Source organism: Bos indicus, chromosome 5 (assembly GCF_029378745.1).
Source record: "Bos indicus isolate NIAB-ARS_2022 breed Sahiwal x Tharparkar chromosome 5, NIAB-ARS_B.indTharparkar_mat_pri_1.0, whole genome shotgun sequence".
NCBI classification, from domain to species: domain Eukaryota; kingdom Metazoa; phylum Chordata; class Mammalia; order Artiodactyla; family Bovidae; genus Bos; species Bos indicus.
This window is the reverse complement of record NC_091764.1, coordinates 97,215,773-97,335,820: the sequence shown is the minus strand read 5'-3', so window position 1 is coordinate 97,335,820 and position 120,048 is coordinate 97,215,773. Positions and strand designations below refer to the sequence as shown.

At 43.7% G+C, this 120,048-nt stretch overlaps 1 protein-coding gene across 1 annotated transcript; it reads right to left on the bottom strand.

Annotated features, from left to right (window-relative positions):
* Positions 1 to 5,688: 5,688 nt before the first annotated feature.
* DUSP16 (dual specificity phosphatase 16) lies at positions 5,689 to 99,785 on the bottom strand. Its single transcript, XM_070790064.1, has 8 exons — positions 99,082 to 99,785; positions 91,870 to 91,981; positions 59,667 to 60,257; positions 58,402 to 58,540; positions 38,036 to 38,199; positions 20,324 to 20,483; positions 13,092 to 13,215; positions 5,689 to 9,381 (listed from the first exon to the last, which is right to left on the bottom strand). Exons 3-8 carry the CDS (start codon positions 59,892 to 59,894, stop codon positions 8,265 to 8,267), a joined length of 1,932 nt encoding a protein of 643 aa, XP_070646165.1. The 5' UTR covers positions 59,895 to 60,257; positions 91,870 to 91,981; positions 99,082 to 99,785; the 3' UTR covers positions 5,689 to 8,264.
* Positions 99,786 to 120,048: the final 20,263 nt, after the last annotated feature.

The following is a 120,048-nucleotide window of genomic DNA, read 5'->3' as shown; positions in this document are numbered from 1 at the left end:
TTTCGCAGACATGTGAAGCAGAGAGGAAGAGCGCGCACCCAGCAGGCATCCACGGGGCCCACTGCCCGGGCCAGACACTGTGTCTGCATACAGAAAGGGCTGTGTAGTGCCTGCCCTTCTTTCCTGAAGAGAAAAAACAACTCAAGCGCTGCTGAATTTCTCTGGGGGTTTAGGAAATGAAGCAATTTGAGGAGCCACAGAAGTTCTTAGCACAGTCCTTTGCATGTTATAAAGGTTCTAGTGGAAGAGAAGATGCAGAAGCCGAGAAATGGAGTGTAGGACCGACCCAGGCCGGCAGACGGAGACCAGGAGCTGGGGATAGAGGGGGATCACTGGGGCCCACGGGGCTCCCGAGGTTTCTTCAAACCGCAGAGCGTGACTTTTTATATGTCCAAACAGCCTTTAGTATATTTATAAGGTTAAAATTGATCCCACTTAATTTAGCATCTCTCAGGTAAACGTCATCTGATTCTTCTAATCAGATTTTGATCAAATTTGATCGAACACTATCTTGTAAGGTTCTTAGAACCCCGAGTAAAATGTAGAGCCTAAAACAGCTGCATGATGGCTTAAGTATAAACATCCCAAGCTCAATGGAAAATACAATTTTCTAAAATTTTAAACATGGTGTAAAAATCAACAGCTTCTAGAATTTTCTAAGGCCCAAAACATATGAAGATGGTTCACTCTCTCGGAGCCGGAAAGACAGGTTGGAACCCAGAGCCAAATGAAGAGGCCAAGAGGGTGTCTGCCTTCCTCGGAGGGCACCCTCCTGGGAACCATTTCTTTGCACCATGAGGAAAGTGGGTAGACACCCAGCCCAGGAAGGTGAAGTGGCCTGAGGGAGCCATGGAGGGGTTGGAGGCCCTGCGCTGGGAATGGGGAGCTAGACTTGCAGAGGTCAGAGGTTTGGGGGCCGTTCTCGTGAAGGAAGCTGTTTTTCTTTTTTTTCCCAAGTTTTATTCCCTCCTGGTTTTTTTTTTTAAATTATTTAATTGGAGGGTAATTACTTCACAATATTGTGGGGGTTTTGCCATACATCAATGTGAATCAGCCACAAGTATACCTGTGGTCCCCCTGCCTCCCGAAGCCCCTTCTCACCTCCCTCCTCACCCTGTCCGTCTAGGTTGTCCCAGAGCACCAACTCTGGGGGACCTGAGAAGCTTGTCTTTATAAATGCCTTTGATGGTCGGGATTTTAGTGGGGCTTTAAACCATTTCTAGAGCAATTCATCAGAGTTCACATCAGGAAAGATGTTCTGTAATTTTAGAAGCCTGTTGGGTAGCTAAGGTTATTCTAGGAAACGTCACAGATGGGGAGGCCACAGTGTTTGTTAACTAATGCCCCCCACCGCCACGTGGCAGTGTTCCTCTCGTGCATTAAGTTTTCATGTGATTGAGAATCTGGCATTGGACTTTATTTGAATCCATTGATCTTTGTCTTCATACTGTTTCATGCATTTTTTTTCACACTTTTAATATTAAAATTTCATAATACATTTTAGTATCTGATGTGGCTACATAAACACTCCCTTTTTCCTAACTTCACGTTTTTTTTTAACTTCAAACTGGCAGAAAAGCTGAAAAAATACGAGGCATTCTCATCTTCCCTTCCACTAGACTGACAAAACGTGGCATTTTTCAGCCCTCACCGTCATTGTCTTTTGAGTTCCTGTGATATCAGAACCTGGTTCTGAATACCAAGTAGCTTGTAGCCTTCAAAGAAGGAAGGGCTGGTTGTCTACAGAGCTGTAAGAACAGCTCAGGCATCAGGTCCCATTATCCTCACTGCACTTAATACAATTTATAAGTAAAAAGCATATAACACAGTGACAAACCATGTCACTAGGCCTATGAGGACAGCCTGTGAGGACAGTGCTTTCTCACTGTTCTGTCGCAGCTGAGATCGTTTGTAGGGGGCAAAAAGGCAACCTCACACCGCGTGCAAAACTTCTCTGCCAGCCAGCTCTCCATCCAGTTCTTTTCCTTCTTATAAAGATGTTAGACAAAACATGGTATTAACTTAGATTTGGGTCCACAGGCTACTCATTACTGGGAAGAGGCAGTAAGAACAATAGGCAGATCTGATGTGTTTTGAAATAATTCTAGTTAATTTAATATTTATGGTATGTGGTGGTTTTGCAGTGTGGTTTTGCAGATGGTTTTGGCAACTTTGGCCAAATTGGACTACGTTTCCTGGAATTCCCTTCCCTGTCCCTTTTCGATTAGGGTTGGCCACAAGAGAAATTTGCATGAGATTTGTTAGTGGCAGTAAAGCAACATACATGTGTGCGTGATGAAAGTCACTGTCGGTCAGGCCCTGTTGCATCTCGTGCACATTTTCAGGGATCTGTTGCACCTATGGTGTGGGGAGCAGCCAGGCCAGCTCCCCAGAACTCTGCCTTCAGCTTTTCAGCATCTTGGGTCAGGTATGAGCACCAGCATCTCCTTAGGTCTTCTGCAGCACAGAGGATGAGGGCTTAGAGAAGGGATGAGGCCAGCGTGGGTTCTGGTGGAAACATGCTGGTTCTAGCTTGTTGCAGGCTTCAGGTGTCCTGGCTCTCCCCCACCACCCATCCCTCCATCCCTATCACCCATCCCTCCGCCCCCCACTGCCCATCCATCCCTCCATCCCCCGATGCCCATCCCTCCATCCTCTACCGCCCATCCACCCATTCCTCCATCCTGCACCGCCCATCCCTCCATCCCTATCACCCATCCCTCCGTGCCCCACTGCCCATCCATCCCTCCATCCCCCACTGCCCATCCATCCCTCCATCCCCCACTGCCCATCCCTTTATCCTGCACTGGCCATCCATCCATCCCCACCACCCATCCCTCCATCCTCCACCACCCATCCATCCATCCCCATCACCCATCCCTCCATCCTCCACTGCCCATCCCTCCATCCCCACCACCCACCCATCCCTCCATCCCCACCACCCACCCATCCCTCCGTCCCCACCACCCACCCATCCCTCCCCCACTGCCCATCCCTCCATCCTCCACCACCCATCCCCATTGCCCATCCATCCCCATCACCCCATCCATCCATCCATCCCCACCACCCCATCCATCCCCCACCGCCCATCCAGCACAGCTGAACCAGGACTCTGACCAGCTCCTGTAATTAATTGCTTAAGGTAAGTCTCTTGAACAACCTCCTTATTCTATATCATTCCTAACGATTCTTTATGGATTGAACCCTGACTGGTAACATTTTACTTTTTCCTCCTCAATGCTTTACTTTCTTGAACAGATTTTGGGAATGTAATGGGTTTGCTGTTTCCTAGAGTAATTGAAAATTTTATCTTCCTATTTTGTTTACCCCTCAGCTAAACCCAGATACGTAGTACTCAGTCAGAAATTACTTGAAATGTTGATGCTAAAAACTGAAGGGCAGAGTAGAGAGAAGGGAAATGTTTTCTTGTGGAATCTTTAGGTGTAGGTTTTTTCTTAATTGTGAGAGAAGTAATTTTGCTTTCCCCTCACTCTGACTTTCATTCCTTTGTTAAGAGCTACACAGTGCCTAAGAGATGTCATTGTTATTTTCTGGTTTGTGGTCGGTAACACTGAATTTCTTGCACACACACGAGGCATGTACCTCCCATGCAGATGTTGGGACTACAGAAGGAAAGGGTAACCAGAAAACTTAATTATTCCCATGCTTCAAACCATAATGTTAAAACCTTTTGGGCAACTAAATCTAGTTGCTTATTAGTATAAGCAGTACTTATGTGGTGGGCTGGCTGTGTGTGTGTGTGTGTGTGTGTGTGTCTCCTTTACTCTAAGGAGTTTGTTCAGGGTCATCAGTGTCAACATAAGACAGGATGGAACTTATTGATGATTCAATTTTCTTCACCAATCAAGGCAAATTCCTGTTGCTTTTATTAAATAGTGAAGCAAGATTTATGCTAAAAGCTTTTAATACAGTCTTTGAAACTGTCATACTTCCCCTGACCAGAGAAGCTAGGCCACCACTGAGCTAATAACCCTCTCCCAGTTATCCTGTTTGCTTGTGACACCCTCCTCCAAAGTCATATTCTGCATGTCCTACAAGAAAGCATTTTGAACCGACTCCAGTGTGTTAGCCAGAACCAAAGGATTGAAACTTGTTTTTATTCCTTTGATATAGATAACCAGCTTGGTATCTGTGTATGTAAACTGCAACAATATGATTGACTTGCAAACTTCTTCCAAGTTGGTGCTATGGTGATTCTCATGGTTGATTTTTGCAACATTTCAAAGATAATAACCAAGTATAATTTTGCTGTACAAGGATGAATGAGCCACACACAATGCAAGAAACAACTCACTTTCCTCTTTGATTGAGAGAAGCAGAAGAGTAATATTTATAGAGAAAAAGCCCCTAGACCTAAATTTTGTTGACTAGACCGAAAACATTTCTGCTTAGTGTCAGAAAAGGTAAACCACCAGACGGGAACATCTAAGATAAAATGACAGTGAGGGTCCTGATGATGAAGTTCTTGTTCGCTTGTCCCATTGTGTACGCCTGACCCTTCACATCTGCACCTACCCTGCTTCCCCTTAGCCTGAGCCCTGGTTTGGTCATGTCACACCCAACTAGCCTTTCAATGCCAGCCTGCTACGGCTACGGCTGGTGGTCCCCAAGAGGCCCTCAAGTCTGTCTAAGTCATAACTGGCTTGACCTTCGGGCCTTCCAACACCTATAAGTTCCCATCCAAAGCCTTTCACCGAGGGACGTACTCCCTCCTGCCACCTTACATCTTAAGGCAGATTTATTCCTATGCCTTCCCTGGTGGCTCAGACAGTAAAGAATCTGCCTGCAATGCAGGAGACCTGGGTTTGATCCTTGGGTAGGGAAGGCATGGCAACCACTCCAGTATTTTTGCCTCGAGACTCCCATGGACAGAGGAGCCTGGCGGGCTACAGTCCATGGGATCACAAAGAGTCACACACAACTGAGTGACTAACACTTTGTCTTTCTGTTCCTCTGTCCCACGCCCACCTCCACTTTTTGGCAAGGTCCTAGCCAAGACATCTCTTTCTGGTCTTCACTCACTCCATCCAGTCCTTCTTACTTTTAAATTTCCTTAAGTCTAACTCAGAAGCCTTTCACAACCAACTGAAATGTCACCTGTGATTATCAGTGTCATCAGTATCCTGTCTGCTTGCACTGAAGGTAAATGCTTTATTCGTTTAATGCATCATTTTTTTTTTTTTTTTGTGCCTAACAACCTTATGAGGTTGAGCTTCTTGTCTCATGAGTCGTCGTGCCTGGTGTCATCACGTAGCAGCAGAGAGGTTATTAGGACGTGCATGACAAGGATGGAGAACAGATCTTGAAATAACTACTTTCCCTTGGTTTTTCCTACAAGAATTCTAAAAGTGTACAAAATGCACCATGAATGTTTGTCTTTTTTCTTCCTACCCTGCACCATTCTGGATTCAGCCAGTCAGCAAATGTTTACCTTTGAGGTTTCTATGCCATAGTGTGCATCTGATGTACCCATGAAAGGATGAAGATGACGGCAGTAGACTGTTAGCTCTGACACGCGTTCCCTGTCCAAGGTGGAGCCTGTGACACAGGCTGAAGACTCAGCATTTCACCTTGAGCTGAACCCTCTGATGGGAGGCCAGCAGGCCAGGCTCCACTATGGCCTCCCTAACCCCTTGGACGTGCTACAGAGAGAAGTCCCTTCTCATGTTTATGTATAAACAGGTACCAGTTTTGATTTTATTTCATCATATTAACATTCATGACACATCAGAATGAGAAATGCACAATTGTAACCATTCAACAGCTTGCCTTACTCCAAAAGAACACTATATTCATATTAAACATTTATACATCTTCCCACCCAACTTTACAAATGTCCTAAACCATTTTCCAGCATTTCTCACATCGAAGTCTAGTTCTGCTGTTTAATATCACCATTCTGTATCATCTGGTAGGCTCCAGCGCTCCCCCTCCGATTCACGGTGCAGAGAACCAGCCACCCGGGGCCATGGACACCCATGTGGCTCCAGGGCTGGCTCCTCAGCTGGGAAGTCTCCAGATTATTTGACATTAGTGACCAAGAACTAAAAGCTGTAGCACAGGACCACACTGGTCACAGGAAGGAAGGGGACCATGGCCAAGAGAAATCCTGAAGGTTGGAAGGCCAGTTCAGCCCAAAGATCTCAGTAAAACCAAATCCCACAACCTTCCTGAAACATACAGCACTGGAGCCACTGCTTTCACGTCTCAAAAATGTTCCACAGTTGTGACCAGACTCTGGAAGCTGGGAGCTGTTACACGGTTGGTGCGTGTGTACATAACACATCAAAAATCAATGTGTGAAACCTTGATAATTGGGTCTGATTACACCCAGAATTTGCATGTACAGAGAAAAGCTAAACTTAGCAGAACCTTTCCAGTATGGTAACAATGCACTCCCTACAGTTTACTCACTCCATTTTACACCCAGATCACAGCCCATTATTTGTGCATAACCAGTTATGTTCTATGAAGCTCAGAATTGTCACGATCAAGTCAGTTTTGAATCATGTCATTCTATGCTGGTTTTAGCAGTCACCGTAAGAAACATGAAGTCACATCCGACTCAAAGGACTGTCCATTTCTCACACGTAGAAAAACCTGAGATATGAGTCAGCAACTAGCTACACTTACAGTAAAGAACAACACGAACACCCACCCACCACCCTTGGAAAAAAAAAAAAAAGCTGCTGACGTGAATTAAGGCTTCAAAACAGGACCAGACTGTAGCTGACAAAACTCAAGCCAGGAAATTTAAAAGCAGGTAAGTACTATCACTGTTTACTTGTTCTAATCACCTAGTTTCAGCTGCCAGGGTTGATTCCATACAGTGATTGTAGGTACGGACTGAGACCACTTGTTCCCGCTCCATTTTGGTGTCCCTTCTACTAAAAAATGCCGGGGGTAGTTTGAGAATAGTGTGGGTGTGTCTTTCCATTCTGTTTGCGATGAAACAAAATTTGTCCGCCTCCTCCTCACCTTTCTATACTGTTTAGTTCTGAGCATTCCTGGCTTACGAAAGCCTCTCAGCCCTAGCAGTATGAAAGCCTAAGGAAATCGTAGAAAATACCACCTTCATCACATGCTAAGGGGGAAAAAAACCCACTGAGAAAATAACAGCTGCCTGCTGCTCCTCAGTAGTTTGATCTTCTTATCCTTCCACAGTTTTCTGCCTCTTGGTAGTTTGCAATAAAATTCCACTTTATTGTTCCATTTTCACAAAATACCTCTGTGCAGTGAAACCAAAATAGAAAATACCTAGCATGGCTGAGACCTTGAAGGGGGTGCTGCTCTGCTACCAAATAAATTCACATCTGGCTTGAAACCAGGTTAGTTCCCAGGATTAACAAGCCCATCTTGAACAGTTCTTTTGATTTAGAAAGAGGGAGGTAGACTCATTTAGCCTCCCAACATTAGCTTAATCATGATGCTGCCAGATTCCTGGCTGTTCAGTTGATCTCAGATAGCTTCACCTTCCTTCTTCACAAAGCCGAGAAGAGGAGCCGGACCACTTCCATCCAGGCCTAACTGGAAATGCCTGCAGAGGCCGTCTGAATTGGTGAAAAAGTGTGACTAGCTACCTACCTGTTCACAATGCCTAGAAACCGGGCCACCAGACCTGGTAGTGGTGAAAGCCCCGACTTTGTCTGAGGTACTGGGGTTGCTCTAAAGTAGGTCTTGGCAAGGCCCCCTAATGGTCGGTCAGCAGAATGACGCTGGCCAGCTCAGCGGCTGGCGGGTGCGCTTGGATCTGTGCATCAGCTTTGGACATGATGGTTCCTTGTGGATTTACCATTAGGTTTTGTTCCTAACGGGGTCTCCCCGCCCGACCCACAGGCTGGCTCAGTCTCAGCGCTAAGGTGCACTACGGAAGGGACCAGACAGGACTAGGATCTGAGATCTCTTTGTAGCACAACAAGAGAACGGAGGGGGCTTCCGTCCTCCAACTCCAAGTAGAACTCAATCTAGTACGAACGGGAGGATGTGCAATCCATTGCATAGAACTGTGTCACGTGTCTGGGGGAAAGCTGGCCTGGGCCCTTCCATTTGTATTGAGAGAAGTATTAGCTGCTCTCTCAACTGCAGATGTTACAAAAGAATGGTGTGGATCCATGTGTTGTTTTTACACCATAGCTCCATTTTCCAAAAATATATATGTACATATATATATTTCAGATTTACAGGGAATTAGTTTTCGTGAACAAGACAAGCCCTGTCCACGGGAGTCACAAGTGTCCTCCTGCTCAGGAGACCTCGATGATTTCCATGCTGCCTGAAAAGCTTGACTGGCTGCCCACCTTGCCCAGTTCCTCCCGCGACCGGTTCTCGGACCTGATGCTCTCACCGAACTCCATCTGGCAGCTTCGACGCTTGAACTGCTTCTCGAAGGGGCTCTCCTCGTGCCAGCTGCGCCGGGAGTCGGCCCTGTCGCCGGGCTTGTGGCGCCGGCGCACCGAATGCCCGGGGTCCCCGCTGCACGTGGGCAGCTGACTGCAGCTGAAGGCAGGGTGGCCCGTGCGGCCCCCGTAGATGGCCGAGGCCGAGTAGAAGTGCGGGGGCTCTGGCGCAAAATACCAGCTCTTGGTCAGGGCCGGGGCGGAGGTCTGGGGGGCCAGGAGATCCGAGTGCCAGCCCTCCAGGCCCAGCCCCGTGGCCGAAGTGGCCAGGTGCTGCTGGCTGGCCGAGAGGCCGAAGAGGAAGCGGGGCTGCCCGCGGTCCTCCACGCTCCCGCTGCGGTGCAGGGGCGACCACAGGGGCCTCCCCGGCCGGGGCCGCGCACCCTGGCCGCTGCCGTCAGAGGGCCGGGGCGGCGGGGCCTCCTCACTGTCCGGGCTGGCCTCCGGCGTCTGCTCCGACACCTCCTGCACCGGAGAGAACTGGCAGGGCTTGCCCGCGCCTTCCAGGCTGGAGGTGGCGGGCTTGTAGAGCTCCAGGGCGGCCTCGGGGGATGAGAGACCGCCGGGCGTCGGGGTCACCGACTTGATGTCCAGCGAGAAGGAGCGCTTGAGGCGGCCGCTGTCCTCCAGCCTGTCTGGGGGCAGGTGGAGCCCGTTGAGTGCCTGGACCAGGGGGCCGTCGTCGGGGGCCGTGCTGGGGGGCGCAGGCCGGGGCCCCGCCCCCTCGGAGAGAGCGGGAGCCGGGCGGCCGTGGGGCGGCCCTGGGGGCAGCTGGCTCCCCTGTGCGCCCTCCACGGGGCCGGGCCCGGCGACTGACTCGCTTGGCTTCTCCAGGGGCAGCAGCTTCAGTTTGCTCTTGGGCCCAGCGGCCCCAGTCTGGCTCTTAATCCTCTTCTCGTAGTCTAGGAGCTGGCCCAGGAAATTGAAGTTGGGAGATATAGTAGGTCTTTTTTCTTTCACAAATCTGTGAGGAGAGGGAAAAACCAAAAAGGCTTGAATCTGACAGCTGACCTGTTAAAGTGATTAAGCTACAGTAAGTGAAGAGGTGAGACATAATTATCAGAGGTCCTCCCAAGACCTTCGGAAGATGGCTGGTTTAAAAGTTCAGGGAGCGGGTGGAGGGGGAGGTGAGGGCCTCTGCCTTGGGGAGCTTTGCAGGACGACCCTGAGGATGTTAGAAAGCAGGGAGCCCAGCCCCAAAAGTTCTAGGTTCGTCCTCCCTGTTTTCAAGGACTTAAGGGCTCCAGTGGGGCTTCCCTGGTTAGTTCCGCTGGTAAAGAATCCACCTGCAATACAGGAGACCCTGGTTCGATTCCTGGGCTGGCAAGTCTCCTTGGAGAAGGGATAGGCTAACCACTCCAGTTTTCTCGGGCTTTCCTAGTGGCTTAGATGGTAAAGAATCCGCCTGCAATGCAGGAGACCTGGGTTCGACCCCTGGTTTGGGACAATCCCCTGGAGGAGGTCTGGCAACCCACTCTAGTACTCTTGCCTGGAGAATCCCCGTGGAAGGAGGAGCCTGGTGGGCTATAGTCCATGGGGCCATAAAGAGTCGCACACGACTGAGCGACTTCAGCATGCGCAGTGTTGCCAGCGCAGCTGGTAAGAGATGATTCTTTCCTTACCACCTAGGACACCCTCACCCCTACCCTGCCCCAGCACTGGTGTTCCCATCAGAAGTATAGCTTAACAGCCATGCCACCTTCAACTTACCAATGTCAGAGTCCCCACAGTGACTTCGAGACATTTCACATTTTTAATTAATGACCAAAAGAGAGAGGGTATCAGATGGCCAGAGCATCAAAGCACACACTTCCCAGTTCCCTGCTCTTTGTATTTAATGGGACAGAATAACCAGTCACACAGTGGACTCTGTCTGCTCAGCATGTTAATGCACTCTAATAAGAGTATTAGCTCAGTCAGCCCTCAAAACTACCCTCCATCACAGAGGTACATACAGTCCTTATGTGAATTGCCCCAGTCACACAGTTATTAAAGTATGGGGCTGGGATTCAAAACCAGGTCTAACATCTGGATTCATTCCTGTAGCCACCTTGTTAGAAGAGTCACCAAGGGATCAAAACTAGTAGTAAACAGCTTTTCCATTTCATTGCAGAAACAAAGACTCAGAAATAGTAGATACATTCTTTAGTGGCCCCTGACTGTGGCCCCTGACTCTCACGGACATGCCTCAGAAGATGAAGGAGTGAAACTACCCTAAGAATTTAAATAAGGAAGGAAAGATAAAACTCAAAAATAAACTCCTTAGAAATATGTAACCTAAAGCAAATTAACAAAGCCAGAAATAACTGGCTCAACTGTGACAAGTGTAAATACAGAGTCTTCATGCTAAGACCCCCATGAGGATATGAGGGTGCCTTTCCTGCTGGTTTGTGTGGCATTCAGGAGGACCTTGGGGGGCTAAGCCACAGGGGAGGACCTGCCTCCCTACTTCCTGCCTCCCCACTTCCTTCCGCCAGTGAGAAGCTGTTCGAGTAGCTCATTTCTTTGTTCCAAATTTTCCAATTTGAGAAAAAAAATCCTATTGTTACAACAGGCCTGGTTCTGTGTGCATATATTTATTGATCCGTTATCACATGGAGACTATCCACCTCTATCCAACAAGATGCACAGAGGGCTCTGCTTCATACGCCCCTCAACACAACCACAGTCCTTGGTGCTGCTGGCATTGGCTGCCTTCTGTCTGGAGAATGAGACTGGGGGCAACCCAGTCAAAACGATACACTGCAAAATCTGGGCAAGTCTATGGACGGCCACATGCAAATCAAGGGGTTAGAACACACCCTCACATCATACATAAAAAATAAAATGGCTTAAAGACTTAAATATAAGACATGACACCATAAAACTAAAAGAAAACACAGGCAAAACATTCTCTGACATAAATTGTACCGATGTTTTCTTAAGACTGTCTCCCAAGGTGATAGAAATAAAAACCAAAATAAACAAATGGGACCAATCAATCTTAGGAGCTTTTGCACAGCAAAGGAAACCATAAAACAAAAAGACAACCAAGGAATGAGCGAAAATATTTGCAAATGATGTGACTGACAAGGGCTTAATTTCTAAACTATACAAACAACCCAATCAAAAAATGGGCAGAAGACCTAAATATTTCACCAAAGAAGACATACAGATGGCCAATGGGGACATGAAAAAGATGTCTGCCATCGCTAATTAGACACGCAAATCAAAACTACAGTGAGATATCACCTCCCACAAGTCAAAATGGCCATCACTGAAAAGTCTACAAATAATACATGCTGGAGAGGTTATGGAGAAAAGGGAACCTTCTTACACTGTTGATGGGAAGGTAAACTGGTGCAGCCACTATGGAAAACAGTACAGAAGTTCCTCAAAAAACTAAAAATAGAGTTGCCATATGATCCAGCAATCCCACTCTTGGGCATATACTCCAACAAAAGTATAATTTCAAAAAGTACATTCACACCAGTGTTCACAGCAGCACTACTCACAATAGCCAAGACACGGAAACAACCTAAATGTCCACCAACAGATGAATGGATAAAGAAGATGTGCGCGCGCACACACACACACACACACACACACGAATATTACTCAGCCATGAAAAAGAATGAAATAATGCCAGCAGCAGCAACATGGGTGGTCCTAGAGATTATCATACTAAGTGCAGTCAGAAAGAGAAATACCATATGCTGTCACTTCTATGTGGGATCAAAAACACAAATGAACATATCTACGAAACAGCAACAGACATAAGCACAAACCTGTGATTGCCAAGGGGGAGGAAAGTGGGGGAGGGAAAGACTGGGAGCTTGGGGTTAGCTGGTGCCAACTATTATATATAGGCTGGATGAACAACAAGGTCCTTCTATATTCAATATCCTGTGATAAACCATAATGGAAGAGAACATAAAAAAGAATATGTGCCTGCATAGCTCAATCACTTTGCCACATAGCAGAAATTACCAACACTGTAAATCAATTATACTTCATTAAAAAAAAAAAAAAACTGGGCTAGTCTAGATTGTGAATGGAGTTTGACAATTATTTGGTTTTATACTTACATATACTGGACTTTATCCTCAGTGATAGCGAGAGAGAGTCTGAAGCACAGTAGGAATTCTATAATGAGTATTCTCCTGGAGCATTTTTTCTCATGTGTAAATTAGAACAAATGATATTTCTCCAACTAGGGAAAGATCTCTAGATTTGCTGTTTCTTAAACTTAAAAAAAACTCAGGGCTTCCCAGGTGGCTCAGATGGTAAAGAATCCGCCTGCAGTGCAGGAGACCCAGGTTCGAACCCTGGGTCATGAAGATCCTCTGGAGAAGGGAATGGCAACCCACTCCAGTATTCTTGCCTGGAGAACCTCATGCGCAGAGGACCCTGGCGGCCCACAGTCCATGGGGTCTCAAAGAGTTGGACTTGACTGAGCGCCTAACACACTTCACTTTTTTCAAACTCAATAAAGCAGCTGAGGATGAACTTCATACATGGGAGGGTAGAATTAGTGCTAAATTATAAAAATACATTTTTCTCCAATCTTTAAACATTTAAAAATCAAGTCACCTGTAGAGTGTTAACTAAAATAATCGTGGTTACCCACTCGTATCTCCTGAGGATTCAGGTCAAAGGAGAAGCCACTCACATAGGGCATGTTCCTGCCCTCACCTGTAAGCTTCATCCAAGGACATATCCATCCTCTTCATGATGTAGGCGATGGCGATGGTGGCGGAGCGGGAGATCCCCGCCAAGCAGTGCACGAGGACACATCCATTGGAGGCTTTTGCTTTCTCTGTAGGAGTCAAATTCAGAAAAGATCACTAACAACTTTGTTCAGCAGTGAAACGGTGTTTCCATTTACTCACACAATGTCCTTCACCTGCTGATGCAAAGTAAAGCCCCTCTCTTGATACTTAGCTATTTTTCCTTTCAATACTCTTTTAAGGAGGTAGGGGAACATGATTTCCCCACCATTTTCACAGAGAACAGAGAAGGTCCCCACATGTGTTAATAAGCAAGTTGTCCCTAATCCAGGTTACCTCTCATTCAATACATTTCACTGCATTTTTTATATTATGTATCATTTTAATTACTCTCCCTGAGTATAAATCATCGATTATGATCACATGATTCTACTTGCCTGGCATAGAAAACTTCAGAAATACAGAATAGTATAAAAGAAAATAACATCCAAAATCCTATGATTTTAGCTAATATTCTGTTTACCCATGTTGTCTGACACTTCAGCTTTTTGCTAATTACGTAAGAGACCTTTTTCTAGTTTTGAGGAATCAACTGACATATAATGTTGTATTTTAGGTGTATGACCTAATAATGATTTAAACATATGAGATTAAATTTTAAAAGCACTTTTTCATTTTAAACATATGTAATACACATTACTGTGTAAAAAGCAGGGCGCTGGGGAGGGGAGAGACCTAGTCACAGTGACACGACATCAAATGTAAAAGATGCCACGTCAAGAACTTTAAATGCCAACTCAGAACCCATCTTCCTCATAGAAAAGAGTTTCCCCATTTTTCTCCAGGAGACTTTGTGCTACGACATAAAGTGGCTCACTGAACTTTATTTGCTGAACTCATGGAGAAACCATGTGTGCACCGTGAATCAGGTTTCATAAGTCACTTTAATGAGGACCAAGGGAACTTTGACCTCTGAGGTCATACTGTCACACTGCGTCATGCTAATTGCCCGTAACATGGTAGGACTCTGTTAGAACCAAGAACCAAGTAAATTCAATCTCACAGTCCTGCCACCTCTCACTGTAGATGAGCTTTAAAAGCTTTCTCGTGGGTAAGGATGAAGTTACCCCAGAGCCTGGAAGCCACCACCATTTCAGTCGGTACTATGCCTGCCTCAGTTCTGAACAGTTTTCCTGTGTGCTTACCTGCTGCCATCAACTTCCCTTTTCATTCCTGTTTTCACTGATTAACTACCAAAAGTTTACCAAGCCTTATGTTAATATTCTTGTAATTAACAGGTATCCCAGGGACTCTGCTCTGGCAGTTGAATAATACAAGGCCACTCCAGCCTCACCACCTCTGTTATACATATTACAAACATCTAACCTACATGATGTATTATTTGTTATGTACAGAACACTGAAGGGCTTTGAGGTAGAACATGAACAATCAAGCAGCCTCCCTTTAAATAGAGAAATCAAACACAATAAAACAATAACAAAGGGATACAAGACAGCATTGAAACAAAGAAAGAAGGACACACTGTACAACATAACGGTACATAAACGCATGTCCACAAAGTCCACGACTCCCTGGGCCTCCACAGCTCTCTTCCTCCTCTTTACTAGGCAGTATTTAGCCTAGACTGCTCTTAGTACCTCCTTTTTAACCTTGGCTACTGAGAAGCTCAAAGCCAAGGTTTTCACTCAATGTCAATAAGGAACTCTGATTCGGATTTTACTGTACTTTTGCTAGCCACGTATTACTTGGTTCTTGATCTTCCATCTCATTTTAATGGTGATATGGGTGAATGTGTGTTACCTTCTGGTCCCAACCTCTTCCTGTAAGCTGCTTCAAATTCTTACTGGAAATAGGCTGGCTTGAAATATTTTTAATATTTTTTTAATGTTGACAGTATTCTCTCATTTTTAATAATTATCTCAGAACTAGACTCGAAGGGCCGAGAAGGGTTTTGCTTCTAACACTCTCCCAAAGTACTGAACACTGAGCACACAGTATAAACCCTGTATACACAGGCTGGCTGGCCGATACATATTTTAAAAGGTAATCTTCATAAAAAAATTGAAAAATGCAAGGAGGAAATAAAGTGATGATGATAACAGATGCGTTAGGATGTTGAGGGTATAGGTTTCCTCTTCTCTGTTTTTCAAATTTTCCGTGTGGTACTTACACTGCTTTTACAATTACAACTGTTTGGATGGTGCATTTTAAAAATCTAATTAAAAAGTGATTATATGAAGTGGAGCTCATTAGAATACATTTCTTATCAGAACTGTGTGCTAAGCTGAGTCTCTTAAGGCAAAGGAAGGAATGCCCATAGGCCTGGAGGAGAGAAGCCAAACATTCAACAAAGACCCACAGTGCGGCTGGACCACTGCTCAGAAGAGAGTCTTGCCTGGTGCATGCTGGATGGGAAGGGACTGAACAGGAGGTTCAGAGGTGGGGAGCAGCCACTGGAGAGTCTGGGAAACTCGGGCGAAGGACCCGAGACACTTAAATAGCCTCTGCAGGTGCTGAATAGGGGCAATAAGAAGGCATGGATGGGGAAAACTGGAAATTAAAACAAAAGCAGGTTGCCACTACAACAATCCAAGGATAAGAAAAAGATATATATATTTTTCAATTTTGCCTATTTTTTTCTTTTATCAATTCTAGGTTAAAAAAAAGGATGTGGGGGGTAGTTCAAGAGGGAGGGGACATATGTATATACCTATGGCTGATTCATGTTGATATCTTACAGAAACCTACACAATTCTGTAAAAGAATTATCCTTCAATTGAAAAACTAATTAATTAAAAAAAAGATAGCAAATGAAATGGATGAAGGGGAGAAGTTACAAAGGTGAAAATGGAGGAATAACTGAGGAGACAGAGTACACCTCTAAGAAAAAAAAAAGGCTTCTCATATAATTTTTTAATTCAGCTACTATTTAAGATCTGATAGAGTGCCTGATGAACTACGGACTGAGGTTCGTGACACTGTACAGGAGACAGGGATCAAGACCATGCCCAGGGAAAAGAAATGCAAAAAAGCAAAATGGCTGTCTGGGGAGGCCTTACAAATAGCTGTGAAAAGAAGAGAAGCGAAAAGCAAAGGAGAAAAGGAAAGATGTAAGCATCTGAATGCAGAGTTCCAAAGAATAGCAAGAAGAGATAACAAAGCCTTCCTCAGTGATCAATGCAAAGAAACAGAGGAAAACAACAGAATGGGGAAGACTAGAGATCTCTTCAAGAAAATTAGAGATACCAAGGGAACATTTCATGCAAAGACGGGCTCGATAAAGGACAGAAATGGTATGGACCTAACAGAAGCAGAAGATATTAAGAAGAGGTAGCAAGAATACACAGGAGAATTATACAAAAAAGATCTTCATGACCAAGATAATTATGATGGTATGATCACTCACCTAGAGCCAGACATTCTGGAATGTGAAGTCAAGTGGGCCTTGGAAAGCATCACTACGAACAAAGCTAGTGGAGGTGATGGAATTCCAGTTGAGCTATTCCAAATCCTGAAAGATGATGCTGTGAAAGTGCTGCATTCAATATGCCAGCAAATTTGGAAAACTCAGCAGTGGCCACAGGACTGGAAAAGGTCCGTTTTCATTCCAATCCCAAAGAAAGGCAATGCCAAAGAATGCTCAAACTACTGCACAATTGCACTCATCTCACATGCTAGTAAAGTAAAGCTCAAAATTCTCCAAGCCAGGCTTCAGCACTATGTGAACCGTGAAATTCCAGATGTTCAAGCTGGTTTTAGAAAAGGCAGAGGAACCAGAGATCAAATTGCTAACATACGCTGGATCATCGAAAAAGCAAGAGAGTTCCAAAAGAACATCTATTTCTGCTTTATTGACTATGCCAAAGCCTTTGACTGTGTGGATCACAATAAACTGTGGAAAACTCTTCAAGAGATGGGAATACCAGACCACCTGACCTGCCTCTTGAGAAACCTATATGCAGGTCAGGAAGCAACAGTTAGAACTGGACATGGAACAACAGACTGGTTCCAAATAGGAAAAGGAGTACGTCAAGGCTGTATATTGTCACCCTGCTTATTTAACTTATATGCAGAGTATATCATGTGAAATGTCGGACTGGAAGAAGCACAAGCTGGAATCAAGATTGCCAAGAGAAATATCAATAACCTTAGATATGCAGATGACACCACCCTATGGTAGAAAGTGAAGAGGAACTAAAAAGCTTCTTGATGAAAGTGAAAGAGGAGAGTGAAAAAGTTGTCTGAAAGCTCAACATTCAGAAAACGAAGATCACGGCATCTGATCCCATCACTTCATGGGAAATAGATGGGTAAACAGTGGAAACAGTGTCAGACTTTACTTTTTTTGGGCTCCAAAATCACTGCAGATGGTGACTGCAGCCATGAAATTAAAAGACACTTACTCCTTGGAAGGAAAGTTATGACCAACCTAGATAGCATATTCAAAAGCAGAGACATTACTTTGCCAAAAAGGTCTGTCTAGTCAAGGCTATGGTTTTTCCAGTGGTCATTTTTGGATGTGAGAGTTGGACTGTGAAGAAAGCTGAGCACCAAAGAATTGATGCTTCTGAACTGTGGTATTGGAGAAGACTCTTGAGAGTCCCTTGGACTGCAAGGAGATCCAACCAGTCCATTCTAGAGGAGGTCAGCCCTGGGTGTTCTTTGGAAGGAATGATGCTAAAGCTGAAACTCCAGTACTTTGGCCACCTCATGGGAAGAGTTGACTCACTGGAAAAGACTCTGATGCTGGGAGGGATTGGGGGCAGGAGGAAAAGGGGATGACAGAGGATGAGATGGCTGGATGGCATCACCAACTTAATGGATGTGAGTTTGAGTGAACTCCGGGAGTTGGTGATGGATAGGGAGGGCTGGCGTGTTGCGATTCATGGAGTCACAAAGAGTCGGACACGACTGAGCAACTGAACTGAACCGAACTGAACTATTTAAGAGCCAGTTACAAGTCGGACACTGTGCAAAGTGTTTATATGTATTATCTATTTTAATCTATACAATATCTTTATAAGGTATATACAGGTATACAATATACCTTATAAGATAAATACATTGTCTTCAGTCATCAGATCAGTAGACTAAGGAACAGAGAAATTTTAGTAACTCACCCAGAATCACTTAACTGATAACCAAGGGAGGCAGGACTCAAATACAGTTTGGCTCCAAAGTATATCCTCTTAATTACCTCCCTGTATTGCCTACAAAAGCCCTGAGTTTGCTGTGGGTGAAATGGGGCAGGAGTTGTACCAACAGCCAGCTGGCCTGGGGGCCTGGTCAGGGTCCCAGGCACAGACAGGCAACTGCGCTCACCTCTGCCTCCCTCTCCTAAAAGCAAAGGCAACACTCAAACCTGAGCCTTTCCAACAAACCCAGGAACTTACTGAAATTTAATCTGAATAATAAAAAGTATGAGCCTGTAAGTTACTAAGTCCTGTACGAGGGTACATCTTTATATTCTCTGCCATGACTAACCAAGGCTTTAAATGGCCTGGAGGAGACTAGCACCTCCAGTGAACACAGGCTGAATTCCACAGTGGGCTGGAGGTATTGCACTGGATGATCTGGGTGGGAAAAGGGTGGTGACCCTAACAGTAAATAGGGCCAAGCAAGTGAACTACTGGTGAGTAAAAATATCTTCAGATATACAATTACAATATATATTTGGGTATGTATCTCACCAACTTGGAACATAGTAAAGTTCCTTTTGTATGAATTAAAAGCGGCCAATAGCTCCCATGAAGTCGAAGAAAAGTAAGCTGGAGGCAAAGTTCTCTCTTTCCTACCAACCCTCCTAAAGCTTAGACACTGTCATGACTTAACAGAATCAGGTTTCTTCTGAATTTAGACTCTGAAACCGTACTTTTAGCTGAAACCAGAGCCAATTATCTCCAGATCAATGTGACATTTAATGGGAACATTAACTATAACTGTCGTCTTTCAAAGAGGCAAACACTGAATGATATGCTGAATACTTCCTATAAGTAGAATGGCGGGAAAAATTAATTACAGGAGTTTTGTTTGTTATGATTTTCATGCAAATTATCTAAGCCATTTACTGTCTGGTGTTTCACAGGATGCATGCCTATGGAAGAGGAGAAGTCTTGGCCATCTGAACTCTTGAGAAAAGGGGGATCTGTTTCAGAATTACCCTAAGTTCCAAAAGCGCTGTCTAGAAAATTCCTCTCACAGATGAAAGGATAGAGTGAGGGGCTTAATTTACATAGTTACATTGTTTAAAAGGAATCAGTTCTTTTTTTAAAAAAAACCTTTCGGTAACCAATTTAAGAGTATTTAATTATGGATGAGGGTGCTCCAGCTCATGACTAGGGGGAAAACCAACGAAAACTCCTCACATGGACATCAAGAGTCACACCTAGTCATGCTGCCCAGGAGCTACGAACCCATCTCGTTGGTTTAGCCATTTTCCATCAAAACCACATTTCAAGTAAACGTCACTGATTTCCTACCAGCAGACCTGATTTCAAGGCACCAAAAATGTCATAGCAGTGCCAGAAGCTGGGAATTGGGAGGCTCCAGGGCTGACGGGCCCAGTGAGCAGAACAAAGTACCATCCAGACCAGACCCTGTCACAGTCATCGCCAAGGACCGATCACACGAATGTGAGTGTGTGTGTTGGAATTTCATTAGACCCAATACTATTAATACTTGAAATTGCTGGCACACAGACGGAGGCTTAGGGATCTTGTGACATAAAAACTTTAAATGTAATGGGATTAGTTTCCACAGGACTGGGCTGTTCTCTGGGGAAAGCACAGCAGCAAGGCAGAAACAAGTTAAGGAATGCCACCAGCGTTTCCAAAAGTCTTTTATAGGATCTGATGAAGTGGGTGGCAAGTTTAATCCCAGAAAGTTTAACCCATTTTCAAACACTCGCAAATCTGTAATCAAAGATCCCACCAGGCTTAACCCTGGGAATGTTCGAGTTAGCTAAGATGTCACAAGGCCAGTCCCTTAGGGACAGCACAGCATACACACGTCACCTGGCCACTGAATGAGACAAGCAGCATCATGTCTGTTTTCAGACTTTTGAAAAAATCTGTGAAGTAGGTTCCTTTTCTCTAATGAGAGAAAAGGGGAGGAAAGGGTATACTCATACACGAGACTATAACCCAAAGGATTTGTAATACCACTTGAGCTACTTACCAATAAAATCCACTGATTTGTCCAACCACGGCAAAATTTTCTCACAAAAGCTATCATTCACAGGCACTCTCAGGAAATGAGATTCGGGGATAAAGTCAGGCTTGGGGCAGGTATTGCTGGCATTTAAAACATAACCAATCCCATTCTGTTGCATCAGCTCCTAGGGAAGGAAAGAACAATTAAAGTGATGTAATGTAATAGTATGATCACTTTTAAAGAGAAAAACTTAACATTAGGATTAAAATGACTAGTTTCCTTGAAGCGATTAGATTTCATTCAGTTGGTAAAATCCAAAAACCTAGCACAATGACACATGAAGACAAGTTTAAAGCAGAATTTTTAAAAACTGAAGTATAGTTAATTTATAACATTGTGTTAGTTTCAAGTGTACAGCAAAGGGATTCAGTTATACATATTACATATTCTTTTTTTATAGTTTATTACAGAATACTGAATTTAGTTCCCTGTGCTATACAGCAGGTCCTTGTTGTTTATCTATTTTACATATTTACATGTTAAACCCAAATTCCTCATCTATCTGCTCCCTCCCAGCTTTCGCTTCTGGTAACCAAAAGTTGTTTTCTTCATCTGTGAGTCTGTTTCTGTTTTGCATATAGGTTCATCTGTATCATTTTTCTTCGATTCTACATATAAGTGATATCAGATGATATGTCTTTCTCTGACTTCATTTAGTATGATAATGCCTAGGTCCATCCATATCGCTGAAAATAGCATTATTTCATTCTTTTTAATGGTTGAGTAGTATTCCATTGTGTGTATGTACATGTATATATATACACAAGCATTATATATATACATCACATCTTCTTCATCCACTCATTTGTTGAAGGGCACTTGGGTTGCTTCCATGTTTTGGCTATTGTCAATAATGCTACAGTGAATATTAGGGTGAATGTATCTTTTCTATTTATACTTTTCTCCAGATATATGCCGGGAGTGGGGCTGCAGGATCATATGGTTAGTTTTTTTAAGGAACTGCAATACCGTTCTCCATACTGGCTGTAACAATTTACCTTCTCAGCAACAGTGCAGGTATTATTTGTAGACTCTTTAATGCTGTCCATCCTGACTGGTGTGAGGTGATACCTCGTTGTTTGGATTTGCGTTTCTCTAATGATTAGCAATATGAACATCTTTCCATATACCTCCTGGCCATCTGCACGTCTTCTTTAGAGAAATGTCTATTTAGGTCTTATACCCATTTTTTAATTGAGCTGCTTTTTTGATATTAAGCTATATGAGCTGTTTGTATATTTTAGAAATTAATCCCGTCTGTGGCATCATTTGCAAATATTTTCTCCAGTCTGTAGGTTGTCTTTTCATTTTGTTTATGGTTTCCTTTGCTGTGCAGAAGCTTTTAAAAGTTTAATTAGGTCCCATTTGTTTGTTTTTATTTTCCATTACTCTAGAAGATGGTTCCAAAAAAGTATTGCTACAATTTATGTCTAAGTCTGTTCTGCCTATGTTTTCCTCTAGGAGTTTTATGGTTTTCAGTCTTAAATTTAATTCTTTAACCCATTTTGAGTTATTTTTGTTTATGGTGTTAGAAAACATTCTGATTTCATTCTTTTACATGAAGCTGTCTAGTTTTCCCAGTACCATTTATTGAAGAGACTGTCTTTTCTCCATTGTATATTCTTGCCTCCTTGGTCACAGATTAATTGACCATAAGTGTGTGGGTTTACTTCTGGGCTTTCTACCCCATTCCACTGATGTACATATCTGTTTTTGTGCCCTACCGTTTTGATTACTGTAAATTTGTAGTATAGTCTGAAGTAAGGGTGTACGAGTCCTCCAGCTTCATTCTTCTTTCACAAGATTGTCTTGGTTCTTCTGGGTCTTCTGTGTCTCTATACAAATTTAATTTTTTTTTGTCCGAGTTCTATGAAAAATGCCATTGGTAATTTGACAGGAATTGCACTGCATCTATAGATTGCCTTGGGTAGTATGCTCATTTTAACGATACTGATTCTTCCAATCCAAAGACATGGTATATCTTTCCATTTTTGCTGTGTGATTTCTTTCATCAGGATCTTACAGTTTTCAGAACACAGGTCTTTTCTCTGCTTAGGTAGGTTATTCCTGGGTCTTTTATTCTTTTTAATGCAATGGTTAGCGGTACTATTTCCTTAATTTCTCTTTCTGATACTCTGTTGTTAAGAGTATAGAAATGCAACCTATGTTTGTATAGTAACTTTGTATCCAGCAACTTTACTGAATTCATTGATGAGCTCTAGTAGTTTTCTAGTAACATCTTGAGGATTTTCTATCTATAGCATCATGTCATCTGCAAACAATGACAGTTTTACTTATTTTCCTATTTGAATTCCTTTTGCCTTCTTTGATTTCTGTGGCTAGGACTTCCAAAACAATGTTGAATAAAAATGGCAAGACTGGGCATTCTTGTGTTATTCCTGATCTTAGAGGACATGCTTTCAGCCTTTCACTGTTGACTATAATGTCAGGGGTCATATATGGCCTTTATTATGTTGAGGTATGGTCCCTCTATGCCCACTTTCAACACCCCCTCCTTTTTTGGTTGTGCTGTGGCATGTGGGGGGTGGATCCCACATTTCTTGACTAGGGATCAAACCTGTGCCCCCTGAAATGGAATTGCCCCACTCCAGTACTTTTGCCTGGAAAATCCCATGGACAGAGGAGCCTGGTAGGCTGTAGTCCATGGGGTTGCTAGAGTCGGACATGACTGAACAACTTCACTTTCACTTTTCACTTTCATGCATCGGAGAAGGAAATGGCAACCCACTCCAGTGTTCTTGCCTGGAGGATCCCAGGGACGGGGGAGCCTGGTGGGCAGCCGTCTGTGGGGTCGCACAGAGTCGGACACGACTGATGTGACTTAGCAGCAGCAGCAACCACTAGACTGCTAGGGAATTCACTTCATTTTTCAACGTTTTTGTATGCCTACTTTCCGAAGAGTTTTTTTTTTTACCCATAAACGGATGCTGAATTTTATCAAAAGCTTTTTCTGTATATGAGATACTCATGTGATTTTTATTCTTCAGTTGGTGAATGTGGTAGATATGGTATCTGCAGACACTGAAAAATCTTTGCATCCTTGGGATAAATCCCACTTGATCATGTTGTCTGAACCTTTTAATATATCGCTGGAGTCGGTTTGCTAGTATTTTGTTGAGGATTTTTGCATCCATGTTCATCAGTGATAAGTTTTTGTGTGTGATATCTTTGTCTGGTTTCGGTATCAGGGTGATGGTGGTGGACACAGAGAATGAGTTCAGAAGCGTTCCTTCCTCTGTAGTTTCTGAAATAGTTTCAGGATAGGTGTTAACTCTTCTCTAAATGTTTGTTAGAATTCACCTATAAAGTTACCCGGTCCTACACTTTTGTTTGTTGGGAGTTTTTACTGATTCAATTTTTAGTACTGGTAGTTGATTTGTTTATATTTTCTATTTCTTTCTGGTTCAGTCTTGGGAGATTGTACCTTTCTAAGAATCGGTCCATTTCTTTCAGGTTGCCCACTTCGCTGGCATATAGTTGCTCACACTAGTCTCTTAGGATCTTCTTATTTCTGTGGCATCAGTTGTAACTTCTCCTTTGTCACCTCTGATTTTATTGGTTTGAACTCGCTTCCTTTTTTTCTTATTGAGTCTAGCTAAAGGTTTATCAATTTTGTTTATCTTTTCAAAGAACCAGCTTTTATTCATCTTTTCTACTGTTTTTTTAGCCTCTATTTCATTTATTGGGCTTCCTGTGTGGCTCAGCCGGTAAAGAATCCGCCTGCAATGAGGGAGACCTGGGTTCAATCCCTGGGTTAGGAAGAACCCCTGGAGAAGGGAAAGGCTACCCACTCCAGTATTCTGGCCTAGAAAATTCCATGGACTGTACAGCCCATAAGGTCACAAAGAGTCAGACACGACTGATCGACTTTCACTTTCATTTATTTCCTCTCTGATCCTTATGCTTTATTTCCTTCTACTAACTTTGGGTTTTGTTTGTTCTACTTTCTCTAGGCATGAGGTCGCTATCTGAGACTTTCTGTTTCCTGAGGTAGCTTGCGTCACTATACATTTCTCTCTCAAAGCTGCTTTTGTTGTATTCCATAGGTTTTGGATCGCTGTTTTCATTTTCACTTCTCTCTGGGTTCTTTTTACTTTTCTCTGACTTTTTCAATGATCCATTGGTTGTTTAGTAGCATATTGTTTAGCCTCCACATGTTTGTTTTTCTGTAGCTTTTTCTTGTAGTTGATCTCTAATATTATAGCATTGTGGCTGGAAAAGATGCTTGATATGATTTAAGTTTCTTTACATTTATCAAGACTTTTTTTTAAATCGAGGCTTTAAAGCAGAACTTTTTAAGGGCAAAAAGACTGTTTAAAAAATCACACATCACTAATACGGTCAACTGTCTATTATCTTCGTTACTAGAGAAGTGGAACAAAGAATACAAAATTAAACCATGACAGTCTACTATGACTTCCCCCTCCTTGGCAACTATGTAAATTTATTATGACCATGTTAGATGTAATCCCCAAAATGCATGAATAAGTGCATTGATTTACAAGATTTGGAAGTATGCTAGAATACTTTTGTTTGTTTTGTACCGTGACTTCAGAACATATGCACACACAACATGAACATTTTCTTCCCGCACTGAACATGTTGGGAAGATACAGTCCTTCCCAACTGTTCTCTAAGATACAGTCCTGGGCCATCTCCTGGCTCTAAATACTCTCTCTGAAGGCTGACTATTTCCATGTCTCTACATGCTGATGACTCTTAAATAAACACACACACACACTTCAATTTTTGATCCATATTTCCAGCTGCTTCCTAGATATCTTTATTCAGATGTCCCTCAAAACTTTCAAACTCAGAAACAGCACATTCTCTTTCTCCCTTCTCTGCTTCAAATTCTTCTTTCCTCTCTGTAATCCAAAACTGGGTTTGGTAATAATATCCACCCAGACACTTGAGCTAAAAAATGGGATCCTTTCATCCCGTTTCTCTTCCTCACCACTCCCCTCCAAACGTGGTCAAACCTTTGCAGCATCAACGCCTCCCATCACCCCTTCTCTCTATTCTCAGGCACTGCTCAGCCAGCAGCCTACACCATGAGAGCAGAAAAGCTGCCACAGATCTCTTAAATTTGCAGTGTTCTCCTCTCCAAACCTGAACTGAACAACAACTACAGTATCCTTTCTTGTCATTAAACAGGGGCTGTGTGTTTTATGCACACTCATTTTCACCATGTCTCACTGCCCGCTCCTGTCCCATACAACCTTCAAATACCCAGCATACCATGTGCACCAGCCTTCCTCAATGTTGTTCACACCAGTTCCAAGAAGGCCCTATTCCTCCTGATGACTCTACCACTTTTCTGCTTTAACCTTCCTATGAACCCTTCTATTGGTGCATAATTAACCATTCTGTTCTCTGCTTGTCCAAAGGACTTTGGACATGCTATTAGTAAAATACAGAGCATACTGTGTTATCACTAGCAGATAATTCTTATATATCCTATTAAGCACTGAGATCTTGGACTAAACCTTGCTTGTTTTTCTACCTTTAGCACCAGGTACGTAGTTGTGGTCGGTATGTGTTTGTTCAACTATCATCCCTGTCTGCCATTTTCCAGTCAAGCCTATGACACACTTCATTTAGTCATCCGCTGCTGCCTCTCAGGAAATGTTTTCAGCCTGAAATCATTCTCTTCTCAGCAACCATGGTCACTTCTTTTCTAGGAACGCTACCCCCTCTACAAATCTTTTTGTTTGGTCATTTTCTTCCTTTTTTAGCCTCCTGCTAACTCCCTAATCCCTTCATTTACCACATTTGGCACAATGAATATATTCTGTTTTACATAAAAGGTAGACTGAGCAAATCCAGATCAGGTATGAAGCCCTCTCAACTGTGAGATAACAACGTCAAGAAGTAGTTTTTGGAGCTAAGCGAGCTCAAAGTGATTGACCCTCACGTTCAGAAGGTCTCAGGGGCTGCCGCGGGGCTAACAGTCGGGCTGTGACGATCTCAGTGTTTACTATGGCGACATCTGCACATGACTGAAGGTTTTCTGCCACCATCTGATCTCCAGTGTTCCCGACCAAGGGGCTGGAGATAAAAGCCTTTTGGGCCTTTCTCAACAATGCTCCTTAAAGAAAGGAATCTTTTTACATATCCTTCTCCTTTCTGTCAACAGCACTACAAAGCTTTATTAAATGAAAAGTAGTCCAACAGTAAAGACACAGGCGTTTCTGAGGAGAGAGGCTGACGTAGGCAATGTCACCCACTCTATACAACCACAAGACCACAGGCAGAGCTCACCGAAGACAACTCTGAGGTGTACCGAGTCGTAGCGAGCATCACGTACGATTTCCCCACAGAAAGACGGGAACCACGTGCACTTCTGACAAGCACCCACAGGACTTCCCTTGTGGTTCAGCTGGTAAAGAATCCACCTGCAATGCAGGTGCAAGCCCTGGGTTGGGAAGATCTCCTGGAGAAGGGAAAGGCTACCTACTCCAGTATTCTGGCCTGGAGAATTCCACGGACTGTATAGTCCATGGGGTCACGAGTCAGACATGACTGAGCAACTTTCACACTCTACAGAAATGACCACTTAACCTAAATTAAAAAAAAAAAAAAAAAAAAAATCTGTAGGGCACCTTTGTTATAGGCCTATTAATAATATACTATTATGGCGCATGGTAGATATATAACAACATCCAACATGTTGAATGCCTACTATGTACCTGGTACTGTGCTAAACTTTTTTAGTTTTTTGATTTATTTATTTTCAGCTGCCTGGGTCTTTGTTGCTGCACAGGCTTTCTCCAGATGTGGTGAGCAGGAGCTACTCCTCCTTGCAGTGTGCGGGCTTCTCACTGTGGTGGCTTCTCTTGTTGCAAAGCACAGGTTCTAGGCACATGGGCTTCAGCAGTTGCGGCTTGCGGGCTCTAGAGCACTGGCTCAGTAGTTGTGGAGCACAGGCTCAGCTGCTCCTCGGCATGTGGGATACTCCTGTACCGGGGATCGAATCTGGGTTCCCAGCATTGGCAGGCAGATTCCTAACCATTAGACTACCAGGGAAGCCCCGGTACTAAACTTTCAAATGGACTGTCTCACTGAATCCTCACAACCACCCTTTGACATGGGTACTATCATTATCCTCATTTTAAAAATGAAGACACCAAGACTTAGCAAGTTTACATGTTTCCAAAGTTACACAGCTACCAAGTGGTCCAGTGTCAAAAGTCAAATCCAAATATATTCATCTTTAGAATATGTCTTCTTTATTGCTGCAGTCCACTGAAGTTTTTTTTTAAAGCAAATTAGATGGACTAATGCTGACGCTAAAGCTTCAATACTTTGGCCAGCTGATATGAAGAGCTGACTCATTAGAAAAGACCCGAATGCTGGGAAAGATTGAAGGCAGGAGGAGAAGGGACGATAGAGAATGAGATAGTTGGATTGCGTCACCGATTCAATGGACGGGAGTTTGAGCAAGCTCCAGGAGATGGTGAAGGACAGGAAAGCCCGGCGTGCTGCAGTCCATGGGCTCACAAAGAGTCAGACACAACTGAGCGTCTAAACAACAAAGATGGAGCAATGAAGTGAAGTAACTAGCCTACACACATATTTTTATTGTTTAACCAAGTGAAGTAATATAGTTTCATCCTTTTTTACCCTTTTAAACTGTAACCAGTGAGAAAGTAAAGGAACACCCCTCTGGGCATGGTTCTTTCTGAACAGACTCTTGGAGTAACTCAGGACACTAGAAAGCTATCGAAGGAGACTCATCAGTTGCACTTTGCCTCTTTTTTCCCAACTGTTGCCTCAGTTGCAGCCACGGGCATCACAGCGTGGCCCTGCTGCTGGCATGCACATCTCCTGGCCTCAGGCAGGCTGCTGGGCGCCCAATGGGCATGGCTGAAACATGAAAAGGGGGCAGTTCTGACCTCATGGAAGAAACAGTCATCCAAGCCCACAATAGTTTATATCTCACCAATATTCTCCATGTATAAGACAGTATGCCATAAAAGATGCATGTAAGTAGTAGCTTTATTTATAACTGACATAAGAGAGACACACTTCCCTGGTGGCTCAGACAGTAAAGAATCCACCTGCAATGCAGGAGACCCAGGTCCAATTCCTGGGTCAGGAAGATCCCCTGGAGAAGGGATAGGCTACCCACTCCAGTATTCCTGCTTGGAGAATTCCATGGATAGAGGAGCCTGGTGGACTAAAGTCCATGGGGTCACAAACAGTCAGACACAACTGAGTGACTAACACTTTCTAAGGGAGAAGGGGACATTACTGTATTGAAATGAAGTGATAACAACTTAAATGCAAAATAAAATGAGAAAAAAAAAAGTGGCAGTTACTACGTGAGTAAAACTGAGTTAAAGGAGGAAATCACTAAAGATGTTACACACATACGTAAAACATTTTAATGCAAATAAATGTACACTAATTCACTAACTTCTGATGCAGGACCTTGGTGTTTTGGGTTTGTTTTTGTTTTTTCAATAGCTTAGCTGACTGGAGTTCTTTAGAAAATTACAACCAAACGCATCTACCACTTATAGTTTCCATTCTTTAAAGAGCAAGAACTAGTAAACTAATAAATCAGGACAGAATGTTCTAGATTTACAGCTGCCTTTCCCCATCTCTTAAGACAGAAAAAATACGTAGAGCAATTTGTTTTTCCTGAATCTTTTGAAAACATTTAGCTCAGGGCATAGACAAACAACTCTTTTCCCCCATTCATATTTCATTCATGTATGTGATACTTTCATGAATATACATCATTATAATAAGAAGTACATTGGCCTCTGTACAACAGTCTGAGAACACAATTGCCTCCTGCTGAGCAGACTATTCAAATGGGGCAAGTAGCCCTGCAACAGCCCAGGGCCTGCTGCAGCTCAGGGCCCACTGCTGCCCAGGGCCCACTGCAGCCCAGGGCCCACTGCAGCCCAGGGCTCACTGCAGCCCAGGGCCCACTGCTGCCCAGGGCCCACTGCAGCCCAGGGCCCACTGCAGCCCAGGGCCCATTGCTGCCCAGGGCTCACTGCAGCCCAGGGCCCACGGTGGCCAGGAGGGGGGCTTCCACCTGTTTCCACCTGGGCGGCCAAGCAGAGGGTCAGCAGCTGCTGTTAGCTGAGGAGTCACATGACTGTTCTGTTCCCTTCTCTCCTGATTGTACTTATGGCCAGGCATGTAAGTGCCCAAGAGTGTGTCTTATGTCGCAGTTCCTGAGAGCAGAACTGGGATGGAACCACAAGTGTGAAGAGTGTGTACGTATTACAAACTAATGATTATTTTTACTCACAGGTGAATGTGACTTCCTAAGGGGACAATAGAGGATGAGATGGTTGGATGGCATCATCAACTCTATGCACATAAGTTTGAGCAAGCTCCAGGAGTTGGTGATGGACAGGGAAGCCTGGCGTGCTGCAGTCCATGAGTCGTAAAGAATCAGACACAACTGAGTGACTAAACGCAACTGAACTGATGAGGAATTTATGTCATTCACTCAGTTTTGTTTCCATGTGTTGTGGAAAGCATACACAACTCAACAGTCCTTTGTCCCCTAGTTAAACAGAGGCTTCCAGAGAGCAGTCATCTTACTCTGTTTAATATTTAGCTCAACTTTGTGCTCAGTTAGCTAATACATGTTTCCTACGGATAACGTAATCTGTCTTCTTGGCCTTTCAGATACCCTTCGGACACCCTGGCCTCTGAGTTCTCTGAGCACCTCACCTTGACCACTCCCTCCCCGGGGCCTGGTCTGGTCTCTGCTGTTACCAGTAACCACAACCACATACAACCCACCACTGCAGGACTGCACCTCCTTCCCTCCAGCTTACTCTCCTCCACCACCATGGCTGGAGTCCCTCAGTCCCCTCAGGACCTACAATCTGTTGCTCCTACCATCTCTCCTCTGTCCTTCCACCTTACAACGTCTATCTTTCCTTCTGGGCCCAACTTAAATTCTGTGGTCAGTCATGACACAGGTGACCCTTGAGCAACTCAGGTTTGAACTGCGCAGGTCCATTTATGCATGGATATTTTTCAACAGTAAGTACTACAGTACTGGGCTCCCTAGGTGGCTCAGTGGTAAAGAACCCATCTGCCAATGCAGGAGACCTAAGAGACATGGGTTCGATCCTGGGTGGGGAAGATCCCCTGGAGGAGGGCATCTCCACTCCAGTATTCTTGCCTGGAGAATCCCATGGACAGAGAAGCCTGGCAGGCTACAGTCCATGGGGGTGCAAAGAGTCAGACATGACTGAAGTGACTTAGCTTGCATGCAGGCACTGCCGTATTGGAGAATCCGCCAGTGCTGAACTGGAGGATGCAGAGACCTTGTAGATGGGGAGGGCTGGCCATAAACAGTAAGAGGATTAACCCCTGCACTGCTCAAGAGACAGTTAGAATCCCTCCCTCACTTTCAACCTCAACTTTTTAATATTTTTTTTAGCCACACCAAGTGCAGGATCTTAAGTTCTCTGATCAGGGATGGCGCCGGTGCCCCCTGCAGTGGAAGCACAGAGTCCTAACTGCTGGGCTGCCAGGGAAGTCCCTCACCCTCGATTCCGGTGTCCCTCTGTCACTTCTTTGCACTCACTCGGCAAGATCACAATAAGTCTGGATAAATCTGTCTCACCCCCGAGCCTGCATCTGCACTGGGCAGCTGGACGGGCCTGAGAGAAACACTCAGCCACACTGCCAAGGGGGCCCCTTGGGTCCCACGCATCGGCAGACACCGTATTCCCTCAGTCTCCTGGCCTCCTCTCTGGACGCCGTTCCACCCCTTGCCCTTTCTCTTCCACCCTCCACACGCCCTCCCTCGCCCTCTCTCTCTGCTCGTGGATGATCTTGGTTCCTACTGCTCTGAGAAGATAGAAACCACTAGAAGCAAACTTTAATAAACTTCCTCTACCACCATCCCTTCTGCCAGCACACAGGTACAGTCCCAGGAAACTGAGAGCACAGCTCAGCGCGGGACTGTTCATTATCCAAATGATCTCACTGACCTCCCTCAGCTTTAGTTTCCTTACCTGAAAAATAGAGCTGATGACAACTATTCTGTAAAGCTATTATGAGGATGAAGTGACTTATGCACAATACACAGTCTCATTAAATGTTAGTTCCCTTACTTTCTCTTATTTTTTTAATTAAAAAAAAAATTTTTTTTGGCTGTACCACACAACATGCCGGATCTTGGTTCCCCAACCAGGGATCAAACCTGGGCCCCTTGCAGTGGAAGTACGCAGTCTTAACCACTGGACCACTAGGAAGGAAGTCCCACCTAATCTTACTTTTAAAACAGTTAGTGGGAATATAAACTGGTGTAGCTACTATGGAAAACGGTATGGAGGTTCCTTAAAAAATTAAAAATAGAACTACCACGCGCTTAGTCGCTCAGTCATGTCTGATTCTTTCAACCCTATGGACTGTAGCCCACCAGGCTCCTCTGTCCGTGGGATTCTCCAGACAAGAATACTGGAGTGGGTAGATATTCCTCCCTTCTTCAGGGGATTTTCCTGACACAGATATCAAATCTGGGTCTCCTGCATTGCAGGTGGTTGTCTTACAATCTGAGCCACCAGGGACGTCTAGAACTACCATATGATCCAGCAATTCCACTTCTCAGTCTTTACCCGAAGGAAACAAAAATACTAACTCCAAAAGACATATGCAACCCTGTGTTCACTGCAGCACAATTCACAAAAGTCAAGACATGGAAACAACCCAAGTGGCCACTGACAGATGAAGGGATAAAGAAGACATGGTATTATTATACAATGGAATATTATCCAGCCTTAAAACAGAAGGAAATCTTGCTATTTGGGCAGCACAGATGAACCTTGAGGGCTTTATGCTAAGTAGATCAGACAGAGAAACACAAATACACCATATGTTTCCATTACATGCAGAATCTAAAAAACAAACAAATATCGAATTCACAGATACAGACAAGAGACTGGTGGCCACCAGAGACGGTGGAGGGGAGGGTGAAAGGTGGTCAAAAGGTACAAACTTCCAGTTATAAATAAGTCATGGAGAAGTACTGTACAGCATACAGATATAGATAATAATGCTGTATTATATATTTGAAAGTGGTTAAGAGAGTGAAGAAATGTGTAACAATATATGGCGGTGTATGTTAGCTAGATTTATTATGATCATTTAGCAGTATATACAAATATTTAATCATTATGTTGTATAGTTGAAACTAATATAATGTTATACGTCAGTTATATCTCAATAAAAAATAGCCTGTGAATCATATAGTGTATGAATTATATCTCAATAAAGTTGTTGCCCACACCTCAACCCCCAAAGCTTGTAATGTATATTTTTCACTAATTCAAACTGTCCCTCCTCCTAATTGGCCTTCAGTAGGGAAATTATAGGCTTCCCTGTTTTCTCAGTAGTCAAGAACCTGCCTGCCAATGTAGGAGATGTGGGTTCGACCCCTGGGTGGGGGAGATCCCCTGGAGAAGGAAATAGCAACCCACTCCAGTATTCTTGCCTGGGAAGTCCCAAGGACAAAGAGGCCTGGCAGGCTACAATCCATAGGTCACAAAAACAGCTGGACATGACTTAGTGACTGAACAACAACAAAGGGAAATTACATTGAATGTAGCAGAAAAGATGACCCCCTAATAATTTTTTTTAAAGATTCTAGTTTCAAAACACAATTAAGAAAATGTTCAAAAATAATTTTTTGTGAGTCAAAAAATAAATCTTCATTTTACTACTATGGTTTGCAGTTACTACTTTTTTCCTGTTTAAGTTTCTTTCTCTTAAACTGTGAAATAAACTTTCCCCAATAGTTAGACTAATTTCTAAACTTGGGCTCCGTGCTCTTGTGACATAGACTGTGGAGTAATACATGGACTATAGATTTAATATATAGCTTAATTAAACTGCTCTATTTGGTCAAGTTTGCCATGTTCACTTAGGCTGAGGACGGAGGTCTCATTAAATCATGCAGGCACTGCAACCCTAAAGGGACTGTAATCTTTCTTTCTGAAGTCAATTTAATAAGTTTGTATTCGCCACTCCTTTTGCCTTCAGAATTGGCCTACTTCCTCCAGCGAGCCCTCCTCAACCAGCCATACGCACTGTATCTACCACTCACCCTAGACCTTAGTATACTCCACCCACTGGTGACGATAACAGAGTCCCCTATAAACCAGGAACTGTGATCAGAGCCTGGCATAATGCCTTGTCACTGGAGCCTCACGTGAACATTAGGAGGCAGGAGGCATTTCAGTTTGCTGGTGCAGAAGCGGATTCCGTCACCTGGCTTAGGTGCTCTGCCTGGTGAGGCCAACCAGCTGGGACGCAAATCCACCCCGTGCAAAGCCAGCCCTCACTCAAGCCCTAAGTCACCTGACTCATGAATCACTGACTCATGGACAAGTCTTGTCTAACCAACCTGCACTCTATATGGTGTTTTACACACACTGGACACTGAATAAACATTTTTACTGACTGCCTTGATGACATGGCCCTTTGTCTTCCTAGATCACAGAGAAACCGGAAAGCAGTATTTGGCTACACGGTATCCAGGCCCCTGCCTAACTCTCAGGTGGAAATACCAGGGAAAGCGGCAGCAGTCCCGGTGATGGCAGAACAGCAGGGCAGCACAGGAAGCCAGCTCTGCACGTCGGAGGCTGAAACAAAAGCTACCCAGGGACTTCCCTGGTGGGCCGGTGGCTAAGACTCCAAGCGAGGGGCCCTGGGTTCAATCCCTCGTCAGGGAACTAGATCCCGCATGCTGTGACTAACGCCTGGTGCAGCCAAATAAACAAATAAATATTAACAAAAAAGAGGCTGCCCAAAGAAGGCTGACAGCAGCCTGTTTAAAATGGGAAAGAGGGGTAGAGTTGAGTCGGGTGAAGAAGCTGAACAGGTTCAGGCTCAAGAACAATGTGCAGTAGGTAACTCCACCACACACCCTGTGTGTAAGGGTGAAACAGAAGTCCACCTGGAATTTTAACTGATAAGGGAGGAGAAAACATCAAGAACTTTTGTCTTGAACATTTTAACTACAGGACTCTGATTCCAAGCGCAGTCAGTCAGATAAGAACTGGGCACCTGCAAACTGCTTTAGTACAACTGCTATTCCTGTTAGAACTCCAGTACAAAGACCAGAGAGCAGGGGAGAGTGTCGGAACAAAGCACACGTGTGAGGGGAAGGGTGCTCTTTTCGCTACCGATGCCTGCCTACAGCCTCCTACAGAAGAGCCACGTCTGAGACAGAAGTGAACACGGTCACAGGCTGACAGTATGGCCCTGCGGTCTGAGGGGGAAGCTGGCACGTGTGGCTCATCCACAGCAAGAGGAGCAGTGACCACAGCACACACACGCGGCTTCCAAGACCTAGTAACGAAATATGTAAAGTGCCAGTAAGTTTTATATTGATTGCAGGTTAAAATAATACTCTTGATATAGGGTGATAAATGTTATTAAAATTGATTTCACGGGACTTCCCTGGTGGTCGCGTGGTTAAGACTCTGCGCTTCCAATGCAGGGGGCATGGGTTCAACCCCTGGTCGGGGGAACTGAGATCCTGCATGTCAAGTGGTGCGGTCATAAAATAAAAAATAGATAAATATATTTAAAAAATTAGTTTCACCTTTTTTTTTTTTTAACTTCTTAAAAAAAAGGCTATTGCAACACTTTGGATTATATGTGTGGCTTGCATTCTACTTCTGTGGGATGGTTCTGGTATAGACAATGCTGTACAAAAAGCAGGGGAAACAAATTTCAATTAGATTCAATAGACCATTAGAATCTCAGTCCTTTGTTAACAGCCTGCTATGGAGATTTCCATTTTGCAGGAGATGAGGATTTCTGGTGTTCTATAAACACAGGACTCAGAGCCACAGTAGATTAGGTTTGAGAATGATCTCTGCCACTGACTAACTCTGAAGTCAATGACGTTCTAGTCACAGAATTTTGGGTAAGCAAGTCATACAACTCAGGGCCAACCTGCCTCTAAATCCTATTATGAAGGTTAAATGCAGTAACATAAAGAGTATAGCACTTTATTTTCTTTTTTTGAGCCTAGCATTTTAAATGTTAAACACCCTCCTAAGAAAATTTCTGACATGCTTTTAAGATACTTTGGTGGCAATCTGTTAAAAATAAATAAGAACACTAATAAAATTAGTGATTCTGTGGTGTTTGTTCTCAAAGACTTCATCTTCTAAATTTGACTAAAAAGGAATACACTATTAGAGAAGATGATAAAATCTCCATCTTTGGAGAGCTCTGGAAATTAGCCACTATTTCTCCTGGAAAGTTTAAACCAGAGAGCGGAGCAGGAAGGTGAGTTTATGCTGCCTGAGAAAGAGAGGCAAGTCTGGTTCTAAAACTCATTGACAGGGTGATGGTGTGGAATTCGTGCAACATTTCTGGAATAGCGGTTTCCTCATTACTGAATGAAGGAGGCTAAGTGGTCTGTAAGATCGCCTCCAGCACCAAGAGTTTTCTCAACTATGAATCCAGAGGTTACGTACATAGGCATTTCCATTCACCATTTAGAGAACACCCTTATGTCTCACACATCTGCATGTAGGTAGGTTCTAAGGCCACTTTCTCAGGGTCTTGCAGAACGACCTTGTTCAAGCTGTTTACCACAGCTTCCATAAGCCCAGTCTTCATTTCCTCTCAAGGCATCAATGGGTGGATCCTGTTTCCCATACAGACATTTAGAAGCCAATTAAAAATAGAAAACTATCTCCCCCTCCCACCACCTCAACTTCAGGTTCCAGTTTCACTCCTCTCACCCTGCGGGTGCTCACTCAGCCATTAACTGATGCATCTGTTAAACCTGGAGAAGGTACGCAGCATAATCAAGGTACCATTTCATTGAATATTGAAAGTAACAAAAATGACCCGTAATGCAATTATTTGTAAAATCACCTGCCTGCCAGCTGACTGGTGAAGTTTTACAGAGGGCAATTCTGGACAGGATCCATAACTAGGAATTTTACTTCATTTTATTTTATTTTCTGATCTGAGGATTACATAAAGCATCTCCAGCTTTGCCCTAGGGATGTGTCTGACTGTAGGAAATTAATTTTGCTTGCTGTGACAAAGGGCTTCCCAGGGGGCACTAGTGGTAAAGAACCTGCCAATGTATTGGACATAAGAGATGCAGGGTTGGGAAGATCCCCTGGAGTAGGAAATGGCAACCCACTCCAGTATTCTTGCCGGGAGAATCCCATGGACAGAGAAGCCTGGTTGGCTACAGACCATGGGGCCGCAAAGAGTAGGACACAACTGAAGTGACTTAGCATGCACGCTGTGCCATAGTTTGCTTATTTCTCAAAGAGGACTAATAAGAATCACATGCTCAAAGACATCATGACCCCACCAGAAAGGCTCAGTGCAGCTATGCACTATCAAATTTCAAATGCCTCATAGTAAGAGCAGACATATTAACAACGATATCCAGGCAAAATTTTGAAGATGTAGTGGTTTTAAGAGCAAAAAAAAAAAAGTAGTGAAAAGAATGCCTCCTTCCTGCCCAATGATAGGATGTTTTTGCTTTCCACGTGCTAAAGCAAGCCCACCTGGAAGTTTATTTTTATAGCCAGTCCAATTCTTTCAGCTACTCAAGGAGAAATTTCTTTTCACATAAGAAAGCAGCACTTGTAAATCAGCAGCAGCTGAATTAAGATCTGACTGCTTTTTCAATTAGAGGTGGTATAAATAAGACATTTAGGGCCTCCCTGGTAGCTCAGTCGGTAAAGAATCTGCTTGCAATGTAGGAGACAGAGGTTCAATCCCTGGGTTGGGAAGATTCCCCTGGAGAACAAAATGGCAACCCATTCCAGCATTCTTGCCTGGAAAAATTCCATGGACAGAGGAGCCTGGCGGGCTACAGTCCATAGGATCACAAGAGTTGGACAGGACTTAGCGACTAAACCACCACCAAATAAGAGGTTTAGGGACAGATCAGTTTCCAGGCAATTAGGGGCCTGTGTTCTAGCAACACTGGATAAGAGCATATAAACTGTGAGACAGACAGACCTTAGTTCTACTGCTGTTATGTGTGTGCCATTAAATACAACGGCCTCCGCCAATCAACAAGGCTCCTCTGTTGGGCACACCTGGCTCAGGACGGCCCACATCCTTTACATCCAGGATTCACGTTCTTCCCTCTTCTGACTCCACCAAACTGCTTCAAGGAACCTCAGGCAGGGCGTCTGCACTGCATCCTCTTAGCGCTGATCCTCACCATCTTTTGACCCCCTCCCCTGCCCCTCTGGAAGGGGAAAGTCATCATGAACTCTTCCTCAATCCAAGCCACTCTGAGTTCTTTTCTAGTTGATGCAGCAAAGGCACACATTTCTAAGTGTGAAATAATCTAGATGGTATTAGGCTTCCTGTGTGTGCCAGTTACTGTAACAGAACATCTAAGAAAATGGGGCGAAACTTCTGAAAATCCCTGTCTTGTCACAGCTCTCTTGGACCTGTAAGAACAGCACATCTGACAATGGCTTAGGTCTCCGACGGCAAACAGAACATCACAGCCGACAGCACCGGGGAAGAGGTAAGGCTGCTGGGCTGCTGGCTGGGGAGTTGCTTTGAGAACATTTGTGTCTGAAAGGATGGCCCACCGGTGCCTCTCCGGCTACTGTCAAGAAATCCTGCAATGAAGGATATTTTCAAAGCACCCACCTTGTTGAGGACATCTCGCTGGCAGCCAAGATAGAGATTGGGCAGAATTCGGGTTGGCCCGATGTTGGCAACAGGTAAGCAAGGCTGAGAGATGCAGGTGGGGACTAGGGTGGACTTTCCTTCACAGAGGCCAGGGAAACAGCGGGAGAACTCGGCAAACCCACCTAAGGATAGACATGGTAAAGTTACGCTGGGCACAGAGATGAAAATCAGCCTTCTGGTAACCAGTCAAATAAAGCTGTCTGAAAAGAAAAAGCAAATCCCACAAATGCAAGTGGATCCTGCCGTACACGGATCCCTGGCTACAGCTGCTTGCTCTGGGGTACAGGCCTGCAACAGCCCTGGCTTGCAGGGCCTTGAAAGGCACCCAGGCCCTGAAAGTCCCCCGTCCTTTTCTGTGCAACGTAAAGAGGATGGAAAGTAAGCAGCACATAACCAAACAGAAGTAAAATGGGGCTATAACAAATCCTCAATGGAGACCAGGTGTTATTTCTTCAAAACACAGTGGATCAACTTAAGCTTCTTTCAGAATGAACTTTTTAAAATCTTCCTACTATATAAATTTTTAATTTCAAAGATACCACATACACCCTTTACTCTTACAAATATTCTCTATATCGAGGGTTTCATAATTACTCGTTGATTCCAGGGTCTCCTGTTCCTTTGCTGGGCACTCATTATAAACAAGGGCCGACAGACCCTAACTGCTCAGGGTACAAACGGAGGCCCTGGGGCAAGATTCCTGGACTCCGAAGAATTCAGTTTTTTCTAGTCCTGTCCTTATAATGACCCACTCCATGACCTTTATTAGGTCACAATCTTGCTACTGTTAATGACGAGAAACCCATTGGCTAAGACGCTCACCTTCTCTGGGAAGAGAAAAGATGAATAAGGTCTTCACTGGTTTTTCCAATCTAAATATTCCTTGTGATGCAAATCCGAACCCAGGAACTGAATACATTTTGATACATTTTCAGATAAATCCCTCCCTATCCAGCCCTCACTATGTACAAACTCAGGAACCAAAGAGACTCAGAATATGTGAATGTCTGTGTGTGTATATTTAAAAATTTTTATTTTGTACAAGAGTATAGCAGATTAACAATGTTGTGATAATTTCAGGTAGCCAGCAAAGGCACTCAGCCATATGTACACACGTATATATTCTCCCCCAAACTCCCCTCCCATCCTGGCTGCCACATGACATTGAGCAGTGTTCCCTGTGCTATACAGTAGGTCCTTGTTGGTGATGCATTTTAAATATAGCAGTGTGTCCATTTTTAACACTATTAAATTAAAAAACAATTCACTTGTTGAGAAGATAGAGCAGTCCCACTCTTACCTCTTTAATCAAGCCTTAAAAGGGACCTGAAAATCTCATTAAATATTTACCTCCATCTCCTTGAGCTACATTCTACACACCTTTCCCTCCCTTCTGGATACATATGAAACACACCCTCATCCGCTACACCAGTGCAGGGAGCTGACACCCGCACCTGCAGAAGGAGAGTATCACCTTTTTTATCCCCTGTGTTGTTCAGGGCAGTGTCAGCAGGACCCTCTGGACACCCGTGTGCATCATCTGTGCTTAGCGTGGCATGCACAGTGCAGCCAGCTGGATGGCAGCAAGTTAGTGACAATAACCAGTCCACTTGCAAAATGTAAGTGTCCATCCCGAGCCTCCAACCCAGGGGTCTGGACTGTTTTTACTCATAAGCAGTTTGCTTGTAAAGTTCTTATGGGAACATGGGAGACAGAGTAGGAGGTTCCATTACAGAAACCCCACTTCCTTTGTGGAATCAACGGGGTCCTCAGCGTCTGCACCTGCTCAGAGGATTTCATGTCTTGCCCTTTCCAAATATCTTTCCAGCCACACAAAACTCAATGTCAACTGTACATGCTGTTCTCTCACCACCACCAGCCTATCCCGGGCATGTACACACACAGGGCACACAAACCAGACACATACACGCACAGGGCATACAAACCACACACACACACACACACACACACAGGGCATACAAACCAGACACATACACACACAGGGCATACAAACCAGACACATACACACACAGGGCATACAAACCACACACAGGGCATACAAACCACACACACACACACACAAACAGCATACAAACCACACATACACACAGGGCATACAAACCACACACACAGGGCATACGAACTATACATACACATAAGAGCATACAAACCACACACAGGACATACAAACCACACACGCACACAAACAGAATACAAACCCCACATACACACAAGAGCATACAAACCACATACAGGGCATACAAACCACACACACAGGCCATACAAACTACACATACACACAAGAGCATACAAACCACAAACATACAAGGCATACAAACCACACACACACACACAGTGTACAAACCACATACACACACAGGGCATACAAACCACACACACACACACACACACACACACACAGTGTACAAACCACATACACACACAGGGCATACAAACCACACACACACACACACAGGGCATACAAACCACACACACACACACACACAGTGTACAAACCACATACACACATACACACACAGTGTACAAACCACACACACACACAGGGCATACAAACCACACACACACACACACACAGGGCATACAAACCACACACACACACACACAGGGCATACAAAACACACACACACACACACACACAGGGCATACAAACCACACACACACAGGGCATACAAACCACACACACAGGGCATTCAAACCACACACACACACACACAGGGCATATAAACCACACATATATACACATAGGGCATACAAACCACACACACACATGACTGAACATCAGAGGGAAGAAGAACACAGGCCCCTGTACTGAGTTCACATCCTGGTTTCACCACGTCCTAGTTGTCAGGTTTGCACAAGTGAATGACGCCCTCTGGCTGTTAGTTTTCCTGTTCCTAAACTGGGAGCAGTGATCAGACCCCCTCACAGAGCTGTCAGAGGACGGAGAGGATGGGGCCAGTCGGGATGCCTGAGAGCTTGTGCCTGCAGAGGAAGCCCCGCAGGGCACAGGCATCAGACATCCAGTTCCCAGCCCCGTCCGTGGCCTTCCCCTATCGCTAGTCTGCAGCTATACCCCAGCAGGATTCACCTGAAACAGAACGGAAGCAGCAGCGCCTCGAGGGCTGCATCTCCCAGAGTGGGCTCTGGAGCAATGACCTCCTACAGGAAGCTGGCAGACGGGACACTGGGACATGAAACGCTACACGTCGTTTCTCCTGGGAGACTCACAGCTCACATACTAAAAGCTCTCTGAGGAGCCTGAAAACCTCTAAGGAAACTGGTTTACTTTCATTTAATTCAAGGGTCCCAAGCTTATTTGACCATGGAATTTCCCCTCCCATTTTCCCCCTAATACCTTTTAATAGCTGGTGGAACTCACACTTAAGGAAACATCAAGATAAGGCCGTTGCAACCACTGAAATAGAGTAAATTGTCGGAATTTCCACGCTTAAAGTATAACCCACCAGCTATCTCAAAAAGGGATCAGTTAATACAGGCATTTCCTGGTGGCTAAGATGGCAAAGAATCTGCTTGCAATGCTGGAGACCCAGGTTCCACCTCCAGGTCCGGAAGATCCCCTGGAGGAGAGAATGACTACCCATTCCAGTATTCCTGCCTGGAGAATCTCATGGACAGGGGAGCCTGGTGGGCTACAGTCCATAGGGTCACAAAGAGTTGGACATGACTTGAGCAACTAACATGTCCACTTTTTTCCCTTTAATACAAGCATATGTATATGCCTGTCATGATTCAGAATTTATAATTTTGCTTCTATTAATGTTTTGTCCTTTTCAGTCTCTTAATGGCATAATACAATCATTTAAGGTGAGTTTTTTTCCCCTCAAGTAATTCTTATAAAAACAAACATTAAAGAATCTGAACATTCTTGGCCTATCTTACGCGTGCTTACCCAACACAGCAACTGACAGCCGCAATTCTGATTACAATTTAATTGAATGGGTTTAAATTTTAACTTCCAGTAACTTTTGTGGTTCCGGTGTTTCTCTAAGAAACTGCTGTCATATTTTTTTTTCCTATTCTGGCTTCAAAACAGTTCAGGGGTTGGTCTCTCTCATTTAAATCCAACAAAACGGGAGTCTAGGAAATGTTCTCAGAAAACAGAGAAACTGGACCATCCAAGGAATTCCATTTTAAACTTATAAGTCATCATATTTACAAATAAGTCAAGTCATCCTACAGTTACTGAACATGTACTATGTGACAAGCATTGCTCTAAGCACTTTACAAGTTTTGTTTGATCGTTACAACACCTTGAAGGAGGTGCCTGGGTTGTTCCCATTTCAGAGATAAGGAAACTGAGGTTCAGAAAGGCACAGACTGATAACCAACAGGGCTGGGATGTGAGCCCTGGCAGCCCAGCTTCAGACTGTACTCTCAATGGGTACATTAGACCACATTTCTAAAATGCCACGGAATTACGTGCCATGTTGCCTAGAATGCGGGCAACGTGTCTGCTGACATCTCTGGGGTCCTGCCCTCATTTTAGCCTTATTCCACTAGGCTGGAAATGGCCATGGCCTCTCCCCAACAGACAGAAGAGCCTTGCTTCCCCCTAAGCCACATGGTTCAGAAGCGTTGATGAGGCAGAGAAAAGAGAAGGAGACCTGACCAGAGACACAAGAACTCTGTAAGCTAGAGTCACATGTGTCCAGTAACAAAACAGGATGGACTAGGGGCTCACGGCTGGCTCACGATCGCAGTCTGTGAACTGGTGGTGAGGTTGTGGCTGCGTCTTGGTGACTTTCAGCCCATTCCCTCCATCAAACTGTGTTCAGAGGGGACAGAGTCGCCAACAATCGTAAAGTGAGAGCTGGCCAGCCTGGGCTGTTCCAAGTCCAGCTCTATCATTCACGCTATCCTAAATCACTTCTAACTTCAGTGGGTCTAAAAAAGTAAAATGTGAGTATGGTGCTAGAAAACTCTAATACAGAAAATAGAAAGAAAACAAACCACTATTTAGCATCAAAACAACCCCCCAGAGCCAAACAAAACAGCAATAACACGTGGTAAAACACATCATAAGGCAAACAGAACCACCCCCCCTTTTTTAAACAAATGTTTACAACTAATCTCTAGCAGCACAAACCCAAACAGCCTTAAAATACTTAACAAATTTCATTGAAATCAGTGCTCAGTCTGGCTTGAAATGTCCCAAACCAGGACTCCTGGTCACTTCCACAGGAATCTACCTTGGCAAAGAGTGCATTTCCCCTGATCTTTATCTCTGACAATGTTCCACTCTGCTGACATCCACCTTTATTGACAGTTTTTTCCATTCGCTGACCTTTCATTCATCGCTGGACTCCAGTGACCCTGGCTTCATTTCATTAATTAATCACAGATGAGACACCTCCTGATCTACCCAAACCCTCGAGAAACTATCTGTGGCTTCATCAGCAACTCAGTTTTGAAATACGTCTAAAATGTCCCTCTTCCTCTATTAACTAGATCCACACAAGGAGAACAGTACAATTCATCTACGTGAACCTTCTGTGACAAGGGGATGACAGACACAGAATAGAGAGACGTCCCGGCCCTCGCTCCTGGCTCTGTGGTCCCCGGATCCCAAGTTAGAGTCTATTACGACAAGAAGGCACGGTGTTGGCTCAGGATCCCTTTGTTTACTGTAAGAGCAGCACTGGAAAGCTGTCACGCTCTTGAAAACAGTTTTAGAATAATTTTTAAAGTTGTCAAAGATTTGAGTCAACCGTCCAATCTGGCCAAATTTCTCCCATCTTTGGATTTTATGCTGCTTATCGTCTAGGAATGGAGAAAACAGTCAGACAACCCATATGTTCTTCCCTAAGACAGACCTGAATCTCGGAACACTGCACCCACTAGGGCCTCTTGTGCTAGGAATGCTTGTTTTTAAGAGGAAGGAAGACACATATGCAGACACCCTGGCCTGTAATGGCGATAGGGAGACCAGCAGACAGACATACAGACATCACTGGCCTCTACAGCTCTGGATAGACAGCCAAAGAGACTGCAATGTTAAAAATCCACATTCTGTCTGATGTCCACTGATTCACCAGAGAATGCATGTTTATAAATAAAAACATACATATCACTTTGGAAAGAGAAAACATTTGGTACAGCTTAAAGGCATTCATGATTTGTATGTTGCTTTCTTCTCGCTCAGCCAAGAAAACGCTTCTTAAAAACACCTCCTTCATAATTCCAACCATAAATATAATCTTCTGTAAGAGCCAATGTTAACTACCATCCCATTTTCATAGGGAGAAAAACTGCCAAGTAAAAGAAAATATACATAAAGAAACACCACTAAACAATTCTAACTGGTCATCTTTCTCTTCCTTCTGACCCTGGCAGTTATAAACCACAGCGGTGTTTCTTAAAAGTATATTTCCATAATCAACAAAAGTAGCACTGTACTACAGATAAGTGATGTTAATTTTCAGATTCAAGTTCTAAAAATGTATCCCTATCCTTGAAGTCAAACCAGAGATAAACATCAACTCCATGATTCTGAAGACATTTCACTGCAGGAAGAAATAGAAGGCTGCTCACTTATGCTTCAGTTCAAACAGGCAGCAGGTCTAAGAGCTTTATCAGCTGTGTATGCACTAAGTCACTCCAGTTGTGTCTGACTCCTTGAGACCCCGTGGACTATTGCCCACCAGGCTCCTCTGTCCGTGGGCTTCTCCAGGCAAGAATACTGGAGTGGGTTGCCATGCCCTCCTACAAGGGATCTTCCTGACCCAGGGATCGAACCTGTATCTCCTGCAGCTCCTGCACTGCAGGCAGATTCTTAACCTTCTGACAGCTGCCCAACTGTGAAGCGGGATTCAAGGCAACCCCTTCCCACACTGGGGATAGAGTCCATGGCTATGTACAGAAATCTGTTTACACAAAACTCCACGTCATGAAACACATTCTTCTAAAAATTCACATGCAAATTTAACTTCCACTCATTAAATCATTTTCACAGTTTACATAGTCTCATAGTTTTTCAATATAGTTTTCATGTAGTTCAATCCTTCTGTAAAACAAAGTCCCCTTTTCTGTGACATAAATATGACCCATTCATCTACTTATTCTAGAATGTATGTGAAGGACTGAAATGGAGCATTCCTGTTTCTGTATAGAACAGCTCTTTCCATACTGAAAGTAAAATCTGGGCTTTGCTACTGCACAAAGGAGACAACCCTAATATCAAACACTGAAACGTTGAGATGTGTATCTTGGAAGTACTGGGTTGGCCAAAACGTTTGTTCAGGCTTTTCTGTACACTGTCATGGAAAAACCCAAATGACGTTTTTGGCCGACCCAGCACGTTAACTGCTCTTAAGAATAATTACTTTGCACTTTTAGTCTGAAGTGTCTGATTCAGCCAACTTTATTCTCTAACCATTTAAAAATATTCAAGCATGGTCACAATTCTTCTGGGGTCTGCAGACAGTATATATGGAGAGTTGAAACTGCTGCTGCTGCTAAGTCGCTTCAGTCGTGTCTGACTCTGCGACCCCAGAGATGGCAGCCCACCAGGCTCCCCTGTCCCTGGGATTCTCCAGCCAAGAACACTGGAGTGGGTTGCCATTTCCTTCTCCAATGCATGAAAGTGAAAAGTGAAAGTTAAGTCGCTCAGTCACATCTGACTCCTAGCGACCCCATGGACTGCAGCCTACCAGGCTCCTCCGTCCATGGGATTTTCCAGGCAAGAGTACTGGAGTGGGGTGCCACTGCCTTCTCCGAAAAAGAAGAAACGCAATGTAATTATACACCTGCAAAGAAAGCAAGCAAAAATATGTAACTGTGGGAATACCCTGGTGGTCCAGTAGTTAGGACTCTGGGCTTCCACTGGAGAGGGCATGGGTTTGATCCCTGGTTAGGGAACTAAGCTGCGTGAGCAAAAAAAAACAAAAGTAACTGTACTTTTCCAGTGTTTTCCAGTGTACAAAGGTTGGTGTAGGGAAGCCCAGCCACACAGGAGGGCAGAGAGCCCAGCACACTTTTCTTAGCAGCATCAGCAGCAACTATGTCCTACCTAGTTAACTGTCTGCTGAGCAGCACAGAAGAGAAAAAAAAATCCCAAATGACGTGGAGCATTTGGGATTCATTTTAAACTCTTATTCCACCCCTCCACTCCCTCGAGAGGAAGGGGCAGACATGCATTTCTGTGAAGACCCTCCCTCCAGGAAGCCTGAGAAGAAGCCTCCATCTCATGAAACCTGCCCCATAAATGACACTTCCAACAAGCTCCCTCTGTACAAAGCCACCAATCACCTGGCACGGCAGGGATGGGACATTCCAGCGAAGTTTTGGATTAACATCGTTACCCAACACAATAAACGAATTAAAGTTTTTCAAAATACTAGCATAAAAAAAATCACTAAATACTAAAAGAATGTAACTTATCAGAGTTCTTTGACTCATAATTTCTAAATTTTACATTCCTCAAGATAGTGTTATCTAGATCGATTCAACTGGCAAAATCCTGAAGTGTTGTTTAGTAAAAGAGTTCTCAGAAGATGCTGACTGACATTTTTTTTTAACTCTTTTACTGATGTTTTTAAAGTTATTATTTATTTTTTGGCCATGCAAAGCAGCATGTGGTATCTTAGTTTCCAGACCAGGGCTTGAACCTGCACCCTCTGTATTGGATGCGCAGAATCTTAATCACTGGACCACCAGGGAAGTCCCTGGGCTTTCAAATTGGTAATACGCAATGATGCCCAGCAGAGAAGGCAATGGCACCCCACTCCAGTACTCCTGCCTGGAAAATCCCATGGACGGAGGAGCCTGGTAGGCTGCAGTCCATGGGGTCACTGAGGGTCGGACATGACTGAGCGACTTAACTTTCACTTTTCACTTTCATGCATTGGAGAAGGAAATGGCAACCCACTCCAGTGTTCTTGCCTGGAGAATCCCAGGGACGGGGGATCCTGGTGGGCTGCCGTCTATGGGGTCACACAGAGTCGGACACGACTGAAGTGACTTAGCAGCAGCAGCAGCGATGCCCAGAGACTCTTTCTCTTAAAACACACACACACAGAGCTAGACAGGCTCTTAATAAATCCCTTCACACAAAGGTTGTTCTGAAGAGTATGGTGAGAACAACCAATCAAAAGGAACTACAGCCAGAACTCACCCTTGGCTGAGTGAAGGCAGTGAGCACTGTAAGCAGGAGAGAGGGTCAAAGAGGCCACCCGCTGGGTCCTCTGGTGACTTGAGGACACAGCTGAGCGAACAGCAGCCAGGGGCTTCCTGAGGAGGCAGGATGTAGGCCTCTGAGGTGGTTCAGGAGACCACCTTTGCTCTGGTGGTGGTGGTGGTTTAGTCACTCAGCTGTGTCTGACTCTCTGCGAACCCATGGACTGTAGCCTGCCAGGTTCCTGTCCCTGGGATTCTCCAGGCCAGAATACTGGAGTGGGTTGCTATTTCCTTCTCCAGGGGATTTTCTCGACCCAGGGATCGACTCTGGGTCTCCTGCATTGCAGACGGATTCCTTACCAAATGGGCCATGCTCTAGTTCACCTGAAGTCAAGACTTCCAAGGTTGCATTTGGGAACTTGAGGGCCCAAATTCCAATCTAACATTTTCAACCCTCTTTTGGGCATTTGCACTTGAAAGACTTATTGACATTTAAAAAATAAATTCCAAGCCAATATCTCGTTCTCTTTCACTCCCTATCCCTGTACCTGTCGGCCCCGTTCTTCCAGTCGCCTTAGCAGCATCCTCCTGGCATGGCAACACTCGAATTTGCCTTTGCGACGTCTGTCTGTCTGTCTGTCCCTGCCTCCCCTTCTCCCCCACCACACCCCTGTCCATGAGCTCTGAGCTGCATCACTGGATAAACTCAGGAACACTTCTCTTTGATCCGCCTGTCCTTTCCCCAACTGGCTTCCACTCTGTCGCCCAATTAAGCTCCTAAGATAGTTTTAATGTAACCTGTGCTCCCAAATGCCCATAGAATACAACCCAAAATTCCTGGTTAGCCACTCAAGCTCCTTCATCCTCTGACCCCACTCTACTGTCCACCTTCACTGTCCCTACTCCGCCCACCACATCACAGGTCCACTCGTCTTCCTCCTGTTTTCGCAACACACCTGTGTGGTCTCATCCCCAACCTCTGGCTATTCAGTCCTTATGAACCAGAGGCAAGCATGGATCACAGCTCTTCTCCAGCTGCATATGCCATGGTTTTCTTACCATGACCAATAGAATATACATTTTACCTTCTCATCACCCACATTCACTCACCACCAAAACAAGTTTCATGATACAATCCTCTCTTACCATGGAGCTGCTCTCTAGTTTCAATTCTAGTACTCTATTGCGTTCTTAAAATTCTGCTGTATTAAAAAACAAACAAACAATCTTCCCTGACCAGTGTATCTAAATATGGTCTGGCCAACTTAGAACTTCTATAAAATACACAGCCACAGTACTACCCTGACAAACCGGGGGTTACAGCCCCATGCTTCCACCTCAGGGAGCACAGGTTCCATCCCTGATCAGGGATCTAAGACCCCACAAGCCGTGCAGAGTGACCAAAAATACACATATACATTGTTTGTTGTTGTTTAGTCGCTCAGTCATATCCCACTCCTTCGCGATCCCATGGACTGTAGCCCACCAGGCTCCTCTATCCATGGGATTCTCCAGGCAAAAATATTGGAGTGGGTGGCCATGCCTTCCTCCAGGGAATTCCTGACCTAAGAATTAAACTCGCTCTTCTGCTTGGCAGGCAGATTTGTTACCACTGGGAAGCACATACATACATATATATATGAATGTATATACAGCCATCACACGGCAGTATTTTCCACTGACCTGGTCACTGTGAATTCTCATTCCGTGTTTGTGGTGACCTATCTCTCCATCTATAACATGCTGTGAACTGTGTGTAAGAACTGTGTCTCACGCTTGTTTGCAATCATCTCCGCATTTAGCATAGTGCTTAGCATGTAACTAAATGTTTACTGAATCCTTTCTTGTTACAATGAATAGCTGTTGATGGACATAAATCTTGTGTATGCTTGGTGTTCAAAAGATTTCCTGATTCCACTCAGTGCTGAGAGCTCTGTGGGCCTGGGTGGGAGCCAGAACCTCTTCCTACTCCTCCTCCGAGGCCCCAGAGGACCCTCAGGGTGAGTGAGGCAGCTGAGAACAAGCAGAACATTTCTCTGATGTTAAAAAAAACAGAAGGGCGACCTGGTAAATGCTGCCTGCCTCATCCAGAATCCCCGGTGAGTCCTCAGGTGCTTCTGTCGTGTCTAGGGAACTTCCCCCAAGAGACAGGCTCAGGCCTCCAGACCCCGGGCTGACCTCCAGGGATCAGGGGACCAGGGGCTACAGCCCTCAGGAGATGAGCTGGACTAACGACAGACTGACCCGGCTGAAGACGAAGTGGCTGCTGTCTGTGCCCAGGGTGACCACCAGCAGGCAGGGCCTCCTGAGACCCCTCACCCCCATTAGGAGACAATGCTCTGAGTCAACGGGAAAAGTAGTCTGGTCTCCAGAGAAGGGCTCCTCGGAGCCCAGATGGCCTTTCCCCCGTGAAGCTCAGGCTTCTAACCCACACCCACCCTGAACAGCCCTCCCGTGCGCCCGCTTTGCTATGTCCACCCTAGCAGCTGGCCTCCTCTAGGGCTAAGTGTGCCGCCTCCCCAAGGACGTGGTGGAGCATCGGGGAAGGAAGGGGGCCCCGACTGTCACCAGACAACACCAGAGGCATCTGGTGGCATCTGCACGTGGTTGAGAGACGTGCCCTGAACGCCTGCCAGGAGCTGGACTCGGGACTGGGTTGACGGGACCCTGGTGACCATGACAGGGGCCATCTCTGGAATGGACACTTTAGCGGGACAAACTTCAGCCAAACAATTAGATGAGCAATTAGCTGACTACGGTGTGTGGCCAGAGGAGTGTGTGTGACGGAGGACACGCACCTCTATCTGGGGACCAGGGGAGGTTGGAGGGCTGCCGTGAGTCAAGTGCGAGATTGACCCAGATGTGGGGGAGAGGGGGACACATGAGGGCAGAGGAGGGCGCCTCAGGGCTGCAGGGCTAGGGCACCTGAGACCAAAGAGCTACAATACACACACAGAGCAACCTGAGGACGGACAAGGGCCTGCGACGAAGGTGTGAAGGCGGGCAGAAGCTGCCACAGCAGGGCCTCGGAGTCAGGGAAAGATTATGGAATTTACCCCCCAAGTGCTGATGCGTATTAAAGCAGGGGGTGATAAAACCAGGGTACATTAAAAATATAAAAGAGAGACGTGAGTAATGGGGTGGGGAGAGTGTGGACAGGGTGTGTGAGCAGTGAGGAGGTCCCTGGGCAGGTCTGGAGGGCTGGTGTTGGCTGGAGTTGGTAGCAGAAGCACAGAGCAAAGAGGCCAGAAGAAAGCTCTGGTGGCCGAGAGGTAACAGGTGTCACCGAGTCTCCAAGGCATCCCAGGCCACCCCAGCCTGACTGTATTTCCACTCAATTCCCCTTCCTCCCCGTCACAAAAAGTCTATTCTGTCTCCTCACTACTCCTAAAACCAATGTTCACTCATAATATCTGTAATCACGTTTCCCTTCCTTTCAGTTAGTCCACCGAGGACCGTCCCCCCACCCCCAAATCTTACTCATCTTTCAAGGTCTGATCAAAATTCCACCACTGTCACCAACTCTTCCTCAAGCCTGGCAGACAACACCCAGTCACGTCCTTCACCACCTGGCGCGCTGTCAACCGTACCTCTGTTTCATCCACTTCAAATGTGGGACTCCAAATTAACTCTGTGTTCTTAGGTGCAGGGGTGAGCCGGGTGCTTTCCCAGTACCCTGTCCCCCGGGCGGAAGCCCTCGGACACTCAGAGGCCAGCTGAATGGATAGGACATAAATGACATGATCGGGTCAGAGGAAGACTGATGTCACCACGGGGCCTCTGGGTGGCTTGTGCATGGTGTCACGGTGAAGAACCATCTCTAGCATGGTCTGCAGTCCAGCTGTTGAACAGAAGCAGTCTCGGGCAAGACGTCTGAGGTCCGGGTCACTTAGTGAGTGACACAGCTGTCTTGTTACCATAGCGGCAGGTAGCAACCGGAGAAAACGGGATCCAGTCTGGATAATCGCATGCAAACTGAGAAGCGGAGCCAGCAAATACATGGCAACCAGGGAGAAACGGCACCGAGTTTTAGTCTGTTTTCAGTGGCTCTTGGTCACTGCGGCTTTTTAAACGTGAGAAGAGCCAATTCCTGACTAACTGCGGTACTTTGACTTGAACCCATTAACACCAATCTGTTTCACCAGCTACTGCAGGATCTAAAATGCAATGATTGAAGACTTCCCCTCCCTAGACACGGGGACAGAAGAAACGCCACGTGGGATGTGACAACAGATGGTGGCAACAGCACACGCAGCAAATGTGTGAGTGGGAGGCTCAGTCCCTGCCCTGCTTCCACGTGGAAGGATGGCAACCGGTGCCACGGAACCAAAGCGGCACATTTCTCCCATCAACCCAACCCTGCTTGGCTTCCCAAATCAGACGAGATCGGACATGTTCAGAGTGGTATGGCCGTAGAAAGCTGCACATTTTGTACACAGAACTGCTGACTGAGTCTAGATTCCTGTTAAAGTGGAAGTGAATGAAGAGTCAAGCACATTTTTATTCGCTCCCAGCTCTAACCACACTGTTGCTGCTACTGCTGCTAAGTCGCTTCAGTCGTGTCCAACTCTGTGCGACCCCATAGACGGCAGCCCACCAGGCTCTCCTGTCCCTGGGATTCTCCAGGCAAGAACACTGGAGTGGGTTGCCATTTCCTTCTCCAATGCAGGAAAGTGAAAAGTGAAAGTGAAGTCGCTCAGTTGCGTCTGACTCCTAGCGACCCCATGGACTGCAGCCTACCAGGCCCCTCAGTCCATGGGATTTTCTAGGCAAGAGTAATGGAGTGGGTTGCTATTGCCTTCTCCAACCACACTAGCAACTCTGAATCGGACCAAAGAAATACATACTTAGCCTTTAGCAGACATTCATCGAAGACCTTAACTGTGTTCAGAGACGAAATGTCTCCAAGAACCCTTAGCACCGCACCTGACACTGACCTCCATGGTGAGTATCTTCTATCGTTACCCAGAGTTATAATTCAGCTCAGAACAGAATAGACTTTTATTTGATGATTCCCCCTGACTGAAAAAAAGTAATGCTTAAAAATGTTATATACAGTATATTTTTATATGTTGCTTCTGAATATGACTCTGAAGTCCACAAAGAGGCTGAGAGAGGGCTACCACGAAAAGAAAGCACAGACTTGACCTGAAGTGGGCACCCCTGATTCTCAGTCCAACCTCCTCAAGGAATTCCAGAAGACTGGGCACACTGAGCTTGGGGAGAGCTGGAGAGAGTCATTAGTAGTGTTAGTTGCTCCATTGTGTCTGACTCTTTTGCAAACCAAGGGACTGTAGCCCACCAGGCTCCTCTGTCCATGGAAGTCTCCAGGCAAGAATACTGGAGTGGGTTGCCATTCCCTTCTCCAGGGGGTCTTCCTGACTTAGGGATCGAACTCGAATCTCCTGCATTGGCAGGCAGATTCTTTACTTCTAGCACCACCTGAGAAGCTCAGGGAGAGTCACTCCTCATTTATAAATGAAAGGGCTGAGATCTGTGATTCAACTTCAGGGTTTTTTGCTTCAAGACTATGCTGTGCCTCATCACAGAACAGAAATGAGGGCTGCATGGACCTCTGCTCAATGTTATGGGGCAGCATAGATGGGAGGGGGTTTAGGGGAGAGTGTGTGTGTGTCGCTCAGTCGTGTCTGACTCTTTGCGACCCCATGGACTGTACAGGCTCCTCTGTCCATGGAATTCTCCAGGCAAGAGTACTGGAGTGGGTTGCCATTCCCTTCTCCATTGGGGGAGAATGGATACATGTATATGTATGGCTGAGTCCCTTCACTGTTCACCTGAAACTACCACAACATTGTAATCAGTTATACCCTAATACAAAAATTCAAAGTTTAAAGTTTGGGGGGAGGAGGGGAAGAAATGAGTGCTGGAGAATTAACCAACTGCTGTGGGTCCCTTTTGCTTTTACCCAGAGTTACAACAACAAAGAAAGAGAAGGAAATAATAGAAGAGCATTTTTATCTATAGGTTGATCTTTATTTCTAGTAAATTAACCCATTTATTCTCCATTATGTTAGCACACACAAAAATGTCCAAATTCAGAGGCTTTTCTTTTTTTCCCTAATGTATTTATTTTCAATCTGCCACCCTTAGAAATATAATAGACAAAGGTAAGTAGAATTAAGTAATATGATGAACAATTAAAGGCCAAGAAACAAGATTAGCTTTTAGAGAGTTTCCTGGAAGTTAACAAGACCAAAAAAGTTGATCAATAAGTCAATATTGGCAACTGTTTATACCCATCAATGATGAGGGAGAACTTTCCAAAGGGATCCAAGTTCATTCTTTTTGGCTAAGATGAGGCTACAACTCACAGTAAAATGCTTTAATCCTCTGAGAGGTGAAACAATGCTATGGTTTAAGCTAGCTTGGTTACTGGAAGACTTTGTTGTTGTTTAGTCACCAAGTTGTGTCCGACTCTTTTGCAACCTCATGGGCTGTAGCCAGCCAGGCTCCTCTGTCCATGGACTTCCCAGTCAAGAGTACTGGAGTGGGTTGCTATTCCTTCTCCAAGGGATCCTCCCAACCCAGGGGTTGAACCCATGTCTCCTGCATTGGCAGGTGGATTCTTTACCACCGAGCCACCAGGGAAGCCCACTGGCAAACTTACTAGTGGCTAAATAATGAACTGACTTAATATAAACATTTGCTTCAACCGGCCTCAATTCATGTGGATCCGAGGCCGTGTCTCTTCCTGTGAGTGGCGTTAGGTCTTCTAGAGCTATCAGTTCCTTGCCACAGTTCAGTATTTAAGCACTGCTTAATTGTACCAGGGTTTTCATTAGAACTTAAAGCCATGCTGAAATCTACTTAAACAATGGAAACATTTTTGTATTAGATACCTTTCCCATAACAGCTGTGTATTTCTTAAAAGACTTATTTATTAATTATTACTTGGCTACACTGAGTCTCTGTTACTGCACGAGGGCTTTCTCTAATTGCAGACAGTTGCGGCGTGCGGGCTTCTCATTGCTGTGGCTTCTTTTGTTGTGAAGCATGGGCTCCAGGGTGCACAGACTTCGGTAGCTGAAGCACGTGGACTCTAGAGCACAGGCTCAATAGTTGTGGCATGTGGGTTTAGCTTCCCTGTGGCAAATGGGATCTTCTCGGGTAAGGGATCAAACCTGTGTCTCCTGTGTTGGCAGGCAGACTCTTAACTACTGGACCACCAGGGAAGCTATATTTTTGCTTTACCTGAACGAAGGTAACTTGCCTATCATTTATTTCAAAATACTTCAAGTTCTTGCTACACTTTCTGATTAGTTTTATCATTGTTTAACATAATCACTTATTCTAAACTAAAAAAATAAGTCGTATGGAATACAAACAGTCTAAACCTACCTGTGAGCTGTGAGCTAATTTATATATCAGATATTTATTGAAAACTGAAAAAGTGCTTAGCCTTGTGGGGAACACAAGATGAACAAGGAAAGGTCCTTAGCTTGAAAAAGAGAATCCGGTAGGGGAGTTAGGCTAACAAATAAAAAAGACCACACAGGTTTAAATGAGATTTTAAGATAATAATCAAAGATGTGCATATGGCGGATGTCTATCAAATATTAATCACCTGGTTTAGAATACTGGCTGGGCTTAAAAAGAGGGAAAGTTGATCAGGCCAGGGTCAAGGTCCCTGGCCAATCAGGCCCACAGATGTAGTCAATACAGGCTGAGTTCATTGCAGAATCAGGTCAAAGTTTCAGGATTGGAAAGTCTTACTGATAATCAGCTGTCAAAGTGGCTTAACAGAACCCCTTTCCCTGGCAGAGAAGCTAAAGTTTACCAAGCTAGCCCATCCCAGGGCCAGACCTGCTGTTCCATCCGGAAAAATTAAGCCCAGAGCTCCAGTACAGCTTCCACCATCAGGAAGCCCTCACTGTTAATGTCCATGTAACTAGGTCCCATAGGTAAGTCTGGGTCTCCTCTTGCTTGAGGGAAAAAGCTTGTTAAGATACTTCTACCAGCTCCTTGGGGCGGTCCTCTTGTTCCCTTTCTCCAGAGTCATGACTCTCTGGGTAAGGTGGCCCCAAAAAGGAGAATGGAGCAATTGTGAATGGCCACAATTCCTCCCCTCACATATAATGACTATAAAAAGCCATCTCACGGGTCTGATACTTTCTTTCTGAACAATCTCAGAATAGCTAAAAGCTCTAACGTGATGGAGAGATTACTACAAGAAGCCACTTTGTCTTTCCATTATCAAATCGCCATGGAGCCAACGAGCGTATCTAACTGCTGAAAGCACCACGGGGCAGTCTGTAGTGAGAGCTGTCTCCAGCGACCCTGTCATTTCCCGCAGCACCTGTGGGGCACTAGTGTGCTTGTCAGTTATTTCCCTTCCAAACAAAATTATTTAAGAAACACGTGTCGATGTGTCCTTCTACCCCATACCCCTGGGATGTCCTCTGACCATCTGGACCTTGGCAAAAAAAAAAAAAAAATGAGCCAAGAACTGACAGCCCTGCCTTCCCCACCACTCTTCCACTAACTACATTCTTCTGTCTACTCTGAGGAACAGATGCACTAACCAAGAGAATGTCCAGGCTTTTGGATGGCTGGGGAGGCCTTTAATCATCCAGAACCCTCTCTGAGGTGTCCTAAGAAATCTGGCTGCTCAGAAACTCCCAGACAAGGCCATTCAGTCCTTGAAGCCACCTTTGAAGCTAGGATAAATACCGGATTCTGGGGTGTGGATGGTGACATGGAGATACACATGCGTGGTTCCTGAAGCTGCCTCAGTGAGCCTCCGTTTAGGCCCAGGACACATCTCCTGTGCAAAGGGGAGATGCTGAGGGTTCTGACCCAGCACAGGCCCACAGCTCCCTAGGGCTGATCTAGATGATCAGAATGAGTCCTTTCACTTCCTGCTTTCCAACAAATGCCCCTCCCAAAGCTGGTAAGAACGTGGCTCATAAGAACCTTCCAGGTAACAAGGGCATATTCCTGGAGAAAGGGGAGGAAGTTACTGGAGTAACTAAAACTTGACATGAGCTCATTCCTCCAGGAGCATCTGCCCAGCCAAGTTTTCAGGTCAGAGGCCCGCAGGGAAAAACATCTGAAACAAGAGCCAGGTGGGATAATCACTTTTCAGGTGTGCCCTGGTTAAGAAAAACCTTGGTACTGACGATATGATTCCGAGGTAAAGTCCCACATAGTGGCCCCAGGAAGCATGAACTGCAGTCCTAAACTCAGCAACTGAGGTCAGTGGAACTCTATAACAGTAAGAAGGCTGAGCGCTGAAGAACTGATGCTTTCCAACTGTGGTGCTAGAGAAGACTCTTGAGAGTCCCTTGGACAGCAAGGAGATCAAACCAGTCAATCCTAAAGGAAATCAACCCTGAATAGTCACTGGAAGGACTGATGCTTAAGTTGCTGCTGCTGCTGCTAAGTCGCTTCAGCCGTGTCCGACTCTGTGCGACCCCATAGACGGCAGCCCACTAGGCTCCCCCATCCCTGGGATTCTCCAGGCAAGAACACTGGAATGGGTTGCCATTTCCTTCTCCAATGCATGAAGATGAAAAGTGAAAGTGAAGTCCCTCAGTCGTGTCCGACTCTTAGCGACCCCATGGACTGCAGCCTAACAGCTCCTCTGTCCATGGGATTTTCCAAGCAAGAGTACTGAAGCTCCAATAATTTGGCCACTTGATGTGAAGAGCCGACTCACTGGAAAAAACCCTGATGCTGGGAAAGACTGAAGGCAGGAGGAGAAGGGGCAACAGAGAATGAGATGGTTGGATGGCATCACTGACTCAATGGACATGAGTTTGTGCAAACTGTGGGAGATAGTGAAGGACACAGAAGCCTGGTGTGCTGCAGTTCATGGGGGCTACAGAGTCAGACATGACTTAGTGACTGAACAACAAGTAACAGTTGTCAGATTTAACACAATTACACTCCCAGTAAAAGAGCGCACCTACCATTCATAGTGCTATGAATTCTCCACTACAGAGTTCTGAGAGCTACATTCTGAGACACGCTGGCTTCACTTAAGGAAAGAACCACAGCACAGAGGAAACACATGGCAACAGATGACCTGAAAGTGACAGGTAAACTACGCTTGTTCTTAAGAACAGCAGCAAAAGCTGGTGAGAGGGAACTGGAGACACAGAAATCTTATTTAAGCCTTCAGAGAGTTTAAAAGTGATAACACACCCGTAACTGATGATTCCTCTGACAACTGAAATACCTGTATGTCTAACACATAATTGCCAACATGATCAAGGTCAACGGAACCTCCTTCCAACAAAAGACAAAAGGTGTGAAAGTGATCGTTTCTGTCAATATTTCGTTTTCCTTGGGTCAGATTTTTGAAGGTACGCTTGCTGATCACCGTGGTAGAACCCACTGTACACACAGCAGCTCTGTGGCAGAGGTTACCACGCACTGTCAAACTGTATTCCCCGCTCTGGGAGACCATGCGAGTGGAAGGGCTTTAGGACCATCTGCCAAACAGGGGAAGCCAAGGATGAACAGTCGGCTTTGGAATTCAATGAGACAGAACTCCCACACCACCCTCCTTGAGGGCAGATATAAAACAGCCTTTACCATGTACATTATAAAGTCATCTGGTTGCTTAGCATTTGCAAGTTGAGACTTAGTTGTGAAAACAAACCACACAAAAATATGTAAGTTAGTTTGAAAATATTCCCCCTAATTATTAGAAGAAATATTCTACGCACATTTTCTTCCTATCTTGTTGTACAAAATGTCCAGGACAGGCGATCTTATTGCCAAGAGTCCAGTTTAACCAAGGTTCACATTGAGCACTGGTCGGGTTCTTGCCTTGGGGTGGGAGCTGAGTTGCAGATTACGCTGTGTTCACAGATTGCAGGTGAAAGGAAAAGTCCCAGATAGAAGCAGCTGGCTTTGAGCCATCTGTACGGGCACACAGATCTACGTGGCTTTCTGGCTAATAAATACCAAATGAAGAGGCATTTGAGCAAAATCAAAAATACACTGGCCAATGGGGAAGAACAACCGTATTCCTGTTAGGCAGAACAGTCTCATCAGTCAAAAGCTACAAATAAATCATTCAATATGATGACCTCAAAGCTTCATCCATCAAGGGCAGAGCTTTGAGCTCACTGTGGAATCCTGCCCGCTTACAGGATTCATGAGATCCTGAGTCTTCTTACTCCTACCCCAAGCCTTACCTGCGAGCAGGTGCACAGAGCTGAAGCTCTTCTCCAGTTTACCCAGGAGGACAGTGAGAAAACAGTCTGAAGCCAGAGAGGCCACATCCTGGGAGCTCTGATCATACACGACAACCTTCTGACTGCAGTCAAGGTCGACCTACAACGTAAACGTGAGGCTGTGAGGAAGGAAGGCCAGGAACATAGTCTCCAAACCGCTGCCACTGGGGCAAGTGAACTGCCTCCTGTTTTCATTCATAACTGAATATCAGAGGGAGGGGATATAGGTATATTTATAGCTGATTCATGTTGGTGTGTTCAGCAGAAACACAACATTGTAAAGCAATTATCCTCCAAATAAAAAAAGCTTTTTAAATATATTAAAAAATATTTGAATAAAAATGAGACCTGGTCAATGTACTGGATAAACCAGGCATACAAATGGTTTAAATGCTTGTGAAAATCAACTTTTATAAGGCAAACTTGATGTTGTTTGTGTGTAACTGTGCTCACAACTCCTCAGTTTTAAATCCATAACACTATAAAAAGGGAATGAAAAGCATGTACAACACAACAGTATGCAACATAATGGTTCTTGAGCGGAAGAAACACCTCAAAGTGATTTCTACATAGTTACATACCAGTTGTTTAGTAAAACTAAAGCATGAACTCATTTTTATTCCTGAACAAAAGAAACTGCCTTACCTATCACAACGTGAAATTCTGGTATCCTAAGAAAAACTTGCCTTGAAGAGCCTTAACTTCTGATCATTACCTTCCCACAAATGAAAAGTACTTCTAAAATAATTAGTTTCTACTTCTTTTCCCAGGGCACTTGAAAACAATGACCCCCTTTCATTATGTTTGTAAACAACAAAAAACAATGCGCTGTGCATGCTCAATTGCTCAGGTATTGATTATTAATAACACATATGTAATATTATAATTTATACATAATTACTAATTGAGTATTAATAAAATGTATTAAAAATAACTTGTGACTGAATTAATAAAACAATTTTTTAGCATTAACAGGAAAACACAGCACGTGATCAAATTAAAACAGGTTACACCTTTCTGTACAGTTCAGAAAAATTCTGAGCAGGGACACTATTTAGAATTAGTGAATTATTTCGAGATATCATAAAGTACCAAAGTTTAAAAAAAGCAACCAAAACTTCCCCAAATTACGTTCTCCCCTTAAAAAGGGGGCTTCATTTAAAATAGATCCCCATTCAATATGTCCATTTATTTTCAAAAGGGAAAAAAAAAAAGCAAGCATGTACCTTATGTTTGGCTGAGTGCTGGATGAGCTCCGTAATTAACACTTTGTCCTGTTGCAACCTTCGCTTCATAAGCTTGGAGCAGTTGATATTAATGGCTTCCAAAATGTGCGACGTATTGTATTCCACGAATGGCCGGCTATCAATTAGCAGCACTTTTTCCGTTCCACTTTCCAGCAGAGCCACCAGCCTCTCAGTAACAATTTGAGTTCCAATCATCTCATGGGCCATGACAACAATAAGTCCTCTTTTCCCACCTCTTCCTTTAATTTGCCACGATGATGTAATGGTGGTGTGCTCAAAGGCTCAGCCACTCCATTGTACTGAAGTGTATGAGGTCAGGCTGGTGGTGACTGGCGAGAGCAGAGTTAAACCCATTTTCGGCGAGAGCCCTCCAAGTGAATGTCTCTTTCTCTTTCCCGTTGATGTGTTCTCGCAAAGGCCTCCGTCCACAAAGCAGCCCCTCACATTTGATTCATAAAGAGATGACTGGAATAACCATTCCAACAAAAGATGCTTTGGGGCGGCCAGTGCATTACATCATTCTTTACCTCTGTTCCCTCGCTCCAACAGCTTGCCACGGGGCTGAAAAGCCTACACCGAGAGAGAATGACAGACGGAAAACAAAACACGGGGGTCAGGGAGAGAAAGAGCAGCGGATTAGAGGGACTGTATGATTCATAATATTTACTCCATTAATCTAATTCCATACTTGACGCACTGTTTCATGTGAACAAACAAACAAAGGACAAGCAGGTATGGCTCCAGAAAACACACTAACGATAACTCACTTTCACCTCAAAATATAAAAACTCAGAGATGACAAAAGAAGACATAGTCATGAATTATAACCACCTGGAGGCCCAGAACTCATGGACTTATGCTACGAAATTAAAAAGAGCTATAAAAAGCCACTTCGGGTATCTTTATTCCAGATGGGTTTCCTTCATTTTATTTGCTTATTTCTTGAAAAGAGCACAAAGAAGAGCAGCCAGGGATCAGGTTAGCAATCCCGTGTTATCAGGACAAAAAGTCTTTTCTGATAATGGGCGTGTGTGTGCTGTGAAGATTCCTTTAAACTGCCCTCTGGGAGAAAAGGCAGTAACCCAGGAGGTTCTGTAGATTTTGGCCACCTTTTAAGGAACACGAGGGACAGAATGACCGATATGCTTGTCACACCAAGTGTTGAACTTGTTGCCGGGGGTCTGTGATGTTCTCGCTCCTCTCCCGGCAGACCCACAGCTAAGACCCTGGCCTGGTGCCCTCCCAGCACCTCGCAGTTCTCCTTTTCTTGTCCCTTGTTTTTAAGAGTCTCATGGACTCCCAGCCTCAGGAAACTTCACACCTTCGCTGTGGACTCTGAACCTAACAACCCAGCAGACAGAGTTCTAAACAGTGGCCCTGACACCTCCTATCCTTTTGGCATTCAGTCACTCAGTCGTGTCCGACTCTGTGAACCCATGGTTTCCCTGTCCTTGACTGTCTGCCTACTCTTCCTAAATTCCTAAGATGGACCTTTTCCTATTAACACTAATTGGAGTTTTGTGCCCACCGCTTAGACCTCACCCTGACCATCACTATTCTCCTGTTCCTATCTCCCCAGTCCATCTCTGCTTATAGGAAATGCTCTGCTACGCTAAACGAGATATCCACTGTTGGCATTCAACTTCTAGAGGATAAACTATCTGACAGCAGATGTTTTGTATTATATTTCTCACCTCCACAGTGCTGTGCACATAAGATATTCAATTAACACTGTTACAAGTAAGTAAAATTCTGTTCCAAAAATGACTTAAGATACTGAATAATTCATATTTGATTAACTGATAGTAGAACCCCTCAGGGCTTCCCAGGTGGGGCTTGTGGTAAAGAATCCACCTGCCAATGCCAGAGACTTAACAGACATGGATTCAATCCCTGTGTTGCAAAGATCCCCTGGAAGAAGAAATGGTAACCCACCCCAGTGTTCTTGCCTGGAGAATTCCATGGACGAGGAGTCTAGCAGGCTACAGTCCATGCGGTTGCAAAGAGGACGACACGACGAAGGGTCCTGAGAGCACTGAGAACCTCTCAATCATCACTGAGTCCTGTTCCCCAATCTCAGACTTACAAATTATTGGGTTGGCCAAAAGGATCGTTCGGGTTTTCCCATAAGATCTTAAAAAGATCGACAAACTTTTTAGCCAACCCAATAGGAACTGAAGCCTGGAGAAGCAGGAAGAGGTGGGATGGAGAGAGGAGTGGTCTTGCCCTTAACTTCAGACAAATCATATTAACCTCTCAACCACATTCTCCTCATATACAAAATACAGATATATAACATTGGCTCTGTCACCCCACAGAGTTTGCTTTGAGGATGAAATTATCTCAGTAATCCCAAGTGATTAAGTCAGAAAGCAACCCATCATCACATAGAGGAAGGAGGGAGAATGCTACAAAGATGCCAACGGTGAACACAGCTGCCTTGGAGCTGGAATCTGAAAGACATCCCTCAGCAGATAAAGACAGAGAAACTCCATCCTCCTCTCGTCCAGCTTCAGCCAGGCTGTGCCCCTTCTCACAAGAGCCAGACACACATGGAGTCAGAAGGCACCTGAGGAACCACCTCGTCCACCCTCACATCTTACAAATCAGCTTCACGTAACACACGGTTTCTCCGTTTCTCATCTTCATTACAGGAATGCATTGCTTTTAGTACAGCCTAAATGGCAGTCAAGCACAAAAGTCATGTCTACTACAAGCAAAGACATCAGAGCAGAGCATTTGTCCTTGTCGACCAACTAACGTCTGTTTGCAAAGCACCTACCCAGGGAGTTTCTGAATAGCGTCCTGCCTGGCTGGGGACACAGTTCACAGCCATGGCAGGTTCTCTGCTCAGACGGCCTGACTCCTGCCCTCCCCAGGGCTCCTACTCCTGGGTTACCCCATTTTCCTAAGAATCCGTTCCCGCAACGAAGCTGCACAGAGACAGTGATGCGTCTGGTCCACGTGGTAGCCCAGGCAGCACAGGAGGTGGAAACCCGAGAAAGGGAGCAAACGGACACCGACAATGGTCTGAGCCTTGGAGCCGGGCTGGCTCCTCTCAATGGTGCAACACTTGGGACAGAGCAGTATCTGGGTTAGCAGATCCAGGCACGAAGGAGAGAGAAGATGGCAAAAATGTGAAAACGGAGTTAGAAAGCTCTTGTCTTTGTTTCCCTTCAGCCAAAAGCCCAAATCACTGAAGCTGAAGGCAGCTTGCGGCCAACCGGTCCACCAGGAAGAAAACAGTCACTCCAGACACAATGACCACAGTCTATAGTCCCAGACAGAAAAAGACCCTTTTCCTTACCAGGAAGAGGTCTAGTCAAAGTAGCCCTGACATGAGAAACAAAGAAACAAAGAATGAAGGTGAACTGAGGATAAGTTACACCTTTCATGCTGTACCACAGCCAGTTGGAGCTCTCTGACGGCACCTTTACGGGCACGTCTGATTTTCTGTGATCCCAGGTGACTAAGGAGTGGCCGAGGCTGCCAAGGGGGTGTGGAGGGAGGGGTAACAATAGCTGTCAACCTCGTTTACTGGCAGCTAGAGGATTCTGGGCAAGTCTTTACCCTGTGCTACAACTCTAAGTTCAAAATTTTTATGAGGGGTGGGATGGGGTGGGAGATGAGAGGGACGTTCAGGAGGGAGGGGACATATGTATGCCTATGGCTAATTCACGTTGATGTATGGCAGAAACCAACAATATTGCATTTGCTGCTCTTTCTGAAGAATGTCAACACTCTGAGATCAGGAACACATCTGTGACAGGTTTGCTCTCAAAATCTTTGGTGTCAATTAGGATTTAAAAGGGCTTCCCTGATGGCTCAGCAGGTAAAGAATCTGCCTGCAATGAAGGAGACACTGGAGACACTAGTTTGATCCCTGGGTCGGGAAGATCCCCTGAAGAAGGAAATGGCCACCCACTCCAGTGTTCTTGCCTGGGAAACTGCATGGACAGAGGAGCCTGGCGGGCTACAGTCCAAAGGGACGCAAAGAGTTGGCCACGACTGAGCAACTGAGCACCAAGCGACTGAGGATTTAAAAGATAACACACGGGACTTCACTGGTGGGCCAGTGGCTACGACTGTGCCCCAATGCAGGGGGCTCATTTGATCCCTGGTCAGGGAACTGGATCCCACATACCACAGCTAAAAGATCCCACATGAAGGTCAAAGATCCCACACGCCCAACTAAGAGCAGATGCAGCCAAATAATAAAAGAAAAATACATCATTAAGAAGAAAAACCTCTTTAAAAAATGAATAAAATAAAAGATGGTAAGACAGTATTTGATTGTTGCAACACCGAAAAGTTCATCTTATCCTAAATCTCTTCAAGACGTCAACAGGAATAAAAATTTTCAGATGGAACAAAGCAGCCCAAGTGCGTACAGCAAACCCCAGACTGAGCCTTGCTCGGTGGACTTGTGCTCAAGTTCAGATTCTCAGAGAAATTATGGAAAGGATAAAATCAGGTGAGAAGTTTATTGTTATTAAACTACAAACTGGTCTTAATTTTTTTTTTCCTCCAATAAAACTAAAGAAATAGGCAACAAGATACACCAAATAGGCTTTCAGCAGCGGTTTACAAATATAATTTTTTTTTTAAAGAATTTCACCTTCCTCTTTTTTAAAAAAAAAATTATTTTTATTTATTTATTTGGCTGCACTGGGTCTTCGTTGTGGCATGTGGGTTCTTGCAGGATGTGGGATCTACTTGCCTAAGCAGGGATCAAACCCAGGCCCCCTGTGTTGGAAGCTTGGAGTCTTAGCCAACAAGCCACCAGGAAAGTCCTCACATAGACCTTTCTTTTAAATTTATTTATTTTTAATCTGAGGATAATTGCTTTACAATATTGTTGGTTTCTGCCATACAACAACATGAATTAGCCATAGGTATACATATGTCCCATCCCTCTTAAACCTCCTTCCCACCTCCCATGCCATCCCACCCCTCATAAAAAAAAAAAAAAAAAGTGAAAAAACTCAAAAGGGGAAAAAGCAGCCCATGATGTCTGGAAGCAAGACCATCCTGGACTCCAGCCATCTTAGTTCTACACTGGTTAAAGCTACTCTGCCTCATGTGCTGTGGGTTAACCCTGATAGAAATTCTGAGGTCTAGTATTTAGTGAAATACATTCAACAGAGAAACAAAAATAAACCAAAAAACTGTGCTCAGCAAAACCAAGAAGGCAGTATGAGCTTAACGTGTCTTTCAGTCACCTATTCCTGCCTTGATCGTATTTTCTTACCCCAAAGCAGAGGTGGCAACCTGACTAGCGGTGGCTGCAATGGGTTAAAGGTCACCTGAATCACTGTCTAGACAGAACTAGGCATGGAGACCACACTTGTCAGCACTGTAAAATCCAACCACCTTGTAGCAACTCCCGGCGCAGAAGGAAGAACCCATGCTTGGAGAGGCTCAAGCTGTCTATACGTATCTCAAGGATGTTTACAGGCATCACCGACTCAATGGACATGAGTTTGAGCAAACTCCAGGAGACAGGGGAGGACAGAGAGGCCTGGTGGGCTGCAGTCTATGAGGTCGCAGAAAGTTGGACATGACTGAGCGACTGAACAACAAGGATCCACAGATACAGGCTGAAAGAGTAAGCCATCCTGCCAAGACTAAATCCAAGGCCTCTGCTTCAGATGTGGGCCCCCCCAGGCAGAGTCCAGATCTGTGACAAGCCTTCACCTAGGTCCTACTGATGAAGACCACTGTGCTCCTGGCACTGGCTCAATGGAAGCCTCCTGTTCACGGCCACCTGTTCCACCAGCTTCCCCCTTCCCTGACCACCTGAGCTCCCCTCCTCTCTCCTGCGGCCACACCAGGTATCCATCCCAGACACACTCCTGCCACAGGGCTCCCTATTCACCCTCTGCATTTAATGCTTCCTTCCGGGGCCCTGCCTGAAAACGAGGACTGTCCCCCACTGGAAGTGATGGTCCTGAGGGAGTGAGAATGAAGGATGCCTGATGGACTGGCTGAGCAAGAGAAATGTGGCCTGAGGCTGCTTTATTGTTTGTTTATTTTTGGCTGTGCTGGGTCTTCATTGCTGCTCTCAGGCTACTCTCCAGTTGCAGTGTGCTGGCCTCTCATTGTGACGGCTTCTGTTTTTGCAGAGCACAAGCTCTAGAGTTTCAGGACTCAGCAGATGCACCTCCTGGCCTCTAGAGCACAGGCTCAATAATTGTGGCACATGGGCTTAGCTGCCCTGAGGCGTGTGGGATCCTCCTGGACCAGGGATAGAAGCCATGTCCCTTGCATTAGCAGGCAGATTCTTTACCACTGAGCCACCAATGAAGCCTCCAGAGGTTGATTTAATCTGAGAGCTAAGGAGAACTCGTTTTGGAAGGATATTTGCAATAAAGGTGGGCTGCAGCCAGGAAAGGAGACTCAGAAAATAAGATGGGGAGTAATTAGTACATCCTGGTTTTCTTGAGCATCTGTCAGGCCTACTGCAACTCATTCAGTCAATTCACAAATGGTTACTGGGCACCGAATAGGTGCCAGGCACTGGTGTGGAAATGCAGCAAAAATGAATGAGGCAAAAACTCTTATCCTCCTGGAGCTTCTAATTTAATTATGAGAAATGCATAATAAACCACAACAACAAAACATCATATGAAAGACAGTGATCAATGCTATGGAGAAAAAATTAAGTAGGGAAGGAAGGGGGTGCGGTTAAAGTTTAAACAGAGTAGTCAGAGAAGGCCTTGCTCTGATGGTTGAGTAAAGACCATGAGGAAGTGAGTGATGGCTACATGGATGCCTGGGAGACTAGTTCTCTATGTCAGGGCTTGAGGGTAGTGAATGTATGTTGATCAGAGTAATGCTGAATGGGCTAAACACCAGAAAAAGATGTGGCAGGTGTTCAGTCTTTCTTCAGAACTATATCTTTCAGAAATGAAGCATTTTTAGCCACTTGAACTTCTAACTTAAGCATTAAAAAAAATATATATATATATACACAAGAAGATATATATACACACATGGATACAGAAGACACATATATTAAAAGATATATGTATTTAAGATATATATATATATGAAGTTTATATACAAAAAGTTTAGTATAGTTCCTTCTTTAAAACTACAAAGGAAGAAGCTGTGGTTCCTGTATTAGTGCATTATCTGGCAAAGAAATGAAAAGAAACACTGTAATAAGAAAGATCATGGCATCCAGTCCCATCACTTCATGGCAAACAGATGGGGAAACAATGGAAACAGTGACAGACTTTTATTTTCTTGGGCTCCAAAATCACTGCAGATGGTGATTGCAGCCATGAAATTAAAAGATGCTTGCTCCTTGGAAGAAAAGTTATGACCAACTCAAACAGCATATTAAAAAGCAGAGACACTACTTTCCGTAGGTCCATCTAGTCAAGGCTGTGGTTTTTCCAGTGGTCATGTATGGATGTGAGAGTTGGACTATAAAGAAAGCTGAGCACCGAACAATTGATGCTTTTGAACTGTGGTGTTGGAGAAGCCTCTTGAGAGTCCCTTGGACTGCAAAGAGGTCCAACCAGTCCATCCTAAAGGAAATTAGTCCTGAATATTCATTGGAAGAACTGATGCTGAAGCTGAAGCCCCAATACTCTGGCCAAGCAATGTGAAGAAATGACTCATTGGAAAAGACCCTGATGCTGGGAAAGATTGAAGGCAGTAGGACAAGGGGATAACAGAAGATAAGATGGCTGGATGGCAACACCGGCTCTATGAACATGAGTTTGAGCAAGCTCCGGGAGTTGGTCATGGACAGGGAAGCCTGGCATGCTGCAGTCCATGGGGTCACAAAGAGTCGGACACAACTGAGTGACTAAACAAGAAAGATTACTCTTAATGCTGCTGCTGCTGGTAAGTCGTTTCAGTCGTGTCCGACTCTGTGCGACCCCATAGACTGCGGCCCACCAGGCTCCTCGTCCATGGGATTTTCCAGGCAAGAGTACTGGAGTGGGGTGCCATTGCCTTCTCCGACTCTTAATGCTAATTTAATACAATTCTCCAGCTCCACAAATATATAGTATCTAGTAAGAGAATCTTGGCTTTGTAGCACAGAATGTAGTAAAAAAATCAAGACGTTAAACAAGATGCATGTTTGAATACAGCTATACAACAAGGAAATCATTTAAAGGAGCTTCACATTAAAATAAAGGAAAATGTTTTGAAGGAGCTCTCCTTGTCAGAAGGTGTATCAATACGCACCACAAGACCTTTGTAAGCCAGACTGCTGTAGGCAGAGGGTTGGTGATACTAATACAAACTTATCATCTTTATTTCATGCACCAGTTAGCTCACCCTCCCCTCAACAACAAAATTCCACTATATAAAAGGTATACTTTCCTGACAAAGAGCCCTCATAGCTCAGTCGGTAAAGAATCTATCTGTGATACAGGAGACCCATGTTCAATTCCTGGATTGGGACGATCCCTGGAGAAGGAAATGGCAACTGCAGTATTCTTGCCTGGGAAATCTCAGGGACAGAGGAGACTAGTGGGCTACAGTCCATAGCGTCGCAAGAGTCGGACACGGCTTAGTGACTAAATTACCACCGTTATGATCAAAGTAAACAACCAACAATGAGAGAAGATCGTGATATGTAAAGAGAGTAAAATAAAAGTATAGAACAGTAGATAAAGCAAAACCTCAAACACCCATATATATACAAACACGCAAACATATATTAAAAACGTCATAATAGTTTTGCTTGGGTGAAGTAAATGTAATATGTATTACATTCTTTTCTTTCCCATTCTTTCTTTCTGGAAAATGCATGAAAAAAATTAGAAAAAAGGCATGACATCCATGCAGACCTGGGTCCTCAGTGGATCTAGTCCTCCTTAACAGCACTGTCAAGAAAACTGGCAGCCTGGGAGAAACAGAAGATGAATAAACAATACAGGAAAACTGAGGTTCACCCTCAAGGTAAAAAGCTGAATCTCTACTTCACAAAAGGACTTACAAAGGATTATTTAATAATAATAATGCTGGGGGGGTGAATAAAATTAAATTTTAAATCACAAACTTGTGACTATAAAACTGGACTTTTAAAAGAGGTCAGCTGATATATTTAAAATGGATAACCAACAAGGTCCTACTGTAGAGCACAGAACTCTGCTCAACGTTATGCAGCAGCCTGGATGGGAGGGAAGTCTGGGGGAGAATGGATACACAAATACGTACGTCTGTGCTTTTGAACTGTGGTGCTGGAGAAGACTCTTGACAGTCCCCTGGACAGCAAGGAAATCAAACCAGTCAATCCTAAAGGAAATCAACCCTGCATATTCAATTAGAAGGACTGATGCTAAAGCACCAATACTTAGGCCACCTGATGCAAAGAGCCGACTCACTGGAAAAGACCCTGATGCTGGGAAAGACTGAGGGCAAGAGGAGAAGGGGGCAACAGAGGATGAGATGGGTGGATGGCATCACCAATTCAATGAACATGAATTTGAGCAAACCCTGAGAGACAGTGAAGGACAGAGGAGCCTGCCATGCTGCAATCCAGGGGGTCACAAAGAGTCAGACATGACTTTACAACAGAACAAAAGCAACATATCTAGGGCTGATCCCTCTGCTGTCCACCGGAACTATCACAACACTGTTGTAACATCATGTATAAATATTACTGGAGTATAATCAGATATACTCCAATACAAAGAGTTTTTCAAAAGACCAACAATATTAAAAAAAAAAAAAAGAAATCAGCTGTGGTATGACTCTTTCAATACAGGTTTTTTCTGTATGCAAACGACTCATAGCTAGCTTTCTCTTTAAAATTAATATATTCCCTAACACTCTTAACCTGTATTTTAATTTATAAAGTTTCCAAAACAAATCTACTTAAAGCATCACGAATGAAACACAACGTGACTTTTACTCCTCTCGGTGGAAAAGCACAGATTCTCCTAACAAAGTCTCTGAGCTGCCCCGCCACTGTCCTCAGCTCCAAAACAGACGTGCACAAGACGTGAACAGATTCCAGACGCGGCCTTCAAGCCTGGACCACACCTGCTTCCAAGGCCCCAAAGCTAAAAATAACCCTGGGGCCTCAAGAACGGGACACTGGCCAGGCCGGGGGGAGCTGCCGGCCCCCGGCTCAGCTCCACCGACAGTGAAAGCCGGAGCTGCAAAGCTGGACAATCACAAGACCCTCCATCACAGGCTCCAGTCTGTCTCTCCGTGCCAACCATCTCCATTCTAGGCCAGCTCAGTCTCTTTTCCCCTGGATGCCAAAACTAACCCTAGGAGCTCAGAAACAAGTGGGCTTTAGGGTGCACTGATTTTTTTTTTTATTATTAAAACAAACAAACAAACCTGTGGACCAGAACTCAGGATACCTTGTTCCTAATTTCAGCTCCTTTACATAGATGCAAAAATGTCATAACAAGAGACATATCCTCCAAAAAAAGAGGGAGAGAGAGAGATCCTCCACCACATTGTTTCCTCATCTGTGATCATGTAACACCGAAGGATTATTTCACTAAGAACATGATAAGATCGAGGATTCCCAAGTGGCTCAGTGATAAAGAATCTGCTGCCAAAGCAGGAGATGTGGGTTCAATCCCTGGGTCAGGAAGATCCCCTGGAGAAGAGAATGGCAACCTGCTCCAGTATTCTTGCCTGAGAAATTCCATAGACAGAGAAGCCTGGTGGGCTATATAGTCCATGGGGTGGCAGAGTTCGACGCAACTGAGCAACAAAATGATGAGCTCACCATCAGTGCATCTCAGGCCTTAAGTAAGCAGCCCTGACAAGGACACAGCATAAGGGTTGATGTGATCCCTAAGCAGTCGTGCTGAGGAGCTACTTTACATCCCACAACACAGAAGTTACAACGGGGAACCCCTGGACAATGGTTCCACAAACAGCATGGTGAGCAGAGAATTTCCTCTGTGGTGGGGGATTTCCAGGGTTGGTTCCGAGACAATGACTCCCGCTTCTCTGCCAACCCCGGAGTGTGCAAGATTCCCCTCTGGGGCAGTTAGGCTACCAGGTAAGGAAGAATGAGAGGGAAGGAGGCTGGGGAAGGGGCAGCAGCATCCCGCCAGGCTCCTGGGCTAATCTGAGTCACTGAATCTGTCTTCTTGCTTCCTCTCCTGAGGCCGGGGGAGTAACAGTATTAGGAAGCTGCTTGTGCTCAGTTCCTCAGTCAAGTCCAACTCTTTGCGCCCATGGACTGTAGCCTGCCAGACTCCTCTGCGCATTGGATTTCCCAAGCAAGAACACTGGAGTGGGTTGTCATTTCCTCCTCTAGGGGATCTTCCCGACCCAGGGATTGAGCTCGTGTCTCCTGCACTGCAGGACAAAGAGGGTGACAGGGCCAGGACCTGGGCTGAAGAATCACAGCCCAGAAGGAGACCGCAGAGCAGCCCAGATGCTCCCCAGATGGGAGTCAGACTGAGCCTATCCTCATCCCATAGTTCCTTTCTCCACTTCGTCCTTTCCTCCTTCTAGCTCTTCCCTATTATTCGACTCTTACATCATCACCTCACAGCATCATCTGTGCCCTTACATGTTCTCAGAAGCCTTGACGTTTCCCTCTCTCCCTCTCTTCTTCTTAGTCACCTTCCTTTCTCTCTTCCTGATTAAAACGAAGCCTCTTCCTTTCTAAAGTTTACCCATTATCATTAATCCATTTTCTTTTTTCAGGAGGATCTGCCAAGGCCGTGTGTGTGTGTTGCTGTTATAATGAGTAAACCTAAGTGCTTAAGACTGCTTCGAGGTAGTCATCCGTGGACTCGGGTGTCTGGTCAACCTTTAAAATCTTTTGATTATTTACTACTGTAAAACAGTTTTATTTTGGAGGAGAGAGGGAAAACATTTCCAGTGTGGTATTTCATACGTGGTCATCCTGAGTAGAGATGATTACTCTGGGATCTTACATTTTCATTAGCCCTTAAATGCCCTTATGATTTAGACTGTTGTTGCTGTTCAGTTAGTAAGTCGTGTCTGACTCTGCAACCCCATGGACTGTAGCCCACCAGGCTTCTCTGTCCATGAGATTCTCCAGGCAAGAATACTGGCGTGAGTTGCCACTTCCTTCTCCAGGGGATCTTCCTGATCTAGGGATCCTGAATCTTTACCACTGAGCCACCAGGGAAGCCATTCTATATATTAGCTAAGTGAAAATTATTTTGTAGGCATCATTAACCAAAATAATTAACAGAATCATGGGATATATCCAACAGCAACTTATTAGTATGAAAAAATGAAAGAGATTTTCAAAATGTAATTACCTATCTCTATGACAACTGTGTTTCAAGGCAAATGGCATTCAAATGTATTGCAGACAAAGCAACCTAAGTATATATGTTATAGTACAGGGCCATGCTCCTTTTCCAAATGACCTTCAGTATCAAAGACCGCATGTTCAAAACTAAAATTAAAAGCAAAATGATTACAAATGCAGTAGACTTGCCACAAGTGATTTTAATATAAAGCAGACTACAGGATTCTCTATTAAGTAGTTCAATGACTTAAAAACCAAAATATCCAATTTCATCATCTCCTCTGAAATGCAGTCCATGGCATATATCCTAAGGATAATGTTCATAAAGCTCTACTGTTTTATCCCATTGTCCAGATTCCTAAATGAGTTTAGAGAAACCTATCACAACTGCTATTAACACCTGTAAGCATCACAGAGGACTAAGAACAGTGCAGTTAATGTTCATTTTTTTCTCCTGCAAAAAGTGCTTGTTTCAAATTCTAGGATTGAGGACTGATCTGTAAAACTATCGGAAGAAAAATTAAATGGGTTAGTGGAATAGATGTGTTCATTTGTTGACCGCCTACCATATTCAATTTCCTAACAGAGTAACTGCTCACTGCTCAGTTTTATCACAAGAATTACTTAGGAGCTTGATTTAAAAAAAAAAAAAAAAGATAAAAATAATCACTCAGACCCCACCCCTGAAGCTGATTCTCAAGAGTCTGGAATGGAGACTGGGAATTTGCATTTTTGACAAATGCCCCAGAAGGTTCTTAGGATTGTTTTAAAATACATTATTAAGTTTGAAAAACATTGTTCTCAAGACACATTCGTGTCTCTCAATGTTCACATTCAATGAGCTGTCAAGCCCTACTGAGTGCCGAAAAACTGATGCTTTTGAACTGTGGTGTTGGAGAAGACTCTTTAGAGTCCCTTGGACTGCAAGGAGATCCAACCAGTCCATCCTAAAGGAAATCAGTCCTGAATATTCATTGGAAGGACTGATGCTGAAGCTGAACTCCAATACTTTGGCCACCTGATGCAAAGAACTGACTCATTGGAAAAGACCCTGATGCTGGAAAAGACTGAAGGCAGGAGGAGAAGGGGACAACAGAGGATAAGATGGCATCACTGACTCTCGATGGACATGAGTTTGAACAAGCTCTGGGAGTTGGTGATGGACAGGGAAGCCTGGGATGTTGCAGCCCGCGGGGTCACCAAGAGTTGGACAAGACTGAGTGAACTGATTTTCAGTCTCTCTCACTTGGATGGTGGAGAGGGCAATGGCAACCCAGTCCAGTGTTCTTGCCTGGAGAATCCCAGGGACGGCAGAGCCTGGTGGGCTGCCATCTATGAGGTCGCACAGAGTCGGACATGACTGAAGTGACTTAGCAGCAGCAGCAGCAGCACCTGTATGGCATAAAGGTGTGAAAGCTGTGTTCAAAGTGCACATAATGGCAACAGTAGCAGCTGATAAAGGAGGAACAAGCAGTCAGCCAGACCATTCCACTCTCACAGGTGAAGCAGGACCTCCATTTAATCTGACGTGGGACTTCCGTTAGGTTAATAATATCCCTTTTACAAAATGAGAAGTATTTTGCCCAAAGTCACACAATTCATCAACGGTAGAACTGAAACCTGAGTTTCTATGACAGAGCCTTCCACAACACTACAGAGCTTACCAAACATTTTGCAAATTTTAATGGGCTCCTTAGGCACAGAAAGCAACAGATTTCAGAGGTTTCTCTCATGGCCCAGTGGTTAAGATTCCACACTCCCAACGGAGGGGTACATGGGTTTGATCCCTGGGAGGGGAACTAAAATCCTGAATGCCTCATGGTGCAACCAAAAGAAAGAAGAAAGGGAACAGATTTCAAAAGATGAAGAACAACACGCCCCATTTCAACGCTTGACGTGTGTGGTTGTGAAGAGAAGTGGTCTCACCACAGGGACAGCCTGTCACACAAGCAGCCATGTACAGAGTGGAGAACAAGACAGTGAGGCAACAAGCCCTCACAGAACACTAGGGAAGAAAGAGGAACCCTGGAAGCGGAAGTCTGTCTGCGTCATGGAGTCACTGTGAGAACACAGTATGCAGAAGAACCATATTTGTACATTGGAACATTCACTAAAAAGCTAGTAACTTAAAACAGGATCAATGAGAGGAGTATTTTGGTTAATACAGTAATTTTGAACCTTGGCTGCACATGAAGTCACCTGTGTGTGTGTGTGCGTGCTCAGTCATGTACGGCTCTTTGCAACCCCATGAACTGCAGCCCGCCAGGCTTCTCTGTCCATGGGATTCTCCAGGCAAGAATACTGGAGTGGGTTGCTACTTCCTTCTCCAAGCTACCTGGGCAACTCTTAATTATCCCAAAGTACCTCAGACCAATAAATCAGAACCTCTAGGGAGAAGGGCGGGGGCATCAGTATTTTTTGCACAAACACTTAAAGGTGAATTCTTGACCTCCTCCTAGGGGTCACAAAAGACAGACCACTTGGAAGGCAGAGTTTAAAAGGGAACAAAGGAGAAACACGGCGCTGCACACAGCGCTGTCACTCGTCTGACCTATTTCCTGAGGTATGTGTTTTATAACATCTGCTGGAGGCATGATGTTCTGGATATATTATCAGTAATAGATCAAGCTGTCAGTGCCACAGAGTCTTGAATTCCAGTAATAATAAAGGAGCACACGTCACTAGGAGTCCCAGCAAAAGGCCCTGAGGGTGTGCTGAGAAACAGAATCCCACCGTGGCTTAATCAAACAGCTTATAGCTGAAGCAACCCAGTTTCCAATCTTTTCCCGTTTTTTCAGATGTAGATATATCCAAAAAAGGTTTTAAAAGTTTGGGAGGAGACAAGGTAAATTCAGTGTTCACCTGCAAATGAGTGAGCGCAGGTTAAACATCTCTGCCCAGGAATTTCCCATGACTAAGGGCAAGTCACCACTACAAGCGCAGACAGTCTTCTGTAACTCCTCCCTCTAGTCCAATCCTGAAAAACTTCATTAAATACGCTGATGATGGACACCAAGAATTGGGCCTCCAGCCAAACCATCCATATTACATTAAATAAAGGATATCCCCACCCATCTCAAGGTTTGCCAGCAGTTTCTTTAAAAAAAAAAAAAAAAGTGGCATTCAACCAAGAGTCCAGCGTTTTTGTTCATGATATAGCTGATTAACAAACAATAGAAGAAACTAGATGAGGAAGCGCTCACGGACTGTCTCCTTTGAACCTCGGGTCTCCCCAGGGCTCATTCACAGAACACGTTTTTGAACACCCAGTCTGTGTGAGCCTCTTTGCTCAGGTACCTTGGGAGGACACAATTAAACGCAATGCCATAGAAAGAAAATTTGTACACGGGTATTAATATCTGCCAGGCTCAGCAGGATGGGGGTGCTCCAAGAGGAGGAAATGGGAGGACTTGCATGGATGACGTCTAGTGGTCAGCGAGGAGGCAGCGATGGATCCCACCAGCACATATTTACTCTGGACGCTCTCCTACCCCAGTTCTGATGATGCTACACAAGCTGTATTCACGAACAACCTGTGGCCCCAGGAAGTATGGGGGAAGCAGGGACGTTACTAGCGAGAAGACCCTTCTACGAATTCTGGAGGCAACTTCTTTTCAGCTGGTCCCTAAGACTGGCTGCTTCCTGCCGGAAATATAAACAAACTCACCTTTAGGAGGCAGACAGGCTGCTGGTTCTCACTGTGGTACTGACCTAGCAGAGACGGAAGCGGGGAGGGAAGAGGCGGTTCATCTTCCTTCAGACCCCAGGTGCGAATAGTCCCCTTCCCCAACACAAATACAAACACAGAGAAGAATGAACGGGAGGTACCCGCTTTACAACTCTGACAGTTATCTGACAAGATTACACTGACTTGACTTCAGTCCAGCAGCATTCTGTCCACCCGCAAAGTGTAAGCAGGAAGAATAAAAAAGAGGAATTTATTAAAATTAGTCCATTTTACTGGAAGGTCCAGTAAGGTAGACTAAAGGCCATAAGCACTCAGGAGCTGGGCAATCTAAATAGTCACAGACAAGAGAAGTTAGCTGTCTAGACCTACGGTCCTCAGGCTTTTCAGTCTATAGACACTTGAAAAAAACAAACTGCCCAGTCCACGTCCCCTTAGCAATTGTTCCTCTGACTACAGGCATCCCTCGGTAAACACAGGGAGTGGTTCCAGGAGCCCCTGTGGATACCAAAATCCTAGGATGCTCAAGTCCCTTAAACAAAATGATGCTGTAAAACAGATACAGTCAGCCCTCCTTATCGGCAGGTTTTTGATGTGGAAACTACTCGTAATCCATCTTAAACTCTAGAGAAAACAATGGCCAAGAAAGATATAGAGAGTCTACAGTGACATATGAAGCCTAGGTCAGAATTTAGATATGAGAGTATGCACAATCCTGTACAAGAATGTTTATGGCAGCATATTTATAATGGCCCCACAGTGCTTCAGCTGATGAATGTGTATGTGTTTTAGTCACGCCATCATGTCTAACTCCCTGTGACCCCATGGGCTAGAATGGATATGCAAAATATAGTCTATATGTCTATATCCACACAGTGGAATATGACTCGGTCATTGAAAGGAATGGATCTGATATCAACTGCAACATGAATCGGAGAAGGTGATGGCACCCCACTCCAGTACTCTTGCCTGGAAAATCCCGTGGATGGAGGAGTCTGGAAGGCTGGAGTCCATGGGGTCACAAAGAGTCAGACACAACTGAGCGACTTCACTTTCACTTTTCACTTTCATGCATGGAGAAGGAAATGGCAACCCACTCCAGTGTTCTTGCCTGGAGAATCCCAGGGACGGGGGAGCCTGGTGAACTGCCATCTATGGGGTCGCACAGAGTCAGACACGGCTGAATTGATTTAGCGGCAGCAGCAGCAACATGGATACACTTGCAAAACATTAAGCTAAGAGAAGGGAGCAAGGCACAAAAGGCAGGGAGGAGGGTGATAGCGAGTGACTGCTAATATGGGAAGGGATTATTTGAGGATGATAAAAACATTCTAGGGTTAGATAGTGGTGATGGTCACACAGTTCTGTCAATATACTAAAACACTGATTTGTATACTTGAAAAGTATAAATTTTGTAGTTGTGAGCTTTATCTCAAATTCTTTGGAAATGTAAATTTTATGGCATGTGAATTATATCCCAATAAAGTTATTTTTTTTTAAAGACAAAGAAAGGCCAAGGGACTATACCAAATAAAAGGAAACTAAAAAGATAAGTGACAAGTAAATATAGCATCTGATGCTCAACTGCATCCTGTACTAGAGGGAGACCGTGCTATGAAAACCTTGCTGGGTTGATGGACACAACGGGAACAGAAATGGACTGAACAGAGGCATGAAGTCCACGCTAGTTTACTGGGCTTGACAGCTCTACTGGGGGTAGAAGAATGTCCTTGTTCTTTGGAGACCCAGGGACGTGCTTGGGGACAGAGGGCCAAGATGTGTGCAAGTTGTTTGCAAATGGAAAAATGTATCATGTATATATGTAAAGAGAAACAGCAAGTGATAAAACAGAGAGAGCAAACTGTTACCAGTAGATGATGATCTTTTAAGTGTAAAATTATTTCCAAACAAAAAGTTTAAAATAATTTAGGCAGCACTAGTGGTGAAAAACCCACCTGCCAATGCAGGAGACACAAGAGACTCGGGTTCAATCCCTGGGTTGGGAAGATCCCCTAGAGGAGGGCATGGCAGCCCACTCCAGCATTCTTGCCTGGAGAATCCAAGGACAGATGAGCCTGGCGGGCTGCAGTCCACAGGGTTGCCAAGAGTTGGACATGACTGAAGCAACTGAGAATGCACGCATACATACTGTAAGATCCAAAACTTCTACTTTCAATAAATTATCCAAGATAAATATACTTGCTCAAGTACATTTTATGTGAAATATTGTTCATTGAAATGTGTCTGTGATTATAAAAAGTCAGAAACAACCTCAATGTCAATGAGTGATAGACAGGCTAAATATATTATATTTCACAGGGCTCTAAAAAAGAAAAATGTCTATCTATAGGCACTGATACAGAACAGTTTCCAACAGTGTATTCTTTTCTGAAGAGAAAAAAAACCAGGGATACAGGAAGAATAGATTTATCCCTACCAATAAAAGCAACAAAAAAAAAGCTCAAGAAGCCTAGGAATGTCTTGATATAGTTAGGAAAGAATTTAAGCCTGTTCTCTATATTTATTTATGGAGCTCTCTTTATTTATTTGTATCTGTAGATACACATAATTTTCTATCTTACAACACTGATAATATGAACTTTACAATGCAAAAAAAATCTAATACAATCTTGGATGCCATTCACTCCTACGGTTAACTCAAAATATTTCTTTTCATAAACTTTTTAAGTTCAAATATAACATATTTTCATAAAGCATAAAAATCATGAATGTACAAAGAACTTTTAAAAAGTTAGCATACTCTTGGAACTACCATCCTGATCAAGTAGAAAACTCTAGAAGTTGGCCTCATATCCCATCCAATCAACTAATCTCCCATCCTAAAGGTAACCACTATCCTGACCCCTATCAATACATTAGTTTTGCTCGTTTTTGAACTCTTTTGTGTCTGAACTCTTTTCTTCAACATTGTATTTGAGCCCTTGGTGTTGTCAATAGCAATAGCTTTTCCTATTTTATGTTATTTCATTGAGTATACAACAATGTATTTCTCCATTCTTATACTGATGGACTATTTGGGTCATTTCCAGTTTGGAGTAATTATGAATTACGCTATGAACATCCTTGTACATGGCTTTTGGTGAACATAAGCACATGTTTGTTGGGTATACAACTAGGACTGGATTTGTTGGGTCAGAGGCACAGTGCAAGTTTCAGCTGTAACACAGTACCACCAATTTTCAAAACAGTTGTACTAATTCATGATTCCCGCCATCAGTGTTTGAGAGTTCTTGTTCTATATCCTTGCTGACACTTGATATTTTCAAGCTTTTTGTTGCTATGTTTGTTTTATTTTATTTATTTTTAATTGAAGGATAATTGCTTTACAATACTGTGCTGGTTATTTGTTTTTAAATTTTAGCTATTTTGGTCACTGTGTAGTGGTAACTATAGTTTTATTCAGCATTCTTTGGTGACTATCGTGTTGAGCACCTTGAGAACCTTTTTATTTGACCTCCTGTATTTAGATCTACAATTCAGTTGGAGTTTTTCTGTGTGTATGATATGAGGTAGGGGTTAAAATCGGTTGTTTTTAATATGGATAAACAGTTTAGGATCATTTACTGAAAAGATTTTTCTCTCATATACATTTATGATGCTGTATAATGTCATCTTAATCATAAATTGTGTCTATGTGCATGTACATGTATACACACATACACACACACATTACTTACAAGGGCTTCCCTGGTGGCTCAGACGGTAAAGAATGTGCCTGCAATGCAAGAGACCCAGAGTTCGATCCCTGGGTTGGGAAGATCCCCTGGAGGAGGAAAAGGCAACCCACTCCAGTATTCTTGCCTAGAGAATTCCATGTATAGAGGAACCTGGTGGGCTATAGTCCATTGGGTTGCAAAGAGTTGCGCAACTATCACTTTCAGTTTCACAAATGCACACAAATACTTTTATATACATGTGTAAAAAAAAAAAAAAACAAAACACGTGGATCTGCTTCTGGTTTCTCCTCTATTCCATTGATCCATTTGTTTATTCTACACTGCATAGTGAAGTGAAGTCGCTCAGTCGTGTCCGACTCTTTGCGACCCCATGCACTGTAGCTACTACCACGCTCCTCCGTCCATGGGATTTTCCAGGCAAGAGTACTGGAGTGGGTTGCCATTTCCTTCTCCAGAGCATCTTCCTGACCCAGAGATCGAACCCAGGTCTCCCGCACTGTAGGCAGACGCTTTACCGTCTGAGCCACTATCCAACAGTATAAATTCAGCAGTTTTGTTTATCATCAACATTACTACTTTGACTGTTCCTGACATTTGTGTTTCCATATAAATTTTAGAATCAGCTTATATAATGATTTAGACATCTTTCATTAGATTTAGTGCTAGGTTTTGATATTTTTTTGCTCTTACTATACATGTCATCTTTCTTAAAATTTCATTTTCTGGTTACTACTGTTACACAGAAATACAGATTTCATAGATTGACCTAGTATCTAAACTTACTTTTTTTAAAATATTACTTTTAATTTATAAAAAGCAAAATTCATGGTTTTTTGGTATATAGTTCTGTGAGTTTTTGACCAGTTGTATAATGTAACCCTCACCACAACCAAGACACAATGCTTTCATTTGCCCAGATAAGCTCCTCATGCCACTCCTTTGTAATCAGCACCTTCTCCCCACCCTAAACCCTGGCCACAACTGACTTGTTCTCCAATGCCTATAGCTTTCCTTCCTAGAATATGACTTAAATTGAATCATATAGCTTATTACCTTTTGACGGTGGCTTCTCTTACTCAACATGCTGCCTATAAAATTTATGCCTGTTGTTGCATTTATCAACAGTTTGTTTGCAGGAATATACCACCAAGTATATATTCATTCACTAGTTGTAGGATATCTGGGTTCTTTCTAGTTTGGGGTGATTATTCCTAAAGCTGTATAAACATTTGTGTACAGGTTTTTGTGTGAACCTAAGTTTTCATTTTTCTTAAGTAAATACCTAGAAGAAGGACTGATGAGTCACATGGTAAGTGTGTGCTTATCTTTATGAGAAACTACTCAACTGCTTTCTGCAATAGCGGACCATTTGTGGTGGAGGTGGTTTAGCCACCAAGTCCTGTCCAACTCTTACGACCCCACAGCCCACCAGGCTCCTCTGTCCATGGGATTTTCCAGGCAAAAATACTGATTTGGGTAGCTATTTCCTTCTCCCAGGCAATTTTCCCCACCCAGGGACTGAACCCAGAACTCCCACATTTCAGGCAGATTCTTTACCCTACTGAGCCACCGGAGAAGCCTACCATTTTGTACCCCCACCAGCAACATAGGAAAGTTCCATTCACTCTGCATCCTCAACAGAATTTGGCTCATGTTTAGGAAGTCCCTATTCTTGTTTGTTAAGAGTTCTTTTATGATGAAATGGGTTTTAACAAATGGTTTGTCTGAATCGACTAACATAGTCATGATTTTTCTACCTTTTTACAATTAATGAGATGAATTATATTAACTGATTTAAAGCTATCAAAACATTTTTATACATATATTCCCTATTAGAAAAGTTTACTTAATGATCAAATCATTACTCTAATAATAGATTAGAAGTTACATGGATAAATGAAGTCTGATGATAGCCTAAATGCTACCATCTAGCCAAAACTGTATGATCCCTTCAGTCACACTTCCGAATAAGCCTTTCCCCACCAAATAAAAGCAGATCAGAGAAATGGGAGACCAAATCACAGTCCTAGAGCCACATGCATCACTCTGATGTTTAGTATGTGGATTCTGAAACATCTAGAAGGAAAAAGAACTTCCGTTACAAAAGATAATGATGAGAACTGACTGCATAGCACAGGGAACTCAGTGCTCTGTGGTGACCTATATGGGAAGGAAATCCAAAAAAGAGGGGATATATGTATACCTGTGGCTGACTCACTTCAGTGCACAGCAGAAACTAACAACACTGTAAAGCAACTACGCTCCAAAAAAAAAACAACAAAAAAAACAGATTTACCATCAAATGCTTTTTTAAATAAATGATATTGATGTGGTAGTAACATTTTATACTTTAAGAAACCAGAAATCAAAGTATATAGAAATAAGTTACATGTCCCATGCAACAGAAATAAATGGATGAATAATGAAAACATGTGATAGTTTTATATATTATAAAATTCATGAAATGCTACTATGTGGAGGGAAAGCCTTACACCCTTTTGAAAATGAATATGTTAATGGATTCTGGCCTACTAATTAAAAACCACGTTAGTTTTGTCTTTTCACTTTACCTATTTTCTGGTGGTTATGTTTTTTCATAATTAAATGACATGATCAGAGGGATGGTGATGACAAGCCCCTCAGGGCCTCGATAAACTTTTGCCATGAAATCATCATAATGTTACAAAATGCATTTTCAACCCTTGAGCGGACTGTATAATCGGGATTAAGACTAACACCAGCATACTTCCCTGATGGTCCAGTGGCTAACCTCTGTGCTCCCAGTGCAGTCTAGGTTTGATCCCTGCTCAGGGAACTGGATCCCACATGTCTCAACTAAGAGCTTGAATGCCGCAACTAAAGATGCCACGTGCCACAAATAAGGGCTTCCCAGATGGTACTGGTGTTAAAGAACCCTGCCAATGCAGCAGACATAAAAGATATGAGTTTAATCCCTGAGCCGGGAAGATCCCCTGGAGGAGGGCATGGCAACCCACTCCAGTATTCTTGCCTGGAGAATCTCATGGACAGAGGAGCCTGGTGGGCTACAGTCCATAGGGGGGAGAGTTGGATACAACTGAAGCAACTTAGCACGCACGCCACAACTAAAACCTGATGCAGCCAAATAAATAAATAATAAACATTAAAAAAAAGAAGAAGAAGGACACTGGGTGGCTCGGAACATTTCTGTAGCTTCTCACAACATAGCTCTCTGAAGCTGCCTCAGTCCCTGCGTTACCTCGCCCGCTCACACACCTTTATTTAGTATTTTGGGCAAAAGAAGGGGCTGGTAATATTCCACCAAGACCTGACAACAAGCCAGAAGGCAAAGGCGATGCCACAGGTGTTCGAGGACAAAGACACTGCTGGGCTAGATATCCTGGGTTCTACTACGAGCACTATCAGCACCTCACTCTTCCCGAGTCACCACGCTTGTTCCTCACCCATTCCTGTGTGGTTTACTGAACTCTGCCCGTTTGCCTTATCACCTCATAGGCTACTGCTGCCATTAGCATTTTAAGTCACAGTGTCTTGTGGCAATAACATAACTCCATATATTAATAACTAAGATCAGCTCCCTGAAGACTGGATATCTATCAGACAGTATCTATTAGATACAGAATATTTTTAAAATACCAAGTACTTGAAATCTAAAAGTAATCCTAAGCAAGTCATAGCAGAGTCTATGGTAATCTTCAACATCAACCACCACAATCAACATTGCCTTTTTTTTTTTTTTTAAACTATTACCAAAGTATCACTGTGAAAACCACAGACAAAGAATAAACATATCAGTTGGGTAATATTTCTTTAAACCTAGCACTTAACACAGAAATATTGTTAGTTTTACCAAAATGAGAATTCACCAGATTTGGACTAGTTCTGCCTGCTCTATGTGCTCAAAACAACAACAAATACACTGTCCAATGAACTTTGGCTTCTATTTCCTCATGCCTGTGAACAGGCTTAAAAAACAACAACACTGTATATCTCAGGGCAAAGTCCAAGCCTGAGCACCCTGCCGCATGCCCACAGAAGGACGTGTGCGGCAGCAGGCAATGAACTGACCTGTAGGCTCAGAATCTGGGGGTGACACCACTATAAAGACCCGAAGGAGTGAGATTAAAAGTTAGCCAAGATCCAATGGGCCTTTGGAGGACAGCTGCTTACTAGCCATCAAAGATTTCTTAGTCTAGAAGTCAGACGTTAATGAGGTTCCAAGGAGATTGGAGATCTCTCTCTAGAGGTCAGTTGGTAAAAGGCAGTACTCTCAAAACTCAGTATTTTAGAGCTGGAAGATACCTCAGTAATCATCTTGTCCATCCCCTAGTTTTACAGGTAATGAGGAGGATGAAGAGGAAGAGGAGGATGAATCTGAGACCTCAAATCCTCGTTGGGAGTAAAAGCTCTCAATTAAACAAGCTGCACTGGGACTTCCCTGGTGGTTCAGTAGCTAAGACTCCTTGCTCCCAATGCAGAGAGCCGGAGTTCAATCCCTAATCAGGAAACTAGATCCCACATGCCACGTTCCATGTGCCACAACTAATAACTGGTACAGCCAAAAAAAACTAAATATTAAAAAAAAAGAACAGACTGCACTAATAATGGTTAGAGATAGGTGAATCTCTCTGCTGTGACCCCACTCCATTCACTGCATTTCTGCACCCTGCACTAATTACCACCTGGATCTATGAGCAGTTCTACTCTGCTAATTCATATTTTAAACAGAAAATGGCACTTTACAAGTCAACAATAAAAAATTAAATAACTGACCAAAAAATGGGCAAAGGACTGAGACATTTCCCCAAAGATGATACACAAATGGTCAACAAGTAGATGAAAAGATGCCCATCATTACCAATCATCTAAGAAATGCAAATCAAAACCACAATGAGCTATCACCTCACACCTTTAGAAAAGCCATTATTTAAAAAAAAACAAACAGAAAATAAGTGCTGGCAAGGATGTGGAGAAAGTACCACCTTTGGGTACTGTTAGTAGGATTATGAAATGATATAGTGAAAGTCGCTTAGTCATGTCCAACTCTTTGTGACCCCATGGATATACAGTCCATGGAATTCTCCAGACCAGAGTACTGGAGTGGGTAGTCTTTCCCTTCTCCAGGGGATCTTCCCAACCCAGGGACTGAACCCAGGTCTCCCGCATTGCAGGCAGATTCTTTACCAGCTGAGCCACCAGGGAAGCCCATGAAATGGTATAAATGCTATATAGCACAGTATGGCACTTATTCAAAAAATTAAAAAACAGAACTACCATATGACCCAGGAACTCCACTTCTGGGTATTTATCCAACAGAACTGAAGACAGTCTCCAGGAGATATTTGTACACACGTGTTCCCAGCAGACTTATTCACAATAGCCAAGAGTAACCCAAATGTCTATCAACAGATGAATAAACAAAACATGATTACACGTACAATGGTAATAAGATTCAGCTTTAAAAAGGAAGGGGATCCTGTCACATGCAACAACATGGATGGACCCTGATGACAGCACACTAAGCAAAATATGTCATAAAAAGCTAAACGCTGATGATTCCATTCATATGAGGTTATCCAAGATAGTCAAATTCACGGAAACAGAGCACAGAATGGGGCTCACCGGAGGCTGAGGGAGGGAGAAAGGAGATTTCAAATACTCTACTGTGTAGAGTTTCAGATGCTAAAGATTTAAGAAGTTCTAAAGATCTGTTTCACCACAGTGTGTATACACAAAACAATATTGAACTATACATCTGAAAATGGTTACAATGGTAAATTTTACATTGCCTTTACTACAATTTTTTAAAAAAGAAAACAACAACAAAAAGAAAATGGCTGTCTTTCTTTTCAAGAGATCCTGGCAACAAGTATTGATATAAACTCCTTGATGACGAAGGCCACAGGCTACATATATTTCTTTGCATCTCTTCTAATACCTCACTCTCAGAAGTTGCTCACTAAGACTTGTTCATGCCAATGACAGAAACATGCCAACGACCACTGGCATTTTAAAAGAATGAATCTTTTGTCCACCAAAAAAAGCCTACTGGACTCAGAAGTCAAAGTGCTCATCTCCATACATGAACCAAGGTCATTTGTATAATAAAATACCTCCAATGACCTCACAATAATTTTTACTAAGAACTTGTATACAACTACTACTTCCTGGTAGTGGATACCACACTGATTAACACTTGGTAACTGGAAATCCACCCCACCAGCAAATACTGTACTGCCTTAAATTAATGTCCTGTTAATTACATCCTCTAATGAGATGGCCACTGGCAACATCTAAAGAGCCAGTCACACAGGTCACTTCACTGCCAGAAAAAATTGCTTGAGTTTGTCTTTCAGTTGGGATTGCAGTCAAGAGAAGAAGGGGTTTTCCACTGTACGTGATTTTTATTGTTGGTTATAAAGCCAAGAAGCTATAAAATCAAGCTTCCTGAATATTTACATTAACGAGGCTCTTAGTCATCCACAAAATGAAAAATGAAAACAATTGCTTTAATTACATAGTTAAAAGGGTTTCAATGGAAGGAAAGGTTTCTGATATTTGGATATTCTAAAGTAATAAAATTAGATGCTGTCTGTCCCTAAAGTTGTTTAAAGCAGCTGTTAAATACATATGCATACACCCATTTTATTCTTAAAAATACATTCCAAACTGCAAATGACTTCTGGCCCCTTTAAATGCCAGAGTTAATAATGTTTATCTTCAGGGTCTCCCAATACTGATAAACCACAATAAACAACATTGTGATCCTTCTATAAGACTTCTGTTGGACAGAAGATTAATACATTTTTAGGTTAACATTTCAAGAGCCTATTCTATAAGCAGTGTTTAATTGCTTTGCAAGTTTCTAGAGCTGAGAATGTGATTTTCAACTCACAGTATATTCAAATTTATATAATCTTGAAGGAATTCTATAGGAAGAGCCAGACTGTCACTCTCTCTGAAACACAGTAGAATCTATCTCAAGATGAGACAAAGGTTGTGCCTCATTCAAGTCAAGTTGCTGCCATGAATGAAGGGAATCGTTCTCCTTTAGTTGTCCTCTAATTTTATCTAAGGCAAATATGCAGTGCAAACATGATTAACAAATAAGAACAAATGCCCAACAAGCAAAAGGGGGTATTCTACCAGGTTTTAACCACTAGTGCTTAAATTTAGGACATGGTACTGGGGCTATGTTGAGTACAGATTCTGTACATTATATGGATATATCCCCTACTAAAATAAAAATGCAATTAGTTTTCCACCTTTGATGGAAATTTGGGGCATAAGTAATATCACATTACTTAACTGCCCAAAAGCCAAAACCTAATTTTAGCTTTAACCTTCTATTCCATCAAGACTGTTATTAGACACACCGCCCAGCTATCGAGATGACTATAAAACATCATACACTTTTATATCTTCTAATCCTGTCCACTTTTTTGATTAAAAAAAAAAAGATATAAAGGTGAAATGATCAAAAGACAGGAACACAAGGAGAGACAAGAATGTCTGAACCAGAAGACACCTCCAAGATCATCGAATACGATATTATTTCACAGCCCAGGAAGCTAAGACCTAACTATCTCTAAATTAGCTCCACAACGAACTGGGATTCAAGTCTGTGTAGCCTTCCACTAGAATAAGAAAGAAAAGGGAATCTGTGAGCAAGAAGGAAACACATACAGGACAGTCTCTGGACTCCAGGAAAGCTGCTGTAGCAGGCTGCTGCCTACTCTCTGTGCTTTCTTTTCTGCTTATCTGAGGCAGACACACAGCCAACCATCCAAGAGACATCTCCCCTCAGACTTGCTAAGAGTCCCGGTTCCTCCTGGACAGCGAGCAGCGTATCTAAGCCTAGGAAACGATACACGACGTGCGTTACACCACCCCCGGTACCCACTCCTGTTGGACAGACACGGACAACAATTCAAGCAAACGAGACACCACAGATAAAGGGAGTGGAAGCTTCTAGGAAAGATTTTGTTCTCCCTCAGGCAAGCACTGGAGTAGGAACTGCTGGCTCTTGTCTACTTCCTCCTTCTTACCTCGGAAAGACAAGTGATGCCGACAACTGAGGCAGCCATTTTGTGACGTGATGTAAGTAAACACGCAAAAGATGGCTGACCACCTGGCCAAGGGCACTGCGGAGCAGCTGAATTGCCTGAGAACACCTACCTCTGAAATTCCCTGAACTTTTCTGAACCACACAGTAATAAATGGCTTACGGTTTAAGCCTCTTCTATGTCTTTCTATTAACTACCGCTGAAAGCAGTACTGAATTTAAAAAAAAAACAAAACTTTTTTCTGGGTAGTTCCCTGGTGTTCCAGTGGTTAGGATGAGCGCTTTCACTGCCAGGGGCCCTGGGTTTGATTCCCAGTCAGGCAACAAAGATCCAACAAGCAGCATGGCACAGCCAAAATTTAAAAAAAAAAAGAAATTATGAAACAAAATCTTTTGTGCCCTGTTGTAATTTTCCTGCCACATCACTCCCATTAAAAGTGTGTATTCTGCTCATATACATGCCCCTAAAAAAAGACAGTATTATATTCATAATTAACAACACGCATGCATACTAAGTCACTTCAGACATGTCCAACTCCTTGCGACCCTATGAGTTGCCCGCCAGGCTCTTCTGTCCATGGGATTCTCCGGGCAAGAATACTGGAGTGGGTTGCCAGTGGTCTCTCCAGGGGATCTTCCTGACCCAGGGATCGAACTCACATCTCATTTTGTCTCCTGCATTGGCAAAAGGGTTCTTTACCACTAGCACCACCTGAGAAGCCACACATAATTAATAGAGACCAGTTCAATTACTTTATAGTTACAGCACATCTCAACAATGACCCTATTAAAATAAACGTCATCAGTAGACAAAATGTAAGGGAAAGAAACATGACTTTGAATCATATTTTTTCTTGATTGTGACTTTGATCCTTCTTTGTGCCATCTCAAATCCTTTTTGGAAATGAGTATCACATAAATAACAAACTAATGAATAAGATCTATCTGAACTAAACTCTTCTGCTCCTTTAATCATAACTGCTGCTTCAGTTGCTTCAGTTGTATCCAACTCTTTGTGACCCTATGGACTGTAGCCTGCCAGGCTCCTCTGTCCATGGGATTCTCCAGGCAAGAATACTGGTGTGGGTTGCCATGCCTTCCTCCAGTGAATCTTCCCAACCCAGCGATCAAACCCAGGTCTCCTGCATCACAGGCAGATTCTTTACCACTGCTGCTGCTGCTGCTGCTACGTCGCTTCAGTCGTGTCCAACTCTGTGCGACCCCATAGACAGCAGCCCACCAGGCTCCCCCATCCCTGGGATTCTCCAGGCAAGAACACTGGAGTGGATTGCCATTTCCTTCTCCAATGCATGAAAGTGAAAAGTGAAAGTGAAATCACTCAGTCGTGTCCGACTCCTCATGACCCCATGGACTGCAGCCTATCAGGCTCCTCCGTCCATGGGATTTTCCAGGCAAGAGTACTGGAGTGGGTTACCATTGCCTTCTCCATCACTGAGCCACCAGGAAAGCCCTTAATCATAACTGTTAGTAAAAAATTAAATAATAAAATTTCATTCTTGAATTTACAGCCCCCAAAGTGGCCGAGTCAATATTTTCACATTCGGATGCTTATAACAGAAGCCTGGAGACTTACCAGCACTACACCAAATTCATGGCATTGCTCTTTTCTCCTTTAGAGGTTATAATAATAGACTTTGAATACTGATAAGACATTAAAAGTCAGACTACCCAGTACAGCTATTTCAATAGTTATTTTAACTGTATTTTGATAGAACTCTGTCAAATATATGTTTACCTCCATGACCCCAGTTGCACCCACCTCTGTACTTTCCTAGGTCCCATTTTTCCGTATTCACCCCACAATATTCCTCTGGCTCCCAACACTCATCTGCACTCTGCCCACAGCCAGTTCTGTTCTGCCTATACCAGCTCTGTGATCACTAACATCTCCTCCACTCACAGCCTCCCTGGTTGAAAGAAACAGACAACAGCCACAAACATCTCTTCTCTCAAGTGTGCCACCCTCTCTCCCCTACTGTCATTCAAGGAATAAAATGGCTGAGTACCTTGAGTTTGAGCACAGATAAAAATAAGTATGAATATACAGATTTATATGAATGATACATGTGGGCTCAGTGCTTTCATAACTTAAAAAAAACAACAGAACCAATGCTCTTTTTTTCTTTTTTTTTTGGTAAGCTATAAAGCGCTTTTGGGCTCCCCAGGTGGCTGGGTAGTAAAGACTCTGCTGCCAATGCAGGAGACACGGGAGATGCTGGTTCGATCCCTGGGTCGGGCGATTCCTGGAGGAGAAAATGGCAACATATTCCAGTATTCTTGCCTGGAGAATCCCATGGACAGAGGAGTCCGGCAGGCTACAGTCCATAAGACTGTAAAGAGTCAGACACAATTGAGCACACACACAAAAGCACTTTTATCGACTCCTCCTTTGTGTCTACCCTTTACCCACCACTCTCCGAGGTTACTTAATCTTCTGCCCTTGTGGTTTCAGGACCACATGGCTCATCCCACACAATAGCATATTTCCTTCTTCCCAACAAGTTAATCAGCTAAGATGGAAACATTATTTTATTGCTACAGATTGTCTGTGTTAGACTACTCTAAAAATATGTTAGAACAAGGCACCAGTTTATATCAGCAATTTCAAATTCTCATGATTTACCCTGAAACTACGATACTGATATTTCCTCTGATGGCACAAAAGCAATGAAGGGCAAAACTGCTGGCACTTTCGCATCAATTATGGCAAGGATCCAAACTGTACTAGCAGGAATTACATTCTTCACTGTCTGTCAATCACTTTTTTAAATACTGATTTTATATTATTTATTTGGCTGCACCAGGGTCTTAGTTTCGGCATGCAGGAACGGCATATGCAATCTAGTTCTCTGACCTGGGATCAAACTTGGGCTCCCTGAATTGGGAGCACAGAATCTGAGCCACTGGACCACCAGCAAAGTCCCTATCAATCTTTTTTTTTTAATAATTTATTTTTTATTGAAGGATAATTGCTTTACAGAATTTTGTTGTTTTCTGTCAAACCTCAACATGAATCAGCCGTAGGTATACATATATCCTCTCCTTTTGAACCTCCCTCCCATCTCCTTCCCCATCCCATGCGTCTAGGTTGATACAGAGCCCCTGTTTGTGTTTTCTTAGCCATATGGCAAATTCCCATTGGCTATCCATTTTACAAATGGTAATATACATTTCCACGTTACTCTTTCTCCTATCAGTCATTTTAAAAAAGCCAGTTTCACTTAACAATGTCCTTGATAAAATAGTAAAAGTTATTAATTATTAAATCTCACTCTTGAGAACTTGATCTTTTTAATAATCTGTGTGATGAAATGGGAGCATTTCATCATATCTAATATGTACAAAAAGCATTTCTACATACCTAATACAATGGCCATCTTAAGAAAAAGCATTTATGCAATTGAGTGGTCAGCTGAACTATACACTTTTCCATAGAATACATTTCTGCTGAAAGAATGGCTGGGAGACAACTTATTATTATATATAGTTATTCAGACTTAGGTACTTGGCAGACATTTTCTCTGAAGTAGATACAGTGAGCCTGAGGCTTCAAGGAAAAAACTGACAATACCTGTTGCTGATGATAAAATTTGAGTTTTCAAGAAAAAATTAGAATTTTGGAAAACTTGAACTGGATACCAAAATCTTGACTGCGCCTCAATTCTAAAGACTTTTTGGATGAGATTAATGGTTGCATTAATGAATGTGATTTGATGAATATTGTGTAACCGATGTGTCAATATTTGAAAGATCTGTAGAACTCAATGATTATTTCTTAAATGACCAATGTACAATGTTATAAAATCACAAGCTGGTCAAAGATCCGTCCAAAGTGCAAGATGGACCAGTAGATTTTTCTGTTACGGAGTAGCACAAAAAATTCATTGACAATGTTCAGATTCAACACAACTAACTCTTAAGAACATCTTTCTAAAAAAAAAAGAGGCAAAGGGAGAAAAAAAAGAATCTACCATTTGCTGAGTCTTAGAATATTAAAGAATATACACAATTACATGAAAAAGACACTAAAATACCCCACCTTTTCTCTACTATGAATCTGTAAATCAACAGGGTTTCTTCATATATTTCAAACAAAGCAACATATCACAACAGGCTGAATGCAAAAGCAGTTATGAAACTCCAGTGGTCTTCTATTAAGCAATGCATTAGAGAGTGGCAAAACATAAAACCATCTCACACTTATCACTGTATTTTTGTTTTGGAATACTTTTTTCATTAAAATATGTTATTCATGTTAACCTTTCATGAGTTTATCATTTTTAAGTGAAAAAGTATTTTAAAACATTTCAGACTTTTAATTTCTAATATGTTAAATATTGATATAGTCCACATAAACAAAAGATCTTTGGGGCATCAATAATGTAAAAGTGTCCCAACGCCAAAATGTTAGAAAACCTTAGGTTTTCAACACCACAAAAAAAGTGCTTATATGCGTGTGTATATAAAAGAATAGGCACCTGAGAATGAGTCAGAAGGTCTTTGCTCCAGGTCCACTCGCTTTGGGATTTGGATAAATTAATCTAAGGTCTTAGTTTCTTCATCTGTGAAATGGGTTATTCATGTCTTGTTCTGAAGATAAAAGACAAAATATGTCAAAACAGTTGATACAGTACAGGTATACTGTTATTGTTACAAGATCTCAAAGTTAAGAGTTTTAACCTTGTGACTGTATTTCTAAAACATTCTCTATTCTTAAATTTTTTTGCTAAATGCAGAACTCACAGAAAATGCAAAGTGGAGATTTTTTGATTAGTCAATTAGCTCAAATGTCTAACCACATAACTTTACTGATTTAAATTTAGTATTTGACAGTTATAATCAGTAATGTGTATATTCTAATTATTACAGATATTTCCAAATACACATAGAAGTACAGAAAATTGTAACAAACGCCCATGTACTCTTAAAAATTACCAAAAAATTGCTATTATTATTTCATTTCCTATGTGTGTGTATGCCTATTCTGATGTTTTTAAAAACAAGTATTAGGCATCATTTCATTTTGTCTATAAATACTCCCATATGTATCTTTTTAACAGATGAGAATTTAACATAACCCCAATACCATTAACATAGAAATGAACTTTATAGTTCTTAAATATCACCTAAAACATGCGATGCTAAATCGCTTCAGTCATGTCTGACTCTTTGCGACCCCATGGACGGTAGCTCACCAGGCTCCTCTGTCCATGGGGTTCTCCAGGCAAGAATACTGGAGAGGGTTGCCATGCCCCCTTCAACATAAAACATACTCCATGTTCTAATTTCCCGATTGTCTCCCAAAAAGAGAGTCTTCATTAGTTTTTAGTTGTTTTGTAGGATCAAAATATTCTCAACAATTCAGTTACAAGTAATACAAGATTTTCAGCTAAAGATAAGAAGGAAGTAGAAATAACACAATGCTCCATATACATGTACGGTTTACAAAATCAAGTCAAGAACTATTCTCCAGGGAAATGTGCTTCTTCTCCAACAAAACAACAGACAAAAATGACAAGAGACACCCACCACAAAAAAGGCCAAACTGGGGACACCTCAGTACTCTGAGAAGTGACCAGAAGGGGACACACTCAGCTGATCAGGAAGGGCAGGAACTGTAGGAAGCCACCACCTGCCCCTTCGGAAAAGGTGGGGTCGGGCCAGCCCCGTGGTCAGGCAGGCTGGAGGTTTAAGGTCAGGGCCTGGGTTCCAGAGTGACAGTACCGCTCAAACAGGCCCAGTAACCAAAAGGCTGAATGGCAACCACCTGCGGGTTTCAACTCAGAGCTCAAAAATCAGGGCTCCGGGACTTCCCCGGTGATCCAGTGGTTTTAATACTCTGTGCTCCCAACACTGGGGGCCGAGGTTTGATCCATGGTCAGGGAACTAAGATCCCCCATGTCACATGGCACATCCAAAATAAATTAATTAAACACAAAAAGATAATTGTAAACAAAAAAAAAAACACAGTGCTCTAAGCTAGAAATACAATGCAAATATCATCAAAATAAACTACCTGTGACAATTCAATTTATTCAGCAAACATTTGTCAAAAAAGTCAATTCTACTAGGCACATCTTAGGATATGAGCTGTAGTATTTTTGTGTATAATTATTCAGTGAAATAATAAGCAACATATACGTCTCTACATATTACTTTCCCCATTAATTTTAAGGGGAAGAATGGACAAATTTAATATGAATACCTTGCCACATACATGACAATTTATAGTGTAATTTATAGTGCAAAACCTGCAATTTGGCCCACTCCTCACCCAGACATTAAAACATAGGAATTCTACTGTCCTTCCCAAATACTTTTCAAGATTACACATCACATTAGCTTTTATCATATACATCACAGACTCAGAGCACTTACATCTACAATTCTTTTCGAAATGGAGTATTTAGTTGAAGATCGACATGTACACACTGCTATATTTTAAATGGATAATCAACAAGGACCTAGTGTAGAGCACAGGGAACTCTGCTCAGTGTTACGTGGCAGCCTGGATGGGAGGGGAGTTTGTGGGAGAATGGATACATGTATATGTATGGCGGAGTCCTTTCAGGGTTCACCTGAAACTACCACAACATTGTTAGTCAGCTATACTCCAACATAAAAGAGAAAGTGAAAAAAAATAAAAATAAATGGCGTATTCAGAAGGAAATCAAGGAAAGGCTAAAGAATCTCCCACCTCCTCTGAAAATCGTTTTCTTTTCCATAGGCTAATCCCAAGTGTGTCAGAATGAATTGCAGATGAAAACTGGTCAGATGCATATAGAAAATTTTAAGAGATGTGGTTCCATAGGCACATAAATCCTTTTTGGGATCCTTTACCTCAATTCCACCTATAAGGTTTTTTTGTTGTTGTGTTTGTTTGAAGTTTAAAACTACAGAAAAAGTGGAGAAGGAGAGAACACATTTCTTAAAGAATGCTTAAAAAGTACTTCATAAATGTGTTCCAAAACATGCAAGAGTCACTAAGGAATTTTTTAGCTGATGCTATAAAGGACATCTTGTCAATAACAACAAAACCTGGCAGTCAGACAACTGCAGAGTCCAGACTTCCCCATTTCAAAACCGACACTTTTGTATCAGGTCCACTATCTGCAGAAGTTTAAGATAATATTTCCAGTGAGACCACTAAGGCCCCTACCAACCTGTAAGGAGAATGATTAAGTTCACAGAGCGCGACGAACGCAGCCCAAACGTACCATGCAGACGAGACCTGGAGGGAATGTCACCCTTGACCTCATTTTCTGCTAACTACGCTGAAGAGCCGACTTATGCTTTCTGTCCACCTTCAGTTTTGTGTGCTCTCATACAAGGTGTCATCAAAACAAACTGTCCTGGGAGTTTAGCTTCCCTTTATAGCACTGTTGTGATTACTGTTCCTAATGGAGAATATATCTAAGTATACAGCCCAATACATCACAACTCTAAGTAAACTGGAAAGAATGACATTAACCTCACTGCAAAAACATGAGGTTCTTAGCAGACAACAGCAGCAGAATTGCATAAAAATTGTTAACAAGGAGTTGAAAACACAAAGCCTGCATGCTTCAATCTACAAAATATTAAGTAGGCTTCTTTTTAAAAATTGGTTAAAGATGGAGTCAATGACTGTGTAGATGTCTATTCAAATTGGTTCGGGCTGCAAATAAATATTAAAAAGTTAAATCATTAACATTTCACCAGGCATATTACAGGCAAAACAGGTCATTCACAGAATAAGTAGGGCTGTAACTAGCACTCTGTAATTTCCTTGTCTCTGATCATTCCTATTTTCACAAGACATCACTCTCTGACATCAGATTTTCCATGAAGTGTTTACTTGTTTATTGCCCTTCTCCCACTAGAATGTAAATTCCATAAGGGCAAAAACCTTATCTTACTTTCCACTCTTTGCCGGGTTCAGAGAACAGTGCCAAGCACACAGGAGAGGTTCCAAACAGATCTGCTGAATGAAGGGATAGCTGAATGGCCACCCCCTACCCCTCCCCTTCCTTTACTCCATACACAGGTTAACCATCCTTTGAGGTCAGGGTCAAATTCTACCTCCTCTATGAAAAAGATCTCCCATTCCTCCAATCTCCTTCTCCTTCATACCATGAATGCCACCCTTGTCTGCTGTCTGATAACTGTTTATCTTTGCATATGTATATAGCTCCCTTAAAATTCTCATAATCCTCATTAAGGGCATGGACTCGTGCCCCTAAGTTTCGGTATCCACCTCGGGACCTATACACAGTCTACCACTAATAAATGTTCTGCTTGACTGACTCATACCTATAATTAATCCAGAAATCAATTGAGTTAATGGTTTCACCTTTTTATAACCTAACCCTCCCTTTCCAATAACTCAACTGTAATTTCAGTGGATCCCCTCTAGTTTAAATTTATTTTTGGCAACTTCAAGCTTTACATTCTCATATATGTAATTATAACTGCTCATAATTCACTTTATCCATCCCTCCTCCAAGATTAATTTTTGTATGTAATTACCAAAAAAAAAAATCTTGTGACTTTTTTGGTGATACCTTCAAATGAAGTATCTAACCCCAATCAAGAAATTGGAGTTTCATTACTTTCTTCCTGTTGCTGAGGTACTGAAGGGTATTTTTTCTTTTTATGCCTTTTTCCTTTCATGTCAAGATGGATCCCATTTCCTTCTTTCCTGATCATAGCCCTGGCAAGCTTTTCTTATTGCTTTGTACCTGTCCTTGGTAATCTGCCTTAGATCCTCCTTTCTGAGCCACTCCTGTTTCCTCTAGTCACTTATTTGATCAGATTTCAAACTTTGCAGTCAGCTTGTTTATGAGACTGGCCTCTTCTTAAAGCTTGAGCCTGCTTCTTTAAATCTGGTCATCCCTTCACAAAGCCAACCAAACCCCGGTTATCTGGGCTAAATGAAATGTACAAAAATATCAGATTATCCACAACACAAGAAAATCAGAAAAAAATTTGACATCTGGCTTTGGAATACACCATGTGGCTTTGGGCAAGATTTACTTTTTTAAAGTTTTTGCTTAAGCCATCACTGTTAGTAACATTTTCTTTTACAATGGTGGAATATCTGTCTCAATTTTAAATTCTGATGCAGTTTTTTCAAAAAGCCAATCAAATACCAACTGAGGTTTTTCCTATGAAGTCTTTAACTCGTTTTTTCAATCTGTTGAAAACTATCATAAAATCTGGTTTCTGTTTCCTCTGATTTATTTCCTCCCTGTTCCTGGGCTTCTGATCCAAATCAGCTTAGCCTATATTAATTTACTTCTTTAATTTAAAGTACCATTTGCTTAAGAATGAAATGCATTGTAATAACACAAAATGTCTAATGAAGTTTTCAGTCCAAATAACACTGAATAGAAGAATCTTTTTTTTTTTTAAAAGCTACTCCAGGAAAAGTTGGGTTTCTAGGATAAATTACACTGGTAATTCTAGCAAATTTATATTTAGTGGGTTATTATGATTGGCTGAAAAATAGAAAAACATTAAACAGCTATGCAAGTCAGCTTTGTCAATATATAATCCCATAGGCCAAAAACTATGAAATTAAATTCTCAATACGGGCATTTATAGAAAAGAGCATCAAAACAAACTCATACATCAACCTTGCCCCTTTTTCTGACCCCAGCCTAAATTCTACACAATCTCACACTTGATTGCTGCTGCCTCACTTCCACAAATGATTTTCTAATGTTTAAGAAAAAGGAAAAGAACTAGGTTAACAGATTCTTCTCCTTTTCCCCCTTTTCAGCTTCTGCCATTGAGCTCTTGGCCAAAGAGATCCCTAATCCTCAATTTTACATGACTGTTTTCACTTTACAGGTATTCAATTATTTTACATTCAAACGCACATTTATATAGAGCTTGAACCTACTCTTTTTCATGCTAATCATCATATTACCAGCAGAATTGAGAATAAACTCATTTTTGCAGTTGCCCCTCATAAAGAACTTTGGGAAGTACAAATTATTTTACCTAAAAGCCAACTTTGGGGCTGGTGTCTTTTAGGCCAAGTTTTTATATAGGATGTTAAATGTTAACCCCCCAAAACTTTTTTAAACAAGATTTCACAGTCATCAAACTCAGTTAAGTTCCAGAACTTTACTTAAAATACAAAAACAAACTCAGGATGCCTAGTCACACTTTGACTAATATACCCCAACAAAGCCCCAAATTCTTAATTTTTTAATGTACCTTCTCCAGGCTGCAGCACAAGTCTCAATTAACCACGGCCTCCCAAGCTGTTTGTCCACCCATACACATCATTTCTCAAGGAAAAATAAATAATTCACAAGTGACTGATTCAACTGGTAAGAATTCTTTCCTTCTTTTAAAAATTTACCTTAATTTCAAAAATCTCTTTTCTTGATGGAGTTCAGAATAGTATAAATCCTCTGAGGAAAACAGTTGTCACCTATGTGCGCTCAAAAGATGAGTGGCTTAAAGAGGCATTTTCTGACAGTCTAAGTTCCCCAAATACTAGTCATAAGGTATTTCATGGATGGTAAATTTCACACACACACACAGGAAAGAAAGGAAAGAAACATACCTGGTCATTTTCTAAACAGGTTTGATAGGTTTGGTTCCCTTGTAAGAGCGGAGTATTTACTTATAATCTTTTAAAGCACAAGTGGCAGCCAGGAGAGTGGGTAAATAAAACCTTCAGAGAGGTTTAAAAACCCTGCATCTTAACTCACTTCCCCTTGATTTCAGGGGCTGGTACTGCAACCCCATGGTAAATGAGATTATGTAACAGGTTTTTCCTCTCTCCACTTTATTCATCACGGTCTGATTGGAGGTGTGCTTTCTCCAAACGAGTTGAGACTCCTAGGATTTATTTAGGACGGCTGAAATTGAGGTTTGATACATTTCCTTAGGATTTTGCAGGATCCATTCATTTAAATATCTGTTTGTAGTTTTCTCAAGTGAGAAAACACAATAACCGTGTAGTTGCTGTTGTAATTTCAAGGAAATAAACGCAGCTGCACCTGAAAACTTCCGTTTTGCACAAATATTTTCCTCCCCTGTGTTTCATTCCATGAAACTGCACATGATATACACAGACCTTCGCTTGTCTCCCGGGGCTTCTTCCTTTCTCACGTTTTACGGTTGGTGTAAATAAAGAAAAAGTCCCTGGCGCACAAGGCCCCCCAACACCCGGCCTCGGGGGGGGGGGGGTGTCCCCGGAGGAAAAGCGAGTGGGTTGAAGAGCGCAGCCCGGTCACCACTCAGGTGGCCCAGACGCTCTCACGGAAGGCGAGCTGGGGATAATGGGGACAGTCAGGCCGGGGCCCCTCTTGGCAGGCGAGTTGTGTAACAGTCGCGCCTGGAAGTGAGCAGCTTGGCCCGCGAAGGGACCGCGTCCGGCGGCGGCTCCTGGAGGCGGCAGCCGGCCGCCCGGCCCGCTCGGCCCGAGCCCGCGCACCCGCCGCCGCCGCCCCGACCCCGCGCGGGCCGGGCCGGGCCGGGCCCCCCTCCTCCACACACCCCTCGCGCCTCCGCTTCCCACGCGCTCGCCGCTCGGGGCCGCGATCGCCCCCACCCCGCCCTCGACCCCGGGCCCGGACGCCCGGAGGGCAGCGCCGGCGGGACGCGCGGACCGGCGTCCATGCTGCCGGCGCGGCGGGAGCCCTACCTACCCGGCGCCCACCCGCCCCGCCGTCCGCGCGCCCACTTACTTTCGGGGCCGCAGACCTCGCGGCTCCCTCGGGGGGGCGGGGGGAAACGAAAGTTGTCACGGCGTCTCCCCGCGGGGCCCCCTCGCCTCCCGGACCCGCGAGGCGCCGCGGCGGAGCCGGGAGGGCTTGCTGCGCTCCCGCCCGCGTCCGTCCCGTCGCGCTCTCCTCCGCCTCCTCTTCTTTTCACTATATTATCTTCTCCTGCTCGGAGGGGCGGGTGGGGGCGGGAGGCTTAGGAAGCGAGGAGACGTTTGCAACTTTTCTTCACTCTTTCTCTACCCCCCACACCAACCCCCCGATCAGCCTTGAAAAAACACTGTTGAAAGGGGCGAGGAACCTGGGGAGGTGGAGGTGGGGGGGGGGGGGGGACGCGAAGGGGGTCGGGAGAGGTGATGATAGTCGTTTGGAAAACTGACCAGAGCCCCCCCGCCCCAAACAGAGATACCCAGAAAGAGGGGGAAAGGCGGGGGGTGGGGTGGGGTGGGGGGTTGGGGGGAAAGAGAAAGAGTCGCTGGTCAGGAAACTTCAAGCGCGGATGAGGTCATTGGTTTAAAAATAAAGAGATGGCGTCACTTGAAACCAATCCCAGTGAATGAACTCAGCGGAGCCCCGGGGAAAGGAGGAGACAGGAGAGGGCAGGGCGGTGGGCGACGGGCGGGGCCGTGCGCCCGCCCGAACCCGGAGCGCGGCTCGGCGCCTGGTCGCGGCCGCTCGGGGAGGGGTCGGGTCACGTTCCGTTCCGGGGCCCGGCGACTCCGGGGCAGGTTCCGCGGGCGCCGCTGGGAGGAGCCGGGTGGCCGGGGGAGGCGGCCCCGCGGCCTCCTCCTTCCGCGCCCTCACGCCGGCTGCCCCCGGGGCCCCGGATCCCCGACCCTCGGGCCGGGTCTCGGCCGCGTAGGGCTGCGCCCCAACAGGTATTTCAGGGTTCCTGCCCCAGCGAGGCACAGAGCCTTTTCCTCCTCTTTGGGCTGTTTCCAGCTGCCTCCCCAGGGTGAAGAAACGCAAACAATGATTTGAGAGAATTGCAATCTTTTAAAAGTGAAAAGTCCAAAATGCAGGGCACTGCGGGCTCTAGGAGAGAGAAGTTACAGGTAATTTAAGAAAAATCACGCTCAGGTGGTCAGGCAGTCAGCTCTCCGTTTGTCATAGAAAGCCCCCACCAGAATGCTTCTAACATTTATGATTTTACTGTGCTTCTATTTACTTATTTCTATTTACATTTGTAAATGTAACGAGCACGAGTAGCCTAACATGCTCTTGAAAAGTGTGTCCTTTTCAAGCACTGTGTGCCCTGTACTTGGGCAGCACAGAATCGTCTGAAAGTCAGACCAGAGGTTCACCACCTTTTGGGAGGTGCAAGACCCCAGTTGATTTTACTTTACACACTTCGTGCATTTTAAATTTTGGATTGAAATAGCTTTGTTTTGAAACGGCATTACACACTTTGGGAAAGAGAGACCTGAGCTGGTGACACACCAGGACTTGGAATCACTGAGGAGGACAATCGGAGCTTTATTCTAGTGTTCTTTGAGCATTTGAGCATGAAGCTGCTTCTACTGAGAAGTACTCACGTGGATATCACATAACAGAGATGTGATTAATGACGGAAAAGCACACTCCGAGTGGACTGCTTCATGAGCCAAAATTTGTGTGTAGGAATAAAATATTCCATTTGCAATGTACTAGATTTGGGACGTTGGTTCCCCGAAGACATCTTTGTTGGGAAATGTCCGTTTGGACATTGCCTGAGGCTTTTTGTCGTCTTGTTTTCTGTGTGTGTGTGTTGGTTTTGTTTTGTTTTGTTTTTGTTGTTTGTTTGTTTGTTTTTTGCCAAAATAACTGAGAAGCATGTTTGGGGGGTGAGGATTGTTAGAAAAGTGAACTTTGTCTATACTTCTTTTTTGCCTTTAAATCCTGCAGCTAAAGCCCATTCGTTTCTATAATCATTTAAGGTCAGTATTAGAGTAAGCCTCTAGGAACTTCCGGCCCATCTTTTTTAAGAGGAAAAGGAGTCCATCTAGAGAGGGGAGCGCGAGGGAGCCCTTGAGGCAGTTGAAGCTGAAGGCCATAGATGCAGAGCCGACTTTCTGCCTCTGCCTTTGACCTCGTTAAGCCTTCTGCAGGGGCGAGACGATCTCTTCCGCGGCACGCTGTCCTCTGGTGGCCGGGGGATGTTACTGCAGCTCCAAAGTTATTACTACCTACGCTCTTACAGGAAACGTAAAATTCGACTGCCTATAGACCTGCTGTTTTCACAACAGTTACCCAAGAGAGAGTTGGAGAGGATCTGCATCTCTAGTCTGCTTGGTTGGAGGAGTTGAGATTCGAAAGAAGGAAGGAAAAGAGAGAGAATCCTTGTCCTAGACTAGATCCTGGATCTATTGGATGAAAAGTTGGATCCTGCCTGGATGAAAGACCTCTTTACATGCAGCTCCAGTCGCCTTATTCTGACACATCTTGAAACCTCTCTCTCCTCTTTCTTCATTGACGCAATTAAATTGGAGCACCTTCCATGTGTGTGCTATTATGGGAGTCTCCCACTGTATATCATCTAATTAGGGAAACAACACAAATTAAAACCAATTAAAAACCAAATTAATGATTGAGTGGCATACAATATTGGTTTAAAGAGTCCAGTGAACTCTTCATGTCGTTGTATGGCAAAAAACCACCACAATATTGTAAAGATATTATCCTCAAATTAAATAAAAATTTTTTTTAATTAAAAAAAAAAAGTAGAGTCCAGCAGAGAAAAGGAGTGATGTTGGCTGGGTTGTCAGGGAAAGCATCTTCTGAAGCTCTTTGATTTCATGCTTGAAGGATCGTTAAGATTTAGTTTGGTGCAAGAGGGTTCAGCAGAGGGACTATTATAGATAGGAAATTGCGGGGCAGACAAGGAGATGGATTGCATAAAGGGTATTCAGGTGAGGGATGAGTAGACCCCTCTAATAAGAGTAGGGATTGGGGTGTAGCAATTAAGAATTAGGCCAAATTTGAAATGTAGAAGCACATTAAAGAGGTATATGAATGGTTCAATACATAGCTTGTTACTAGTCCAGCAATTAACACTGAACAAGTTTACTTCACTAAAGAGTATTTGCCTTCTTGTTCTACTAAGACAGCTTCTATGCATGCCAAGAACAAAGATATTTTAAATAATACCATTTGCAATTGCTCCAAAGAATGTAAACTACTTAGGTTCAAATCTAACAAACCATGTGCAGGATCTGTATGCTGAGAATTATAAAATATTGATGAACAACATTAAAGAAGACCTAAATAATTGGAGTGACTTGCTATATCCATGGCTTGGAAGACCCAATAGAGTAAATATGTCAGTTCTTCCAAAATTAACATAGATTTCACAGTTTCTATCAGAATCCCAGCAAGGTTTTTTTGGTAGGCATAGCCAACTTAACCTAAAACTTCGTCCAGTATGTTTAAAGGGTTGAGTGAGTGCTAATTTCCCAAGGCAGGCAAAGGTCTCATGTACTTAGGACACCAGCAAAGCAGAGGCTCTGAGGTCTTAGAAGCAGATCATTTGGGAAGAAGCTGTCTTTGTTGCAGTACATGTAAATGTACAGTTTAGTATTGGTTCTAGTTAGTTTAATATGAGGGAGGTGCACCAAATATTTTAGCTAGAATTAAAGATGGAAGAGGAGCACCATAATCTTTAGTGCTTAGACCCCCTGTGGGCTTTAATCTGTCCCTGGCCCGGGGAATAAATAAGAGAGGCAAGGTCCCATCTCTCAAGGAACTAACATTCTAATGGGAAAAGAAGACAAAAACAGCCAAGGCTGTAACAAGATCCGTTCTACAGGAGAAATTGGGTGTTGTGATAGCGCATGTTGAAGAGGAGTTGAAGGTAATTGGCAGAGGCATTTAGGAGGAGGGGACACTTGAACTGAAGCCTGAAGGATAGCCACCAGGGATTGTGGTCTGAGCAGAGGCAGCAGGTCACTCTGAGACTGTTCAGCAAAAACAGTGTGACTTGTAGAGAGCCGGTAATGTTTCCAGAGCAAAAGGGAGGCCAGTGGAGCTCAAAAGTACAAAACTGGGACCCAGACCACATAGGCCTTTCTAATGCACAAAAAGTGCATTATTCTGTACATATTTTTTTTCATTTTACAGCTCCTTTTCCAATGGGAAGTCAGCATTTTTGATAATTTTTTTAATCTGCAGGGATCCCTTTAATGTTCCCAGATCAAATATTCTTAGCTTAGGGTTCATGGATTCTTACAAAGTACATGGATGGACTTCAGAAGGTCTAGGAGCCCCCTAAAATTGTGTACTATATTCGTATGTATGTTTTCCTGTGATCCCTAACTTTCAACAGATTTTCAAAGTGTTTTATCAGTATACACACAAATAAGACCTACTTTACCTTTAAGTCTTGGCTGTGTCTTCTTGGACAGTAGCTGCTGCTATTGTCCTAGGGCTCGGTGCCCCACACAACGAATTACAGTTCTGGATGGAAGCAGGTTCTGCCTCAAAGAGGTGATGTTATGTTGGAGGAGACACTATTCCGTCAGAATTAGGAGAGAATATTCTGAGTTTGCCTCTGAAGGAAGTTCTGGGAAGAAAATTGTACCTATGTGATGTGAAAGCTAGTAGATACCTAGGTCATTACCTGATACCATCCCACTCCCTTTATATATAAGAAATCGAAGGTCCAGAGAGGTTAAGTGGCATGCCCAAGAATGCACAGCTAGTTAGGGATGAAACTGGGATTAGAAACAGGTTTACTGTCATTCAGTACAGAGCTCTGTGCTCCTCATCAGAAAATCCAGACCACATATCGTACTTAAAAAAGTCCAATGGGAATTAAGTGTTCAATCTCACTCAATTAAATTAAACAATGAAACATGTAAAATATCATGTATGAAACGAGATGCCCGTCCAGGTTCGATGCACGATACTGGATGCTTGGGGCTAGTGCACTGGGACGACCCAGAGGGATGGTATGGGGAGGGAGGAGGGAGGAGGGTTCAGGATGGGGAACACATGTATACCTGTGGTGGATTCATTTTGATATTTGGCAAAACTAATACAATTATGTAAAGTTTAAAAATAAAATAAAATTAAAAAAAAAAGAATTGCATCACTGCCTATTAAAAACCTGTTAACTAAAAAAATAAAAATAAATAAATTAAACAAGAGACTACAGAAAAACCTGAGTGAACTGTTTGGCCAACCCAATACATGCTCATTCTTAAGGAAATGGAAGAAAGGAGGGAGGTGAAGGAGTTCAAAATCATACAGTCCCAGCTCTGAAAGAGATGAAAAACCTCAATGTCAAATTAAGACATCTAACCAACAAATAGCAACAACACTGTTATCAGTGTATATCTGATCTTTGTGTAGCAGATATGTAAACAGACACAGCAAGTTACAAAAACTGGATGATTTTTCATTTATCAATTTGGCAAGGATTTTTAAAATGAGTAATCCCAGGATTGAGTCAAGATTGCAGAGACACAGAAAAGTAGAAAGAAAAGCAGTGGATGTGGCTGTTACAGAAAGCTAAGAAGAAGAGAGCATTTCAAGAAAGGAAAGAGTGTGCTTCCAGTGAGTTAATAGTTTAAAAAGATAAGGTTAAAAAAAAAAAAGTCTTCCTTTGACTTAGCAAATAAGTGACTCTGAAGAGGATGGCTTCACCAAAGACAATCTTGCAGAGGCAAGATGGCAGTGAGTTCACCAGGGAAAGAGAAGGAAGGAAGGAAGTGGAAACAGTGAAATAGAAATTATCGTTTCAGAAACTTCTAATCCCAGTTTTGTCCCTAAATAGCTGTGCATTCTTGGGCAATAGAAACTGTTAAAAGGAAGTGAAAAGCATCCTTCCCAGCTTCAGGCAGATGGAGACCATTTTAATCCCACAAAGATCCTACTGACCGCCTCAATTTCCTCCACTGTTGTTATGAGGGTTAAAAACCCAGTATATACCTTGTACAAAGGAGCTGGTTGTTTCCATACTGGATTAACATGGTGATACTAGTTTATTTTCACATTCCATTTAATTTCTACTTTCTTTATAGTCATGATTTGAGATGGTCCTAAAACTCAGTGATCTAAAGAGAACTCGACCTTTTTCTTCAATACATTAAACTCTGGCTTTACACAAATTTTAAAAAGTACTTTTTAATCAAAATGGTATTTGGCTATTTAATCAGAATATCCTTGAGCTTCCCAGGTGGCTCAGTGATAAAGAATCTGCCTAGCAACACGGGAGATACAGGAGACATGGGTTTGACCCCTGGGTGGGGAAGATCCCCTGGAGGAGGAAATGGCAACCTACTCCAGTATTCTTGCCTGGCAAGTCCCATGGATAGAGGAGTCTGGTGGGCTGCAGTCCATGGGGTCACAAAAGAGCTGGACATGACAACACAAGCAGAATATTCTATCTTGCTATTTAACCACTGTTGAACAAGAGGTTCAATTACTAAAGACTATTCCTAAAGGTGTTGCTTACATTTATAAAAATGAATTATTATTGAACATTGTCATTTTTTAGTCCAGAAAACCAGTGAGCACATTGAGACCTACGCTCGCTTACTTGGAAAATGGAAAAACCCATCTAAAAATCGCTTATTCAGATACCATCGGTTATTCATACCAACTCTCCAGAGCTGTTGTGAGGTTCAAATGAATACCAAGGAAGACACCAAGCATACTGCATAATCCACAGGGCAGGTACTCACTACAGACTGACTCCTTCCTTTTTAGGAAAGGCTGTACATTGAACAGACTTAGATCTTGAACAATAGTGTTAACTGGGATATTAAAAGAGAAGGGGAAGCCCATTCCAGGAAGAGAAAACATGCAGTTGGAGACACAGCAGGGAAAAGGTGTTTGAAATAGTTTAACTGAAGCAGAACATTTGTATTCGACAGTACATAAATAATAAGCCTGGAAAGCATTTGGGGGCCAGATTACAACAGGGCCTCGGTCAAAAAAATTAGATTTTCTATTTTAAGTGGCAGGGAATGATTGATAATTTGGTTCCTTTTCTAAAATTATGCTTCATTGTCATTGTTCGGTTGCCTAGTCAAGTCTGACGCTTTGCAACCCCACGGACTGGAGCACACCAGGCTTCCCTGTCCCTCACCATCTCCTGGAGATTGCCAAAGCTCATGTCCATTGAGTCAGTGATGCCATCCAACCATCTCATCCTCTGTCGCCCCATTCTCCTCATACCCTCAATCTTTCCCAGCATTAGGGTCTTTTCCAGTGAGTTGGTTGTTCACATCAGGTGGCCAAAATATTGGAGCTTCAGCTTCAGCATCAGTCCTTCCAATGAGTATTCAAGGTTGATTTCCTTTAAGATTAACTTGTTTGATCTCCTTGCTGTTTAAGGGACTCTCAAGAGTCAAAATTATGCTTTATTGGCCTTGCTGCTGCTGCTGCTAAGTCACTTCAGTCGTGTCCGACTCTGTGTGACCCCATAGACGGCAGCCCACCAGGCTTCCCCGCCCCTGGGATTCTCCAGGCAAGAACACTGGAATGGGTTGCCATTTCCTTCTCCAATGCATGAAAGTGAAAGGTGAAAGTGAAGTCGCTTAGTCATGTCTGACTCTTAGTGACCCCATGAACTGCAGTCTACCAAGCTCCTCCGTCCATGGGATTTTCCAGGCAGGAGTACTGGAGTGGGGTGCCATTGCCTTCTCCATTTATTGGCCTTATTTTCTATTATAAAGCAATATATGTCCATTGCTAAAAGTCTGTCAATTACAGAAAAGTGTAAAGAAGAAAATGTAAATCACCTTATTCAATGGCTATGCTTGGGAGAGAGACAAAAGTTGTTGTTGTTGGGTTTTTTGGGTTTTTTTTCGGTGGGGGGGGGTGGGGGTTGACATTTAAGTGAGAACAATTTAACTGACATAGAAAAATATATTCACTGCTGTGGGTTGGGTCACATTATGCCTTAACATTTGGAGAGTTTGATCCTTAAGATTTTACTTCAAGTATGGAACTTGAGCAAACACTGCTCAAGATGTTGACATACAATTTCAGCATTGTGTAAGCTTTTTTCTTTTTATTATATAGAATGCTAAAATATTCTGAGGTCAACTATTTCGGGCTTCCCAGGTGGCACAGTGGTGAAGAATCTGCCTGCCAGTGCAGGAGACTTAGAAGAGTCAAGTTCGATTCCTGGTTGGGAAGATCCCCTGGTGGAGGAAATGACAACCCACTCCAGTGTTCTTGCCTGGAAAATCCCATGGACAGAGGAGGCTGGCAGGCTACTGTCTGTGGAGTCACAAAGAGTCAGACATGACTGAGCACGCACGCACACACAGGTGTTAGATTTCTCACTTTTCATTATTAACAACAATACAAATATCATAATTTTATTTTGAAAAGCAAAGCATTAAAGGTCTCTGATTCCTTGAAAAAACTTCCCTCAAAGCTTATAATGGCATTATAAGTTATGACACAGATTGCCACTTAATAAAGAAGATGAGTTGCAAATATATATAAGTAATCTGAAGTGCCTTTCACTGCTCCTTGGTTATTGAACTAGTTAACTTATCTTAAACTTACTAGTTAAGCAGTACTCATTTGCTCCCTTTACCAGGGAATGGTAACAAATATTTACTGAGTGCCTGCTCAGCCCAGTCATTGTACTAGTTAATTTCTATAAACATCTCATTCTAGTCATTTAGTCTCAGACAGTTTTTTATTGTTATATCCTTTGTTGATATTTTGATTCAGCTTTTCTTTTACCATATCCATTTGTTGTTTTGCCAGTAGAAATGAAGTTTATAAATTATGGAAACAGTAAGTAGGTTTCAGTAACTTTTTTAAATGCAAAGATTTGCCTGTAAAAAATGGAATTGTGTATTTGGAATGGTCAGATGATCAGTGAGAACTCTTCAATGCTGGAACAAATGAAGTTTGACCTACACATTTAAAGGGTACAATGTTTGCTTATCTTTATTATGTATCTTGCCCTATGATTTCAACCTATAGTTTTTAACCATTTTTTCTTTTAACTTTAATACAATGACGTTATTTAATTTTTCAAAAAAATATTGTCACCATCACACTGTCCAAGGATAACCTTTGGGAACATTTGGATGTATCTTCTCCAATTTAAAAGTTTGAACTGAGAAATGGGTGGGATAAAAATTGGATTTTAGGTGGCTTAATTTGACCAAAGCATATTAGAAAGATCTGAGCAAAGGGACCATAGAACAAGAGAGACCATATTGAGCTATAGTGACAAGTCAGACATAAGTCAAAAAGAACCAAGGCTGGTACCGGGGCAATGGACGTGGAAAGCAAGCAACAAATACAAGAAATAGTTCAGAGGGAGGATTAGGAGGACTTGGTGACTCATGAGCTCTGGACGGTGAAGAAGATAAGTCATTAAAGATGATGGGAAGGTGTCACCTTCGGCAATTTATATAAACTTCAATTTCCTTGTCTGTAAAATAGGGTTAACAATTGTACCTTCCTCATAGGATTGTTGGGAGGACTCAGTGGATGACATCTAAATGCTTAGCACAATCACTGGAATGTATTCCCAGTAAGGGTTAGCTGTGACTGTTTTTATAGCTGTTGAATCTAGATGACTGGGTTAATGATGAAACCCTTAAAAGAAATAGGAAAGTCAGGGTGGAGGTCGGATTGAGGTGGGGGAGGTGAGGTTGAGCTATAGTCTAGACGTGTGAAATTTAGGTTCATGGTGGACAGTGAAGCAAAAACATTCAGCGAGTAGTCACCACTGCCCAGTGATGTTTTTGACAACAGGTACGTTCTAGGAAGATTATATTTATAAGAAGCGGAGCTATGAAGAGTGGAGACCCACTGCAAAGTTTTATCTGCCCCTCTCCCCATGGCCTCCATTTATTAGAGAAATTACCTTGACTAATGAGCGATCTCTGTAAGAATTGACTTCCTTGTTGAATGTCTCTCCAGGTAAGACATGTCAAAGTAGTGACACATTTGGATTTTGGAATCACATCTGTGTGACTCTTGACTCTTCTACTTAACTATTATCTGATTTTATAAAAATTAACTCTAGGAAATCCGCTGGCAGTCCAGTGGCTAGGAGTCCATACTTCCACTGGCGAGGGCCCGGGTTTGACCCCTGGTTGAGGAACTAAGATTCCAGAAGCCATGTGGTGTGGTCAAAAAAAGAAAAAAGAAAAATTAGTTTCCTAAGCTTCAGCTTTGTTTACAAAACATAAAATAAAAATTTCCACTTCATAGAACTGATGGGAGGATTAAATGGAAATATTAAGTGAAACTCTTTACACATTATAAGATGTGACATAAATACCAAGTATGGCTCTTAGTCCCATCTTTCCTGTAGGTTATAAGTTGTATTTATATGTCTTCTCCTTCCTTTATGATGCCAAACATGAGAAGCATGCTCTACCAACTGCTGACCCCTTCGCCCCCTTGACCTTGGTCTTCAGCCTCTCCCTCTGTCTCAGTCTCTTTGGAATTTTGTTGCCCGTGATTGTGAGAAATTCCAGAATGCCGGGCAGGATCTGACATGAACTTGAGCAAACTCCGGGAGATAGTGGAGGACGGGGAGGCCTGGAGTGCTGCAGTCCATGGGGACACAAAGAGTCAGACATGACTTAGCGACTGAACAACAGCAAGGCAGGATCTTTGGGGCAAGGTGGTCAGTTGGCCTTTGTTTGGAGAGACTGTTAGTTTTCTATTGCTGCTGTAAACAAATAACCACAAACTGTCTGAAAACAACACAGATTTAATATCTTTGCTCGCTCAATCGCTCAGTCAAGTCCGACTCTTGCAACCTCATAAGACTGTAGCCTGCTGGGCTCCTCTGTCCATGGGATTCTCCAGACAAGAAAAATGGAGTGGGTTGTCATTTCCTTCTCCAGGGGACTTCCCCACCCAGGGATCAAACCCACGTCTCCCTGCATTGCAGGCAGACTCTTTACCAACTGACCTACGGGGGAAGCCTTTTTATTATCTTATAGTGCTGGAATTCTAAAGTGGGTGTCAGTAGGCCAAAGTCAAGGTGTCGACAGGGCTGTGTTCCCATCTGGAGATTCCAGGGGAAATGCATTTTCTTGTCCTTTCCAGCTCCTGGAGGTGCCTGCATTCCTTGGCTCCTGGTCCGTTCTTCCATCTTTAAAAGCAGCAGCAGTAGATTGAGTTCCTCTCACATCCCCAGCCTTCTCCCCTGGTTCTCCTCTTCCTGCTCTTCCCCCATTAAGGAGTCTTGTGATTACACTGGGCTCGCCTGGACAACCCAGCATACTCCTGCGTTGTTAAATCTGCTCATTAGCAACTGGAATTCTCCCTTGCTATGTGGCCTCATAGTCACAGGTTCTGAGCATTAGGACACGACTTTGAGAGGCCATTATTCTGCTGACTACAGAAAGGAAACTTCAGGGAGGTTTGCTGCTGCTAAATCACTTCAGTTGTGTCCGACTCTGTGCGACCCCATAGATGGCAGCCCACCAAGGCTTTGCCGTCCCTGGGATTCTCCAGGCAAGAACACTGGAGTGGGTTGCCATTTCCTTCTCCAGTGCATGAGAGTGAGAAGTAAGAGTGAAGTCGCTCAGTCATGTCCGACTCTTAGCGACCCCATGGACTACAGCCTACCAGGCTCCTCCATCCATTGGATTTTCCAGGCAAGAGTACTGGAGTGGGGTGCCATTGCCTTCTCTGTCAGGGAGGTTTGCCCCTGCTTTTTCCCTCTGCCTTGCAGGACCTATTTGATTCATCAAATGATGGGCTGGCAACCACAACTGGAGATTGTAATAGTCACAGTTAGGAGCTATTCCACACTAAGATTTTTCTTCTGGTCTACTCCTGATTCAGCTTCATACTGAAAGATATATTTGCAGCCAAACACAATAAATAGTAGCTAACTAAAATTTTTCAAAGAAATACTGATCGCAGCGAATATTCTCCAGCATGGAAAAAAAGGTTTATGCTCAATCCTTTATTTTTTGGAGATTTTTTTTTTTTTTAATGTGGATCCTTTTTTTAAAGTCTTTATTGAATTTGCTATAATATTGCTTCTGTTTTATGTCTTAGTTTTTTTGGCCATGAGTTAAGTGGGATCTTAACTCCCCAACCAGGGATCAAACCCACACCACTTGCATTGGAAGGTGAGGTCTTAACAACTGGACCACCAGAGAAGTCCCAATCTTTAATTTTCATAAGTGATATCCATTTCATTTCTGACACATTTTTTATTTCTCTAGAAGAACTTCAACAGCAGTGTTGAGCTAAAGTGTTTCACTTTAGCTCCAATTGATGATGAATGGACAGCAGACTATGGCTTAAGAAAGACAGGTGAAAAATATCAAGTTGCAAAGCAAAGCATGTAAATATATCAGAGACTGGAATTTTTTTGTTTAAAGGGGTAAAAGGCCATCAGTCCTATTTTAGGAGCACCAGGAGTTCAAACACTATAGTTGGAAATGGCTAAAACCTCAATACCTTTGAATTTCACTCTGAAATTGAGTACCCCTGTCTTTTAAGTTCTTCCGTCTCTAGTGTATATGTTGTTGTTGTTCATTTGCTAAGTCTTGTCCCACTCTTGGCGACCCCGTGGACTGCAGCATGCCAGGCTTCCCTGTCCTTCACTATCTCCCAGAGTTTGCTCAAATTTACGTCCTTTGAGTCGGTGATATCACCCAACCATCTCGTCCTCTATCGGCCCCTTCTCCTTATGCCCTCAATCTTTCCCAGCATCAGGGTCTTTTCCAATGAGTCGACTCTTTGTGTTAGGTGGCCAAAGTATTGGAGCTTCAGCATCAGTCCTTCGAATGAATATTCAGAGCTGATTTCCTCTAGGATGGACTGGTTTGATCTTTTTACTGTCCAAGGGACTCTCAAGAGTCTTCCCCAGCATCACAGTTCGAAAGTATTAATTCTTTGGTGCTCATCCTTCTTTATGGTCCAACTCTCACATCCATACATGACTACTCGAAAAACCATAGCTTTGACTATATGGACTTTTGTGGGCTTATCATTTCAGTTCAGTCTATCAGTTATGTCCGACTCTTTGTGACCCCGTAGACTGCAGCATGCCAGGCTTCCCTGTCCATCATCAACTCCCAGAGCTTGCTCAAACTCTTATCCATCAAGTCGGTGATGCCATCCAACCATCTCATCCTCTGTCATCCCCTTCTCCTCCTGCCTTCAATTTTTCCCAGCATCAGGGTCTTTTACAATGAGTAAGGTGGCCAAAGTATTGTCGGCATATAAATGACCTCAAAATAAATGGGTCCAAATCTACAGTGAAAGTAATTTTTAAAAATTTTAATAATTGATCTTAATTTTCTAGGGGGGAAGAGGCTAGTCTTAGTATGTAACCGAAAGGATATTAAGCTTGACTATCAGAAGAGGCCAGCACTGAACTGTTTGATGACTTTGGGCAGGACATTCAAGAGAGTGCCGACAAGTCCTGAGCATCTCTATTCCCAAGCACTGTGTTTACATACACTATCTCACTTAATTCTCACACCATAGGGAGGCCTTGTTATCCCCATTTTAAAGATGAGGAATTGAGTCTCTAAGATATGAGGAGACACTCACAATCACAGCTAAAGAGGCACAGCACTGGGATTTGAATCCAGTTCTGCCTGCCTCCAAAGCTTACACATCCTCTCTCCACCACCCTTAGGTGCCCTTCACTGAGCCCCAAGTTTTCTCATCTACAAAATAAAGGATCTGAGTCCCCCAGTGTCTGATGCCCTTCCCCTCTCTCACTGGATGACCTTCATGGTTGGGAAGGGAAAGGGCAATCAGGAAGGGGTCTCAGGCACTGGGGAGGGGTGGGGGGGAGCATCTTTCTCTCCTAACTGGGAAAGCACTAAAAACTTGAGTCCTGCCTGTACCATCCTGACTCTCTACCTGTGAAAGGAGGCTGCTACTGACAATGGCACCAACAGTGACAGGACTCTAATACCCACCACTATTAAAAGAAACAGCTCAGGACTTCCCTGGCAGTCCAGTGCTTAAGACTCTATGCTTCCAATGCAGGGGATGTGGGTTCAATCTCTGGTTGGAGAACTAAGATTTCACATGCCGTGGCATCCAAAAAAAAGAAGAAAAAACAGGTCTTCTAATTTTCCTCGGTGAAACCACTTTTTTTTTTTATAATGAATTTGCATTTCCCAAAACAAATTCATCAACACTTATTGTCGAGAATCTTCTCTTGCCCATACTGGGTTAAATTGTATCGAAAACTGGCCAGCAAAAAAGTACAAGAGGTAGTCTGTATTCTCAGGGAATTCACTGTTAACACACAAAGCAATTTCTAGAAGACAATAGACAACCAGGACTGAACTGTGTAGTCTAGACAATATGTATTGGGTTGGCCAAAAGGTTCGCTCAGGTTTTTCTATACCATCATATGGAAAAACCTGTAGTAACTTTTTTTGGGCAACCCAGTAGAACAGGAACCGGAGACAGGGGAGATCAATGTGGCTGTAGTACTCAGAGAAGGCTTCATGAGAACTTGGGCAAAGACAATGTTCTTAACCTTGCCTTCTAGACTAGTCTTTCCTGGCTTGTGAAATCCTGGTATGAACCTTTCACATAGTTCAAAGATTCTTGGTTTTGGAGTACGCGGTGATGGACTACATATCACGTCATCTGAAGGCCGCTTCACCCTTATTGGCACATAGGGGAGGAGTAAAACCCCCACGGTATGCAAACACCGTCATGGAGACTTGCTCCGAGCCATGGGAGGTTTCATGCAAAACCAGTTTCTCAATAGGGCAAATGTTGTACAAAGATGTAAGAGGCTTGAGAAACTGGTTCAAGGCAAAACCTGTCACAGCAAGAACCAGATTTGAATGGGGACACTTTCTTGTCTGTGTCAGCCATGGTCTGCCTCACCTGGGCTCAAGAATTTCCCCAATGCTTTGGCCCAGAGGCCATAGGCCCATCTCATCTACTAGGAGCCTCTTAACTCTACCCTCATTCATCTGTCCACCCTCATGTGCCACTCTGTTGATAAGAGAAACTTTTTCAGAATTCCAGATCCTTTCTTACCCTCAGACAACTAAGTATGTGTCCCATTCTCCAAATTCCACCCTCAATACAATCTGAAAAAGTGTATTATCCGAAGAGATAGTCTGAGTTGATAAGGTCATCTAGTAGTTCAAATATTCACTACACTTACTCTGTATTCTGAAACAATGCTAGACCGAGGAATATTTTCCAAACTAGTTGAAGTCATAAAGCAAATACACAAAAAATAGCCCCTAAGAGTACTGTTGTTGTTGTGTAGTTGCTAAAGCATGTCCGACTCTTTTGCCAGCCCATGGACTGTAGACCGCCAGGCTCCTCTACTCATGGATTCTCCGGGCAAGAATACGGGAGCATGTTGTCATTTCCTTCTCCAGGGGACCTTCCCAACCCAGGGATCGAACCCACATCTCCTGCATTGGCAGGTGGGTTCTTTACCACTAAGCCATCTTGGAAGCCCATCTAAGAGTATTCAGTTCAGTTCAGTTCAGTTCAGTCGCTCAGTCATGTCCAACTCTTTGCGACCCCATGAATTGCAGCATGCCAGGCCTCCCTATCCATCACCATCTCCTGGAGTTCACTCAGACTCACGTCCATCCAGTCAGTGATGCCATCCAGCCATCTCATCCTCTTTCGTCCCCTTCTCCTCCTGCCCCAATCCCTCCCAGCATCAGAGTCTTTTCCAATGAATCAACTCTTCGCATGAGGTGGCCAAGTGTACCAGATACTAAATTGAGGGTCACTGGTTTAGAAAAGTGAGAAATCAATTTGTACAGAAGCGATGAGGGCAAGTTTCATGGAGGCAGGATTTAGGATGGACTTTAGAGAATAGGAAGACTTTGGATAGGCAGGGAAGAGAAATGATGACAATCTAGAAAAGAGATGTACCATAACCAAAGGCAAGAAAAGTGGGAGACATATTCATGAAAAGCCAAGGTAGTCAGCCTGTCTGGAGGACAAGGTGCACAAGAACATCCATAGCAAGAATCAGTAGGAAATGAGATCACAGGCATAAGATGAATTCATCAACAAATCTAGCAAACGTTTATTAAGTGCTGATCAGGTGTCAAGCTCTGTGCAAGGTCTCTGGCACATAATAACAGCTTATACCCATTAGAGCTTATGTTGTGTCAGGCACTATGTTAAGCACTTTACATTCATTATCTCACTGAATTGTCACTATAGTTTTATGAAGTATTGCACTGGTTGTATCTTCATTTTACAGATGAAAAAGATGAAGCGCAGACAGGTGAAGGAACTTGCTCCAGGTCACATAGTTACTGTGTGATAAAGCCTGGATTTGAATCAAGGCAGTCAGCTCAAACGTGGTTTCTGAGCACAATGCAAACCTGCTTCTACACACACCATCTCATTAAATCCTTGTGAAATTCCGTAGGGCATTGGCACAGTTATCCCCACTCTGCAAATGGGGACCCAAGGCTCCAGGAGTTAGTGAATTCCTCCAAGTGGTTCTGCTGAGTACAGAGCTGGGGTTTGAAAGCGGATCCACTAATCCCAAATCCATCAAACTTTCCATTACAATATATAACTGCCTGGCAAAGCAATTATCTAGAATGGGGTCAAATTAAAAGAAATTTTAACAACCTGAAAGGGGCTTCCCAGGGCTTCCCCGGTGAGTCAGAGGTAAAGAATCTGTCTGTAATGCAGGAGCTGCAGAAGACGTGAGTTCAATCCCTAGATTGGGAAGATCCCATGGAGGAGGGCATGGCAACCCACGCCAGTACTCTTGCCTGGAGAATCAATGGACGGAAGAGCCTGGTGGGCTACAGTCCATAAGGTTGCAAAGAGTCAGATGCAACTGAAGTGATTTAGCATGCAGACAGGGGCTTCCCAGGTGGCTCAGTGGTAAAGAATCCACCCGCCAATTCGATACCTGAGTCGGGAAGATCCCCTGGATGAGGAAATGGCTTCTTGCCTCGAGAATTCCATGGACAGAGGAGCCTGACGGGCTACAAAATGTTGCCTGCTGCTGCTGCTGCTAAGTCGCTTCAGTCGTGTCCGACTCTGTGCGACCCCACAGATGGCAGCCCACCGGGCTCCCCCATCCCTGGGATTCCCCAGGCAAGAATACTGGAGTGGGTTGCCATTTCCTTCTCCAGTGCATGAAAGTGAAAAGTGAAAGTGAAGTCGCTCAGTTGTGTCCGACCCTCAGCGACCCCATAGACTGCAGCCTTCCAGGCTCCTCCATCCATGGAATTTTCCAGGCAAGAGTACTGGAGTGGGGTGCCATTGCCTTCTCCGACAAAATGTAGCCATAGGGTCACAAAAGAGTCAGACACAACTGAGCGCACACACACACACACACAACAGCCTGATAAGGGCAAGCCTATAGCATAGGAATAGGGAAGAGTTTCAAGGTTAACAGCTGTGACTTAATGAATAAATACAGGTCTGGCATTGGCCTGGCACAGGGAATTGAATTAGGAAAGAGTGGACATGAGTGGTAGATGATATTAGAGGTGGTGATGACCTAGAAATGGGCATGGGGCAGGGGAGGAAGAGAAGAATAGAAATGATGATCAATATTTGGAAGAATATCTGATTGTTCTTGGGGACTGAATGACTGAGGGCAATGAAAGGAGATTAGATCAAAGAGGACTTTGCTTCTTGCTTGAATGACTTAGCCTATTGTTGACAAGGGCTGAGAGGTTACGGGAACAGCTGGTTTGTGGCAAAAAATGAAGGCTGCTTTGGACAATCTGTCGCAATCTGTTTGGCAGGATGATGAGTGGTACATTCCACAGGAAATGACCAGTAGGCAGTCAGCGATGTGGGATTGGAGCTCAGGTAGAGAGCTGAGGCTGAGCATTGCATCTGATGCCAAAGCTATGCAGGACCCAAGAAGGAGCAGACAAGTCAGATCCCAGGGAGAATAGGATTTTCATAGTCAGAATAAGCCAGGAGTCTGCTGAGAACAAAAATGTAGCAGAAGAAAAGAAAACAGGCCCAAGAGCAAAGCTGCGGGTCTGGACAAGTTCTTAGGGCCAAGACAGAGATACAAATTAAAGGGACATAACGGCAAGTGAGATCTTACCTATATCAATGAAAAACGACCTCTGGATAATTTTCCATTGGGTATGTGGTATATTGAGGGTGTTTCCCTATTGCAGGAGACAAACCTACCTTAACCAATAGAACCCTACTGTCTGACTCCACAGGCCAATAAGGACCTTTGACAGCAAAGAGTACACAATCTATTGTACATCAGCATAGAACTGAAGTCATCAAATATGTCTCCCCACTGAATTACACATTCAAAGATGGTTACAAAGGTAAGTGTTAGGTTTTGTCTATTATACAAGAATAAAAAAGGAAGGTCTCTCCCCTAAGAATATAAAGGTCTAAGGATCCCACAAAGATCTGCCAAAGTCCAACTAATTTGGCATTTCCTGGACTTACCTCTTTTTGTCCAAGGTTTTCTTTCCTTGCCCAAGTTGGTGGCTGTGCTGCTGATGGGATGAAGGTTCTCAGGCAGCCAGAGATGCTGTAGCTACCTGGCCCCTTGGTCCCCTCCGATCTGGAAAGAGAACAGGGTGGTCAGTTGTTACTATTTTCGGGGGCTACTCCTCTTCTGGCCTTTCTGCTACCTCTGTTTCCAAACCTTGATCTTTCTGGCCACAGCCCCACTCTCAGTGACCTCTTCTTCCTGACAGAATGAAGAAAGTGAGACTTGGAGCAACTCAGCCCATACCTGGGAGGGACTTATGTGATGCAGGAACCCTGCAGTCTGGGGATTTCGATTCTTGGTTATTGTCCTTCAAACACTCAAGTTCTAGGGTCCTTCTAACAGGCTTCACAAGGTTCACCCCCAAGCCTATACACAATTCCTTCCCCACTCAGTATATATCCTAGGCCTCAGTCAGGGGTCCTCTGTGAACTAGGTCTGCTTAAAATGACTCCTCCACTCTCCAAAGTAGCCAGGTGGGATTCCGTCTCATTTTACAAGTGAGTAGACAGGGACCCAGGGGTGCATACACCTGGGCAACTGCAGAACAAGGAGATGCAGGTTGTTCGATCCACTCTCTAAATCTCTTGTAGTTAGACAAAGAGAGCCCTGCTGAAATATTTGGAATTCTATTTTTATTAAAGCTTTGCTTTTCCCATGATTGCTGTCTTTTGCTGTCTTTGTCTCCAGAGATGTTTAAAATGCTGGAAAATGTAAGATGAGGGGACTCAGAAGAGAATGGCAGCAAGGGACAGAGGGAACAAGCTCGCTGGTTGTCCTGTTGGGGGGCTGGGCCCCCCGCCCTCCCTCAGCCCCAAGGCAGCAGAGCCTAGTAAGGGGGCCTGTGTCCTAGGGATCTCCAGTCCTTTTTGCCATGGTTTCATGTTGACCTTGATCTCTGAGTCTGAAATCCCTGATTACCCATGTCAATAAGCAGCCAGTCAGCTTGGGAGGGGCCCTTCAAGGCTATGGCAAGATAGAAGAACGACAGCCCAGCTCATCATAAGCATATTTATCAGGCAAACTTCAGGAAAAACTGGTTGCTCAAGCCTGCCACCTCAAGAGAAAGAGTTTTGTGCAAAGCTTGACCTGGTGTGAAACAGACGTATGCAATTTTGTTCCACGGCCACGTGTGCTTCAGGAGCGCTCTGTGGGGGACATCGGCACGCAAAAAAGATTTTTTCCCACTGGAGAGCACTGGGGCTGTAGAGTTAAGCAGAGAAATGAATTATTTGTTTTCATCAAGCCTATATATCTTTTCTGTAGTCACTTCCCGAAAATGCAGGAATTCAAGTTTAGGACATTAAGTCACAGACTCATAAATCATGAGTTGTATGGGACTCTCAAGTCATCTCATCCAGGCCCCTAAATTTGCAGATGAGGAACCTGAGGTTACCCACTATTGGGTATTGTACTTCTACTATGCAGCCTGAGATCACACCCATTTCTCTACAAGCCAAAAAACTGCACTGTTGGCTCCAGAGAGCTGGCAGTTCACCTAAAATCCATGGTATTTTTCATATAAACCACTGTTCAGTGCAATTTTCCTTGTCCCGGGTTTATAGCCCAGATTTCCTAAAATCTTGTTCAGGCATTTACATGTTCTCTTTCCATTTGGTTTTGTTAGTTTTATCTCCATATTCCAGTCTATGATTTGGATTTTGGTTCTGTCTTAAGCTCTGTAAGCGTGTTTGGGAATGGGGAGGATCACGTGTGAAGTCACATTTTGCAGTGGGCTTGCTGTCTCATACTTAACAGCTAAATTGTTGTACAAAAAGCATTTCATTTGATATGCATGCATGCTTAGTCGCTCAGTGGTGTCCTACTCTTTGTGACCCCATGGACCGTAGCCTGCCAGGCTCCTCTGTCCATGGGATTCTCCAGGCAAGAATACTGGAATGGGTTGCCATGCCCTCCTCTAGGGGATCTTCCCGACCCAGGGATCAAACCCAGGTCTTCTGCAACTCTTGCATTGCTGGCAGATTCTTTTACCACTGAGCCACTGGGGTATATGTTGTAAACAGAACCTAAGAATTGCCCCTGATTTCCTTCTCTCTTTCATCCCCCATATCTAATAATAAGAATAGCTAACATTTACCAAGTACTTATCATGTGCCAGATACTGTGGTAAGTAATTTATAAGCCCGACTGATTTAATCCTTACAATAAGTATCATGATTTTACAGATGAGAAGACTGACACTTTCAAGAGATTAATTACTCACTTGAACTCATGTATCTAGGGATGGTGGGGTCACACCCAGGTTATTGTGGGTCCAGAGCCCAGAAGTTTCCCCACTTAGTTCAGATTCTCTGGGAGAGCCATCAGACCGTGATGCAGGTCTGACCCTTATGAGTCATGGAAGGAGGAGGAAAGAAGAGAGGGGCAGAGGGAGGAAGGAAGGAAGAGAAGGCAGGGGAGTGGAGAGGAGAAAGTTGGTGGAGTGGAAGAATCTTAGACTGCAGTGCAGTTCTAAGAAAGTCTAGCAAAGCTGATGAAACATCCTGGAACTGACACTGCCCATGAGA

What these genes read in the sequence shown, in the direction of transcription:
- DUSP16 (XM_070790064.1), bottom strand. Translation starts at nt 59,894, where the DNA reads ATGGCCCATGAGATGATTGGAACTCAAATTGTTACTGAGAGGCTGGTG. An exon ending in AGCGAGATGTCCTCAACAAG is followed by an intron (nt 20,484 to 38,035) that starts GTGGGTGCTTTG and finishes TTCCTTCCCTAG; the next exon opens with GAGCTGATGCAACAGAATGG. An exon ending in TCCTTGGATGAAGCTTACAG is followed by an intron (nt 9,382 to 13,091) that starts GTGAGGGCAGGA and finishes CTCTCCTCACAG; the next exon opens with ATTTGTGAAAGAAAAAAGAC.